Source organism: Gymnodraco acuticeps, unplaced genomic scaffold (genome assembly GCF_902827175.1).
Source record: "Gymnodraco acuticeps unplaced genomic scaffold, fGymAcu1.1, whole genome shotgun sequence".
Taxonomy (NCBI): domain Eukaryota; kingdom Metazoa; phylum Chordata; class Actinopteri; order Perciformes; family Bathydraconidae; genus Gymnodraco; species Gymnodraco acuticeps.
Window position 1 is genome coordinate 878,600 of NW_022990772.1, and position 144,179 is coordinate 1,022,778.

General features: G+C 40.9%; 1 protein-coding gene across 5 annotated transcripts; it reads left to right on the plus strand.

Moving 5' to 3' along the window:
* Positions 1-20,082: 20,082 nt before the first annotated feature.
* Positions 20,083-106,890, plus strand: gria3b (glutamate receptor, ionotropic, AMPA 3b). Of its 5 annotated transcripts, none has more exons than XR_004570638.1 (16): positions 20,083-20,357; positions 20,806-20,964; positions 45,459-45,698; positions 64,734-64,921; positions 79,342-79,395; positions 80,299-80,460; positions 81,131-81,298; positions 81,731-81,835; positions 83,922-84,023; positions 85,785-85,991; positions 88,334-88,707; positions 89,732-89,930; positions 97,679-97,926; positions 98,699-98,813; positions 101,627-103,422; positions 105,118-106,890. XR_004570638.1 is itself a non-coding variant. In XM_034232528.1 (16 exons), the coding sequence occupies exons 1-15, from the start codon at positions 20,279-20,281 to the stop codon at positions 103,418-103,420; spliced, it is 2,646 nt and encodes an 881-aa protein (XP_034088419.1). In that variant the 5' UTR covers positions 20,086-20,278; the 3' UTR covers positions 103,421-103,422; positions 105,118-106,890. The 5 variants fall into 5 exon arrangements, 2 of the variants coding, with proteins under 2 accessions (XP_034088419.1, XP_034088418.1); XR_004570639.1 differs by lacking the exon at positions 105,118-106,890 and having other exon boundaries at positions 101,627-101,741; positions 103,175-103,407; XM_034232528.1 differs by having other exon boundaries at positions 20,086-20,357; positions 103,175-103,422.
* The last annotated feature ends 37,289 nt before the right edge of the window (positions 106,891-144,179 follow it).

Sequence of the window (144,179 nt, forward strand, 5' to 3'; positions counted from 1 at the left end):
ACAGTTTGTTTTCATCTGATTTCAAATAAACAAAGTCTTGGTTTTTAGAATATTAAACTTGTTTTCGCCAAATTCAGATGATAAATACAACTTTTAAGCTTGTAAAGGCATAATTACAAGCGGTAACTTAACGTCACAGCAGGCATAACAACAGCCGGTGTTTATTGTGAGTATTTCCCCGGGAAACAAACACAATACACACAAACGCATCACAGATTATTTTGCGGTATTTGGCTGCCGAACGCAATCATATACGCAGATCGCGACGTAACTAGGAGTCTAGTGGACGGTATCAGTACTACAAATACAAATAAATAGAAATCTTTAATTAATTATGTTGTTTATAAATGTATCTGAGGGCCGAAAAGCATGTATTTTGCAGTGCACTGCAGTGATTGGTTTGTGTTGTGTAGAATAGCAATTGCAATTGGGGCTCATGTAGGAATAAATGATTGTATAGTACATTGGCACTTTTAATCTGCCTTCAGTGAAAGTCCCTTAGCCAATTAGTGCAGCTGCCTGACAAGTTACCACATGAGAGTAAAGCCTTCATTATAACACAGGTTCATTTTTTAAACACAATATTCTTCAGCAGGGCCAATTATTAACCAAATGATATTACTTATTACATTTGCAAAGCAACAACCTCATAAACCACAGCAACATTTCAACAGCAAATAGAATCATGTTTGAGATGCTGTGTTGGATGTGTTGGGTGTAGTAGAGCTGATGGAATCTGATTGTTTCAGCCTCTTAACTACTGACAGATCTGAAGTAGCTTTTTGTGTAAAGGGGCAAATCAAACAGAGTACAGTGCTCAAGTTCATGTTTGAGGTACTTTACTTGACTATTTCCATTATCTGCTACTTCATACTTCTACTTCAATACATTTGGTTGAAAAAATATATATACTTTCTACTCCACTGCATTTATAACTACATACGAAACATATGTCCGAAATAGGTGACGCATGAATACAAGTTAGACTACAACAAGGCTAGAATACATACATGTACTGTGTTAAATAGTTAAAATGACTCTTTTTAGACCCAAATCCATCCGCTACAACGTTAAAATGCTGCTTATATATTAATACATGATTGTATCTGTTTTATTGTGTTGCACTGTTGGAGGAGCCTCCAAGGTGGTGACCTAAGGTTTTCATTGACATATATACACTGTAACTTTGTACAAATGACAATAAAAGCCTTGAAATCTTGAAATGGTCAACATCAATTATTTTCATTGTCGATTAACCACGATAAATTATTTAGTAAAAAAAAACATAACAAACTGGTAAAGAATACCCATCTCAATATCTAGAGCACAAAATGACTTCATCAACTGTCTTTATGTTCCGACCAACAGTCCAACACTGAATAATGTCTTATTTAATACAGTTTCAGAGAGAATAAAGCAGAAAAAACCTGGAACTACCGCTTTTTTGTCTTCTGTCATAAAAATCCCTCTATCGGTTACAAAATTCTGCCTATAATAAAGATCTTTATGCCTTTCACACTTACCTTCTATCTTTAATTTCATACTTTTACTACAATATACATACTGGTCTATTACTGAAAAGAGAAGTCTTTGAAAGTCTGTGACTGAGAGGCAGTCACCAATATATTCAGCTCTACCTGTTTCAGATTTCATCTAGATAGACCGTTTGTTTTTGTAGCAGGCTGTATACTGTATTTATAGCAAAGGAGAAAACAAGCTTAGTCAGGACTCTAAAGCAGAAGCATAACCGAAAATACCCACACATATAAATGTCCCTGCCCACAGAGGAAGATCATAGACTTTATTCAAAGTGATCGGTCTAGGTTGGCCTCAGTGTTCCTGATTCAATTCTGCCCAGACAGGTAAGAACAGACAGTGATTCAGAGATCCCCATAGGACATCTGTACGTCTGTGAAATGAAAGGAAAAGGTTCACATAAGCAGGGGTGCACATAACTTTTTTGCCCTGGTTCTCGAAGGAGCACCTGGAGATGTTGCTTGGTGCTCATCCTTAAAATGAAATAAACCGTAACTTTTTAGGGGGTTTTGACTTTATTTGCCAGACACACGGCACTGAACATACAGAGGTGAACACAGAACACACATGCAGAGGTGAACACAAGACAACATTAGCACGACCAGTAATCCTACAAGCTGTCATCACTACCCTCCTGACGGTTCTCCTCACTGTCAGACATGGTAGCTGATGATGTAGGCCTACTACTTTCTCTCTGGTTGAGTCTGCGATTAGCTGCTTGCATCCACAAGTCAACAGCTGGTTTTGGGTCGAAAGTCTCTGTTGTCATCTTAGACAAGTGGATGTAATCAAATAAGTATGTGAACATAACCAATAACCTACCATAGCCAATAACAAATTAATGTAACTTATTTAATTGTTGTTGTTCATATCTTTCCAGTTTTAAAGGATATGTTTGGTTTACTGTCCTATAGTATACATTGGAATGATTTCAAACCTGTTTATCCCAATAATTATAAAGGAGTGCCTTGAAAATATGAAAAAATGTTTTTCCCTCCCAGAACTGCCAACTCCCCAGATCTGGCGCCCTAGGCGAACATCTATAACGCCAGTGCTACGGGCCGGCCCTGAGTTCATATGCAACTCGCAAATATCTTTCTCTCTCTCCTCTCTTCTCTCTCCTCTCTCCTCTCTTCTCTCTTCTCTCTTTTCTCTTCTCTCTTTTCTCTTCTCTCTTTTCTCTTCTCCCTTCTCTCTCTTCTCTCTCTCCCTCTCTCGGTACGCAAATGCGCCTTTTTTCAAATGACCCGGTGCTCTTTTTTTGGCGGAGGTGCGCATGCGCACCTGCGCACCAGTTATGTGCAGCCCTGCACATAAGACTTTAGTTTCTGGCTCTAGCTTTTATTTTCTGATACATTTATGAATGAAAGAGAGAAAATGTACAATCCAATTATTATCTTCATAACATGCACATTCAGGCGGTTACTTTGCTTTGGTGTTTCCTTTCCCAAAGTGGCATTTGTCTTATTTCATCTTCATTTAATTGATGCAGATTTGACCCTTTTAGTCTTTCAAGCAGAAATGTTAACTTGTCCTATCAGTGAAATCACATTGCAGTTCTCCATTCAAGTATCCCAGCAAGCCATGAGTGTCATAGTAAGACAGCATGCACAATACCAGGATCCTGAAACTGATGCACCCATTGGTAATTGTGGTATAAATACCTTATCTTGTCAATGTACAAATCTAATCACAGAGGGCCTGACCTGCATGGGCTCTGCATTCTGACTCAGTGGTGACACCTATTTGTATTTTAATGTTTTTAGTGGGCAAATTGAAAGATATGACCAAATAAAAATGTATTGGTAAAAATCTAGTGATCAATGGAGGTTTTCTTTGAAATATGCAATGTCATCACATTGCCTTTCCATATACAGTTAGTGTCTGAAAGGGACTTTTGGCAAGGGACGTGCTGTCATATCCCAGCAGTCTGCATTCTGTTACGGCAGCAGTGATCTGCTGCAGTGTGCACCGCAGAGTGGGAATACACAGAAAACCCATCCCCTGATGAAGTGGACTTCTCATTGTAAAAAGTAAGATAAATATTAAAAAGCTGAGAAGAAAAAGTACATACTTGGAGGAAATCCTCATTTATTCCTCCAGAAAAGTTACTAAAACGTAAAACATGAAGTTCTCTTTCTGTGCACAGCTTCCATTCCCTCAGCCTGCGGCCTTCAGTGTCTCTCGACAACATCAGAGCGCTAAGCTGAGCAGAGACCGGCTGCTTTCAGTTTCAGGACATTTTCTGCAGGCAGGTGCCCACTCTGAAGTTGCAACCGCAGCCTCGATGATGCTCAGGGCCACTGCATGGGCAGATTATATAATGTCTTAATACAGCGGAGCGAGGCAGATGAAGTGTCTCCCTGATGCTGTCTGTTTACCAGACGCAGATACAGCATAACTAATAAGAGCTCCACAAACAAAAACAGCTACCATTTCAAAAGAAGCATAATGCCTAGTAACATTATAGCAGTAACATTATTGTACACATGTAGGGGATTCTTATGATTCAGTGACTGAATTTATTGAATTGTAAAAGGACTGATCAAACTCACATTTACTATAGGTGGGTTCAGGTCAGGGCTATTGCTAAAAGCATCTGATTCTTTATATTCCAATCACATAGTGCTCCTGCAGAGTAGAGCTTTTGTTAGTAGCATCTCTGCCACCAGCACTTTTCTCTTGAAACACACACAAAACACACACAGACAACCACACATAACCTCTATTCCTGTGTTCCAAATAGTCAACCAGCAGCGGTCGGCAAGGTGACAAATGAGTACTGTCACTTGGCTAAACACCGACTTGCACTTTTATTACAGTTATGTACTGTTGTGCAGTCTTTTGTTTTGGTGTGGGGGTTTTCTGGCTCAAAATATCCCACTGAGATTTCTTATATACAAAACATAGAAAGATGAAATACAAAGTTCATGTAGAATGGGTTTATTTGAAAGGATAGTAGGATATCATTTCACTGGTATCTAAATGTGAACACTTCAATAATAGAATACATTTCCTAGAAAGAGAAGTGGTTGAATAAACCTGTAACCCTGTGTCCTTCACGCTGCACAGTTTTGAACGTCTATCTGAGGGCCATTAGATGAGTCGCTGAGAGAGCTAGTGTCACTCTGCATTAGTGTACCGCTCTCCTCCGTACAGCCCATCCTGTCTGATAGGATACAGTCTTATATCCTAACCCGCTGTGTCAAATCTGAAATCACAGAGGCTGCACCAAGCATTATCGGCCCTGCACTGATCCTAATCACGGTAATGCATTCTTTTATGCAAAGGCTAGGACATAATGTCTTGGTGAAAAAATCAAGATGATATTCGGTACATGACGATCCTGGTAAATCATTATATCATGCAGATGGACAGTTTTGCTCATGCCTAGCCAGCGACATGAGCCTGAGTTACATTGGTCAGTCGCTGCACTGAGGTCCGGCTCTCTTCCTGATTTGACCAAGGAGAAATTACATGAAAATAAACCAATTTGCCGTAATAATTCTATATGTGTGGAAGTTGGAGGGGAAGTAGCCCGGGGCTCAGAGGCTATGATTAGTGGGGGTTTGTTTGTGTCTGTGTAGAGGACACGAGTGCACAATGTTTCTTGTGATGAGATATTTTCATTTTGTCAAACACTAATGTCTGATATCTGAGTAATCTGCTGAACACACCTCTTGAACTTGTCACTTCACTGCATTGTGGGGGCGTTGTATCACTGATGTGATTATTATGTAAGATCTTACCGCTCCAATTAGTGCCTCTGGAGCAGTAGGAGTGATATGCAGTGTGTCGAAGCCAGGGACTCTGTGCTCCCGGTGTTTAAATGCTCTATATACAAAATTCAGAACATTAAGAAAGCAGCAAACAACTCTTTGGAATGTAAAGATATAGTGGATTAATGGAGTTCTTAGCAGAGAATAAAAGGCGCACTCCCTGTCCGTGTTTCATTTCCAGCATCTCTGTGCCCTCACATTGCGGTTAATGCTAACAACCCTCCTGCTACTGTGAGTTGTCACAGAGGCATAACGCCCACCCTCGTGTTCCCCCAAGTTTGACCCTGTAAGCTTTGTAAACACTGTGGTCCTTCCGGGTGTTGTTGGCACTGGGGTTTGCAATTGGTGCTTTCACAAAATGTCTGCACAATGACTATTTTTATAAATATTCTCCGTAATGTGGAGCTACAACAGTCTGGTAAACATCACTTTACCGTGATGCAGCCTCTAAACACCCCAAAAAGACAACACTTTCGAATTTAGTCTCATTTCGTCCTATTGATATGATATAGATATACATATATTGCCCTGGTAAAAACACACCCGAGTTAAAGGCCTCCTAATATGCTATTTTTAGGCATATATTATCGGTCTCAGATATATACAAATATCATCAGATCATGCATTTTAGACATCCCTCATATCCCTCTATTCCAGCCCTGTTAGAGAAACGCTGATTTTGGGTCCTTAGCTTGAAAAAACTAAAAAGAGGAGGGGGAACTAATGCCTGCTCAGAATTCTACCGGCAGATACAGTTAAATTCTAAACGTCATCATGTTCTAAACCACATCAAGGATTATTTCTGAAACAGTATGGAGCTCAAATGCTTTTTCTCTTGCGGGTTTACCACAAGGTGACTTCCTTTTTTTATTTCCTGCTGTTTTACACATACTCTCTCCAGTACAGGTTAGCTCTGAGTGTTAGCGATGCTTGCTAATGTAAACAAAGACCATATTACGTCCAAAAAACTTCAGGCATTGTTTCTCATAGCAATTTTCTGATAGTGCAGTGGGTCCAGATTTCCGATATTAAGTTATATCGGACACAAATCTGGATCAGCTCCATTGTACCCCCGTTTTTAGAGATTTGGGTACGGAGGAAAAGAGAGGGTTTTGGTTTCTGACACTTTGTGAGTTCCCTGACACACCGGGGACACATATTTATGTATAAAACATATTTTGCATGATAGGTCCCCTTTAAATCAAGGTCAAATTGTTTTTGCACACTATCTGACTTTTTGTGCTAAGCATAATGTACACACAATGACAACAGAGGCAGTTACCACTGACTTCTTGACACTTTTCAAGATAATAGGACCTTGATGTCAGACAAAGATGGACAAAAGCAAGTGACCATCCATTTTGTTGACTGAAATAACTTTTCCTGGTTTGTCCTCCTCTTGCCGGCCGATTAAACGCATGTTGTTCGGAGATGGTTGACGACCCTGTCTTCAGCTGACCTTTTAATGTTTCCACCTGAAAAGGTCAAGCTTTCATTTCAAGAATCATTGCTTAAAGAAAACACTTTGATGCACATGTTGGCTAGTTTTACTAACCTTAAAAAAAAAGCTTTTAGGATGAAGACTAACCGACGACGTGTTTGGTTATCTCCTATAATGACGTCTTGCTGGGGTTTTTGGAGTGTAAAATTCTCCAAATGTAACAGAGCAGGACAGAGCCGCTGACTTTAGACAACACTCTGATACAACAGCATCCACACTTTGGTGAATTACTACACAGAGTATGAAGGGAACAAGGCAAATGCTATTTGTTTTAAGATGTTTTTAATATGATGTGTCACCCGACGAAATAATTAAGTTTAAAGATCTCCTATCTTGCTATTTTTAGGCATATATTATGGGTCTCAGATATATATATAAAAACATGTCTATGATGTGTTATACTCAAAATACCAAACAGATCATGCATTTTAGACATCCCTCATATCCCTCTATTTCAGCCCTGTTAGAGAAGTGCTGATCCTCGGCCAGTAGCTGCTGGCCCGCCCTCTTTTGAGCACACAGGCACACTGTGAGTTCTGTGAATAAGAGGCTGTCTGCTCAGATTCAGCTTAATGCTGCCGTGATTAAACGCCATATCATGTGCCAAACCACTTCAAGGATTATTTCTGAAACAGTATGGAGCTTTTTTACACATACTCTCTCCAGTACAGTTTAGCACTGAGTGTTAGCAATGCTATAATGTAAACAAAGACCATATTAAGTCAAAACACGCTGCGCATTGTTTCTGATACAGCAACATTTCTGATAGGTCCGTGGGTGTAAAGACAGCCCACATTTCCGATATTGCGTCATATCGGATGCACATCTGGATCAGCTCCGTTGAGATGTGGGTACGGAGGAAAAGAGAGAGGGTTTTATTTTTCGGACACTTTGTGAGTTCCCTGACACACCGGGGATAAATATGTATGTATAAAATATATCAAAAAGTGAATTTTGCATGAAAAATAAATACAATGTACATAAGGAGTATCAGTGCCACTACCAATCCATACACACCACTTTAAGTTGGGTTGATCTTTAAATTGGAATTATGACAACTTTTGAGTCATATAAAAAATTGAATCATCATACTGAAATACAAACATTGATAAACTGTGGCTAATATTAAAGCCTGTCCTCTCTTCTACTCTATGTTTTACTCTGACATGCTGCCCTTGCTTCTTCACAAGTGCTTCTAAATGATGAACAAATATTTGTGAGACACGTCTCCACGGTAATTAGGTGATACGACTTCTCTTTGAGGAGAAATTATTTGATGAGCTTGACCTTTTCAGGGAGCTTTTAAAATGTCAGGTGAAAAGGTTTTTGAAAAAAGTGCCATATGCTCAGAAAAATACTGTTTTAGGGGGCTCGTGATGACCTATAGCAGTGTGGCAAAAAGAAGATCTGACAGTGATGAATATTACAGCTCAAAGCAATTTTTCAAAGTTCAGATTTGTTCTTGGAAACCCTTTATATAAAGCAGAAGTCCACTGAGCTGGACTGACCTGTCTGTAGGCTTGCTAAGCACGGATATGGCAAGACTTTTGAAGAACTTAGAACTTGTTTCCTATTCAGATCATGCTCCATAGGGTTTCATTTCCAGCATAATATTAAACAAAAATCTGGGTTTACTACATGTGCAATAAAGGATGAAGTAGAACTATTCCCCTCTTTGACAGGGCCATTTGTTTGCTCCAAGGCAGATCAATCCAACTCTATCTTCTCTGGATTTCCTCTGCCTTTGTTGTCACCACTCTAGCTGTCTTTAGCAATCATCAGCTTTTATGTCAAATAAATAAGCTGTTTTATTGCCAGTGTTGCCGCAGCTCCACCGCTGGTCAAGATAAATGGAAATGAATAAGGGTTATTTTTGCAAGGACCTGCGTACATGCAGAGGAAACGTGGCCGAGAAATAAAGGCTTCTGTCAGACTGAATTGGATCACACGGATGACACATCTGGTGCACTTTACCTCTAGAAGAAAAAGAAGAAAAATGTAAAACTTTAATGACCCTAAGAGGAATATGGTGTTCAGAAAGAGTGACGCGAGGATGTCATACAAAATGTCCCAGACACATGATGTTAAAAATACATTGTGGCAAAATATTTTATAAGTGTTTTATAAGGTCACGGTTGAGATTATGGTTATATTTTGTATTGAGTTGTTTTTAAATACAGTCAAATATTGCAAGTACATCATTTATTATAATACTAACACAGCTTATATTGTAGTCCATGACAGCTCTGTGGCTATCATTTTAACAGCAAGCAGTATCCTTAATATGTATCAACACTTGAAGTGCTTATAGAACAGCCCCCCATGCAGCTGTCAGGTGAATACAGTAATACAGTGGAGCATCTGGGTCTCTTCTGCTGGCACCAGTAAATAATGCACTCCTGTGCATCTGCTGCCCGACTTAATATATAATTCACACATCGTATGCAGTGAGGCAACCCTTATGCCATTCACACTACACCGCTTAAATCTGCGCCAATATGTTGCGACTGACTTTTATTTGCTCTGTAAAATGCTTTGTGGACAGTTTGTTTTGTGTTTTGTCAATAGGACCATTATCATCAGCTCTACCCCCCCACATACGCATTGGGTGATCTCTCCTTACATTAAATCTTAACACAAAGAATATGTGACTTGCAAAGTGTAACATTGTGGATGTTTTATGTCTATGTTTGGCTTATCACTGACTCTTTTCGTTTTCTTTCACACTATTATATCTCCTACAAGTCACTGCTGATGGGAATCTCTCTGAGATGAGGCTCCATCTTTGCTACGATATTTTACAGTCACACAAGCGTGCAGAGACTCGGTCAGACAGACGTCTGCAGGTGATGTTTATGGGCCGCTGCTGGCCTTGCAGATGTCCTCATATAATTATAGCAATAGTTGTCTGCCTGAACTGAACAAACACTGAAGCGTCTCCGCGCTCCACCGCCACCTGATGCTGCCACTGACAGCACGCTACATGAGGATATGCAAATATGCATCAAAATGGAGAAAATGTCCATTAAATCTCATATTCCAAGGTGATGTTTCCAGGGTGATTTCTATTTGAAAGAATGCCAATTCTCATTGGCGTGCAGACAAGCTGCCTGGTCTTGGCCTTGTCGCCCTCTCGTCGGTATCATACATGAGGAATGTTGCAGTTGCACTTGTTGGGTTCGGTTCAGTCGGGCAAAATAGAGAAAGTGGCTTCATTTCAACTTGCACTGCTAAACTATTCTGTTGAGAGCATTGCATTAGCTAGATTACAATTGTATCTGTCAAATGAATGCGCAGAAATAGCTGACATAACATTATGTTGCAAATCCAATTTAGTATTGATTGACAGTGCGAGATTCTCCGAGCCCATGCTATGGCTTCCTGCACTATTAGAGCGTATTGCGGTGTTATTTGCATCGGAAAGAGGAGGCATTTTCTGCCAGTAATTAGTTAAGCTCCTCTGACTTTGGAAATTTAATTGCAGGTACAGTAGAGCGGCTAACAATGGGATAACTGAAGCATTACAGTGTGTGAGGGACTAACAAATAGCAGGGGGCTGCTTCCCTTCCTAACAGACACACAAACTTGGACGCAGGGTAGTTCATATACTTTAAATAAAAAGGATACATCTCCTCCTGACCTTTTGATTCTTTGATCCATTAATAACATGCAATATTCATACTCCCAGCTACTGAATGTTTCATTAAAACTACAGAGATGTGGAGTGCATTATTAAGAAGTATGGCACAGACTATCTGCAGAGTGTTTATCATGTGCTGTTGGCTTAGCGTGTTGTCCCTATGAAATGCTTGACCTTGAAAGCTGCTTTCATGCATCTCTATACATTGGAAATCAAAGCATAGGGGACTACCATTAGTCTAATATCAAGCTCTAAATGTGCCTGAAACCTGTATTTCTGGTATATAAAGATAACTATTGTCTCGCTTTTTCTAATTTGCCTGGTGTTATCCTGATTTCCCACACGTTATGAACATGTACGTTTAGTCTTGCTCATCATGTGTGCTGCTCTGCCTACACAAAACCTTACGTAACAATGTTGTAAAATAACCTTAAACTGTAGTATGTTCTCACAGAGAATATTTATCATACAATAAACACATAAGATTGATTTGTCTTTACATTAGCAGCTTTATCTTAACACCCATAATAGCTGGAACATCGATCACAGGAACTGTGCTGTTAGCGTGACACAGTGGACACTGTTAATTATTTAAAAGGGTCACCGACTATTAATGGTTTTTTTGCCTCACCTTAACCATTATCTGTATCAACCAGTTTGTTTTCCTCTCAATTAGGCACGCAGGCAGTAAGCAACACCCATCTCCCATTACTGGGATATGCCAACAGAGGCCATGGGGGAAGGGAAAATAACAGGCTGCTGTTGTTGTTATCACTGCTGCGACGTCTGCTGCTGCCATTGAGGGATTGTTTTTTAGCATTTTCTTGGCTGCATTTCATGTCTTTATTCTCTCCACCATAACTCGCCTCTGCTATTAAACCTTTGTCCCTCCCTTTAGGAGGTCTAAAATGGATGGGTCACTGAAACCTAACCCGAGTCAGAGCCATGATGCGGTTGCTGTCTTTTCCTTAGACCCCTGTGCTGGGCGGACAACATTAAGCTATAAAAACAAGCCCAGGTTATGATGATTTAATATCAGTGAAATACAGCCATGAGTAGGCAAGTGGGATTTGACATGTTTCTTCAGCCATAGCTATTAAAGGTACCTCTGTTTATACTTTGTCTTTATTAACCCCATACAGGACCAGAGTCCTGGTTCAGTGACCACATTGGCTGCAAATAATCAGCTGTCTATTTTGTATTTATTGAAATAATCGGTTAATCTTTAAAATGTTATCGATGAATGTCAGAGATGCTCTCAGACACATTTTCAAAAACAAATGTATGCAACTAGGCTTGTAATTAAAACCCCAAGATATTAATGTATAATGACGATATGAAGAGAAACTCACTAAACCCTGAAATTCGTAAAGCCAAACCATTTTCAGAAGCTAACATTTGCGGTTTTATGAGCTCAAACTCTCATATCGAGAAACGAGCTTAAACAAAAAAAAAGTTATTTAAATAAGCGTTATTTTGCCATTGTGCTTATTAAATTACCTCAATGTCAAATACATTATCACATTAGTTTCTCTTTTTGTTTCTGTTGCCACTCTCATTGTGTAATCAACTTTAATCATTTAAGCAATAGAGCATGAATAAGCTCCTGACCGCCCTCCCAATATATCATGATTAACCAGAAATGCCCTGTTACCCACCTCTCGTGCACGTGTGCATGAACGATGTTGTGTAGTACATAAGTGTACAAACGTTAGTGTGAGGTACCCTTCTGCGTGCAGACGGCCTCTTCCATGTAGCTTAAAGCTCATGTGGTGAAGATGTCTTCCTGCCACGCTGCGCTGACTGCTGCGGTCGCATGCTTCTGACTGTGCAGAGCCAGAGGCAGCAGAGTGAAGTGTGTCAGCCTGTGCAGCTGATAACACCGCCGCTGTCACACTCAGGCCAAAGACTGTTTGCTGGGGAGCCAAAGCGCGGGATGGGTTTGTGGCGCAGCACGCACTGGCATTCAAATAGTAGAACTGGGGTAGCCACTTTTTCCATCATCCCTTGAACTATGTCACGTCATTTATCTTATGCCACATGATGCGTTTCCATTTTCCTCATGGCGAGCTCCCAGCGATTCCCCCCCCGGACGTCTTTTCCCATCAGAATGTTCCGCCTCTTGACATACGCTGCTTTATCCCACTGGACATGTTTCCTTTTTTACATTTTGTTAACCAAATGTGATTTCCACATGGAACAGTGTACGCACAGAATGTTTTATTCTCCTAGATGTCTTGTTTCTTTACATCTACGTGACACCCCACAATGGCAGGAGCCTCTCTATCTGCTTAGGTCACTGCCTTCTCGAAGTCTCTTTCATTGGAAGAGGCACTGACAGAATAAAGAAGAGCTCCTTGAGAGCGGAGTCTCTTATCAGTCTCCAACATCTGGCCAAGACTGATGGGCTCTCGGAATAGCTCTCCAAATATCATTGAGTTTGAGCTGCATAATGCTTGTTTAAATGCATATTTTCTACAATACTAATTCACCCCCTCTCATTATGTGCATCTCGCCAAAGGAACCCATTCCTATGATTGCTGAATTCAGTTTCCCAGCAGGGTAGGAGTGATGTGCCTGTGCACTGAGTTGTAGGAAAAAGAGTGACTTGAAAGTTGCGTCATATGTGAGCAAAGGAACCAACAATACGATGGGACCAGTCCTGCTCATACAGATACATATTACATTCACAGGCTGTTTTGTAAGGCTTTCACAAAAAAAACTAATTTCTCCTGATTGCACTCTTTTTGAAAATGATTCTTGCTAAATTAAAGTAATCAGTGTAGATTGGAAACGTAAAGCCTTGATGCACGGCAGCCCATTATATTAAAGCTCTGAGGTAATCTGCAGCTGATTTAAGAATGTATTCAAACACCTGGATCTGAATATGCAAGTCACTGGATGCCAAGCCTGTGATCTTACATAAAAAGGGTCTGAGATGAGAGGTATGTTCTTGTCTCACACCATTATGAGTGGTGGGATGAACCAATCAGTTTTTATAATGTTTCTCTTGATCACAATAAGTATTTTCTTATCTCTACACAACTGTCTTTGTCTTTCTTGTGATTATGGATGAATCATTACATAAACTAATATTATCTTAGATACAATAGTGAATTAGAATGTGGTTTTGTCTAAGCCTCTATGTCAGGGGCATCCACATTTTTTTCAGCGAGGGCCACATACAGAAAAATATACGAAGGGCTGGACCACTGACTAGAGGTTTATTACTTCATAAGTTCTGTTATTGGAAAAGTCAATCCAATGTAGGTAAATTATTCTAACTTGAAAATGCTTTAAGAAAAAAAACAGCTCACAGCTCTCCAGAGGGGTTCATTTATTGTGTTAGCAGCTCATTCCTTAAAACAGAAGCTTCAGATTGCTTATAATAAGGGGCAATATGAAGGGTGTATTTCAAGGTTGCTATGTAAATGTGTTATTGGGCTTTTTTCTTATCAATTTAGATTTGTGAGAACATGTTTTCAACTCGAATTGACTGAATGTCCTATTAACACATGAATACTGTGTAATATATTTGAACATAATATATTTAAGAAGTACAGAAGTGTATTATACTTAAGTCATCCGCGGGCCGCATTTGGCCCCTGGGCCGTAGTTTGAACACACCTGCTCTATGTTTATCTACGGTCGACTTATTATGATTGCGACATCAACTTTTGGCTCAGTTGCACCTGCAGTCCTATTCATCTGCTGATGTTTTTATTTTTATTTATAAGGCCGAATCCCCATGCGCTGCAGAACCTGCTGCGGTAATGCCGACTGCTCTCCTAGGGAGTATAGGAGGGAGGGTTTGGAAGACCATGTGCTTCCTCCGATACTCATGGAGTCACCAGCTGCTTCTTTCTCCTGACAGTGAGGAGCTCCACCAGGAGGGTGCAGCGCGTGCAGAGGTTCACAGAAAGGCCTGCAGATCGAGATGCAAATTCCACAAAGACGTCACCGCCGACCAGTAGGAGTCACCAGCGCGGCTACGAGGAACGCTGCCAGTTCGGTTTTATGGAGCTGGAAACACTGGAGCCACGGATTAGAACTGAATGCTGCAGTGGTGGGCGAGGGTTTTCACTCTGCAACACCCGGGTGCTAACCGATGTTACATCTTAGCAGTAATATGGCCTATTCCTTTAGATTCACAACACTGTAATGTTCAATTTCAATTGATGCCTCTGTACATAATGATGGTCCAATTCAGGCTTAAGATGTACTTTTATGACATTTTAAGGAAGTGAAGGACTTTTAACGATTCACTCTACAGTATTGTTAAACAAAAACATAATTGTATGGCTTTTGCATTTGTTATGCACAATGATTTCTTCAAGAACACAAGCTCCCAAGATAAATCTGAAGTCAAAATACATTTCAAGGAATGAGTAAAAAAGATAAAGCCTTTTTTTCTTGAATAATATTGAATACTTTCCCCTCGTTAAGCCGCTAAGGATAATTATTATTATTACCTCCGCCAAGAAGTTATGTTTCGCCTAGTTTGTCTTTGTGTTTGTCAGTCAGCAAGAATACAAAAAAAGACATCTGGCCCAATTTGAATGAAATTCTGGGGGAAACCATTTTAAAGTTGATCCAAATCACAGGCAGTTTTTTTTCATATGACCAAGACATCCTGTAACCATGAGCAGTCAAACCTAAAAATAGTAACACCCTGTAGCCAATAGACCCATAGAGACAGAGAATGTAATTTCTTTAAAATAAATGTTATACTTTCTAACCTGTTTGTTCATGTAACCTCAACGAGGCAAATGGGAAGGTTTTAACCTGTTGTGTTAGGAAGAGAAGGCAGGGAGCAAATTAATAATTCTTGCTGGTGACTCTTTCGGTGCTCAGAGCTATAGCCTGTGAATCATCATCATCATCATCATGAGATAAAAGGCAACATCTTTTCATCTATTTTTCAGTCCTTTTCGCTATGCCTGCTCGAGTGTGGCATGTTTTCTCCTGTGTGTGTTTTCAAAACCCTGGAAGGCATATCATATAATTATTTGTTTTCATATAGATCCTATCTGTGATTTTCTACACTGTGACACAATTGAATTCCTGCAACGGAAGAGCTTTGAGGATTACGCAGCATGGCCAAAATGTCCTAATTGCAAATAATGCAGCGCAATCATCACCATTTAATATCAATTATATCGAGGATTTATCTGAAACACTCTGGCTCCCCTTGCAGCGAATAATGTTTTTTTCTTTACCGGTTTTGTTTGAAATAAAGCATGATTAGCTCTATTCACACTGAGTAGCAGCATGCACTGTAAAGGACCAATTAAATAGCTCTTTTGGTATGCTGCCAGTTAATTGTCCTATACAATTTAGCAAAAACAATATCACAGGTGGCCTCTGATTATCCACTAAAACAACCATTGCTTGTATGTGATGCAGGTTTGATGTGATTATGAGTTTGTGGATATAGCAGTGCTTCACAGTTTAGCATGGGTCATTATGACTTCAGGCATTAAGGTCAGGCAACAAACGTCCTCCTACACTGACAGGAAGGCAGGGAGAGTAGAGAATCAATGTGATGTCATCCAAGATTCATCCCTAGAGAGCCAGGCAGCCGTGGGAACAGAGCTACATTTGACCCTGTCTGGAAAGGATGGCGGGGTCAAGCCATATCATTACTTGATTGGCATCAATTATTAACAGCACACTTTCACAGGTCCCACTTGTGTTATTGATGTAAATGTCAAAATTGATGCAACTCATCATCAGATCTGAAACATATTTTTGGTTCTCTTAAACATATCACACTTTTTCTTAGGACCAGGTTTCGCACCGTTTTGCTATACATACACAGTTTAAACAGGACACACAGAAGTCATGTGTTAAAGCGAACTAAGTGCGTGGCAGTATCAATCAACCCAGTCTCATGGCATTTCGTGTTCACCAACACGATTTTTAATCTATTGATTCGTGTTCACCAACACGATTTCCCCCTTTTTTTCGTGTTGCTCAGCACGATTTTAAAAGCAATGTATTTCTACTGGTAATGACGCTCATGGAAGCACGGCATTCGTTTGTGTCGGCTGCCCTTAAAGGCAATGTGAGCGTCCATTCTCATTGGATAACGGAGAATTGTACACCCGGAAGTAAGTATTCCCCTTACTGTCGATTGATTTTACAGTGATATCTGCACTACTCATCCACTAAAAAACACCAGATTATCCTTGTTAATTACACAACATTGATTGGTTTAAATTGTGTGCAATGCTTTTGTATTTTTCCCCTTCGATTCGGAGAAACAAATATTTTTTCGGAGTAAAGGATGGCAGAAGACACTCCACTACCCAGAATCCCCAGCTATCGTTTGGACTACACCATGTGCTCTGTTTGACAAACCCCGTTTTTTTTCACCATTCATTCCAATGGCTGGCGTCTATGTCACGTGATCTTCAAATTTCTCCCTGCAGAAAAAAAAATGGCCGAACTTCGTTTTATTCTCGGTGAAAAATGCCTATTTTAAAGTTAGTTTGGCCATTAAAATGCGTTTTGATGTAATTTGATGCGAGAAATATGAGTTGTTATTTCAGATTATGTGTGCAGTGGATGTATATGATCTTTAGTTTGCTAGTTATTACGAAGATTACTTCAGGAAATTGCGTCCATAGAACGTTTTCATTGTTACCAAGGTGGTTGCTAGGAACGCTGCTATCGGTATTATTTCTGTTATGTTGTGTAACTGTTTAATGGTGTTATCTTTATTGCTACCCCCTTCCCCGTCAATGTATAGTGTTGGTCCACAGCGCAAACATATTAGTTTAACAAAATCCGCATCTAAAGATAGCCTACGTTATTTTCCCCTGTGCAATTCCAGTCTCACATCTCACAGCACATCGTCATTAACAAATACCGGAAACAGACCAAAAACATTTAAAAAAAAAAAAATAATACTTTATTCCGAGTGTGCTTGCTTTTCTCTTTGAAAGTCATCACATACCGGCATTGCAATACACGGTTCGGCTGCATTAAATATTACATATCTGCCGTAGTTCTGTATTTATAGAGCCCTGATGAGAAGACTTCTAGACAAACATGAGGAACTGAAAACGTGACGTGGATCAGAAATATATCAGCCATTAAACAACATCTTACATTTCTTTTCACACAATACGTCTCCTTGCAGTATCAACACTAATTCGGCTGACTTTTATATTTGATCCAATTGGTAGATAGGCTGTATTTACACCATAAAGGTGCACAGCTGATATAAAGGGACACCTAGTGGTTAAAGCATGTTATTGAATTTCATTATTTTTATTATTAGATATTAATAGGATCCCTATAAAGTATATTCATTACTCGTTATTCTCTACTAATAGTTAATTAAAGACTGTATATAATGACTATTTTGCACATCCCTTTCAAGATTTCAAGATTTTCTAAGGTTTATTGACATATCATATAGGCCTACACAACTATGGTGTAGTTATGCATTGAATGAAAAACTTGGGTCGCAGGTTCCTCAATAGTGCATTACAAGACATCTATCAATATTTGTGCATACCTCCAGCAATGTTAACTATGTTGAAGCACTTATTTTAACTGATATTATACATAATGTATTATACTCTTATAAGATGTATATAGATATTTCATCTCCGGCCTTGTCAGGTATTGAACAATCAATAAATAAAGAACACAGAATTGTTAAATATAAAACACAGAATTTGTGTGATTATACTAAATGATTTACAAATAAACACCACTGCATATTTACAACCGTTACACATGCTGATGTAACGCAAATGTTCCAACTTGGGATCAATAAAGTATATCTTATCTTAAGCTGATCGATGGCTACTGCCATATTTGCAAAATTTGCCTCTGAACCTTGACAAGTGCATGTTTCAGGCTTATCAATTAATGTAATGTAATGTAATGTTATCAATTAACAACAGGGGTCACAAACATAAGACCAGCTGTTAAATAAAGCTCTTCTGACCTTAGCTGGCATGTGTGTATATATATTAATGCTGCCCATTATGGGCACAAGCAATTTTCACCCATTTATTAATTATATGTTTTACATTTGAGTGTTTCCTATCCCCTAAACCTCCAGGGATGTACACAGTTTAATACTGGCAACTTCTTATTATGGGAAATACGAAAACGTCTTTTAAAACTACAACTCCCAGTAGAGACGTGCCATAGATAGAGAACATGTTGCGAAACAGAATAGTGTAGTTCTGGGGACGGGGTGGACCCGTTCAAATCCAGTTTTGGACAGTCTGCCATGGTTCCATCCCATTTCAAGTGCTGTTCGAGGCTCGGCGTAACCCTCGGAGCACACTCTCCAATCACAGAGCTTGAGGACTATCACGGGGTTTGTCAAACAGAGCACATGGTGTAGTCCAAACGATAGCTGGGGATTCTGGGTAGTGTAGTGTCTTCTGCTATCCTTTACTCCGAAACAATATTTGTTTCTCCGAATCGAAGGGGAAAAATACAAAAACATTGCACACAATTTAAACCAATCAATGTTGTGTAATTAACAAGGATAATCTGGTGTTTTTTAGTCGATGAGTAGTGCAGATATCACTGTAAAATCAATCGACAGTAAGGGGAATACTTACTTCGGGGTGTACAATTCTCCGTTATCCAATGAGAATGGATGCTCACATTGCCTTTAAGGGCAGCCGACACAAACGAATGCCGTGCTTCCATGAGCGTCATTACCAGTATAAATACATTGCTTTTAAAATCGTGCTGTGCAACACGAAAAAAAGGGGGAAATCGTGTTGGTGAACACGAATCAATAGATTAAAAATCGTGTTGGTGAACACGAAATGCCATGAGACTGGGTTGTATCAATAGCTGAAGCCTAGCCATTTGCAGTGCAATTAAAAACTCAATTTTCAAAGCTCTTTGCTGAGGGTGATAAACGGGCCAGTAATCCTTTAATTGTTTTCTCTTTGGCAGAATCAGAGGAATGATAGATGTTTCATTAGAGACAGGGTGAAACTGAAGTAAATAAAATAAGACAGAGATATCAGTTGGTTAATGATGGTCAATCATTAGAAGGTTTAATGTATTTCCAATGAGGTATAATCGAAATAAGACAGCAGGTTTATTTTGTCTAGTCACTTTCAGCTTTTCATTATTATTTTCAGGACCACAGACATCTCTGTTGGCTATAGGCCTATGTCCCTTCCCCCTCTCACACGTGTGTTAGCAGGCATTGAGTTTATCTCTTAGAATCATTTATTGTTATACCTCTCTAACCTAAAACATGTAGATAAACACGGATAGGGTAAGTTTGCAAAATTAATTGAGAAGCCAGCACATAAACTTTCCCACTGTGGCAATAACCGCTGCTCTGCATACTCCTTCGCAAATCGTGGAGATATGCAGCATCTGGCAGTGGCCGGGCAGCTCAGAGTCATTGGCCACCTGAGATTGCAGTGTTTCTATTGATTCGGCCGAGAGAAGGCTAATATTGACAAGTGCAGCGTTTATTCCAAGCCGTCGTAATCTAGCGGGCTGAGGCTTTTTAATTTAACGTCAGATCAAGTTTGACCAACATTGGCCCGCCGCGAAGGGTCCAATCGGAGTTCAGATCAGCTCCTTCTCCCCCCACTAGCCCACCCCTCCTCTCTCTGTCTCCCTCTCGCTCTCTCTGCCTCTCTTAGTTGCAAAAAAATGCTCTGCAGCTGGGCTGCACCTCAATGAACCTAATTGGTGCACTGTGAGCGACCATCATCTATCCACTGGATTTCCATCGCGCCCGGCTTCCATCCAGAACATATGAATTTGCTCAGACAGACCCTTTTAAGGAGTTGAACAGATAGGTCGGAGAAAATGGCACAACGCGCGGTTTTGTTGCTACTGTGGCTCTTTGACAGATCATACGCAGGCTTTCCAAATCAGATTAGTATCGGTAAGTGTCTTTGCTTTGTTGAAAAAGCTGCAGTGTGCTTTGTCTTGATAAAGATTGCAATGTTACACCGGATAGATGTGCGCGGAGCTCTGAGCAATGTTATGAGAGACTAACTTGATTTTACGTATGCTGCGATGTTAGAGCGTCTGATTCTGTGAAGCTGTCGGTTAAATGTGTATCTTTTGTTGTCTGTGTCATTGTAATCGGTGTCTAAAATAAGTGTATATAAAGAGGAAGACGGGAGACAGTTGCCCCGCTCAATCTGAAGAGTTACAGACAGGCGCACTGGTAAAAAATGCGTGATAGTTATTCTTTCAAATATCCAAGCAGCCTGCTTTCTTTTACAGCGGGACGTATAGAGCTCGCTGAATAAAATGTGGTCCGACACTGACATTACACTGTAAAGACACAGGTCCGTTGTCTGATCTTGGTTTCCATCTCTTTAAAGGGGGACTGTTCATGCGTTCCACGGTGCAGGAGCACAGCGCGTTCAGGTTTGCTGCCCAACTCTACAACACCAACCAAAACACCACTGAAAAGCCTTTCCACCTCCTCTACAATGTAGACAACCTCGAGTCGTCCAACAGCTTTGCAGTCACCCATGCGTGTAAGTGTGCTTCTATTTCAGTCATGTCCAGATTCTTCCCCCACTTATGTCCACAGCAGAGCGTGCAGAATTATTTATGTCAAAGTCATACATGGACTTTATAGAGGCTACATCTCAATCCAGTCAAGTTCATCTCACTTCCCTCTGGGTGGTTACGCCTGACAGGAATGTACAAATAGCCTACAAATTTATATACAGCTGGTTCTTTTCTTATTAATCCAATATTATTTTCCTGGTTTTTACCTCAAACTGAATACATACTTTTTTTAAATATAAATGTACATTTGATTTGACAGAGAATGCAGCTTTGACTGAAAACACACATTAACTCCATTCGTGTCTGAGTTTTACAGAGGTGATGTAATACAAATCCATGATTTCCACACCGTAAAATAAGTTCCTTTGGCATCCTGCTGTACACATGCTGGCCTTGAGAATTCAGCCAATTAAACAATCCCTGTATCTCAGCACCAGAGGAGTTCATGAGTTATGGAGCAAAATTGGATGTGGATTGTATAACTGTGATTTATAAATATCTTTTTTTTCACCATAAACTTTGGACTATTCAAGAAGAGAGGATTTCCATTGGTGCAGTAGATATAATATATGACACGTTTCCCTCTTCATGTGTGCCATTATTTATATTCGATCCCATGGTGCAACTGCAGTGTCTGATCCAACAAACAACCCTTTTTGTTACGTCCCCCATTGGCTGCAGTTTCCTAAAATGGGCAAAAGGGGAAGAAATAGTCAGGCATTCCATTTTGTGATGTCATTTAAAAAGATGAGTTGGGCTGTGTTGAATGGCCGGCTTTAGAGACACACTGACTGGTGCGATTGAGTCTCTCTAACCCCTGTGAGGCACGGTCATAATGGCCCCTCTGACTCTCCATGTGCATGAGCATCCCCTGCCCGTCCTCTGACTCCCCCTGTGTTACAGAGCATCTCCCCAGCATTGCAGACTCAGCTCATTAGCACCCAGCCCTCATAGCATCTCACAGTGCTGTCATTGGGTGGAAGGGGGGAAAAATCCATAGCTCCCCAACCATCGGCAGCAAATGAGTTGCGCTCAGACCTGCAGAGGAGGTGGGTCTGCGCAGCGAGAGAGATAAAGCACAGCGTCATATCACAGGCAGCAGAGCTGCAAGTGCCCTAACGAAGGCATCCATAAGAAACAATAAGCAAATGAGAGTGAATAAATAATAGATAGTGCAGTGCAATTTCACGCATGTTGAAGAGGAAGGGAAGCATAGTACAAAAAGGCTTGATATCAGAATCTAATTAAATTCAGGGGCAGACAGAGCTTCAGTGTGAGGAAGTAGCTCCTGTGGGAGCCGTGGCCCCGTTTCTTTTTCTCACTGCCACGTCTTACCATCTCCATCAAGAGCACTGTCTCAGGCCTGCCTTGAACTTCTTATACTAGAACACTGTGAGCTGTGAATGATGCAGAGTAACCAATGCTCAAAATAAATGCATTGCTCAATGATGCAAAAATAGGAGAGCGATTGTCAAATGGTATTATAATGTTAGGATAGAGCCTCTCTCTTGCTTTGATGTGCATATTAATAATCTGCTCTGCGTGAAATTTCTCCTTAGTTCGGCATGTTAACCTTCTACATTATAAAGGAAGAAGTTCTATACTAAAAAAATCCAATTATTCATTGTGAAACAATCAACAAACTCTGAGAGAGACCGTTTCAAAACTGATTTTTGTAATGTATGATCTAAGACTTTTTTTTTAAAGTAGTGCCAGGAGACTCTCGTCATGCTGCGCTCCACACCACAGACAGCTCATGCTGCGCTCACAACAGTCCATAAGCACCTCAGATTGTCTCGACCAATGTAGCGAACAAAATAGAGATGACGCTTATTATATATCACTTATCTGCTGACTTCCAGGCCTTTGAGTCTTTGACTCTGGTGACTGAGGACCTCTTGTGTTCTAAAATGTTTGTTTGTCAGCGTTGTTGTTTGTTCTGCAAACTGTCACAATTATTTAGTGGACATTCAAATCTCCTCCGTCATCAATAGCCCCATGTGTGTGAGTCAGACCTTAGTCAGCAGTAGCGCACATCTATTTTATGACAGGGCGATCTGAACTTGTGTTTTTTTCAAGAGTGGCATTCATGCATGTTTGAGGAGTACATCTATTTTGAGGCAAGCTTCATAGTTCAAATTAAGATGAATTCTGGCTGCCTAAGGCCATGCATAGAAGTTGAAATGACGGCATTTGGTTATCTTCCTTAAGGGGATGTTCTGCTTTAGTGTGCACTCTCCCTTTACTCTGGGACGAACACTGCCAAAGTTCTGCTCTGACTCATCGTGTAGATCACTCCCCCTCAATTGCTTTACACCCTCTAAAAGTAATATAATAAGAGGCGGAGAAACAAGGGGATGTGCATACAGTAATTCTAATTAAACTCGCTGCCGTTTATTTCCTTTTTAGAAACAAAACATGGAAATCCTTATGTGTGATGAAGGGACAGTCCCGTGTGAGAAGAATTTCTTTCAAGTCAGCTTAAAAACCATATGCCATTAATTGAATTAGTGGCCGGCAGCAAAACAATGTGTGGCTTCAGTAATCCTTAAGGCTGGGCTTTGTACTGCAGAGGCATGGTGTGTGCTTTGGTGGCACGGCTGTTGTTGCTTTGAAGTGACATCAGAAATTGTGAAATGTGTAATTACCTATGCAGGGTCCATAATAGCTGTGGAAACTCGGAGTCAGGTGCACTCACAAAGAAGACAGGAGTTCAAAGAAAAGAGTTCCGGTTTGAAGAAAGCAAAGTAGACAGCATTAATGTTCCTGATGGTCACGGCTAGCCAACTTAATGACACTGCCATCTTTTCTCTTCTGTTTACCCTTCTTCTTCTTACTTTACCTGAGGCGAAGAAAACATCAAGCCCCCCCTCCGCCTTTCTTTGCCACGCTATGTATTAGATTACTCGCCGTGATTCCTGTTAAAGGCACATTTTGCAATGCTTGGCTTTTGAATCTCATCTCCCTATTCCTCATTGCTCATTCTGTCATTAGGCTAATGGTGTGTGTCCCCTCTGCCAGCCCTATTACATGTGCCTTCCCCTCCTTCATCGAATCCTTCAGGTCTTTAAACCCTGGCAGTAGCAGATGCTTTTTTTGGCCGCACATTTTAGCCACCGTCTCCCACCTTTTCTACAGTTGCAAGGTCCCCTCAAAAAGCATTTTAGTTTGGGGTATTCAAGGTCTAAACATATTTGCAATTGTTGGAAAGTAGGCGTTAAATATAATATGGTCCAGTATGAATGAACGCGTCTTCGATTTTTCACAGCAATTTACTATTTGTATGCACGTTAAATCGTTAACGTTCAATACGTATTGCTCCTTTTGTCTGTATGAACCACATTTAACTTAGAAAGAAGACGTTATAACTTGTTAATCTTTAAGCTTTAGAGACGCTTATACAGTAGATATTTTTTGTTACCTCTGGACAGAAAAAGGCTAGCTGTTTCTGCCCGTTTCAAGTCTTTATGCTAAGCTAAACTAACCTTTTGCTAGCTGAGGCTTCATATTTAAAGGTGGGGTAGGTAATTTTGGAGAAACCAGCTCGAGTGCGCTAGAATTAGAAAATACACAGCCGGAAGAAATCTGCTACTTCTTTACAGAGCCCCTCCTCCATCACACACGAACGCGCACATGACCAATGAGGGCACGAGATAAGTTTGTGCACAGATGGAAGGCTGACAGGCAGGTAGGCCATCCAGTTATTTTAGCCGGGCCGGCTCAAATGATTGGTCGTGCTTTTTACAGGGCTACGGCTTCCACAGATGACATTTTTGTATGGATTTGTTGTCAAAGCACTTAAGATATTCATTGCTATCGGGATGTTAAAAGCATTCCATGGAATATAACAAAAGGTGTATCTCGAGCTGGTTTCTCAAACTTACCTACCCCACCTTTAATGTACAGTTATAAGAATGGCATTAATCTTCCATTCTAACTTTTGTCAACAAAGGGGACCAGTATATTTTTAGAAAATTGCATATGTGTCCTTTAACAACTGATGATCTGATGCTAGACATTTCCGCTGCTGTTTTGTCAGTGTGAAGCATCGGCCTGAAAAAAAATCATTATCTCACATACTTTGTGTGCTTAAGAAAAAGTAAACCGTGATAATCTGTGAGCAATGTCAGGACAGAAAATGTTTGGAGTCCAGGGCGTTTCATTCAACAGTCAGGAAGAATACTCGCTTGTATGTAGACTTGGGAAATCAACTTAATTGACTGGCATTACCATAAGCCCTCAATATTATAGTGCACTCTTTTTTGTCTAGACACAAAACATTCTTGGAGACGTCTTGTTCGATGACCTTTACGCCCACCCTGAGAGTGCTAGCTTTGCACATGTTGCCCAGAAACACCAACAGTCTCTTTGCACCAGCGGCCCACGCTATGACTGGCAAATGGCATATGTTGTGAAGCACAGAGGAAAAGGGCCCTTACCAAATCTTCGGGTGTATTGTTGTGTATAGTTTTGGGGCTGTTGTTGGTGTGTTGGATGGTAAACAAAGCGACAGGCGGGAGGTTTTTTTTGCAGCGCATGGACCTGACAAATAAAGGCTATGGTCGAGAGAAGCTCCTCAGGTGATTGTACTAGTGCCACACTTCTTTCGTCCTTGCAGGCTGTAACTCAGCTTGAATGGTGTGACCGGGGTAACATGGGACAGAGCAGAGGAATTAAGTAGTCGGAGGATAGAGAGGAAGACTGCAGTAAGAGAAAGCAAGAGGTAAAATAATTGGACTAAAGGATGTTTGAGTTTATATATGGAGAGTGTGTGTGTGTACTTAAGTGTGCGAGTGAATGACAGAGAGCCACTTCTCCGGGCTATGAGGGTTGTGCTGGGACATGCCATCTCAGTCCAGCTGTGTTGTGAGACACAGATGGAGGTTTATTTATCGATGCATAGCCATGTGCATGCGTGTGTGTGCACAAGAGTCACACTCAAACACACTGTAGGCATATGCAGTCACACATGGTATATAGACAGATCCCATCTCCCTCCTTAAAAAATGTTCTGCTTTATATCTCAGTGTTTTTGTACCAAAGCTCCCATGATACACTTCATCGTTCATCCAAAGTAAAGGTCATGGTAAACAAATGTTGTTCGCTCACCCTGTGTCTTTGTGCAAACGTGATTTGCCATCTTTGAGGCTAGGATTTCTCTGGAATGCCATGAATAAATGAGCGTATTTTGATGAGCACCATGACTGTGCAAAAGCCTCTGAGAGAAACACGAGCTACTGTGGAGTAACGTAATGGTGTGAACTGGAGGCCAGGCGGTCTCAGAGGTCTGTCGAGGTGGGTGTGTGTGGGGCCTCAGATGAGCGCTACAGTAACGGCCCCTGATGAGGTTACATGCTCTGGGACCAGGAAACCCTCTGAGAGAAGCAGGACGTCAGCAGAAGCCAGTGATTGACAGCGTTGCTCAGATTAATAAAAAAAAACAGTACGAGGCAGAGAAAGTCACATGTTCAAATCTGACTCAGGCGGAAAACTGTCTGGCTGAGTTTATATCATGTTTTTTATAAACACTATTACTTGCTTTTACAAGTGCTAATTGCTACAACATAAGAGCAAAACAGTGCATGTCTTAAAATTAAGTACAGATGAATTCATTTTGTATAATTTTCTTGAAGTCTTGCTGGCATCCCTGCTAGGGCTTGAATTGTTTGTTGTGGTCACATAAGGCAAACACATAAAAGGCTGAAAATATTCCGAAAGCCAAACCTTAAAATGAAATATAATTTTGACATCATTTCCTGGCCCTGAGATGCCCTCTGCTGTGTTTTCATTTATTTATTTATTTATTTATTTATAAGTAGGCACACCACTGAAGCAGTAATGAGATTCAGACTAGGAAACATAGAACACTCGGAGGCAGATTCAACACAATGCATTTTTAATCGGAATATCAAAAGATCCTCTTAAACCTTACCTGAGGAGAAGTGTTGCTGTCGGGGTGTTATTTGTCTTGGAATCAATGACGCTGGCAGTCGTTATTTGATAAAACAACAGCTATCCTCCCGTGCTGCTGTGGTGGCTTCAAATCTCCATATATCTTTCACAAACACTGGGCATTTGGCCACTGCAGCAGCTCCAGAGTACCAAAAATGAAGCCAGCATAGGGACACATTTTTTTATTTAAAAGATAAGTAAATCACACATATAACCCTGTATTTTTAAAGATTTCCCCAGCCCTGATAGTTATCAATCGTTTGTGGTGTGTTCAGCCCTATTGTGGGGATGTTGGGGTCTTTGGATTTCCTATTGATTTCCTTTATCTATCTGCTCAATGTGTACAGGCAAGTGTGATGAATTGCATGTGAGAATAGGGATTAAGGTGAAATGATTTTGAATGGACTGCCATGGCACCCTGAAGATATCATCACCCGGCCTACAACATGCAGTTATTTCAAACAAACAGCCAACATACAATATTGAACAGAGTGTTGTCTTGGCATGATAACTAAGGCTTTCTATGTAATGCACAATTGTTCTGGTACTGCTGGAAATGCTTTACATGTATAAGGGACATCCATGATGGCTCTGAAACCTTCCACAATACAATTACCATATCTATAAAAAAAACAATTCACGCCATAGCTGAGCAATAAAACCCCTGATGTAACCATTAGGCAACCAACCAAGAATAGGTTGAAGAATAATTTGTGCACCACTGACCCATATGTGAGCTTTATGACAAACCCATGAATGCAAAGCGTAGATCAAGTCGTGTTTTTTGTGAGCAGACGTGATGCAACATGACAGCCCATCTATGCTGCGCACCACTGTTCAAATAATAGGGTGGGTTCTGGACTATAAGTCAACAATGACAGGCGAAGTCTGTGTTCCCTTATTGAAGATGATATCAGCGCTGCGTTGTGATGAACAAGAGTAGCTGGCTGGCCATATAAAAAGCAAACGATAAACACTACGAGGGACCGCACAGGAGGAGACACAAAATCTTGGTGGCGCATTAGACACATTTGCTGCCTCGCTCTGTGCGAGGAAAAACTGTTTATGATAAGAAAAAGCCTGCACATGGGGTGCATTTTAAGTAAAAGGAACAGGGGGCGGCAAACTGCCATTGTGATCTATTCATCTCAGGTGCATCAGGCCAGGTCTGCCAGCAGCTCGGCTCCATGTGATGGCTGCTTCCCATTTAGTTTTCTCAATGAACAAAACCTCTCAAGGAGAGTGCAATTTGTTTGTGACAGAGATTTCTTTTTATTTGAAAATGTCATTTACCCTCACGCACCGGTTGTGAATGGGCAGGGATGGAACAGGTATAGATGAAGAAAAGCTTTTTTATCTCATGCAGAGATCTCTCACATTGCAGTCAGCGTTTTTTTTTACTTTAACACCCCCTCTCTGTCCTTCTCATTTCTATATTTCTCCCTTTATATATATTTAATCTCTCCCTCAAAGCCCATTACAGCCATGTTCCCGCAGCCGCTGCAGTCACAGTCAGCCAGCCAGCTATTGGCCGTTCTCTAGACTCCCCTACAATACCCGTAATCACTTAATCAGTAATCCCCTACTTGAGCTGGAATAGCACATCCGCATCGTGCCTCATCGGAAGTTACGGCATTGGCCTGGCTTCACTGGGTGCAAAAGAAAAAGAGGGAATTCTAAGTCCTCCTCAAAAGGAGCTGCTGACTGCATTGTCCTATCCAAGGTCAAACGGCTTATGAAAGAAAACACTTTTGAGCCTTTTATCATTGCTGAAGAGCGCAGAGAAAAGCATTAATTGGCACCTATGCTGTCTAATCTTGTCGGTCCACTTGGACTGCGTTATCAGCTGTTTATTGTCTGGGTTCCCCTCTGTGTGTGTGTGGCGGAGAGTGATTTCTGCGCTAAAGACAGGCAAAAATGAAGAGGACATCAGGGCGGCGTTGTGATGAATACAAAACATCAACAGGGAGTGTCACGATGTATTCTCCCAACTAGTAAATATTGGATCACAGTGCGACGGGGCTTCCATCTTCGAGCTCTCCGTCTGCCGACTGAGCAGATTGATCCACACGTTTCTGGCCTGTTTTAAAAGAGGCGGTCGCTAGCAGAGCCCTGCCAAAGCTGCATGTCTGTGCAGAAACAAGGGCTCCATCATGACTGATTGCCTGTGACAGTTTACAGTCGCCGGGCCACTGGAGCATCATAACCTTGTGAAACTAGTGTACGGGCACTCTAGCATACAGGCTGAAGGAGAGAAGCAAGAGAGGAAGTTATTAGCATATTCCTTGGAGTGATAAATTGATGCAAATACGACATGAGGTGCAATGAATAGCCTCTGTGGTTCAAATGAAACACATCTTATGCAATGAGAGACATAATGCAGACCTACACATCTGGAAACTGGGGGGGTTATGGACAATTACGGCATCTGTGATTGCAGTTGCATATTGACGACCCACGCAATGCCAGAGCCCGATCTGTTGATGTGTCGGAACAAACTGCTCATGACAACGATGCAGAAATAACTTCTGGCAGGCCTGAGGAGCAAACCAAGGCCACTCGAATCACTTATATCTGGGTTGTCACCATAACAAGCGGCCAATATATTCCTTTGATTTACATTGAATGCACAAGATTAATGTAATCTGAATGAGTGTTGAAAAGGGCAGAATCAGAATCCCATGTGCGTGGGACTTTTCGGTTGTTGTCTACTTCCAACTTGTTTTTCTTATGTTGCTGTTTGGTCATAAATGAGGTGGTAGCCATTGCTGTCTGTCGGTTTTTCCAACTCGGATTAAGAAGATGTTTGAGTAGGTGTGAGCGAGGAAAATACTTAATTGTGACGCAGTGGTGATATCTTACTTGACTCGCGTCTCACTGCGGGTTCTCCTGTCTTTAGTGCTCACTATCCCCACGAGTGAGAATTAAGTGAACATGATGTGCTCGCTCATCCATGGCCCTCCTCTGTTTCTCCCTCCAATGGTTAATTCGGAGAGTGCTGTTGTGAGGCTCTTGCCATTTCACACATGGCTTCATAAAACCTGTGGGCGTTTGCTCCCAGGCCGATGTCCGTGTTTGTGTGTCCATGCATGACTGTGTGATGAAATATTGAAGTTCTCTATCATCGACCATTGGGTTGCCGCCGGCGCGATTTCTGTCCCTTCATTTCGTTTTTTCCTGCTTTCTTTATCTCGGTGCCGTGGTTTTATTTTCCCCGGCGTGGTGTGCAGATCAGGAAGGCAAACCTCATCTGGACCCATGACACAGCTAATCCATCGCAGCTGCAGAATGAAAAGGCCGTTTGGAGTGAATCCATTCCAAAGGCCTCAATGGAAAGCTTCTCTCAGATGCCGGTGCCCTTTGCAGCCCTGACAGTGCTAGAATATGATGAAAAAGGATTGCGGGAGTTCAGTGGCTTGGTTATGTTTATGAGAGGAGGGAATAGTGGCGGATAGAGGCACAGTGCTGGAGATCGGGAAATGACGTGACCTACCGCTGTGTTTGTGTATGCCTGTGTGTGATGTGCACTGGATTGTAAGTACATACCACCGCAGAAAACCCTTTATATTTTCTTCTAAGGAGGATTGTTAAGAATATGCTAGTCAAGGGTTTGTGAGTTTCTATGTATACTCCTATGTCGATGAGCTGTATTGAAAAGAAGACCAGCAATGGACAGTGGCCAGAAGTAGCATGATTTCCAGTTCCAAATTAACCGACCATAAAGGAACAGACAATCGGTGTGAATGGTTGAAGCCACATAGCACCCTGCTCTGTCTACTGTTAATGGACTCTTTGAATGACTAGCATACCTTTCCTAAACCAAGGGCACAGAGGCGTCAGTTCTCTTGCTTTCTTCTTCTTTTTTTCTTCTTTGTCCCATGTGTTTTCCTCTTGCCCATTATATTGCAGCTGCTGCTGTACCAAGTGCTATCCCTGAGCTGTAAGGGGATAGACTTTGGGTCTTTTATGCACAAAGAAGCTTAAGTTTGGAAATTGCTCTCAAGTGGCCGAAGTTTTTGAAAAATCTGTGAACATTTCACTCCCAATATCAGGGGTTTGACTCAGAGTTAAGCGTTGTAGCCCTAGGATGCCCTGTAACTGAATATCATATTTAGGGACAATGAAACGTTTCTTAATGCAGAAGATTTTTTTAGCACAAAATGAATACGAAATAAATGACAGGCTAGTCAGATTTATTTGAAAGAAAGAATGAGGTTCCATCACAGCTCACAGCCCAACTTCCTGCTTGAAGTTTGTCCTAGTGTTCTTGCCATATATGAACTCATAGCTTAACTGTGTGATAGAAGATTATCATCCCCATTACGCTCACTTTTGGTTTTACCTCCAAATAAATGTGTTGGTTGTGCTTTAAAGTAGATTCTTGTAATAAACCTCCTTTTCCTCTGGCTGAAATTAATTTAAATGAAATCTGTTTAAAGTGAGTTTTGAGGCTATATATATATATATATATATATATATATATATATTGTTTTTTGGTTACCATTTAATTAAAACAAAATAATATTTGTTTGTGTTGATCTCTTAGAAATTAAATGACTTTGCAGTACGTATGCTTTTCATCAGTAAGCCATTGTGATCCACTTTATGAGTTTTTCTTTTTATCTCATGATACTGTTAAACCTCGAACTTGGTCTGACTGCATTGCAGCACAGTGAACACAGCAGACAAGATATCAGACAGGCCCCAAATTAAACCTAATTTCTTCTTATTGTCGTAAGTGCCCAGCACTTATCCAGACAATGGAAGGTCCACAGAGAATCCATCGTTTCATCAAATGCGAGAGAACTTTTGCTCTTCTCTTCAAGAAACTCTATAAAATGTCTGAATGAATGAAGCCCCTTGCTGAGAATCGTGATTGAGGGGAAATGTACTTTATCAAAGCAAGGTGAGTAAGGGCATATTCAAGGGTTCATATGCCAAGGCCCTGGCGTATATACGATGACAGCTCAGTCACTGTCAGAGCTCTCTGTTTTCCATCTCTGTCCCTCTCTACTACCTCCAACATTATCATTCAGGGACGGAGCGCCATCTCAGCAAGGGCACTAATAAGATGAAAAGTGGCACTGGACTATACATACTTAACCGTGAATCAGTCTGAGAAGGAGAGGGAATTATTTAAGTGATGTCTTCAAAGTTAACCAACTGGTTCCGTCTCCCTTCCTCTTTGACGTATTCTTTTATTCTTCTGGCAAAGAGCTGGGAGAGTCTTGTCCTACCTAGAGAGGCGCTGTTTTAAAATGCAGCTCTATAATCAAGCTATACAATGCAAATCCCTCGGCTAGATTTGTTTCATCGGTATACTGTAGGATATGAAATGTGACTTGCAATTTGATTAGTGACACCGGGGGCAGAGGCTTAGTTTACACGCGCAGTAAGTGGACCATCGTGAGAGTGGCAGATTGTCATCCCCTCTCGGTGGCCCTGTGCGGCACACTCTTGGCTTTGCATGTAAACATACACAAGACATGCAGATCAGAGGTCTCCCCAAAGGACAGAAACAACCAGTCAGGAAGAATTAAACTCAGATGGTTGGCACTCTAACTAGAAAAAATGTTTTCAAGACTCCTCGCTGCTCTGTCTTGCAGATTAGTAAAAGAGAAAACAGAAACTAGTAAGACTGAAGTAGGGCAGGAAAAACAATCCAGTGTTTTGACGGTGATGGAGGAATAAATGTACCCACCAGACATCCAAAACGGTTGCTTGTTTTTTTCTCAATCATCCGAATAAGAACAGCAACCACCTAGGTTCTCAATGCCAGGTATTTACCCTGCTGCGTACAATTGGAAACAAAACAAGCCAGTTTGGAGCGGCAGTCTCTATCTGAAATATCACCAAAAATCTCTACCCAAGGGGAATTATTTATATGCATCTTCTGAAAGTATTTCTCTGTGAGATTGCTGACATTTCCTTCTCATGTCGCCTTTCTTTAACGGCATCCCTTCATTGAGTCCTAAAGTGAACTGTTTCCTGTGATCCAGCAGAGCTAATCGTCCTTGTTTGTTGTGAAGGCAGACCCTGACTGCTTCTGACAGCAACAGTTTGAATGTTTGTTCTGGTGGTCCGACATGTTAAACTCTCTCCTTCCCTGGTGTTTCAACTCTCACTTCCAAGGCTGATTAAACCTTAAAGGGGACCTATCAGGGGAATGAGAGGTTGGGCCACGTCCGGCCATTGCTGCTCAAAAGCGCTGGAGACGCTGTAGTACATATGCCAGGCCTGTAAGTGGCACTGTAGTCTGCCACAAAAGCAGCAAAGAAGACTTCCCTTGCATGGTTGCCATGGTTGCCCTTCTGTTTATTCTCCGCTGTGGCTCTTTTTCTCCCTCCCCGAGGCAAGCTTTTGCGCCTCCTGGTTTAAAACAAATGAATAATGACTCTATATAATCATATGTAAGGGATAATGTGCAGCGACGCGGTCATTATGGGGAAAAGAACACCGACAGGCCGATCAGGAAGCGGAGGGATCTAGATCGGCATGAAGGCACATTATGCAATGTGCAATGTGCACATTATCCCGCTTATTACATGGCCACATTCTCGACAAAGTAACGACATGACTCCCAATATTCATTTAAAGGCTTTTATGGATTTAGAAAATTATTTTATTGATTTAAAAAATAGTTGTATTTATTTAAATTGACATGCATCCGTTGTTACTGTTTGAACTAACGTAGCAACGGCAGGAACTGCTTCGATAGTGTTTTTGAGGAGCTTTTTGATTACATATTTGAAAACATCGTTGCTTGCTTTAAAAGTAGCACAATTCATTATGTCAAACCTTGGAAAGTATCTACACTCTAAAAACGAATTCAGGCGACCTTTCACCTCCACTTAATTAAATGCATGGTTGCAAGATAAAAATGTGAGTTAATTGATTTAGATAAACATTTGAAGTTGCAAACATTAATTTATAAGTTGTGTTGACGTAATAATGTTGGTAATTACATCAACTTAATATTGTGTGTCATTTGAACTCTGATTTCTGCGTTAATTGACTTCAAACTAAATTCAAGTTGTAGTAAGTAATGCAATTGGCTTGATAACTTAATTGTTCTACACCTTGAGTTAAGGATTTAAGTCCACTCCCACTTAAGATGCCTGGACAAGTTCCGACAGTTAAGACAAATAGAAATATACAAAGGACATTTTAAGGTGAGTGTCATCTTTTGTCATTCAAATACAGTAGATAGCCTTGCACTGTATAGGTAAATTGCTGTGTCCCCATTTCCCATGGTAATATGGCTAATGTGTTTATTTATTATTTGTGGGGCAATTTAAATTTGTGTTATTTATCTTTTTTCTCAAGATTTAAATTATTTACAGCGCAAGTTCTTTCAGGAAGACTGGGTGTATATACATTCACTCCGCAGCTGCATATAATCAGCTCATCACAGGCGTTCTCTTTAACCTATTACATTTCACCTCATTCTCCAGCAGCCAATCAACGTGCCGCAGCCAAACTATAAAATGGTTCTCCTCTCTCCTGCAGTCAGCTGTGATTTCAGGTGTTCATGCACCTTATCATATGGCATGTGTCAATAAATGTTCAAACTAAATGAATTCTCTCCTGATTGAAACATCATGTGTTGAAATAAACAACTGCAGTTCAAAAATAAAAAGTGAATTGCCTAATATTTTTGTTGTGGAATCAATTAATTTCTTTCTTTAAAGGCAAAAACATGAAAAAGCTAAGAAAAAAAACTATTGAATACAATATATTTGGAGCAACTTAATTTATAAATGGTTGTCAACTTAAAAACGTGTGTTCACAATGATGGTAATTAAGTACATACAACCTAAAATTCCTTTTAAATCATGTGGTAAAACAAGTCGGAACAACTTAATCTTTTGAGTAATCAACTTCAAAACGTGTGTTTATGCTACCAATTATTAAGTAAGTGGTAATTAAAAACACCTCTGATTGTAGAGGAAAAGCCTTCTCCCCTAACTCAAATAACTTTGTTGCTTTAAGACAATTTCATTAGAAGTTGTCTTAACTCAATAAACATTGATGCAAACTGTTGCCTTGATTTTCTTTGTTGAGCCAAGGCATTTGTTTTTAGAGTGTAGATATCCCTGCCCTAATGCCAAAGTAACTGAATATGTTTCGCCGTTTGATGTCTATGTCTGGACCGCTGTGTAAACAGGAGGGTTTCTGCCCGTTACTTATCTTCTTACTTCTATAAGAATAAAACACGGAGGACGGAGATCTCTTTTTGTCCCCCTCTTCTCTCCGCTGCAGCCTAGCAGCTGATCTCAGAGCACGCTCCCCTCTCCTGCAGGGGGGCGTGGTCAGCTGCAGCTCACAGAATCAGCCCCCTGCAAAAACAGCACTGGAAAGAGCAAATAGAGCGAAATGAGGCATGGCTAAAATGCAGGATCTTTTTGGTATTTTGAAAAAAAAACTATATTTATATACTTTGTATAGGTATGGCCCTACAATATATTGTTCACATATAGCATGATAGGTGTCCTTTAAGTTAGAGCGCATCGGCCTTCATTGGCTGTCCGTCCTCATGCAGTCGTGGCGCAATCCCCACCCCTCTCCATCCACGACCCCCACTTTCCTCCTTGCTTCATGCTCTTTCTCTCTTCCCTTCCTTCATATTCATCTGCGAAAAAGGGTACGCTTTAGGCCCACAGTGCTGATTGGGAGGATTAGTGGTGTGTGAGGTTTTGTCACCAGCTTTCTTGGAAATCCAATTACGGAATATCATAAGCCTTACATGTTTCATACTCCGCTGAATCCTTCTTAAAATGCGCACAGACACACTCGAAGGGTCAGTAACTGTCCTCGCTGTGTACTATGGTGACATCTTCTCGAAAGTGAGAGGAGTGATCATCTTTGAAAGGATAAGACAAGTCCTGTAGCACTCCTCCAGCCTCTGCATTGCAGCAAATGGTGGACTGCAAGAGCCTGTCGAAGAAGGGATTGTTATTTGTTCAGCGTGATGGGCTGGGGGATCTCTGAGCGCAGCTCTCGAGGTGTAGCGAGGGCCAATGGTTTGGGTCTGTTATCTGCTCGCATAGATAGTCCTTAATTACATGTGTCAAGGAAATGACATGCGGATGAGGGGGAAGGGAGATTTCTGCATGTATCCGTTGAGTCCTATCGAACAGAGATATTAAGTAAACCCTGCAAGATATCGTTATCTGAACTTTTAAAATGGCCAACGTATTGGACAGACCTACACAGTGAGTGTCATGTTTGACCCACAGAATGCTTTCAGCCATGAGTGCTGCCCTGTGTTCAAACAAAAAGAATGATGGTCAGACCTTGAAGGTGAAAATATCTGTCAGAAGGAGCTGGAGTCGAGAGTCATTGACTCCCTGGGGGATTACTCACCAGCCACTCTCACACAAGTACAGGACTATATCATCAAGAATGCAGGTGGAGAGGAGAAGGAGCTGCGGGTTGAAGGGCTGCAGAGAAAAACAAGAGAGCAAAGAGAATATTTTATCACCTGCAGTGAAGGGGAAGGACGTGCTGGTGGACCACATCTGACCTCAGTGACTCTGGTCTGAGGATCAGTTTCTAATCTTCAGTGCACAAAATGCATAGTCATTTGCAGAAGTCAAAGCTTATCCTTATTATGTGCATTATTAGTATTTGGTAAAACGTCATTGCTTTCCTGGGTGACAAACGTCTAAATATGCTTAAAGAAAATATCCCAAATGCCCGAAAAAAGAAAGTAAGTAAATAAATAATATAAGTAATAATACAAAATAAATGAAAATACAGCCAGCAAGGACAAAATGCAGCAAACTCAAATTTATATTGCACGTTTACATACCAAGTTTGGTTATACTGGTGACATTTTGCGTATGATAAATACCGCTGGTATGGCATTTGGGTTGTATTTAAAATGGAGACGATACGATAAGATAAGAGATTACATTCAATGTTAGTCAAGCTTTATTAATGCACAAGGTTTTAGAATGCAGAACAGTTGTAATACTGTGAAGATTTAACTGTGTATATAGAAGGAAGAACAATTCAATCAGAAAGATTAGTAACATCACGTAAAACTGTTTTGGGACATGGAGACATCATTCAAACATGATAAGTATAATGACAAAACACAGTTTTGTTTAACATTACCATTAAATACTCTTCAATAACAGTGTTGAAATCAGATAATATATACCAGTAGATCAGAGATATTTCTGTTATGTTCTTGAGCCATTTTTCTACAGTCTTTTTTTATTTTAATCATCCTATTAAATCTTATCTCAACATTGTTCAAACTATTCTGTTGAATTGTAATACTTTTATGGAAAAAGCTGCAAATTCTAGTTTGAATAAGTTATCCTTGTTTTACTTTGGCAAAGATATGACAGCTCACATAATAATGATTGTATTTCTCTGTCATCCTGCTCACAGACCTGAAGTCCACTCGTCTCATTGACTGCGGTTGTAGGTTATATATGAAACCTTCAGGCACAGCAAGCTATGGGATTAGGTTTTTTCTCCTATGGATGCCTTTTAGGCCCAATTCACGAGGCTTCAAAGAGAATGTAAATCATGCTAACCAGAGTCTGAATGTTATGCCTTCACACAGATTTCCATAATGTCCTTCTCAATTGGATATACCACTCTACATTATGCTCGGAGAGAAAAAAAAACCCAAATGCCTAATGGGTATTTTGTAATGTTATACTTTCGCAAAAATGTCCATGTATTCCTTCTCACAATATTCAAATATTTACCTGCTAGCTATACGACTCTACAATATATATCAATAGAAATCATGTTCGCAATCAGTTGAACACTAAATAATATTCTAACTTGGCCTAATTTAAACTTGCACCATGCTAATACATGATTAAAACCATGCAGTTATTTTAAACTGGATGACATGTCCATTTGCTTGTTCTCAGAAGTGACGGCTGTCATATTTTGCTGTCAAGTTCTATGTTCTGCAGTGGGCTTCATGTGTTAGACAAAAAAAAAATCAGCAGCAGGTGTCAAAAAACAGCTCACACTTACGTTGATGATAAAACATGTCTATATATATTTAGAAAAATATGCTTGTTTTTTTCTCACGTTACATTTGGATCCAAATTGTTGCAAGGATCTTGACAGAAATCTCCTCCAAGCGTTTGATCAGATTTCTTCTTATAGTTGACCTGTCCTCCATGTATCCGGGCAGGCAGCATTTATATGCTTCTCCTTTGTGCAGAGCCAGCGTTAAAGGAAGCCCTTCAGTCCCCTCTTTGATAGAGACACATTAATTTGAGCCATTAAAGTTACTGGCCAGTAACCCTTTTTTGTGACTTTCACTAATGTACCTAGCAGAGAGGGAAATGTCAAACCCCAGTTCTTTATAGATACAATAAAACGTACACATCTATTTTCTGTTATTAAACCTAATTCAGTTAACCGAAAACAAATCAAAGTTTAAATAATAGAAACAAAACACGATGGGAGGAAAATTGACCCCAGGAGCAGAGGGATTTAGAAACCTGTCCTCAGTGTGTGGAGATGCTTATCTCTGGGTGGGTAAGCTCCAGGCTCAACAGTGACAAGTGACAGAGCATCCCCAGGCCAGGCTCTTTACCCCCTATCATCCATCATACACTCAGGCAAACATACAAGTACATGCATCAAGTGACACACTCGTCTGAACCCACCGGTGGATTGCCTGTACTTTTTTCACCCTAACAGCAGATGAGGTTGTGAGCACAGGGGACTGTGGAGAGAGATGGTCAGAGGTCTCTAAAACAGAGCAGACATTTTGATATTTTATGGCCTGTAAAACAGATTCAGACCAACTGTAAAAAGGGGAAATTGTTTGGTCCTTTGCTCCAGACACGAGGACACCAAACATTTTAAATTGAAAACAAATAACTAATTGGGTGAATCCTTGAGGTGTCCCAAACTTTCCTGCTCAAAGTAGAATTTTTCAACATGTTCCTCTCATCTTGTTTACTTACTAGCAGTCTTCTTCTTCCCTGCATTGTGCCCGAGCTTTGCTGTGCTTCTCGGCCCACCTCTGCCACCAGCAATCAGTGTGGAAACAGTGACAGGACTGAGTACGAATGTGCACATGTGCGTGCAAGTGCTATGGTGCAAACTGCTCCATAGCGTACTAAAGCTTAACAGTCCACAGAGCCTCTTTAAATCTGCATTTAGTACATTTTCATTTTGTGAAAGTGTGATGTCAACATCGAAAATATGTTGTGTCTATGACAGTTAGGGCTGTTGCAATAGGAGGAAAGGTGGTTTACTACCATTTACAGTTATGGTGGCTGCTTCTATGGCTTAAGGTTAAGAGGATGATCATGAAACCATACCGGTTCGATTCCTTCAGCAGTCTAATAAAAATGGAATGCCCAGCAAAGGAATTACAGTAACACCGCAATATTAATGTATTAAAGACAATATTTTAACAATATGGAGATAATGTATGACATATGTAGGCAAAATCACATAGAAAAATATAAAATTGGTATATTGCAATGTTCCATTGTTATGCATTACATCTTAAATAAACATTATATACAGTTTTTTGTCAGTTTTCCAGAATGAAAAAATTATTATAAATCGATTTTGTTGCACATCGTTAAAGAATAATGTTCAAATATACAGAAGCACTGCTCTAATGTCAAAACACTGAATACATTTACTGTATGTAGTAAATGTGTGTTTTCATTTCACCACAGTGTGTGTACAGTGTTACCCGGCAGGTCATTCAAAGTGTAAACAGACGCTGGATGTTGATGGAGCACGACCACTAACAGCTTCCTTTTAACGTTTCACGGCACCATTGCAGTTGAGTCGTTCTTGAATCTAGGTCTGCCATTTGAGTTAACAGTTTGAAGCACTTCACATCTCTATATGACAAGAGCTGATGCAATCCTCCCGGGCACTTACGAGCTATCTCCCAGTGACAGCATCCCTCCTTCAGAGCAGGACGGGCTGGTCCTGATGTAGGCTGCTGAACACTGGGTAGGGGGAGGGAGCGAGGCAGCAAGTGAGGGGGAGACCAGCAAGAGGATCTCCGGGTACCAGGGGGAGAGCCGGAGCGAGACACAGGCAGGAAATGGAGGGCAAGTGACTGAGAGGAGAAACAACAGAGCCAAGAAGAGAAAGAATGTTGGTTTTGTGAAAGGGACGGGAAAAACGGCTAAAGAGATACAATCATGGTTGACATTTACTGTTCCCAGCCGCCTTCCCAAGGCAGTGCAAAGCTCTGGCTCATGGGCCACAGAAGAGCATGTCAGTGCAAATACTTTGAGTGCATGAAAAGGTTTTCTCTTATGTATTAGCTCGGCACGCCTGCAGGATACCACGCATCCCTCTGAACTAGCATTCCAGGCCAGCCATCCCAGTGATGCGTCAGAAATGTAACATCCCCGTAGCACTGCAGAGTGTCCTGATTATAGAAGGGAACGAGGGCGGCACACTGTGTGTGTTTGACCAGTGAACTGGAGATGGGATGCATGGTTCCCTGCAGCAGGAGGGGGGAGGAGGAGGAGGAGGAGGAGGAGGAGGAGGAGGAGGAGGAGGAGGAGGAGGAGGAGGAGGAGGAGGGTTAGCTGCAGAGGAAGACAAAAAAAAAGGGAAAATTAGAATGGAGAAGAGAAGGAGCAGATAAGAGAGAATTATCTTTGTGTTGTTTACCACTCAGCCCTCATGCAAGTCTCTTTTAATGACTTCAAATGCACATGGTTTTCTGAGGACTCATGAGCATTAATTAAATTTGAGATTACACTCGCAGAATCATTGAATTAAATTAACTCATTTGTTTTTTCATCAGTTGTAGAAAGTTCGGCCATCTTATGTCCACCTACAGCACTGTGATTATTTCATTCTTATTTAATCGCCAAGAGTTATGAGGCCAGGGCATTTCTCCACAGCAGCTGTCTCTCGTGACTGTACTGTACCTTGCACTTCATTTTTTTCGTAACCAAAGTCCAACCCGAATCTCTGCACTGCTGATGGAGCGAGGCGATATTACGGGGGAAACAATGTGAGAGGGGAAGGAGGGAGGCACTCAGGTGGAGAGAGATACCGCCACGCTTGAGGAGGGTGTATGCTTTGGGGGATGAGCAGATGGCTGAGGCAAAAGACAGGATACAAAAAGAGAGGTCAAATCGAGTGGTGAGGTTAGAGGAGAGGAGAGTGGACAGAGACAGTGAGGCATTTAAAGAAGGGGAGGGGGGTAATGCATGAAGAGACCTCTCTGGGAGCGTGAGTGAGGTAGAGGAATATATATATACAGAGTATGGCTCTTTCAGGCTGCAAGAGGTTAATCCAGAACTTTTTATACAGCCTGAGGTAACTTTCAGAAACGGTTTGAGTTCTGAGTTCTTCAGAATAAAAACAAATAGGAAACCCAGTATGTAAAGGTACAGGGATGAAGGTATGAGTCCTTTGTGTCTAAACTTTAAGCTTTTTTTTTTTTTTTTTTTTAAACTATTGAGCTGAAATCTCAATGCAATTGACGTTCCTTTCCACCGCAAATAAACGTTGAATTCCTTAGTTCGACTTGGTCAATATGTTTCTACTGATTGCTTTTTTTGTTTGCTATTTCATGTTTATAAATGTTTATTTATGTGGTCTGCTCATTTGTTCTGCGGTCTTGTTATTCGCCCTTCACAAAGAAAAATAATTAGAGTTTAAAATATAAAAGGGTGAGAAATGTACATGCAGGACACATTAGCGAGGTAGCAAATTGGTGCAGCTTGAAACTAAAATATAGATTAATTAGAAAGTTACAGTACAATGTGAATGATACAACAAAAATGTGTTTCTCTCCTCACAGGTGATCCAGGCTGTTGTTGATAAGAGCCAACACTTATTTTGTTTTTCTCCCCCAGCACTCGGTGAAACAGCAAATTGTTTTCCTATTTATTTTCTCAGAGCAGTTTGTGAAAAAGATGGTTGCAGGCTACCAAGGGAAGGGTCATTTTTACTTGACACATTTGCGTGATCAATCATGATCAACAGCGCCGCTAGCTCCACATGAAGGTTCCTGGAGATCAGATTTACTATCCCCTACATGCTACAGTATTTAAACCTTATGAACCCAAGAAACCTCAACATGTGGCGCGGCCTCTGACCGCTGAAACGTGCCAGAAGTGATTAAGTGTGAGAAAACAAGAGGTTCCTACACAGTGCAGCTCATGGCTCTCCATTGGAAATAAATGACGCTGCTTCCATTGATTGGAGGTTGGCTCTATTTATGGCAATGCATGCATGTGGCTGGGAATACCAAGCCTGTTGTAGAGCCACACATGTGAGGGAAGACTCTGAAGAGGGATTTATTGTGGAAGAAAGGAACGTGCATTTATTGTGACAGGATGCCTCATGTCTTAGGGGCAGAGCTGCATGATGCTGGCAGATCTGGTGCAGTGAGACTGGATTCTTTGCCCCAGAAACAGAAGAGGTCATTCTCTGTCTAGAACATCCTTGTAAGCCTTTCACCAAGGGGGGGAACATACCTGGAGCTCAGCTCACTATAGATGGCATGGCTCATGGGATCACTGCAACACAACCTTTCCACTTCAATAAGGTGGCAACCCTGGCTAAGGTTGCATCACAAAGACAATGTATGTCTAACGGGAGCAGGAGTGGGGTTACAGGGAGGGTGTGGACATATCTGTTGTTGAAGCTTGGGTTTGCTCAAAGCTCAACCTAATAAGCAGAGGACAGCTGAGCAGAAAGAAAGAGGCCGCCCGATCTGGTCCCCTAGGATAGGTTCTGTGTCAGGAGTCAGGACTGGCCCAAATTAAGAGCGAGTGCAGAGAAAACTGGGCCTCGACGAAGGCTGCAGCTCCGACTGGCTCCCATTCAGTCCGGGAGATTGCAGCACTCACCCTGCAGCACTTACCCACAATACTGCTGTCCATCTGTTGATTCACTTATCTAGAGGCAGTGTGTGTGTGTGTGTGTGCATGTTTGTATGTCTGCATCAGTGCATGTGTGTGAGCCTGCCTGTGTGTGTGCATTGAGAATGGATGCTTATACCTTGGGAGAGGTGTCTGTACCAGGACAGATAGGGAGGGAATAGAATTAAAAAGGATGAGGCAAATCCCACCAGCGACTAGATCTCTCATTCACACAGCAATTGTGCTTAGGAGCTGAATACATGAGCACTGTCATGTTGTCCTCTTTAGTATGTGTAATGGGTTTGCACATACTCAAACATGGTTCCTCACAAAGATGGACAGATTTGCTCGGACAGGGGGGGGGGGAAATGGATTATAACCCCCTCCAAGGAGGTAATGTTTATGCTTCTCTTGGTTTATCTGTTTGTCAGAAGGATTATGGAAAAAATACTGCCTCAATTTTTATAAATCTTGGTGAAGGTAGGGCCAACAAAGAACTACATACATTTGTCAGTGCATCTGAATCATTGAGCAGATATTAATTGACTTTTTCGCATTTTATATGTAAATATATATATTTTTATACTTTAGTAATACTGTAAAATATGTGGATTTAGCGTAATTGGAGGTCATGGCTCTCGTTCTTGCGATTTCCTCTTTGGTTTCTAAGGTAAAACACACAAAATACAACATTTAATGTAGGTCAGTTTACCATCAATGACCCTAAGAAAGCCAAAACAGCTTATTTATTGCATTATTCAAACAAGATCATAGTTCTAAGCTTTGTCTGATGTCTCCAATCATACCTTTTGAATGAATGCCCGTCAGCTATTGGTAAGCAAATATTTAACACAGACATTACATAAGTTTGAATAGTGCCCTCCCTCCCGTCACCCAACCATTGTAGTGGAATATTGAGAGTGTTTACGGATGTTAAGAATGCTTGATTACACAGTGGGAGCACTTGAGAGTCAATCAGAATAAGTGAGCAGCCATTCATGATAGGGTGGGGAAGCAAAACACCTGTAGCTCTGAATGTTAGTTTACACATTAATGGCTTCTGACTGAATGGAAGTCGTTCTTGCCTGACTTACGGGGTCCCACTAGAGCGCATGATGAATACACAAACAAATGGAAATGTTTTTTCGCCTTTCAAGAAATGTCATCAGATGCACGCTCTGATAGGAGAAATAAAATGCTTGTATTATTAGGAAGTACATTCCCCGAAGTGGTTGTCATAGATTTGTTGAAGTGAAAAGCATTCAAATGATGGGGTAACTGTTTATATTCTTTTACCTTTTGCTTGCGTCAGATTGTTATTTTACTAACCACAGTCTGGTTTTTGTGCAGCATGTAAATAGGGTTGTTTTTTCCTCAAAGAAGGGGTCAATCCAGTCGTAAAAATGTGATATTTATAGGTAGGTTTATCTCCTATATTTGCACAGACACCAAGTATGTATCTGTTCCTGACATCTTGGCACCAGCAAACACAAATGTCCCAGGCCATTGAATGGAAAACTGAATTCACTTTTCACTAGAGTCAGAAAGAGTTGTGTTTTTCAACTCTTTTCGTAGGAGGCACCAGAAGCGGTGACAGGCTGCGGTGGCGCTCACATCTGCTATGAATGCTTCAGTGAGTCGTTCACGGTGGGTGAAGGAACAGAGATAACTGATGGGAGCCCCTGGTGGGAGCTGGAGACCCTCAGTTAATGGCGTGACGTTTCAATACATTGGCTGCCACTTTCCAACTTAAACAGAAACACATTCTACCAATTTACAGCCGCAGGATGATTGCTGACCTCCTGTCGCAATGCTGTCACTGACACCAGATCTGTTCACCTTCTGAGTGTGTTTATTGTGTATTAACATGCATTTCTTTATTCAAATTGTTGGTACCAGATGAAAATGGGATTATATGTTGTGATCACTATGATCAATAATCGTATAGAAGTGTAACAACATTTTTTTCACAAGCATCTTGGATTATTTGAATGAACTGGCCAATGATAGTATTGCACTTCCACGGAGTAATGTGACTCAAAATATACCGATGACTTGGATCCAACTCTAAATACAGTGGATTTCACATCTCTAATAATGCAACTCAATTGGGTCTTTCATTTGATTTTTCTTGCCTCCACATCTTTTTAACTTCATCCCCCTTCTTGGTGTCACAGGACTTCTGTTATCATTTATTGTAAAACCGAGATATCATCATTAGGGTTATTTTTTCAGACACGCCAAGGAATTTCCCAATCATCCCAGTTTTAAAATGAAATAAGGAACCATCTGTTTAAGAATAACAAAGAGCAATGATATTGATGACATAGTCAGACGGTTGTTAGAAATCTGGTTAATTTCCCCCTTTCAACAAAAAAGAATGACGTAATATGGACTTGATTGTCAAATAAAACAAACAATTTGAATATATCACCCCTTTAGTAATTATTATACTCATATTATACAATTTTTTTGCATTTAACAAACAGAATAATGAATGTTCTGACCAAGGAAATCATTCCAAGATTACCCTACCTCACTGAATCACTGAGAGAAGTGCTGAGGTGAGTCAGTCTTTTGAGCAAACTCACATGTTGCTGAGTAATGTCTTAACCACCCTGTCCTCTTGTCCTCTGCTGTCCCTGCAGTTTGCTCCCAGTTCTCCCGCGGAGTGTACGCCATCTTCGGATTCTACGACAAGAAGTCCATGAACACCCTGACCTCCTTCTGCGGCGCCCTGCACACCTCCTTCGTCACACCCAGTTACCCCACCGATAATGAGGTGCAGTTTGTCATCCAGATGCGCCCTCCCCTCCGCGGCGCCGTCCTCAGCCTGCTCTCTCACTACAAGTGGCAGAAGTTCGTCTACCTCTACGACACCGACCGAGGTAGGTGACAGCACGCGCCTGGAGTCAGGCCTTGAAGCTTGAATTACAGTGTGGAACCACAGGAAGTGTTACAGCGGCTCAGAATAGCAGAGGGGTTAGCAGAGGATAGATTTACCATGTAATACTTTATGAAAGCCCTGTAAATACTTGAACTGTTAACACTGCACTTACTGTTTTATATAATAGTTTGGTGTTATGTAAATGTGAAATATATTCACCAGCAGCTCGTAACACTTGTAATAACACTCTAAGAAACGCCGTATTTTATGAGCTATAGCCTTTGGATTGGGCTTTTTTTTAAGAAGTTGTCTGGTTGGCGTCAGTTAATCTTCTGTGTAATCATGTTGTTGATATTGGCTCGTCTTTCATCTGAAATGAGGTATGTCACAGCTGCAACTAAAATGTTTCCTGCAGGATTCAGAGTCTCTGTCTGCCTGTGGGGGCTGCTTATTGTGTTCCGTCAATGAGGGGTTTTGTGTAGTCCCCAGATTGCATTGCCTTGTTGATAATAGACGTTGGTTTTATGCACCAGCGTGCCGCGCTCGTGATGATGACCTGTCTACATGTCCAAGTGTTCATTTCTAGGTGTTCTAATGTCAAACGAGAAAATAAGCTCATTATGTCTCAATAGAGGAAGGCTCCCCTCCTCCTCCGGTAACTTCAATTCTGTTCACAGCAACTGGGCAGGGGGGGTGGATGTGTTCAGGATATGACAGACAAAGACACAATATGTCCGCCTTTTTGTGGGGGTGCAAAAAAAAAAAAGGCTGTCTGCATATTTCTTTATTCCTTTATTCCTTCATAGCAGTAGAGCTGCAGACACAATCGATTAGTGGATCGACAATTATTTTGATAATCCACCATTTTTTTTAAAGCAGAAATTTCCTCAAATTTGGTTTTATATCATATTAAGCCGAATATATCTGGGATTTGGGTTGACAAAATGAGAAATGTAAAGACTTTTTCTTGGAATGGATGGAAGTTTTTTATTATTATCCATCATTTTATAGACTAAACGATGAACTGATTGATTTAGAAACTAATAAGCAGATTAATCAATATAGCGAAAATAATAGTTACTTGCAGCCCTGCTTAACTGTTTGGGATTGCTATGTTTATCTGCTCATTAAAGAAAGATTCTGATCTGCTTCAAGCAAGCGGTCTTCTGCATTATGTTATCTTCTCTGAGTGGTTATTTTTTCCTAGCCCAGCCTCACGCCCCCACCTCTCCCTGTCTTGCTCCGAGGCAGAATATGAAGTGTGCTTTAGCGCAGAGTCCTCTGTCTCTGGGTCTCCAGGCCTGTAGGGTCCACAGCTGAGGGCCTTAATCTTCCACACTGCCTGCAGATAATATGTGGTTAATTAGGGTCACTCTGACTAGAACACTCATTGGATCTTCCCTGCGGATGCTAGCAACCCACACGTCCTTCAGCGCTACCCATACTGCCCAGATATCCGTCCCCGTCCCTCTGCTGCTCCTCTTCTGTCTGGCAGACTGTCTGGGGCAAAGTTGGATACATAGTGGAGGTGGGGAAAGGAGTAATACAAAAAGCTGTAGAGGATGACACATAGAAGTACACTTTAAAGAGAATACAAAGGGCAACAGAGAAAGTTTCTAAAGGAGGAGAAAACAAAACACCTATCCAATGCAGCAATTAAGCCAACAGGAGGCGCGTGTGATTTACAGGCTGTTACCTGTGTACCGTCAATTCCCTGCGTACTGTGTATCCCCGTGCTGAAGCCCATGCCAAACCACTTTTACCTCTCTTCACTGCCAGTGGTGTAAGGCGATCCCTTATTAGCTGGAGGACATTGGCCCCAGGAGGGGATTAAAGTCGTTTATTGATGCACTCCATCCAGCACTTTGGGGGGCTTTGACACTTGGCTCATCAAGCAGACAGATGTGTCAGAGAGCCTCTACCTCCGCTTATCAGGTAGTGCAGCTACCCAGGCAATATAGACACTGACTGCTGGCTAAACCTGGAGGAGTGACAAGGGAAAATAGCCTTCAAGGGTGTTTGTTTTTCACACTCTGGCTCTAAGGAAAACAGAAACATTTTTGAGACAACTTCTATAGTCTGTATTAGTTTATGTTTTTCATTTGTTTTGGAGGTTCCCAACATTCTTTTATGACTTACCCCCAAAGTCAGAAGAGGCCAAGTACCACTCCACTGACCCAGGATGCAGTGTTGGGTGGAACGCGTTACAAAAGTAACGGAGTTACAGTAATGTATTACTTTTTGCTGTAACGAAGTAATGTAACGCATTACTAATGAAATGTGGGTAATATACTACCCGTTACAATTCTCAGTAACGCAATTACAACACATTTTAACCCGAAATGAAATGGTGTTTTGTTTTTTAAGAATTCACTAACATCTCGAGACATTCCGACACCAGAGAAAAATTGTGCGGGTATATTAGTAAGCCTGGTGTTTACCCTTCGGGCTCATCAAGATCCCCCCGCTTTGCGTCGGGTTCCCTGATCAGCAGGCACGTGCACACATACATTACATGTCAATTGTTAGTCGCTTTTATCCAAAGCGACTTACATACTCAACACTATGGGCAATCCCCACAGGAGCAATTTGGGGTGAAGTGTCTTGCCCAGGGACACAACGACATGCTGACTGCAGTGGGGTTTGAACCTGTAACCCCCTGATCCGAACACCAACGCTCAACCCACTGCACCACATAGACATCAAAGTGGGCTTGAGCCCCTGCCCCCAGAGAAAGTGCCCTTTTTTGTTTTAAATAAAAAATCAGGTAGATAACAATGTGAAGTTCCGATGCGCGCTCTCTCTCTCTATCTATCTCTCTCTCTCTCTCTCTCTCTCTCTCTCTCTCTCTCTCTCTCTCTCTCTCTCTCTCTCTCTGCGCTCTCTCTCTACCCTCCCTCCACGTCTCGCGCACAGCGGTGCAGACATCGGCAGTCACTTCAGACAGACAGGTGGCAGCACCTCCCACTTTACTGTCCCATGTTATGCCGGCTTTTCTTGGCTTGTTTGAAAGTGAGTGGTGATGAACAAATGACTAAACTGCCAGTGCCTTGAGTTTACAGCTAATTATCTAAAAGACAAAAAAAAATATAGGCATTGCAGGTGAAAAGGATAAAACAAAAAAACAAAACAAAAAACATATCACCTCACAACTTCCCCAGATAGTTACTTACGTCAAGTCAGTATTTTCCCCTGAAATGTTATGTTTAAATGCAGATTAGCTTTAAATCTATAGATTAATTCAGACATGGTAGTAAGACGAACACCATTTATATGTGTTTCTTGGAAGTTTTCTTTCCATTAGAGTGAAAGAAAACATGGAAGTGAAATAGTCCAAAAGAACAAAATGCACAAATACTTGAAACAACGATCTTTTAGCCTGTAATGTCCTTAAACAGTAACTTCATCATTTTGCTTGTTGGCTGCTCATTTAATAACTATGAATTTGACTAGTTTGTTGTCTGCTCTTGTGCGTAGTGAATACTAAAGAAGACCATTGTCTCTGTGTTAGCTGATTATTTTGTAGAATTCTGTTGAGAATTAAACAATTGCTTGAGTGTGAGGGTATTAAAATAAATTGGTCAGTAAGTCAGAGATGTGCAACTATATGTAACTTTTTGTTTTAACATTTTTGATTATGGGAAGTGCCCTTTTTCTCACTTGAGCGGGTGGTGGGCGTTAGTTTTAAAGACCTCTCCATAGAGCTCAGTTTATAACTCTAACCCTGACCAAGCCGTGTAATAAAAGTTGTTAGTAGCCTTAATGGCCTACACAGTTGTTATGCTATACCACATCGCCCTTCACTGGATGTATAATGAACTGCACTAAACTACATTTTAGCATCTAAAATACCTAGCCATTCTTTTGCAGTTATTTTGGTAAAGTAACTCGAAAGTAATATACAAGTAGTAGACCCGGTGCTAGAACAAATCTAAAGGGAGGGCATATGATTTTCATGGGAGGGCACACAAAACCGTCACGTGCTGCGGGCCTGCAGCACAATATCAGACAGCAAGGCCAACAGCATTGCGCAAAGACGCACACTTATCGCAAATACATACACAAATAAAGGGCAACATAGAAACCACTTTTGAAACATTGTGTGCGTGGCAGCACAAACACTGGTAAATCACGAGCAAGGCACACTGGTTAAGGATGGCAGCTTCCTCATCGTTGCACTCGGAGAGAAATAGTAGAGACGGAGACGATGAACTGCTGTTAGCTCTATTATGGCATTGTGCATGTCGTGAGAGGTGTGTGTTGCTGTGTGGGGAATGCTGTCCATTATTTTGGCCAACTCTGCATCTTTGTGCAGCGTATACTCAAACAGCGATAGAAAGAGCTCACTGCCTGACTCGGACATGCTGTGGAGTGAATCGTGGTCACCTCTGAGAGGGAGTTGGTTGACAGCTAAAAAAGCTAGAATATCAACGACAGCTGACGCGTAATAACGGTTCCGTGCCAGCTGATCTGCACCAAAGTACTAATTTCCTTATGTGTTTCCTCGCGTATCTCTCTCTCTCTCTCTCTCCACAAACTCTCACATGAAATGTGTTCTTTTGATGCGGCATGCCTTAGCAGTCCTTTATCAGTCTGTAATGCGTGTTTCCAGTCGCAAAAACCTTTGACAGTAATAGCCGCATCAGATGAAGACGTATTTACTTTAAACTGTCTACAGGGGAAACAACAGGCTGCGTATGCTTTTAACGAATATTCAAGCCATGGTCTGTTGTGTACCATGCAGCGGCAAAAGTGCGCTTCTTTCCTGAAAACAATCTCCCTGGATAACGATCCAGTTTCACCTGTTGGGTTTATTAACCCCAAGATCATCTGGGGCTGTTGGTCTTTGAGCGGTTGCTGGCCCAATATTACCCGTTGATGTGCTGCAAGTTAGCGTCTGTAGTGGAGGCACCGGCACGGAGGAGGAGGAGGAGGATGCTGGCGGGTGTGGTACAGGGTGTGGCAACGCATGTGGTGATGGTAGGGGCACAAGGAGCTGTGCCTCGGAGGACAGCGTTGGTGGCGGCCGCCTTGATGAGTCAAGGCTTGGGCTCACTAACTCAGCCCCAGGGTTTGCCGAGGTCAAGCTTGTGACATTAAGGCGTGCTGCTGCAACGGCAGGTGCAGGGTCGCCAGCAGCACCATCGGCTGCAGTTCTTTCATCGCTATTTCGTTTTAATAAATCCTTTTAAGCCAATTTCTGATGTCCATTTTGTAATTCAAACAGAAATGGGAGTCTACCGAATGCACAATAAACAATAAACAAATCCAGAATAGGCGGCAGAGTGTGACGCTGTGATTGGTCTAAATGTGGACGAATCACAAATCACAACAGACACATGAATTTATTTGACGTAGCCTGCGATTTTTTTTTAGTTACTATCTGACATCACATACATCGTAGCATAAAAGTTCACCGTTTATTTATAATTAAAAATATATATAGGCCTATATATTTTTTTAAAAAAAAAGTTTTAAATAATAAAAAACGTGTTTATTGGGGGAGGGCAGGAATATCAAATGGGAGGGCCCTCCCTGGCCCTCCCACGGCGCCGGGCATTACATTTCAGAGACAGTAATATTGTAATGTAACTTATTACTTAAAAAAGACAGTAATATGTACTATATTACATTTTGGAAGTAACTTGCCAGGATGTCATGTGCCAAATATGTCTGTTAAAGTGTTAAAATTAACAGGTCTTGAAAATAATGATAATACAAAATATTAATGTTGCAATATTAAAAAGTAATTGTTTGTGTTAACATAGGTTTCAAGAGTTTATCCATTACTTTCAGCTAGTTTATCAATGTGTCCATTACTTTGTACCTTCAACCTTTTTAGCTAATCATTTCAAGTGTTTCTAAGTTCTGCTAAGCTATTGATAACACAAAAACATAACTCTTTGGGGATGCTTTATATTAACCTCCTTAACACAAATACATTGATATATCTTTATTTTTATTTGAGGTAATCTACTATCTTTCCAGGAGTAAATACCCTGGGGTATAAGTACCTGGTTGGGTGTCTCTGAGTCAATAAAAGACCATTGTCTTGCAGTCCTTTGTGGTATTGCTCTGCGGTGATTTTATTTTTTATTTTGTTAGCATTGTATAAAAAAGAGGCCTGGTGTGTTAAAGAAGCCACTAATCTGTAGAGTTAAAGGTTAATCATATTTTCAAAGCAAAGAACAAAAGCATGTCACAATACAATATGCTTGTTCCTACATACTTCTATTTTTACTGTAAAAGCAGTGAATAAACAGATGTATCCACATGAAAAATGACCCTCTGCTCATGATACGAACACCAAGCACCTTTTGCGATATGTTATATTTGTTGTATCATTTGTGTTTGATAAAAGCTAAAACTGGAATCGCAATTATTAACAAAACTCTGCTTTTCGGGAGAGAAATAAAGCGTATTCTTGAGCTGAGGTCTGCCAAGAGGTTTCATTTAGTCAATAGAAAAAATAATTACAGCCCCACTATTCATTTGGCTCCTATATTGGGCTGGCTAAAAAGGCTTTTAGACCGTAATGTAGTGCTTTCAGTCAGAGAGTGATGGGCCATATGCCTCAGGCTCAGATGTATTGGAGGGAAATTAAGGTAAATGTGCCGATATGAGACATCCGCATGAAAGCAGACGTCATAATAAAGGAAGTGCAGTGGAAGTGAATGTAGCTTCCGTAGGCAGTGTCATACCAGCTTAATGATTGGCTACTCTTCCTTTATCTGGTGTAATATATTGAGAGGTTACCTTGAGCGTATGTGTTAATAGTGTGGGTAGAGAGACACAAATGGTCTAAACAGATATCATCACTAGTTATTTTGAAAAAGCTCCTAAACATCACATATGGAAGGAAAAGCTGACTATCCCACGGCACTCCTTTAACCAAATCCTCTGTTTTCCCCAATTCACTCTCCATGAGGGAATATTGCATTCTCCGTCCTTTCAGTTTGCATCAGCAGACACAATTCCCCTTAAAAACCTGGAGCTGTATAGGGTAAGGGTAGATGGACCTTGGCCTTTCTGTTGTGGCGGTCAGCTATGGGCAGATAATTGCCAGGTCTGTGCGGCAGAGACAGATGATTACAGGCTTTATTGTCTCTCCCAGGCACAATCAACCCTGATTCAGCAATCTCACCTCTACTTGATGTATGAGTCACTCTCTCTCTGCTTCTCACAACCTTCTATATGCCGTGTCCTCATATACTTTTAGCTTTCTCTCATGACCCTTCTTCCTGAGTGTCATATACCTTTAACGCTGTAAAGGGGTCAATAAAAGGTGGATTATGAAACAAACTGTAAGTGTGCACTATGTCTTTTTCAATGACAGTTACCTCTTACAATTCGAACGATGTTTTCAAACAAGTCGGACAAAGGCAAGGCAAGTTTATTTATATAGCACCTCTCAACACAAGGCAATTCAAAGCACTTTACAACATTGAAAGAGATGAATAAAATGGCATCATTAAAAAGCAAAGATAATAAAATAAACATTACAAATAAATTCATGAATACAAGTTAGTGCAGTGTAAGCTTTAGCTAAAGAAACAGCATATTCAGTTGCTACATATAGGAAAAACATTCCATTTTTTAAACATAGCTCAGGTTGGCTTCATACGTTGCATTGCTTCCTGTTTGCAAACACTATATATTCACTTTTTAATTTACAAAAGAAAAGCCTAGGAGGAAGACTAAAATGCTGCAAATATAAAGCCAATAAAGAGTAGCATATACATACACATCTTATAGTACTCTGATAGCAATCCAGGACCAGCTTCCACTTGGGGGGTAAACACAACATAAGTAATGGAAATGCTAAGCGGGGGGGGGGGGGGGGGGGGGGGGGGGGGGGTGGGGGATTGTACCCGGGAAAATAAAATTGGCCCTAAAACCGATAATCCATTACTTACAATATTCCTCTTGTGTTTTGTTTCTTAGATGCTAATAAATGATGTCATCAGAGACTCTAAAATATATCTAAATCTAAGCTTGAGAAGCTTGCTGTGCCTAGTCTCATTTTCTAAGCTGTGATTGGACAAGTGATGTATGGGGGAGGGGTTTAGCAAAGGGTCAATTGTGTTCCTGTCCTTTTTTTCATGGCTGTTGTTTTATTTTTCTCCATCAGTGTCTACATGGCTCCTCTACCTCTTTGCATACTTTTTATTTGTGTCTGTCTTGAGAGAATCAGGTTCACCTTGAACTGAGCAGCAAGACAAAAAAAAAACCCCGATGTGAATGAAGATGAAAATATGACTGATGGAGTCCTCTGACTGTGAGAAAGCACGTAGATTTTCCATTGACATTTAGCGAATAGCAATCTGAAGAGCAGTGCCAGTGATATTCTGTGGTAAGCCCTGGAGCTGCCGTCGCTTTGTATCCATGATGGTGTTCTGACACACAGGATTTAACCCGTCTCACAATACCCATCGCCACATCAAGGTGTTGATGACATATGAATAACAATGTCAGGTCTCATGTCGTAGCTTTCCATCATTTTCTCTACCAATCAATATTCTGAATGTGATATAGTTGGGGGGGGGAAGCAATTCAACACGTAGCTGCTGCAGTTTAAGCACAGAGCTATTTACTTTTATCATTTAACTGCTGACAGTTGAAATAGTGTTCAATGTCATAGCCTCATTATAGCTACAGGAAGTCAAATATTCTTTGAACAAAACCTGCCAAGTGGAAGCATTCAGTCCAAACATATCTCCAGGGAACTTCTTTCATTGTCTCTTACAATAGTAAATTCACCAAACGTATCTGTGACATTAAGATGCCTGTAGAGTATTGATCATTAGATTTTGCTGCATTATTTCTAACCACAAATGGAACAGCTTATTGTAAAACATGTAAATATGTGCTAATTCTGACCGACTGCATGACCAATATCCAACGTGTATGCAGGCATTTATAAAGAATTTACTGCCACTCACTTGTCAGATGCATTTATTGTTAAATGTCTTAAAAATGTCAAATATTGAATTTAAATGTTACTTTTTTTACCAGAACACAGGTCAGTCCGTACGATGCAAAAATAAATGAAGTACAACCAATCTGTCCTTGAGAGAAATATAATAACTTTCTAAAGAAAAGTTTCTGGCTCCTTCATTATCACTCGGCTGTCTCTCAGACGACAGTCGGAACCTTAACCCTTAATCAAACAAGCTCACTTAGGTTTCTCAGAGTGGAAGTCATATTATGCTTCTGTGGGTTTTAAACCAAAGTAAATTGATTAAAACAAATAAAATGATGCAAAGTAGGATGTGTTTTTTTTTTCAAATATATTATTGTGGTAGGTTTTCAGTTCTTTTCAGTAGGTGTGCTGCAAAGCTACTCAATTAAAGCAGTGGCAGACAGGATTCCCAAGACACTGCAAGCTTTTACACTGAAACATGAGTGTTTTCTTTTAAATTATCCATACATGTATTTAAAAAACAGAGAGCATGTTACACATTCTAACCATTTACAATGTGGTGGGAATTAGTTTTGGCTGCCTTAATGTGCTGTTGGAGTAATTGGAAAAACAATGTTCTGATTAGGAAAATACCATACCAATGTGTATGCAATAAAATCAAACACATTTTTTATAGTTTCTATTTTGTGTCCAAATGATGACTTCAAGCTCATAAAAACACCAAAGAATGACTTCCCAACTCAGGAATGGGACCATCCAAGGAACACGTTATTGCACTACTGGCATTGGTGACGACTGGGCTCTCTACTGTATGTCTACATCAGTCATTATTTTGAAGCATGCTAAAAGTAAAAGAAAAAGGATTATCAGATTGACAACATTCTGGTTCAGCAAATCAAAACCACTTGGCTTTGTAATGAACCCTCATAACTCTCCACTGCCCTGTTGATCAGCTGTCTAACAGCAAGACAAGAGAACTCCGGCCTGACACAATTGGCAGAGCGATGCGCAAAGAGGGCCAAGAGGCTTGTGCATGGGAGAATTGGATGACCGCACATTGTTAGCCTCGATTTTTCGAGCTCCTGCCAAGCTACTGTAGATAGGAAGATAGAAGGACAGATATGAGGGAGGGAGCAATCAGGCAGTGTCAGATACACCGTAACTAAAGCGAACATTGCTCCCTATTCTTCAGCAATCCCTCTAATTGGCCATCCAGAGACAGTTGCCTTTGTTCCTTTTTAAAAGAGTCAAATCATTATTGCCTCCCGCTGCTCTCCTGGATGCCTTTGATGGCAAACCAAATCAAGTCTGTCCTTTTAATTTGATTGTACTCATTTGGCATAGCTCTTACCGTTGTAAACAACATAATAAATCAAGCTATGTGATACACTATCAAAAGCATAGTCCAAACTCAATATGATTAAACACATGCAGACAAGCTGACATGGCTATTCCCATTTCTTCTACATAATCAGTTCAGAAGGGGTGGTGACATGTTTTCATGTGCAGTGCCATTAGTGTGCAGATGTCTAACAAGCCAGAGCAATATTCTTCTGAGACAAAAAACCATCAGCTGCTTTTTTTCCCTTTCCATTTTTTATACAAGTCATTTTGATGCCACTCTGACGCATTTCACACAAATAATGTCTAGTCAAGTGCAATATTGTCACCCACAATTGTTGATTTATACTCTCTGCTCACAATGTGAGATAATAAGTGTGAATGCCATCTCCGACTGCGTCCATGTCTATATCATAGACTGCCGTTTGTTTCCTTGGCTTTGTGGTTTCATCACAGCCACTATAATGGCACATCAGCCGCACACAGCTGAGACTTCACACACACACACGCACACACACACACACACGCACACGCACACAGACACACACACGCACGCACGCCTCTTGTGCTTTAGTGGCCCTCTCCTTCACGCCGGCTTCATAACAACTAAATTATGCATGCGTCAGGAGAATAAATCAGCTTGGACACGCTGACAAGAAAGGGCACAACAGAGAAGCCATAAAATGCACAAGAAAAATAATATTAAAGAAATATGGATGAAGCTATGCATCAGTGGGATTTTCTATCCCTTTTTATTTTGCACACATAAACTGGTATCACAGCCAAAGTGACATCCCAATATAGATAGCTCCACCTGCCGTAGCAACCTCTGTAATTCAGTAACCCTTTGAGACACTACAAGTCAAGCACCTGTGCTTAAAAAAGACGTGATACGAGAGCCATCGTCGGCACATAATAAACCTCTATGCTCTCTCAGTGTCCTCTTTTAAATGAACCTGGAATAAAGCCACTTTACTACCTACCCACTGCTAGCTTCAGCAGCCATGAAATTACTGCTTTGAGGGTCTTTCATTATAACAAAATGTCCCGGCCTTCGCTTCCTGCAGCCGAGGTTGATTGCTTTGATGTTACACTATGTCACGGGGCCAATTTGTTTGTATAAACCACACATAAAAAAACATATGCCATTCTCAAGCTACACGAGGAAAATAATATTCTTTAATTAAAGGTAAGTCCATCTTCTGTAATATGTTCCCCACTTTCAGCTGATCAGCTAAAGCTGCCCAGAGAGATGTATGCAGGAATTGATCAATCCCTTCTAACACACACAGACACTCACACACACAACTGCCCTTTGGTGTATGTGTGCTGATACGTCACAGTGTGCCGTGTGAGTGAGATTGAGGGAGACCAGGGAACAAAGACTGACAGGGAGAGATGGAGAAGCTCTGAAAAGTGTGTGGGTGGATTTCTCCTCCCTCCTGCATGTATGCTCTTCTAAAGATACAGACAGCATGCTGCTTCTGTTTGATTTGACATGCGCTGTCATTTTGATTAGGACAGCAGTTGGCAGTGAAACTGTTTTTGGTTATAGGCCTACTGTAAACACCACATCAAAGTCTTGGCTACACACTTCCTTCTCCCGTGGGCAGTGGCGAAGAAGCGTATACTGTAGCTCCGGCTATAACATTTCTCTTCTAAATCACATAAGTAGAATGGACCTGTGTTCGAGTCCATATTTTCTTCCTTCTTTAATTGCCACTAGTTAAACACTTTCCTTAAAGGCACCACTATTACCATGTCTCTACAGATGCTAAGAGATCTTAATCTTCATCACCCACCAGCCACTGATTGCCTGTTTGCCTCTGTATATACTTTGCCGGAGAAGTCAAGAATACGGGTCATATAATTCCAGCAAACACAGCCTTTTTCTGGTATAAATTGCGGGCCTGTGCCAGATGACTAATGAGAGGAAATATGAAGCTGTCTCCCTATCCCAGCCCAAGATGTTGATCTCCACAGTACAAACACTGGGGGGATCCTCAGAGAGCCCTGTGAGCATAGTAAGCCCAGAGGCAAACACACACCAAGCCCTAAACACTGTTACTATTTATTGTGGCTTCCTCAAAAGACAATGGGGAGAAATTAGCTCTGGGAATATTTCAAAAGTAGAACACACATAGAGATGTAGCTAATGAAGAGTGAGAGTTTGACAGCTGGAGGACTTTTAAATTGACATTTCAAGTGTGCTTACGGCACAGGGGGTTAAAGGAAACATTGATTAAATGAGCACCCTTCTTGTAATATTCAAAGTTTGAAGGCTATGCTCAAATGTTCACGTTCCGTCCAGAAGATTCCAGAAGTAACATCTCAGGGTCTAATCTCCTAATCCATGTTATGCAATATTGCTATGACAGCTTTGTTTCTATCTTGCAACTAGTATCTATTTTCTGTCAAGCACACCATTAAGGATTCATATACAGTATAAACATGTTTTTCTGGACACAAGTTATTAGTATATGCGCATATAAACGTAACTTAATCTTGATAAAGAATGTGCAAAAACAGTATATCATTATTTTTTTGTACTTTGGAGAACAGACCCTTTTAAAACAGATTATAGCCATTATCTTTGTGGTTTGAATTCAGTTGTTCCTGATGCCATGTGAGACCCTGGACGGTGCTCAGCAGGGCGTTTGAGACTCTCATATACCAGAGGCCTGGCCAGTTAGAGGAGAGAGCGGACACATGTACTGTTGGCTCAACGGCCCTCGCCTCTTTTTCATGCGTGTGCTTTAGATCTTGATCCTTCTGAAATGAGTTCAGACCAGCCCCTCATTTATTACTTTTGGCTGCTAGAGTCAGCTGCTTTTGGTTCCTATTTTTATTGTGTAATATAGTGTAGTTGATGCTGACTTATTTACTTACATTTCATTATTTGATTAGATCAGGAGATTAGATTTGGGATTGATGTGGATTAGTGTAATACCAGCGATGATGCAGTGTAGCTCCAGCGAGCGGTATAGTCGTGGCTCTGAAGCTGAGAGTCGACTGTGGCTAATGCCGAGCTGGATGCTTAGAGAAATGTGCAATATGGTTTCTCTGATTTGCCTAGTTAGCCCGGATCAGCTGCGAGATATGAGAGGTTGTTGTGAGAGAGTGAGAGAGAGACGGAGGCCTGTGACACTCTGCACCGTACCCTAATGAGAGGCATGGAACCAAAGGAGCTGGGCAATGAGATTAGATGCAACTCAATTCAATTACCGCTGAGCCGCCACGGGTGACGCTTCAAAACTCATCCTGTTACGATCCGGTTCACAGACGAAGAAGAGGACCGCAGCTTTCACTCAGCCGCTGTATGCTACACTGCCACAACATCTTATTCGCAACAGCTCTGATTTATAAGCACACAGGGCGTCATTAGGCTCCGTCGGGATTTGGTAGCAGACTCTGCAAACGTTCCGATATAGATTCAAAGGAAAACGCAGAAATAATTGAGTTTTCACCCATCGCAGCCATTTATACACTGCTCCACCAACGGCAGAGTTATTTCAAGTGTGTGTGTTTGAGATTAAAGGGACATTTAATGCCCTGTTTTGACTTGGAACACTATATATTAAAAAAGGAAAATCACTCAGAACCGGACATTCATCCCTATGGTCCTGCTCTGCTGTTAACCCACAATCACGGACACTCCCACTCTCTACTCTTCCTCCCTGCGAATACTAACTCTGCCTGCTATTCAATTCAGTGAGTCTTGAATGCATTAGGGAAGATACACTTTGACATCTCTTCGCACAGAAGCAGTAAAAGGCTGCAAAGCAAACAAAAAAAGTGCAAAACAAAGATCTCCAAATGTACACGTTTGCCTACATGCAGCCAAAACTTCACTCAGCTCAGGCAGACTTACACGTCAGAGATTACCTCTGTTCAACTTTGACCTGCATCTGACATATCAGCCAATAAAAACACTGATTGATTTTGTCTGTATTTTTTTATTTCGTGTGCAATATAACACCACCAGACTATAAACTGCAGCATTGCTCTCATGCATCAAATAAAGTCTGTTGGTGGAGATGTGGCCTTGCACTGCAGGAGTATGCAATACAACTCAACGCTATTCATTCCTTACAGAACAGTTTTTGGTCTACAGACAATTGCTTCTTTTTACTCTGGAAAATGCTAATAATTTTACATTGCATATAATAGACTGGGATAAAGGTCAATTACATTAATATATATATATAATAAAATACATTTATGCTGGCGTCTTAATCACTCAAAAACGTATTCAGTGTTAAGTTACTTTATAAATATTATCCAACCCAATGCGGACCCCCTTTTTATTTTTCTATGAATTTGCTTCTCAATTTATCAATTAATTGTTTGGTCCTTAAAATGTCAGAAAACACTGAAAAATGTCCATTCAAATTTCTCAAACTTGCCCCAAATAATACTTAAGTCAGTAACTATATGACATTAATTATTTATTTAACTTTTGGTTGACTAATCGATTAACAGTTTTCACACAATGATCTGTTTTATCCATGTACTGTGCTATATAGCATATCTTATATACGAAGGGGAAGTGTAGTAAATTGCAAGGCATACTCTTAAAGCAGCTATAAAATAATAATTCCATTTTTGTTTAGTATATACATTTAAAAATATGTCACACAGTAGTTACTCAATAACCGTCAGATACTGTGACAAAAGCGAGGTGTAAGAATGTATACAAACACATAAAGCATGCAAATCAGGAACTGAATCATGCGCACCAAATGTGAACAAATATCAGTTTACACATTTTACTAGACTACAAATGTGAGAATGTTTTTACATAATGCGTTTGACGACAGCTATTATTCAAGCATGTTAAAACTCTTACGGCATGATTGGCTCTGAGGAGCATGATCAGCCGAATCGGCTGCATGCTGCTGCAGCATCTGCACAGCGGGGATTTATAGCTGGTGATAAGGAAATCTTGTTGTTGTCTTCCATAATTTATGTAGTTGACTGTATTACATTTTTAGATGCAACACAACTGTAGAGCTCATGAAGACGACTATGTGAAAGGGATTTATAGCTTTCCTCCATGTTGGAAATAAATATCAAGCATTTATGAGGAGTATGCAGTGCTGGAGCTGCTTCCATTGATTGGCTGGAGCTGAAATGGACTCTGATCCAAGAAGGTTGACTGGCAGTAGTAAATGTATGCAGACAAGCGTGGACTAACACAATTATTTCCTATTTTCTACTTGCTGGGGGAGTTGAAAAACGAGCTGTCAGTCTCGTTGCTGCTGTCAGATTAAGTTGCGCTCAAAGGATTTTGTTCCCTTTTCGATTTTGTTCCCTTTTCGATTTTGAAGTCTAAATCACAATAAACATAAACTTTTCTGCTGACAGTGGAAAGAAACTGCAGAAAAAGTAATCCATTTCTGGACAGACTATTTACCACCAGAAGATTCCATCTCTTAATTTCCATACAAATGTAAAACTAGGCAGGCATGGAATCTCCTGTGAATCTTAAATGAATCCAATTGTTCCAACACACTTCAGGGTTTGCTGGAGGCGCACAAGTCAGCAATTTCAAAATAAAAGCCCTCTGTGATTCTAATCTGATTGACAGAACATTGTTTCCTTCAGTCACATATAGAGTTAGCATAATGCATGTTCTTTTTGCACCTCAGATCTTGGAAAAGAAAATTGGAAAATGCACAGATTTTATAAAGACAGAATACTACAGATACATATATGAAGCTCGAATCCCAGGAGTGTTTAAAATCTTCTGAGACACTTTATTGCGTCTTTCAATCAGCATAGGAGCAACCAATTACACTGATACTTGAAGCCCTTAAACAAATACTCATCCTATCATTTGAACCTATATGCATGGCATGTGATTACTGTTTGTTAAATCGTTCATTGGCATTTTTACCTTTACCATCTGCATTCTGTGCAGTTTCCAACCCAACAGAGACCATTTTGACCCAGTTAATCTGCATGACATCTCTTAATGTGAGAAGCTTTTATTGCTGGGAAGACTGCCATGCTATCCAGCTGGCTTGTGGTTTGTGAGGTTCTGAGCATTTGCCTGAGGAAAATGAATAATGCATCCATGTTATTCAAACCTTCGTTCTGTAACTTTTGCTTTAGGTAGGGGCGATGTGAGGAGGTATGCTACATGAGCGACTGCCGCTGCTGAGCTCATGTAAAAATGATGATACTTCAGAAAAGCTTCAGATGTTTTTCTATTCCCTCCAAGACTTCTTTCATTTTTCTGAGGGAATTGTGTCCAGGTAAAATAAGAAAAAAGTACATTTGAGGCCTTCACAGCACACTAGCTTCATATTCTTATAGTGCCCGGGTGTTTCATATTCCATGTTCAAGTGTTGCAACTTTAAAGGGGACCTCTCATGCAAAATGCACTTTGTGATGTCTTTTATACATAAATATGTGTCCCCGGGTGCGTCGGGGAACTCACGCAGCGTCAGAAAATAAAACCCTCTCTCTTTTCCTCCGTACCCAAATCTTTTAAAAACGGGGCTACAACGAGCGGATACAGATTCCATCCGAGCTGACGTCAGCCCGGAATAGTGGGCGGGGACGCTCCGCCTACATGGGCAACGCAATCGTTATCAAAAAAGTCTTCCGTCCACACGCAACAGGCACCAGAAACGTGTCCGTTCACACGAGACCGCTCAAAAGCGCTGGAGACGCTGTAGTACATATGCCAGGCCTGTAAGTGGCGCTGTAGTCTGCCACAAAAGCAGCGAAGAAGACTTCCCGTGCATGGTTGCCATGGTTGCCCTTCTGTTTATTCTCCGCTGTTGACGCTCTGGCTCTTTTTCTCCCTCCCCGAGGCAAGCGTTTGCTCCTGCTGTAAATCTCTCCGGTAGTCCACCAGCAGATGACAAACACCCACCTCTCTGCCTCTTCCAAGGGACGAGGGGACCGTGCGGCAGAGTTTCAGTTCGATTTTTTTCCGCCGGTCAACATGTCCGTTAAAGTTAAAATCTTCCGGACAAAATTAGAAAAGTGCCTGACAAAGGTCTTCTTTGTTATTTATTGAGCTTTAAAACAAATGAATAATGACTCTATATAATCATATAAGAATAAAACACGGAGGACGGAGCCTCTCTTTTCCTCCCCCTCTTCTGAGAGCCCAGCAGCTGATCTCCCTCTCCTGCAGGGGGGCGTGGTCAGCTGCAGCTCATTTGCATTAAAGCTACGTCACAGAATCAGCCCTTGCAAAAACAGGGCTGGAATAGAGCAAATAAGCGAAATGAGGCATGGCTAAAATGCATGATCTGTTTGGTATTTTGAAAAATAGGTCCACTTTAAGTCCACTTTAAACCACCTCCACGACCCAGAAACCTCAAAGGGACTATATTTGTTGTGCTGCAATTTACATTCATGAACTATAGGCGGAACTCCACGGAGATGTGACCTGATAACTGCGGATAGGGATGATAACCTTGAGGTCTGGCAGGCTGATGTCTCCAGGCAGCGTGCCCCTGCTCCTTTGGACAGATGACACACTGTGCGTCGGTGTCCGCTGCTCGCTGTGCTGCTGGCCTAAAGATCATCTGCTGGAGATGTGGCCTCACGACAGGAGCGAGGCGCACACAGCGCAGCGGTCTCAGTGTATTTACGAGTCAAGAACAAAAGGCTGCTTGACCTTTCAGACGGAATGGAAAGGAAAGGGAATTGCTAAAGCAGAGAAATTAAGAGAGTCATAAAGTGCTTTTCTAGCTGTTGTCGTGTCTTTGGTCTCTATGCCGGCTTTGTTGGCAGACTGCAGCCGGTTCATAGAGATAAGGTTGTGCGAGAAATGGCTAGAAATATATGACTGAACAAAGCTGTAAGGACTGTTTTTTTTGTTGAGAATTTGCATAATACCCAATCACGTAATATTAATCGTTATATAGGATCTGTATATGTCTGAATGTGTGACAGAATCTGCTGTTGCTGCAAGTTTTATGTCCTTTTACTCTATCTGTTAACCACACAACGGACAATGAAGAAAGAGAGATTGAAAAGAAGCTTATTTGCAACTGCATTGTCCGTGGCTAAATGAAATGCCAGCAGTGTGCTTTATTTTCATTAATAACCTTCATGTTCATTCTCGCCAGTTGAACATTGGTGAAGAGTTAAGCCATTCTTATTTCAGCCTGCGCTACGTGCAATCTATCCCACCAGAAATAGGGCTGCATAATTCATTTTGTGCTATGTGATTTGACCATGGTGTTTCTGAGCGTCCTGTTAAATGAAAATATTTCACGTGTAAATGAATCATTAGCAGGGCTTATTCTCCATTCTCCTGCTACAATAATGATCTCTTTCTAGCGCTGGCCTGGATGAATCTTTCATTGTTTTTATCTTTAGATGAGTTGGCACAGACGTTCAAGGAGACACGGGCCGCGGTGTGTTTCACAACACTGTCAAAGTTAACATGTGGCTGAGCTAAGTGCCATAATTTAATTGATGCCAAGTGCAATAACATCACCCGCTGATCTTTTAATAATATGGAGATTCGTGTCCTTTCACTTCATTATTATATTGCCTTCTCAACATGCAAATGTAAATGTACAACTGCTTCCACATTTGCACACAGAGTCTAGACTCTAGACAATATTTCAGGGCTCTTGCAGACTTTGGAATGCTATTTTAGATTGTAATGAGATGGCCTTTAACCTTTGGATTCAAGCTAAAACCTCTCTTGAATAAATTAGCGGCCTCTCAGTTATTGCATAACATGGTTACTGTGTGCAGGTCTAATCCTCTGGGTCTCTCCTTCTCTCTCTCCAGGTTTCTCTATTCTGCAGGCCATCATGGAGGCAGCAGTAGCTAACAACTGGCAGGTGACCGCTCGCTCCGTTAGCGGCACAACCGACGCATCAGAGTTCAAGCGCATCATTGAGGAGATGGACAGGAGGCAGGAGAAGCGCTTTGTGATTGACTGCGAGGTGGACAGGATCAACACCATACTGGAACAGGTGAGCCTCGCAGTCACCGTGGGAACGCCTGAACATGATATAACCAAACGCCTACGCTGTCCATCGATTCTAGCTCTCTTGTTTATTCCTGCTTTAGTCACATACTCACTAAGCATATTTAATGTACACACTGACAAATATCAAATCCACACTCCACTATTGAACAGTTCTGGTGTTCTTGATTTATGTATAACAAAAACTGGGTGAGTGGAGTATGAAGACAAGGGCGCTAACGATGCAACGAGGATCTAGGAAAAGATGCTACTGAGTTGCATTGTGGGACATTTTATCCATTATTCTTTTAAACTGTTCTAATAATTTTCCCCATAAACAATGGATACATTGTGTTACTTTCAAAGGTGTAGAATAGATCATAGTGAAAAAACCCACAAAGAATTAGCACCTTGTGGTTTTAGGGCCAGCAGCTTCATTATTTTGATTCACTTTCACCGCCCTTATTAGCGTTGCTTTTGTCCGTCGAGGCAGCTGTTTTCAGAATCTATAAAACCCTGGTTTACACTACCTGCCCAGCTCAAATTGGCACACTGTCAAAGTTGGTGACTATAGCTGGTGAACATAGTGGAGCGTTTAGCAACTTGAGAGCCACATAATTGCCTCAGGATTTCGTGGTATCAAAAGGATTAACAAAGGGTGTATATATTAGTGTATTTGAATGAATAGTGACTCCAAATAAATGATAATGTTACACCTCAGCTACACTATGCCATGTTTGCTTTTAAGCTGATAAATGGCAAAAATACAGTCCATACATGTTTTTTACATGTGAGTCCCCTTACTGGAAATGTCTCTTTGATTTAAGAAAACCATTCATCATTTAATAGGTATTTTCACAGCAGACATTTTGACTTAGAAGGACTAGAAACACGTGTGATGGCTCCGTTCTTTTCAAGTGTCTCAGTGAGTGACAGTTAATCAAAGCAGCTAAATGGATGTCAGCCACCATTCATTTGATTATTTAAACCTAATCAGTGGTGTAGTGGGGATTTTTTTACTGGGGAATACCGAAATGATTCGGTACGGGCCCTTCGGTTCGGTTTGTTCACATTGTGTTCAACGCGTCATAGAGCGAGCAAGTCATTTCATTGGACGAGAGGCATACTATGAGAGCTGGTCAGAGGGATGCGTTCAGATGTAGTCAGTCATTTGAGGAACTGTCGAAATTGTGAACGCAAATAAAGTTGAGCTCGAAAATCCTCCAGCATCATTGAAGTCTCCGGTTTGGGAACATTTTGGTTTCGCAGTTACGTACAAGGATGACGAACAAAGACAGGTGGACCGAACCAAAGCTGTGGGCATTGTTCAACTAACATTGGTTACGCGGCTGGCAATACATCAAACTTGCACACTCATTTGAAAAGGCATCACCCGAACGTGAATATCACCGGTACCAAAAGAAAAAAGACTGAAGTGCAAACCCAACTCCCGCTAGCATGTTAGCCTCCACCACTCGCAAAAAGTTCAGACCGAGCCAAAGCTATTACAAACGCCAAATATCCTTATGTTGCCATGTTAGCAAAGCGCTACCTGGCTGTATCTGCTACCTCTGTCCCTAGCGAGAGGGTGTTCTCCACAGCAGGAGACATTGTTAGTGCCAGCAGATCTGCCCTTTCGGCAAGCAATGTGGACAAGTTCATCTTTCTTTAAACAACATGAAAATACAATGACAAGCAAGTCCTAATGTCAAACTGGCTGCTTAGCTACTAGTACAGTACAGTTCAAATACAGATTATTTCAGTTCATCGAAAAGCTGCACCTTAATGTTTATTTTATTATATTTTGTATTTATTTGAGTGAATATTCAGTTTAATAATAATTAAAAACCCAAAACTAATAGTTTATGTTTTGTGAGTACTAGTACAGTAAAGTTCAAATACAGATTATTTCAGTTCATCGAAATTCTGCACCTTAATGTTCATTTGATTATATTTTGTATTTATTTGAGTGAATACATTATTCACAGTTTAATAATAATAAAAAAATAAAAGTTATGTTTTGTGATAATTTTTTCTGCTGTACCGAAAACGTACCGAACCGTGACCTAAATACGGAGGTACGTACCGAACCGAAATGTTTGTGAACCGTTACACCCCTACAAAACGGGCAGACAGGTCCACAGAAACTACCGGTATGCTTAGTCCTACTTTAGTTACTGTACTGCAAAAAGCAGACGGCGCTGCGTTCAACACACACACAGACTCAAAACCATGGACACACTGGCACATAAGTTACATAAACAATGTATAGGCCTAAATCGCATAAGCTACAGTATTGCAACTAAGCAGACAGCGCTGCTTCTCTCTCTCTATCTCCACTTTCAAAATCTATTTAAAACTCATAACAAACAAACAAAATTCACAAATTGTCCTGAAATTAACTTATTAAATAAGCAAAACGAAAAATATAGCCTACTTATGCAAACAACATTGAATATGGACTTGAAATTATTCTGATTAGGCCTAGCCTACATTGCAAATAAGCAGACAGCGCTGCTTTTCACACACACACACACACACACACACACACACACACACACACACACACACACACACACGTTTAGTTTCCCACACTGTAAAATGTTTGGCTGTAAAATTACAGTAAATTACTGGCTACTAGTTGCATGGATTTCACAGTAATTTACTATAAATATTTCACAGTAATTTACTGTAGATATTTTACAGTAGATTTGAATAAAAGTACGACTAAATACTGTGACTTTACAGTTGCCAAGCCCATGGAATTACTGTGATATAGCAGTACAGAGCTGTGGTATTATGGTACATTGATGTACATAAATTACAGTAATTACCTGTATTTTTACACTTTTACTGTAGAAGTAATGCAACACATTAGCCAGTAATTTACTGTAAATATAAAAATGTAAATAATACGATATTATATTGTACATCTGACTAGTTAACTGGGATTTTACCATAACTACACAATTCAATCAGCTCAATCAACAAAGAAAAACAAAGAAAATGCCCATTTTAACTTTGTATTACTCCATTGAAGTGCAAAGTGCATTTCACAGTGTCTTAGACATGTTACGGCCCCAACCTCTACTCCGCGGTAGTGGCTCGTGCTGAGACCCGCAACATGAAAGACTATACGCAATAACCGGTACTTGGTAACGAGCATTTATTGATAATCAGCCGTTTGCTCACACAAGCAAAACGGGAAACAAAAAGAGTTCTGGAGGAGTGGCCAAAAGGAACAAACAGAAGGAGAGAACCCGAGCCAGCTACACCACGGACCGTAGGACCCAGAGCTCCCCCCCCCTACCAGAAATCAATTATAAACCCTATGGTAAACAAAATAAAGCCGCGAAAACTGGACTACCAGTTCCTCGCTAAACATAAACACATCTACAAAAATGGCAAAGAGGTATTCTAAAGAGAGTGTCTCCCGGCGTTAGGATAGGCGAGACATCCTTCTCCTCCAGCTTCTCTTTATATATACACGGCTGAGTGGAATTTGGAACACCTGGGCAGAGGCGGAGCCAGGGGCAGACCAGGTGCACCTGTGCAGCAGGGAGACAGAAAAGAAAACAAGGAGGGGAGTACATGTCTACACAGACATCCACTCAAAGTCAACATTTTTCTGAAGAATGTGCTGACATGGGGGTTTAAATTGCCATGCCTCTTTATGGCTTTCGAGCATCCTGCTGCTCAGGATTAATGCCCATTTAAAAAAAAAGATCATGCTCCAAATAAGTGGTCCAACGCCCACTACACCACTGAACCTAATGCTGTAACTTGTCCGTGTTTTTTCTGTAAAAGAGGCCTATGGTATATCTCCTATGGCGTTTTTAATGTCTAGCTTATATTGAATTTTGTTATTTTTGTAGCACATTAAGGCTAAACTGTGTTGAGTTGAATATGACGCACAGCGGTAATCCTATAGCTGTTGGAGAGGCTATGTTAGGTGTTGTGTGTTTGCTAAGGTTGAAGCCGGCTTCTTTAAAAATCAGTGCATGTTGAAGCTTCCCGAGAGCCTGAGGCTGAGAGGTCCGAATGTGAGCAGCCATTTGGAAAGACCACTGGATGATGCATTCTTTGTAATCCTCTTCTAACAGCCCCAAACCCCTCCTTTCCTCCATTACGTCCATTGCCTGAGGAGGAAATGAAAGGTCCACCAGCCCTTGTAGTAGGGGAAAACACAATTACCATGAATAGATGAGTGGCTATTATGCCAGGCATCTCCTCTGTTGGGCTGCCCCGCTCCACCCTGCGCCGCTGTGCTTTCTGCTCATAAGCAATCAGTTCCTGTTTGGATTCTGCTCTTTAACAATCATTTAGATATTTGCTTATTTGTGCCTCGCAATATCCCCTCAATAAGTGTTGGATTTCACTTATCTATCTTGTATGAAGCTAATTTGATCCCAGAGTGGTAGTTTAAAGCAGAATAGCTTTTAGTATTAATTTGCTGTGTCTAATTTAATTGTTGTGCTGCAAATGTCCTACCAGTTACTATTGAGGGACTACAGTATACTGAAATATATTTGCTTTTTGTGTGAAGATGATGCATCGGCTTTTAAGAAAAGCTTTGAATATGAATTACAAATCACATGTGAGGCATATTAATGGGTACGTCTTTAATTGCATTTCCCCTCGTCTTGCAAACAAAATAAGGATGCACTGCAATAATCCGTTTGATGTTCTTCTGTCTTTTTTCCCATTCATTATTTGTTCTTTTTTTCTTCTAGAGGGAGCTCTTTCCCTTCCTTTACCTCAAATCATCACCATCATACTTTCTTTTCATGCCTTCACTTTTTTTTAGCAGGGTTTTTTCCAGCAGTTAACCTTCAAAGCAGCAGTGTGCACAATTTGGCCTCTTGTTTCAGCGACAACCTCAGCGTGGGATTTGTGTTGTTGTTGGAGCTAATTGAAATAATCTGGCTAGCTCTGGCAATATGGATGAGTCACATGCATTCATGTGAGCTGCTGGACTCTACTCTGCAGCCGCCCCCCTATTGGGCCGTACCGTTATACATTGAAGCAGGGATTGACTGTCTCCTATGAGGGCAATCACACCAAAAATTTCTCCCACTGTCAGCTATGTGGAGACCCGCTGCTTCTGCCTGCTGCTGGGCTTCTATTAACCAATGATTGATGGATGGAGTTTCATATATGGGCAGAAGTGAGGGTTTGAACAGAACCCGTGTGCAGAGGCCAGTGTCTGTGTGTCGCAATGTCGATGTGTCACTTCAATCTGTCAAGGTCACTGCTGTTGAGAGAGGATCATGAGGCAGGACAGATCCAGCCAGATGATTGCTGGGGGAAATGGGGAATCAGCTCAGTGGCTTAGTTTTATGATTTCAGTCGGAGTAATCCAAATACCGAATGAATGTCTTTATACCAGGCAATGAAGTTCATGGAGTGTAGAGCTATCTTGAATGGGCGAGTGTCGAGGCTCCACAATTTGGTTCAATTGTTGCACACAAAGCAAACCTTGATCCAGCGGCTGCTAATGCTTTAGTCCTGCTGGGCCTTTGATGCTCTACTACAGTTGTTAACCACACCGTTAGTGTTTCAACATTTCTACGATATACATATTCAAATGGTTGTTTTCATTGTCGTCAAGTCTATCGCTTATTTTGGTTGTTTGGTTTGTAAAATGTCAGAAATTAGTGACAAATGTTGATCCGAGTTTCCTAAAGCCCTTCCTAAAGTGTTGTTTTGTCTTCAACTCAAAGATATTTGGATTACTGTAAAATATACAAATTGAGAAGCTGGAAACAATTTTAATTTTTTTAACCTTAAAAATGTACTCAAACTGATTTCCTATATATATATTTATTATTAAACAACAACAACAAAAAATACAGATATTTATAACATATTTAAAGCAGTTCAATATCACTCCACTGCAACCTGGTAAATCATTCAAAGCAGATTATATTTTGATACTTGTATACGTATTAATTGACTTTGTCTCACTAGTATAGTATTAGTATATACATTTAGTAATTTTACACTGTAATACTTTGATGTAAGAAATCATCTGAGTTCTTCTGTAGAGTTTTATCATGGGGGACTAATAATATAAGGAGATTTACGTCTAAACCAGGGGTGTCAAACTCAAGGCCCGGGGGCCAAATCCGGCCCGCGACTTCATTTTATGTGGCCCGCAAGAGCTTGCAAAGAATATAATACGTTTATTATACGGTTACATGCTACTTTACAGTATATCTATATATGTTCATTTTAATTAATTTCTTATTTTATAGTTATTTATCTTTTTTTTTTTTATCTTTGATTTATCCTTAATTTTATTAATCTGTGTGAATCTGTGCTCTCCTGTTTTTCAATCTTACCCTGTTGCTGTTAAACCACTGAATTTCCCCACGGGGATTAATAAAATTCCATTTTATCTTATCTTATTTTACAGAAGCATGTTGCCCTTAAACTATATGTCCCACAATGCATCTCATTTTGTGACATGCGCACTGAAGAGACTTGCAATTATTTGCCCTAGACTTCTGCTTTCGACGTAGTTAATTATGAAGTTATTACCCTATGCAATAATAATCCAATGCAGAGGCAATACTATAATATAATACATTATTTCATGCATATTATGTATTTATATATATGTATATTTATATAGTTACAACCGGCCCTTTGAGTGCAACTATAATGCTAATGTGGCCCACGATGAAATTGAGTTTGACACCCCTGGTCTAAGCCATCCCCAAGTGGCCGTTTGAGGAACTGCAGTTTTTGGCACCTCTTCATTTTTCAGCCTCAGTGGTTGCTGCTTTATTAACACACAGAATCACTGGATGCACCTCCTCTACAATCCCAGGCACACTCAGCTGAATGTCACTTTTATTAGCTTCATTTATCACCTGACATGATGTAGAAACATGGTCAGGAATGTATTTGCATACTGCTGCATCAGGTGCAGTGTTGTTTGCTCGTATAAGAGCAGAGTGTGTCTCCCTACACATTTGTTTTGGGGTGCTGAGGAGAATGCTACACCCGCGCTATTATCATTTCATGCTGTAACAACCACTCAGGATTTATCACCCATAGGACTTTTCCATCAATATACTGCACTGCAGATAAATTAACCCAATAGCAATCCTTCCCTTACGACAAAAACGGGAGAGCCTCTGCCAGCTCTTGTCACTGAATCATATCCAATGCATGTGTTTCATTCGAACAAGCTAGGTTTATGATATTAAATGCTGAGAAAACTAAAACTACAGTATGACAAATAAGATAATGATCTTAGTATTACTTCCACTTGTTGTAATGACAATTTTCCAGGGTGAGTGTATGTCGATTTGTTGAGTGCCTGCATGTGTGTTTAACAGTACATATGCTCATGACTAATCTGATCCATCTATGAGATTTCACATATAGCATGATATCTGCCTTTACGCACCATCCTGGCTCTCTTCCCTTTGGGAATTTCTTTGCTGGAGTCTGCTCCGAGGCAACAACCTGCTCATCACTAGTGTAAAGAGAGGCAGGCGAAGGGAAAAAAGGATGGCGTCTGGGACAGGCCCAGGGCATGCAAGCTGTTCAAAGACAGTCAGGCAGTGAGCGCTCTGCCAGACGAGGAGCTACATTTTCATGGAGGAAAAAGAAAAACAACTGAGAATGATTCAGAGAGAATACATCTGGGGATTTGTTAGGACAACATTCTGCCGCCTGCAGAGGCATGAAGGGTGGCCATATTGCCTCCCCATGGAGAATTGGAGATTCTCCATATTCCTGTTTCTCTTGAATGGAAAAATGGGAGAAAACCCACCCTTATATGTATTTTATAATGTAAAGTCTTTATGTTTTATTAACTTGGAATAAGAAGGAAATCTGACCACTGTAGAAGTCATGGGAGAGTATAGGACACCAGCAGCAGATTATAATGACAGCAATATGTCGGATGATGCTTAATCATTGACATGATACAGAAAAAAGGGCGAAATAACACTTGGTTAAGTCAAGGGAAAAGTTGTATACTCATGTAACATATTGGCAAACGAGTAAAGAAAGATATAAATACAAAATGTGCCACATAAAAACCCTCACAGGAATTCAAACCTCCTTCAGACATTGACTCTGCTCTCTCGTAACACTTACTGGCATGTGTCACGATTTGACACAGAGAGATTTGCCAGTAGAGAGGCAAGAAAGTGAGATTTACGTCTTATATGTCCCACGTATATGAAAGGTGCTCCTGATTTCAACATCCTCTTATTTTCGGTGGGCTACTGAGTCAAGTGGCTCACAGATAAATATCCAAAACCCTTCTGCTTTACGCAAAGCTGCAGAATCGCAGTGCTTTTAGTCCTTGGTACCGACCGTGGCTGTTGAGGGCCATTTACTAACTGCGAGTATCGAATTAAATGGGATTAAAGTGTTATCATTAAACACAAAGTGACCTTCTGACTCCACAACTGAATGAGATGCTAAGACCGATGTGCTGTGGCTCTGACATTTTGCACCTATATTTATAACTGTATCACTAACACAGTCTTATAAAAATACTCTCCGGAAACGTTTATCTATCTTGCAAAATGAGCCAGATCATTTTCAGTGAAAAGGGAGTAGGACATGTTGCTGTTTCAGGGCCAATTTTTGACTCACAGGTATGATGGCCTCCCAGCTGCAGTATCAGGGATTCCCAAGGTATCAAGTCTCACATAGTTCCTGTATCTAGACGTTATCATTTGAATATGAGTAAGATGTTTCGGAAATCTACAGCGGATGTGGGAAAGCGAACCCTGCATCTTCCCCTCCTATCTTTAGGCATACAGTATCGTGACTGCCAAGAAAAGCATCTTAGCCTCAGTCACTACTGGCTGTTAATTAGAAAGCGCTCCAGCGGGAGCCCTTCTACCAAAAGCCTTGAAGCAGAACTGGAGAAAGGAAGGTCTTTACTGTATGTGTCAAAGTATATGGTTCACTTTAAATAGCCCCATCCTGTGTGAAGTGGAACCCTTTGGTATCACCGTTCATGCTAATATGATTATTAATGTTCTGTACGTTTTGAGCCATAATCATAAAATGTGCCGTCACTTAAGCTTTGATCAGGGCTTGTAGTAGGCTTAGGTATAGCAAACTTGACTAATAGTGTTCATGGTGATGGAGAAACAGCTAGCTTGCATTACCTGTCACATATGTTACTGTAGTCAACGACGGCGGCCGATTTAGAGCTAACACTAGCTAAATAATAAATAGCTTATGGAATTCCTCAGTTATACTGATGTATATTATCATCAAGTTATTTCCTAATTAGATTGTCCAGACTGAGAAGCAGCTTTTCCTGTCAGTCTTTGAAAGTGCTACGTTACCTTATATAATGTTCGCTTAGATATCTAATATCTATGACTGATTGTCAGAAGTGACTTACTGTAGCAGCAGTTTTTATTGTTACCATTGTCATAAGTAATTCCAAATGAAAGTTGTCTGTCTAATATAATGTCTATAATCAATTATTTGTAGCACTTGTGTACCATTTTCAGTGTATTGTTCATCACCTCCCAATGGATGTAGCACTGATCCCCCTAAAACTTGTTGGCCAATGATTAACTCCTGGTCAATAAGGCCTTTAATGCTGATTATCTTCACAGTCATCGAAGTACACGATTAATGGTATACTCAATCTTAATTAAATAAATGATTCATTTTAGTCAAAGGAAAAATTAGAACATATAAAAAAAGAACCAAAGAAAAGTGCTTTGGTCAGCTATTCCAATGTGATGGATTTCTTTATTTTATATTATTGAAGATTTGTATGTTTGAGTCATGGAGCATTGGTGGGACAGAACAATCTTTATAACCCATCTCCTCCGGCTTTACAATTGTGAAGGTTGTTGATTTCGTGGTCTGTTTATTTCTTTTAGGTAGAATCTAAAAGCAATTGCATGATTATTTGCTTATTTGCTTATAAGCCTCAGTGAATGGTATGATATTTCAAAACTCTGGGGAACCAATAATTTTCAGTCCGCTCTTCCTGTATCTCGGCAAACTCCACAGTGGAAAGGTCGAACTGTCTGGCGTTTATTGGAAATGTGTAGTTGTAGTTTTATGTTTAGGTCTCTGTCTGGCGGGGAGCGAGTCACAGCGACTCTGTATGAGGGTGAAATCAAGGTCACACTAGTTGTCTGTCCCCATCAGGCTTTAAAGAAAACTCTAGTCTAAGAAATACTGTCTTTCCTTTAGCAGAAGTACAAAAGGTGGTGTAGCCAGTTGGTGGATCGATGTGTAAGAGGCTACACTGTTTGAAATAGGAGAGGGGAATGGCATTATTGAAGGGATAGGAAAGTAAACACATTTCTTCTCGTCAGTGTCACTGGGAAACAGAATAATTGGTTAGTGGCCTTGTGTTTGTATGTATGTATGGGCTCTAAAGGCAATAAACAGCAACAGAAATCAATTCAAATCAAATGGCTGGCAAAAAATAGAGGGTGATGAAAGCAGTTTTTTAAAGATAGTGCCAAATACCCCGGTATGTGTTTATGCCAATGTCAATTCTAAACTGAAGATGATCAGCAAAACCATAAAAGCATTGTTAATGAGAAATTTAATGTTTTTAAACATGTTGATGATTAGCCTAGCTTAACATAAATACAGAAGGCAAGGGGGGAAACCACTAACTCATCTACCATTACCTCTAAAGCGCATTCATTTACCAATTTCAACTCCTTTTTTTAATCCATCTACAAACACTGTTCCTTTGTGGATTATTTTATATTTTCTTTAAGCTGTTCCCCCTGTCTTTATGCTTAATTTAGCTAATCAGGTTGTGACTCCAGCTACAGATTGGCATCATTGCTCCTTTTTAACAATCACAATCTGGCAGTCTGACTTCTTTGAACATTTAAATGATGTAATTTAAATAGAAATCAATATTGTGAGTCCTAAAATCTGGAAATAACAAGTCAGTTGTTTAACGTGTGTGTTGTTAGAGGCCTGAAATAGTTGTAAAAGAAGCCTAAGAGAATTTCACGTTTTGATCTCCAACATAAAATATGTCAGTAAATGTCCGAAGCTTCTTTGTGTCATTAAAATGGCGGTTGTTGACAAGTGACTAAAGGAGACTACAAAACGTCATCACAGCAAAACGAGCCCGCCTTTAGCTTAGCGGTGGTGATGTGCGGCCATGCAGCCATGTTGTGGTTTGTTTGAAGGTGACATGTCATGCTTTTCCGGTTATTACCCGTCCCCTTGTGTGTTATGAAGGTTTTTATGCATGTAAATGGTGTGCAGAGTCAAAACCCTCAAAGTACACCATGTAGCGAGTAAAACTCTAAAACAGAAAATACCTCCCCAAAACGCCTCGTTGGAGATACGTCACTGTCCATTTGATTCTTCCGGGTACATCATGATGTCATGTCGTCCCCGGAACGAAATGGACCAATCCGTGGAGCCGTTAAGTTACGTCCAGTGCAGGCAGCTCTGCTGATTTCTCCTCCCTGGCTGCAGGCTGATAACAGACAGTTGGGATCGCGGCGAAATTCTCCCTGCAGACCCATTCTCTCTGCAGACCCATTCTCACAGCGTTTATCAACCTTTTTCTTACTCAATATCAAGCCACACTTATTGTTTTTACTTCGGCTGTGACTTTGTGTGTGCTCAGGGTGAGTTTGGCTGTGTTTCGCTGTGTATCGCTAAACAAGGAAATCACACCTCCACGGAGCTCAGCGCGATTCACAACGTCCCGACTGGTCCCGACCAATCGGAGCACACTCGGCTCACAGGGAGGGGGGGGCAAGAGCTGCAACGAGCCGTTTAGTGGAGAGAGTGAATACTGCTGAATACACATAGCCTACTTTACAGAGATGCTGTATGCGAAACCAATGTGAGTTTGGAAAATTGCACAGTATAAATCTATTCTAGTAGACCTCAACAATGGAATTATGATCAGTGGAAATGGCCATGACATGGGACCTTTAAAGCCTGGTGTTAGCTTTTGACTTCTGGCGATTTAATTAATGCTTCAAAATTCACAAAGTGGTGTTAATATGTGGAGATTATCCTACTTAAGAAACGTGTTCAGTATCATGAATGTTTGTTTTCCACAGAGTTTATTTTCTGCAATTTACCGAAATCCAATGGTAAAATGCAATTTCTTTATGTCGAGGGACCCTTTTGTAAAGCTAACTTCCGGGCGGCCTAAATAAATGAGTCATCACTGCAACACTCTAAAACCAGCTTTGAAGAGCAGCCGTATTTTTCCTTTTTCATCCCCTTAAGCCATAATACTACCTTTTTTTCTGTTTGTATGCAGAATAAACAATATCCAGACTAGACACAATATCTTACTAAGTGATGTTTAGTTGTTGGTCATTGTATTTTTAAACTATAAACAGAACCACATGAAGCTCTTCCCCTGTGTTTATAGTCTTTATGCATGATATACATCCGATTAGCCTACTCTGAGAAAATGTGTTTCCCAAAACCATGCCTTCTTAGGTCTGTAACGTAACAGTATTTTGCACTGCCGCTCAATTGTATACACCACTGAGCTAATAAAATATCTACTTCTGTCTTATCTGAGCAAATATTGTTTTCCATAATGGTGTGTTATTGCTCAAATAGTTTTGGATTAACATGGAAATACAAGAGAATCTTTTCTTATCAACATCATTAAAAGGCAGTTATCACCATCTGCAGTACCGGAGAGATTTGGGGCAATCAGCGGAGTACACAACAAGTTACAATGAGATCTCTCCGTCTCAACTGGAGTCGGGTCTTGCGGTCTGCCTAATTAAAGGGCTGAGGGGAGAGGTTGGCGGAGGTTGTGTGTGATCAGTGTCTCGCTGTGCTCCATTCCAAGGTCGCTGCTTGTAGCCATTGCCAGGCTGACTGTGAGCTGCAGGCGGGAGGTGAGGCCTTTCTCTGCCCAGCTCCAACGCAGGTGTGAGGAGACTTACCTCCAGGGTCAAGGTTAGCACCGGGTGAAGCAGTGTGAAGCTTTGGGGTTTGTTCAAGAAAATGCAGCAGAGCTAAAAGTCTTGAAAGCTCGACTTTGGGATAGTTACATCCATCTAGCTGCGCTATCAGAGGCGTTCTGCAGAGATGTCTTTTTATGGAGCTGTCTGTCATTTTCTCATTAGACTCAGATTGATGGATTCTAAACGCCAACACCTGCTCTTTCTGCATTATAAGCAGCTCATTTCCTCTCTGTTTCTATTTCTCTTTCTTGGTTTGTTCCTCTCTGTCTGACACCCCACAGCGTTGGAGGTTTAAAACCATAATAATGGGGAAGCTGTCATAGAAAGCTGACCCACTCAAGCAGCTTTATCGCGTGGCGAAAGGCTTTGTGTGTTTATACTCCCTTGTGCGCTGAAAACTACACATTTCCCTTTTTCAAGAACAACCTTCAGATTTCCGAGAAAGAGGTGCTCAATCACAGCGAGGATTATTGTTTGGCGCTACTGTATACTAGCGCACCCAGTTCAGTTCAAGTTCACAATGGATCAATTAAAAGCTGTAATTCTAACGGGTGAAACTGGAAACGTCCTTTAAAGATCTGTGTTTTGCCTCGGAACTAAAGACACACGTTTGCTTTTCATCACTCTCCCCTACTCAGCGGGAAAGTCGTAAATGATCCAGGGTAACAAATATCCAACATTCCCAGCCTAACACGCACACACACACAAACAGATGATAAACTGACAGTTTGTTTTTGTGACAGAGCCAGAACATGTGCAAACATGCTGATTTTGCTGTAAACTTGTGTCGCTGTGTTTGTAGAACGCAGATGAAAACCGAGACATGGTTGACAGGTTTCTGCATGGCAGCCACTCAGAAGTCAATCCACAGCAGACGGCAAACTCATAAATAACAGACCTCCCAGTCAAAAACCTTGTCCAGCATGTAATGAGAAAAAAAGCCAAGACAATTTAGGGACTCACTATTTGATTTATCAGTAGGCCGAGAACAAAAGGAAGAAGAAAATCTGGAATAAAAAGCAGCATATGGTCTAAAGTGATGGAATGGCTTAGAACACCACTTACTATTTTCAGTCTGGCTGCGTGGGTTGAAACATGCTGTTATGCTCCGAAGGTGTGATGTTTTCAAAGCAGAGCGAGATCTACATCTCACTGTCTCCCCGCAAATTCCTTTGATATGTTTTTTGTTCCCTATTTCTACCTTCTGTCCAACATTTGCTGGGGACTCATGTCTCTGCACCCTGAATCACATCAAAGTGAGCAGAATATTGAAGGGTTTTCCACGTTGTTCCTGTTTCTCTCTCATTATCATCTCCTCCTTACGAACATTTCTTGTTATAATGCAGATGCCGGCTTTTCTTTGTTTTACCTACAGTTGGCATCCTGCATGCTCAAAGGCATTTACAGAGATTGTTGTAGCCACTTATACAAGTCGTGGCTCTTAGCTCTCTTCTCATGGGTACTGTATCGATGTTTTTCTCCCCCATAGGTTGTGACCCTGGGGAAGAACAGCCGTGGTTACCACTACATTCTGGCCAATCTTGTGAGTAATAACCGAGCCGCTCCCCTGGGAGGAAGTGGAACCTGCTTTTGCTGCGTGTGATGCGACTAAGTCTCAGCCATGAGCACTAATGTGCCTGCACAATAAGTGGATTATAGGCTTTTGTATGAAATCAGGAAAAAACAGGCGTGTATATATTGTGCTTCTTTCTTTCTACTGTATATATTTGTCTTATTATATTTATTACTCATGTTTAATCAATCACAATCTAGCATCAGACTCCATATTTACCATAACTGAATATGCCCATATTTTGTTATAGTTTAATGTCTACAAATAAACAGCATTTAACCTTTTTTGCCATTCTTGGAGGGCAGCCATCTTTTGCTCCCACTAAATGTTAATTTAGCCTTGACATTAGCATGAGAGGTTTTTTTTTTTTTAGAGGGGGCCGGCCCCGTTTCTCATTGGCTGATCCCCTGCTGCTTTTTCACCGACTTTAGAAGTTGTGATTATGCAGGCAAATGCATGTCTCCATGACCCAATGCCACTCTTGAAGACGACTATTTGACCATAAAAATAAGTAGCTCCATGTTATAGCTCTGGGTTAAAGTAGGACATTTATAGTCAGCTGGAGCAGTAGAGGATTTAGAAAATGCTTCAGAAAATATTATTTTGTTGGTTTCCTTAAATAAAACTAGGCCAGGTTTAGTCCAATGTTACTGTTTTGTCTTTCATGAACAGACACAAACAGAATGTCTAACGGCAGGTTGTTTTTCAGCACATGAACTCAGGTTGCAGCAGAAAAACATTTGCCTCGGTGTAATGGTAAACACATGTCACTCTTTTATAGCTGCTAACATGTTGTGGTGCTTTCCCCCAGCTTTTATTATATAAAAAAAACATGTGACATGAATCCCCTCCTCTCCTTTTGTCTCAACTCAGGGATTTACTAATGTGAGCTTGGACAAAGTCTTCGCTGGTGGAGCCAACATTTCTGGGTTTCAGATCGTCAACCCTGAGAACCCGATAGTGCAGCAGTTTATGCAGCGCTGGGAGCGGCTAGATGAAAGAGAATTCCCAGAAGCCCGAAACACTCCTCTGAAGGTACTTTGCTTGCAAGGCCTTTCAATTTTGCATGCAGAATACACCAATCAGCCCTTCTGAAGTGCTCTCCATCGGTTCCTCTCATCCTCAGTTTGCCTTTGTCATTCTGCCTTTCCTCCCACCCCTTGCTTCCTCCTCTTTGCTTCCCTTCAAGCAATCAATATATCGATAGGCGGTGCGAGGCAAGGTTATACTGCAGTTTCAATTTACATCTAATTAAACAATGATCAAGGAAGAAATGGATTTTGAATGGCATTTAATTAGATTTGGTCATGGTGCTGTGGTCAACAAGCAAGTGGCTCAACCCTCAGTGGGGAAAAGGTCAGGCGAAGTTTGAGGGGAAGTGCGTGGGAGACAAAATCACACACAAGTGCTCTGTTCACTTCTCAACTCTCCACTAAAGTTTTGAAAGAGGTGCTGACCGTCAGACGAGTCTTGGCTTTTCTAATGAAATCTGTCTAATGAAGCTATTTTTGTCATAAGCAAGGCGTCAGAGCTTGACCTGACCTGGGGGAACTGAAATCAACACATGGACTGCACCAACTTCCACTGGGTCTCAATTGACTTATAATCCAGACCTTGAAGGTTATATAAAAACTACAAAAACGGTAATCTTATCTCATCTTCTGCCTCTCACCATGTGCACTGCTTTCTTTTTTACTTTGTTCAGTACACTTCAGCTCTGACCCATGATGCAATCCTGGTGATAGCAGAGGCCTTCAGGTACCTGCGGCGCCAACGTGTGGATGTGTCTCGCCGGGGCAGCGCTGGAGACTGCCTAGCCAATCCTGCCGTACCTTGGAGCCAAGGCATCGACATCGAGAGAGCTCTCAAAACGGTAGGGTGTGGCGGGAGAAGAAAAACAGAGAGGAAAGAGAGGAAGAGTGGCATGCTGATAACTAAAGAAGAGGCTCGAAGAAGTGAAGCAGAGATAGGGAGCGAGAGTGTGATACAGATGGAAAGTGACAGAGAGAAGGGAAGAGCGCTGAGCTGTTCTCCTCCCTCCGCCTGCAGATATCTCTGCACAGAGCTCACTCAAATCCAGGCACTCATTACCATAAAACTACATTTTTTATTAAAGCGTATCCAGTTCATCATTTGATTAACAGACTGCGCACACTCTAGTAGCTCCATGGACACAGGCATCTTAATACCAGCTATATATGCAAAGTGATGGCTATTACACATTCCCCTGTGAATGTCTGTGTGTCTGTCTGTGTGTGTGTCTTTCTGTGTGTCTTTCTGTGTGTGTGTCTGTCCCTCGTGGTAGGTTCAAGTGAATGGTATGACTGGGAAGATCCAGTTTGACAACTACGGCCGCAGGACCAACTTCACCATAGACGTTTATGAGATGAAAACAGGTGGGCCGAGGAAGGTAAGTTGAAACAGAGACCTCTATCAACTCCATTCCATCCACTGTCCTTTTAGCATACACAGTGGACAGCTTGCTCACGTCAAGGTTTATCATCCCCGGGCGCCGTACATAATGGCAGCCCACTGCTCCTAACACTAGGATGGGTCAAATGCAGAGAAACCGTTTCGTTACATAGTACCTGTACTACGTAATGACAATAAGTTGAATCTTCTTCTTCTTCTTCTTCATCATCATTACTTCGACATTTTTGGGATTTGGCCATCATGTAATTTGAAATGTTCCGGTAGATAACAATAACTAAGCTCAATGAATGTTGGACAGGGATGCTAAAACGTTGCCCTAAACTATTCTGAGGGAACTGATTGTGTGAAACTAGAAAAATTGAAACGCGCCAATACCTCAGTTTATTATACTGAGGGCTCTTGCAGTCATGTGGGAGCAGCAGGGCTTACAGGACAGTGCAGAGTAACGCTAATTGCCTTTCTCTACCTCTGTAAGGTGGCAGCACTGATGAGGCAGCGCAAGACACACAAATCACACACAGCCTGCGATCGCATGGCTCAAACTGCCCTATCAAAGGAGTGATTTAAGACTATTTCCCTGCCATGTGATAGCGTAGATATGATTTTTGGTCCTCTCCTGACAGTAATTACCATTCAGATAACCAATTACTTTAAAGGGGATCCAAGAATCCCTTCTGGCTCCTCTTCAAAATGGTAATTCCCAGCAGTACGTTCACATTATAACCGGAACCATATGATGACCCCTGGTTTTATTTCCAAACCTAGAGTTCCAAGCGACATCTGGGAATTTCTCGTTAGCTGGATAAGTGTTGGCTCAGTCTGATATGACGTGTGATTACGCTGCCTGCCTCCTAGGCCTCTTAAGCCCACACTTCAGTTAGCATCGCATAGCCAAACATGGAGGAAGAAGAGAGAGAGAGGGTGGGAGATAAGAGGTCAGGGGGAGAGAGTGAGGGAAGATGAGACAAGTGGGGCAGCAGTTTGTCAGGACCTCGAGCCCTAGTCACCCCTTTGACAGTTTAAGGATGAAGGTTCTTAGCTGTGGCTGTCAGCAGTGATGTATGGCCTGATATCTGTCCCAGCTGCTCAGACTGAGATCAGGACTTAGCCTCCGGAGCAGAACTCCGTGACACGGCTTCACAACAGCCTCGTCCCCCGAGCATAACTTCTCAAATATCGCTGTCGGACAAGAGTGGCGGAATAAACATTTAAAAGCTTTCTCTGCTCTGGCAAGTGCACTAACTATAGCCATAGTTGTAACCACCATTTGTAAAGCTGAAGTGTTAGCGCCTCCACTTGGTGTTTAAAAACTCTGCACTGTTGTACACCTGTCTGGCCCAAACATTTAAAAGATCTGAGGAAAAAAAAAAGTGGACCAGATGTGACAGGGGAGAACTTTGCCAGCAACAGTTAGACTATTGGCAGCAACATATGCAACACGTTTCATCGTGAGCCAGAGCAGCCATTATTTCAGATGGGCAAACAAACACTTGACATTGGTTTGACTTAAGCATCTGTACATACAGAGAAACTACAGAGGCAGGACTGTGCAAAAGAAACTGTGCAGCCACTGGAATATTGTGCTTAATTATTAAACGTGTATGCAGTTCACAGGCCTTAATATCAATTATTTACCATAAAACCTGCGAAACTGAAGGTGGGGGGGCTTGGAGCTGTCTGCCGTATGCTCATGCAGATAATTTCATGCACATTGAGCTGTTTGAACTGATGTAGATCGTAAAAACCAATAGTAGATTCTCATAATATCTTTGATCATGACACCAACTGCATGTTGAATATAGAAATATCAATTGCTTTTCCCATGCTTACATTCCTTGGCCATTTATGCCGTTTAAACATTCTGCTCATTTGTTGCTATTTTGGTCGTACTATGGGCAGAGGGAGCAGGCCTCTGGGAAATGACATGTTTTTTTTTTTTTTAATGAGCCCTGCCTCATAGCAGTTCCCTGTAAAATTTCGAGATGTTGTTTGTCGAGATGTTCATTTACATACCAACGTGCGTGTGTTGGAATGCTTCACTTACCGCTGTTTTCTCTTCGCAGATTGGGTACTGGAACGAGTACGCACGATTTGTAAATATTATGGACGCGCAGGTCACCAACGACTCAGTGGAAAACCGAACGATTGTGGTCACTACTATTATGGTACACTTTCCACGCAGTTTTAAATGTTTCACGTATTCTGCCACTCAAGGTCATGGTGTTGATTCCAATGAGTGATACATTCTGTCCTGGGCGGGTAGAACCACATCTTTTTTGTGTTGCTTTCCATCCACTCACTACATGTTGAAACAGTCGGTCCGTAACGGGGGAGTGTTTCAACTGTATCCGTGTGGGTGTCAAAGCATTTTGATTTTCCATACTTCAGTGGCCTGTCGTAGCAGTGACATCACAATAATGGTATAAATGATTATGGTTGACTCCATCAATTACAAAAAGCATACAAACGCATACGTAAGTAAACCTGTCTGTCCTCATCAAGTAAATGTTCAATGACACCTGGGATAGACTGGCCGAAGAATGACTAGAGGATGAAACTGCAATGGTTTCTCAAGCCGGGCAAAGCAAAAATAAACAGTATTGGAGGAGGGATACGCAGGTTTGGTATTTCTCCTTGTTATCGCCTCTCCAATCTATTTTGTATTGCTCCTACACATGTTCTGTGTTGAAGTATAACTTCCTGTCAGTGATTTAGAAGGGGATATTCCCAGATCAAAGCAAGATAAACAAGCAAAATATCTTAGATGTATTTACATCAAACTGTATTTACTCAACTAAATGTTCCAGGTTTATTGGATAGCTTTGTCTGCAAATGCATTTAGTGACTATAATGGCAACATAATCACCTGAAGCAGTACCTCAATTACTGCAGACAAACACTTTAAGAGGATTAAGAAAGGATGTTCAGAAAGCGATAATTATCTGTGGTATTTATGCAAAGTTAGGTCATCTGTATTCCAAGGTGTTACTCTGTAGCGAGAGGAAACATTTAACAACTGTTGGTGAAAAATACAGTCAGGAGGTAAACATGTGTTAACTCGAGGGGGAACACTCAATGGATTCAAGGTGAGGGGATACGTTCAGCACAGAACAAACAAACCATTGCTCTCCTACTTGCACTCTAATTGTTTGTGGCTGTAATGACAATGCCTGCTCTCCTGAGTGGTCCTTTTGTTTGATAATGACCATGTGCTCAGTAAGAGAAAAGACGATCTGCACCAGCGTTTGGAAAAGGAGAGGGAAACTAGCACGCTCCTGCTCTCCTGATGTAATTATTTTTTTGATGGGGTATTTTTTTTGCATTTCTTTAGAACAGCTCTTTTTTTCTTTTCTTTCCTTTCTTTTGGGAATGATCAGCATTTAACTGCGCATTGGTGCTTGAATATGTTGAGATACTATGGGCACTCTGATCCCTCTCCTGTCACTGGCATTTACTTATGAAACCCATCCCCATTCCCATCCCCACCCACCTCTGAGCTGACCCACACCTTGCCTACCAATGACTCCCAGCCCTATACAAACTCATTTTGGCCTTCTGTATTCTCCTACGCTAAATAAATAAACTCCCCTCCGTTAACCCTCCTTTATTATGCCATTTATGCCACCCTTGGGGCGCAAAAATAGGCTGGGTGCATTGGGCTTGGTGTCTGCTGGCTGCCACGGCTTGATGAAAGCAGTGTGACCACAACATCACACTGCGGTTATCACAGTATAGTTGTGCATTTGCGGGGCATCATCTATATATGCATGACTGCATGGATGTGGTCATAGCAGCTTATTATATATTCAATCTGTGTGTGTGAGGGTGTGAGTGCACGTATGAGGGCATGTATGCATATTTCTGTATAACTGACGTGTGAGCCAGGGCATGGGAGTGAATAAACCAGCGTGTGTTTGAATCAACAGGAAGCTCCTTATGTGATGTACAAGAAAAATTATATGCATCTGGATGGGAATGACAGATATGAAGGCTACTGCGTCGATTTAGCATCAGAGATTGCCAAACATGTTGGAATTAAGTACAAACTGTCTATAGTAATGGATGGGAAGTATGGAGCCCGAGACCCCGAGACCAAGACGTGGAACGGGATGGTTGGCGAACTGGTCTATGGGGTGAGTACTGGGAGCCTCGGTTTTCGCTGATTACATGACAGTTTGCAAGGAACTTCAACATGAGAGGAGATCTCATTTTTCTGTCTCAAGGTCATCACCAACTCGTTGTGAACTCGTCAGCTCTTGCCCAGTTCAAAAGTCTAATGCTGTCTCAGGAAGCTAAGCTGTGAGTGAATTTGTCAAATGCAGCCTCTAGCATTGGGGAGTTGGTGATAATCTTGAGACGGAGAAAATGAAATCATTTCTCAGTGCTGTTCATTGCTATTAATCCCTCTTGCTTAGCATAGAAAGTACACTCTCACAGTCACATACAGAGGTAGGTACATGAACACAGAGAGTCCATATGGCAAACACACTGTAATCACTTTGATGAATGAAAGAGTGTATGCCTTTGAAGTGATTGTGTAATTACGTTCAATGTTTGATGTGTATGATGAATATGCCACATTGTAAATTCACAGCTGAGAAAATCTGCTGCAGAATCAACATCTAAATGGTGGTTTGCGGTTTGAAACAACAAGATCCATATGTGTGGTGCTCCATTAAGGTCGACCCTCTCACATTAGGGAAGGGTCACGCCGTGTTTTACATCTGACAGAGGAGCGCTCGGGCTCACGCAACACCTCAGGCATTCCAAAATTACCCCTGAACCCCCAGCACCCCCCCCCCCCCCCAACCGCCCGCCCACTCCGTTTTCTCGCTTTTCTCTGAGGCCACAGTAGTTGAACAGGGGCCAGATACAAAATGCATGAGGGTTAGGCTTCCTCATCTGTTCAATTTCCCAACTATCAGCCCGAGAGATTGCTTGGTTTGATGTGCTTTCGCCACCAAATTATCTTTCAAATGGGAAAAGTCCACTCCCTGCAGATGGAGAGTGAAAAAAATATCCCACTTACGTCACTGTCAAGTTTTTCCACGCCTGTGATTTTTAAGCAGGTGGGCCGCGACTAATAGTTTTGTTCATTTTGACCTTTTGACCAGTAAATTAATTTGATTTTAGTTGTCTTTTAAAGGTTAGGCCCGAGGCTACTCTTTATTGCTTTGCTTCCCTCAACATTGATTGAGTGTTGCTTACGCCTGCTCGAGATTAAACGGTTATAGCGCCTTCACAATGCTGTGTTGACAGGGTAAAGAAAACAGCCGTGTTTATTAGCCCTATTTGTGTTGCTCCTAGTTTGACCTTGTAAAAGACTTGTGCTGCTTCAATCCAATGTTTTCTCAGTTTCTACATAAAAAGACAATACGGCACAATACAAATAATTATCCTCCTTTGAAGAGTTATTTAATTAATCACACACGCACTGGCTGCAGTAACACTGTCTAATGTGATTACTTATTTTCTTCTTCTTTTACAAAGAAACCCATTGTGATTTTCTAAAAAGGCAGCACCACCTCCCTGGATGTGTTTTGATAACATAGTGTGATTGAAGCTGCAGAGCAAAGGAGGAAGATAAACAGCTTGGATACAAAATAAAGCCAGAATTAGCCATGTTTGGGAAACCCAGCCTGCTGAATGGCATTTGATGAAGAGTACACAGCCTGGGCTTGCAGGTTTTTGTTGTATGCAGAAACCCTTTTTACCTAATACTCCTCTGTTTAAATTAAAGGTTATTCCACTTGCTCTTAAGACATCAGATAGCTCACTACTTATTAAATATTCCATTTTAATTTAGATCATTCAATTATTGAAACAGCGAGTCTCGTACTGTAGCAGGAAATGGTTTGTTTTATAGCACAATTGAAAGTTTCCCTCCTTCAGTATGTCCTTGGGTCCTGATTAAGGAAGCGTTCGGTCAAACATGACTCAAACTCCCCTCTGCCTCGGTGGATTTTGTCCAAGCTGTCTCTCTGAAAATCTTGTAGGGCCTTGGTGAGCTTTTTCTACTAATGTGGCAAAATGTCGGTAAAGAACCAGATTAAATGTAAACATTTGAATCTCAGATGTATTAGCTAATACCCCAGGTTGGAACATTGTGCAAATACCACTTTGTTTTCTTGTGTGTGTGTGTGTGTGTGTGTGTGTGTGTGTGTGTGTGTGTGTGTGTGTGTGTGTGTGTGTGTGTGTGTGTGTGTGTGTGTGTGTGTGTGTGTGTGTGTGTGTGTGTGTGTGTGTGTGTGTGTGTGTGTGTGTGTGTGTGTGTGTGTGTGTGTGTGTGTGTTTTCTTCCAGACTCGCTTGAAGCGTCACAGCTAGTGGCTTATTTTTTGTAAAATATGATAACAATATTGTTTTGTTTTCTTTCTCCAGCTCCAGTCATTCACACAGCATACAGTTAATTTAAATTGATCAGTTTCTTTATGCAGGCCTTGACTAATGCTTACTGTGCATGTCCCTGTTTCCAGAGAGCAGATATAGCTGTTGCACCTCTCACCATTACTCTGGTTCGAGAGGAGGTGATAGACTTTTCCAAGCCCTTTATGAGCTTGGGGATCTCCATTATGATAAAGAAGCCCCAAAAGTCCAAGCCTGGCGTGTTCTCCTTCCTGGACCCGCTGGCCTATGAGATCTGGATGTGTATAGTGTTTGCCTATATTGGGGTGAGCGTGGTCCTGTTCCTGGTCAGTCGGTTCAGTCCTTATGAGTGGAACCTCGATGAACAGGACGAGACCAAAGACCCCCAGACGCCCCCAGATCCGCCAAATGACTTTGGTATCTTCAACTCCCTCTGGTTCTCTCTGGGCGCCTTCATGCAGCAGGGCTGTGACATCTCCCCCAGGTGGGTACGCTTTGATAGACACAAGGGCAGCAGAGAACTTTAGAGCACAGTACTCAGTGGTGGGCGGGAACAAAGGATATTTATCTCAAAACTGCACTTTTGAGTTTCTGTGCTTTACTTCAGTTTTTTTTTTTTTGTTAAAATGATTACAATACAATTGATTCCACTTCCATATTTCCATTAAGGTTCCCACTACTCGTTATTTTGAAGCATAGATTTGAAGTTGGCATATGACTATTTTTATTTTCTTGAATATAATTGGCTGTTCACGGTTTATGACGACAACTTGGAACCAGCAGTTCATATCCTGTCGATGTTTGACATTTTTAAATCAAGAAAGATTGAAAAAATGCGTATAGAATTGTGTTTCTTTCTAAAGGCTTTGTTTCTACACATTCTACAATTCAGTAGGTTGAATGAGATTCATTCGTTTTTGCAACTGCACTGAGGCAAAATTCAACAATACGTTAACATTAAAAAGGAAATGTGCCTTGAATTCTCAAGTATTTTTTAAAAGAAAGTACTCCAGTTCTTAAACTAAAGTAAACATGTAACTGATCAACTTTCATTTGAAACAGAGTAATATTTAACCACGAGTATCTAAACTCAAGCATCTTCATTTCCTGTCCTTTATTTTAGGCGTCCATTATTTGAAGGTAAACTGATTTCACATTTATTGCAGCTAATATATGTCTACCTGAATGTGTCAGTTTGTAAGCTGAATTTCTCATTATCAAAATGGTTTTATCAATACTGTCTTAAGGGTATGAAGCTGAACTTTGACCCTGTTTTATTTTTCACAGCCAATTCAATCCTTTTGTTATTTTAGCCAGTGTGCTACTTTTCCTGAAAATGTGCTGTTTTTAGAGTGCTGACGCAGGTTTATTTTTCAAGTAAATTCTGATTACCGGTGCAATTAGGTACATTAAACACAAACTGTTAGCATCTTAGCAGGTGGATGGGCGCCACATGTCACCGTGTAATTACATTCTGTCTTTCCCTGCCATCAACCTCCCTCTCGCAGATCTCTGTCAGGCCGCATCGTCGGTGGTGTGTGGTGGTTCTTCACCCTCATCATCATCTCCTCCTACACAGCCAACCTGGCTGCCTTCTTGACAGTGGAGAGGATGGTCTCTCCTATAGAAAGTGCCGAAGATTTAGCTAAGCAGACAGAGATAGCGTATGGCACTCTGGACTCAGGCTCCACAAAAGAGTTTTTTAGGGTGAGTAGAAGCAGAAAAGTGCACACACACACACACACACACACACACACACACACACACACACACACACACACACATACACACACACACACACACACACACACACACACACACACACTCACACACACACACCCACACACACAGCAACTTACTAAACAGACAGTGCTTTTCGAAGTCTTCCTATTTGCACTCAGGCCTGTTGCATCGTGAGGACCATTTTGTGTAATGTCCCTAATAAACTCATCCTTGCAGCTTTTCCATTTTGTACCTCTAGTACAGCACTTTTGACCCGCACAAGATTGCCCCAAATGAGGCATGTTGACAGAGAGTCAGTTCTTGAACTCTTATGACATCAACGTTACATTTATTCGGCACAACTGCAGTGTGCAACCTTGAGGCACTGGGGCTGTCAGCAGAAAGTGTGATAACAACGTGGAAGACTCTGAGGTGATAAAAACAGGAGGCTAATCAAAGCACCCACATCAGGCTCAAACTCAGAAGGGTCAGCTCATGAAATATAATTAGCTTGCTAGCCATGGCTGGCAAATTGGACCTGATGAAGAAGAGCCCTGTAGGTCAAACCGAGCCGTCTGAAAGACGGTTCAGATGGAATAAGCAATATGTCCGTCGGCATGAGGGACTGGCCGAGCAATTAAGTCATAAATTAAGTAAAATCTGAAGCGAAGGTATATAAGACTCTGAAAGCCAACCACATGCTCCCTATGCAGGAGTTAAGGTACGCATCTCGAAGGCGATCAACCTTCCGCTGTGAAATCCATAGATGTTTCATCCTGTGGCGTGGCTGCGTCGGCAGTCCAATCCTTTGCATTTGCAGAACAATCAGTTAAAAATAATTAATGAAACAGCACTCTGCCTGTGATGACAAAAGGCAACATGACAGTCTTTTATCCTGTACTCCCTCATTACTCATCAGCAGGAGATAGAACAAATCATATGTTTCACAGCTGCAGCTGTTGGCAGAAAGAGCCATTTCTTTGTATTACCCCTGGGTTGAATTGCCCGGAACAAGGAAATGCAAAATCAAATCCATGTTGTTTTTTCTGACAAAAAAGGACATGATAATGTCAACAGAGTTTGATATTTAAAGGGGTTGTGTCTGAGGAGCTGGCTGTAAAACGATGCGAAGGTAATATATCTTGGGAAACATGGCACATGACACGCGTGACAACAGCACTCTATTCTCCATACAGCACTTTACAAAGGCTGTCATAACTCTTCCCTTCATCCGACATGCGCAGGTGTATATGAGGGATATGTCTTTGCACCACAGACAGATAGATGCCAATTACAGATTAGGTTTCAGGCTTGACAATGAATCCACCACGGGTCTGATGGTAGAAAAATCTGAGTGGTGGTCGGAGAGTCGCAGTTTCCCTGTGTTCTGTATAACGAGTGTCCTAGTTACATCCCCATGTCTTCAAATAGCAAATGACATGTGTGGACTGATACTCCAAGGGACTTTTAATTAAAGCTGTAGAAGGCTGACACGCAAAAAGAAACCCCACACTAATTAATAAGAGTTAAAGTTCTATTTCAGATCTGTTTTTCAGGGAAATACATTCAGGCTTAATTAGACCCATACGGCATCAGCCAGCTGGAAGTTTTAAGTCAAGTCCAATGTTTCAAACAAGACATATGTCATCATCTCTGAACCCCCCCTCCGGGCATTAATGTTTGATGATTTCATCTGGTTTAGTTCCCAAACACTGCTTGACAAGTAGCACACAAACACAGGAATGTAGGAAAGAAGGAAATAAAGAAAAAATCAGCTCCCTTTTTAAGCAGAACAAATATGCAGTCACTTGAAAATGGCTTGCAATAATGAGCAATAATGAGCAATAAAACTCTTGTTTTGATTATTCATGTTTTTCAAATCAGGTAATTTATCTCTTTTGGTCTTCTGTGGTAATTCCTCCAAGACTGTAGCCCCTGATAAATTGACAGTTTGGACGTAGGGCTCGTTGCCTATTTGGTGGAGAAGAAGCGGAGGAGTTTTCAAAGGAAGAGATATTCGAGTAGAGCCCCTAGAAAGCCCCTAATTCTGCCGATCACAACCAAGTAGGACAGCTGGCCTGGGAGCCGGTTGACGACGTGCCCAGTGGAAGCCTGAAGTGCTCTAGGCGCCTGGCAGGGCGGCTCTACTTTCTTGGCTCCTCTTCCCCAGACTGCCCTCCATGTTTGGGCACCAGCTTCTCCTCTGTCTCCAGCTTTTACCTTGAAACAATGTGGGATAGCTCCAAGCTTTGCGGTGTTCTTCCTCAAAGTAGCAGCTGTCATGCGCCGCCGCACCACTGTGTTTTGTTTCATCATTATAATTCTTATCAAGGATCTCTTCATTCAGTCAGTCGGATATTTGTGTTTTGGTGGGTAATTAGAAAATGATGAGTTGTACCAGCGAGGCCATGTGTATCCTCTTGATGAGGTTTTCTGCCATCAAAAGGCTTACATTCTGAATTGTATGTTGAAGGAGAAGCTGGGTTGTAATAATGGCTGCGATGATAAAAATGGGCTGATGTGGCTGTTTAATTACGTGTAAAGACCGGGGTGAGAGCATCAAAGACAACCACACTGCTGTCCCATCATGCACCTCATTTAACAGCGTAACAATGAAAGAATGATAATTGCGCAGAGAAATGGGACCGCAGCATTGTTTTCTGCTCCCCCTCAAAAGACTATACATCACCCAAAGCCTCAACAGCAAACATCATGCATCTTACTGATCTGCAGGTGTGGGGGGGAGGGGAAACAACAGCTTGAGTGCAGTCACCAATGCATTTTACTAAGCATGAAAATCAATTTCACGTCTCAGCTATCGTGGCACAGACACTAAAGCTTCTGCATGGCTCAACACAGTGTTTAATAAGTTGCTTTTTTATGCACAGCAGACCTGCATGAAGAGTCACTGGCAGGGAGATTTGTACAAGAAAGCCGAAGGTTGCCCTGCAATCATATGCAGTCTATTGTAGCATAATTCCCCAAGCTCTTGTCACACTGTGTTTCAATGCAGTGCTGAGTGAAGGGGAGGCTCCTGTAAAGATTAGAGCCTGTTTGCATAAAAGGAAAAGCTGACACAAGTGATGATAGAGTAGTGCGAGTTAGGCATAACCTCAGAGGGAATGTACCACCCTCAGAGGGCCTTCTCCAACTTTAGATGAGAAGCAAACAGCAGGCGCTAGAGGAGCTATTGGAGTCCAGCAACAAGCATCAAAGACGACCAATTGGTATTCAGAGCGTAGCGTTTGGCACTTCAATGACAAAGTACACCACCAGAGACTCAACTTTCATTGCTGCATGCTTGAGATACAGGTAGTCCTGGGCATACAGGATATTGGGGGGGAAGTGGTAATGTCCACAAACAAAATGGAAGTGAAGTAGAAGGAAATGTAGTGGTGGGTGTTCGGAGATGGAATTCAGATACATGAGCAGTGGAGCGTTTGTCGGAGCAAGCATTATGAAAGCAGCCTGCGACGCCAAAGGGAGAATAAAAAGCACTTCGAAGGGTAGTGGACTGAGGTCTGGAGACGCCGCATAACTGAGAATCAATACAGATTAACAGCTCATTTAGAATGGAGAGGGCAATTGCTTTGACTTTGGTTTTTAATCACTTGTTCCTTTTCGGACATATAATGACATTTTTGGGGGGGATTTCAATCTCATCTGTAGATTTACTAATGATCTGTCAAAAAGCACTTTGATGCAAATCTCTCTGTCTTTATTCCTGTCAGTTCTGTCTTTCGGTGTATCACAGAAAACTTTACAGACTAACATATTTCTGTCCAGTAAGCTTTTTATCTCTAGACTGCGAAGAGATAACCACAGGGTAGTCTGTTGCATCATCTAAGGCAGTGGAAGGCCTATAGTGACATGTAGGCAAAAGTGTTTGGGGTGAAAATCAAATCATTTAACCGTACTGTAAATAACAATTTCAAAACAGAGGTCACCAATCTCTGTAAACCTTACCTAAAAAGAATCCACTTATTTTCATTCAGGGCCCTTTGGATTACTGCACTGTTTTAATTCCATGGGTTTAGCAGATTTGCATCTTACAATAACAGCTTCTGTTTATTGCATGCGGGAAAACTACCAAGTAGAACTCACAGACCGTTAGCATATGAGTCATGCATTATTTAAGTCCTTCAATTCTGATGGGGAAATATAAATCTCCCCTGAATACCTAATCCTAAAACTGTTCTTTTTAATTGTTTCTCATATTGTCATTTTCAACTTCTCCGGACAGCATACAGTCAAATGAGCTGCTGGATGATCATAATAGGGGAGCATTTGCAATAACAAAAAGGGAAAAGTGTGTAGAAATGTTACTCCTGTTGCCGGAGCTTATATCTGCAGAACCCTCAACGCTAGGTATGTAAACAGTTGCTATAAAAGTACGCAATATAACATTTAAAGCCTGTTCTGCTGCCCCTTAGTGGCCCAAAAATATCTTGGTTTAAAAAAAGAGATATAAGGAAAAATATCAATGGCCTGCCCCTCCAACACTTAACTGAATATTAAACTAAAGTGACATCCTTGTAAAAAGAAAAAAGCAAGAAATAACTTTCCGATGCTTTTATGTAATTCCCGACAACTGCTCTAAGTAAACCTTCATTTGTATGTGCATGCATTAGTCAGCATGAGTGCCTGAGCCTTCATATCGGCAGGGGATTTGGACATGGTGATTCAAAAGACTTCTGCCCAGAAGAATAATAAGCACCCACCAGTTTCCCTCCGGCTTCCCTCTAACCTTGTCTCGCTGACGGCAAGTCATGCTCTCCCTGCTGCTTGTCTTAGGACACCAGGCTGGAATAACAGACATAAGTTTGTCTTTATGACTATTGCAAGACGGAAGGAGGCTCAGCTTCAGACAGATTTGCAGGAGTAACGCCTACACAGATGATGTAAGTGTGTCTCCTAGGTAGGAGGGTTGGCTGAGATCCACTATTAAGGTACTTCATTATAGGCAGATCAACATAACGATTGCTTCAGTATCATTAAAGACATTTACAGGAGGAAGATAGGGCTGTTTGCAAGTTACGCAACATACATTTGTGTTTCTTTTCACGTTATACCTGTCAATGTGACCACTCCCCATTAATTGCCTGAAAGCACATTTAGAATACAGCAATTTGTTCTAACAGGGCCATTATATGGTGTGAAGGAGAGCCACATGTGCAAAGCTGTATTTATGGCAGTCTATAATTGCTTAACAAATGGTCTGTTCATTGATGATGGACTTTTGCACTCATTATTCCCTAATTACATTTTAAATTACCGCCGTGGGAATGATTGCATTCAAAAGACAATGGGATTAGACTTCCTATGCATTGTGTTTATGTTTGTATGTGTGTGATTATTCATGTTTGTGTGCTAGCAGTCAATAATCAAATATCTCTCTTTTTTCTGCTTGGGTATCTCACTGTATATTTGTTTGTCTTTTTCTCTCTATATTAGAATCTGTGTTAAACTTCTCGCTGGTGGTGACTTTAGTTGGAGACGAATCTGCCTATTTCGGTTGTAGTCGCACTTGGTCCCCGCTCTGATATTGATGAATTGACTTCATAAAGCACTGAGGCAGCACACTCTGTCGTCAGTAATCAATGCCCAGATCCATTCTTTTCTCTTCATTCGAGGAGGCGTCAGGGAGCTTTCCCACTGCCGAGCAGATGAGCCCGGGGTCTTTGGGGAAATTCTCCTCTAAACCAGTGTCCTTTCCATGATGTCTCACACATGCAAATTGCATACATTTAACAAGATTGTCAACAAAAACATCACATCCAACTGTGACTGCCCCACCTATTCGTTGCATTAAAGTAGAACGGCAATCACCCCAACTTGAAGGCTCTTTCATCCGAGCAGAGGACATTCATCATGTAGACTTTTTAATTTGTGTTATGTTGCTGTCTCATCTCATCCTCACCCTTGGCCTGATGCTCTGTGACAGATGCCTGCAAACAAATCATATATGATTACATAAAGCCAGTAAAGCACTTTAGTTAGGTCAAGGTTAATGCTTTTGTTTATTAATAGAAATCCATTAGAGATGGATATGCTCTTGTTAAGGGGGCTTTTACCAATTGAGGACAGTGAAGGGTCTGTGTACTGATCAGTGTGTTTGGACAGTATCCAGTTATGTAGCTGCACTTATCTTCAACTTTCAGTAATACATTTCCACTACACATCATCTTTACTGTTATTTTAGCATTCCTAATTTACTGAATAACATTATATGTGTTATGACTAACCATTGCTGACATAATTGATGAACCTGTGGATATATTTTCAATCAAGCACATCTCTGTGTCAAGTGTCATACACAGTTAGAAATGACCATTACAATCTTGACATTTCCGAGCTGAGTATTTCGTAAAAGAAACAGTCCAATTTTGTAACAGAAACATTTGAGAAAGGGCATCACCCACATGTTCCCTATTTAGCTACACTAGCTTAAAATGCCAGTGACTTTAATAAAAAGCTCCATTATCATATAGTACTTTAACAGTGCTAATGTCATTCTTAGATGAGGAACATTATACAAAATGACTGCTTGAAAAACATCAGCATGTAAACATTGTTCTTTTGAGCATATTAGCATGCTAATGTAAGCATTAAGCTCCATCATCGCTGTGCCCCACAGTCAATCAACTAATGAATTCATTGACCTATCATTTAACATGTTTACAAAATGGGGGACTTGTGGCCTTGTCAGGTTTAGCATACTGGAGGGGAGTATCTCTGGTATATCCACAGCTTGTCCATAGTACATACACAAAGACAGTAGATCTTTTGATTCAGCCATTCCTTAAAAACCATCCAACCCTTCGTCTTTCTCTAGCCTTAATAAAAGGAAGCACATTTGAAATGGGGGATCCAGACTGAGGAACACACTGTGCCACTCGGGAACTGGCTCATCTCTGCTTGGACCAGGATCTGTTCAAAGTGTGAAATGCCTATGCCAAAATAAATCCAGCGGCATTGAATAATTTAATTGATTCTTATTATAGATAGCGCTCAACTCCCACAGATTTTACAGGCTCGCTAAGCTGACCCCAGGCGCTGGGGAAAGGCTCATCTGTGTCACTTTGATGGGTTGCCTTGTGCCTGTGTAATGCTTTCTTGTTCACTTCTCTTACTTCTTATTGGTTGCCTCTGAGTCACAGCTGAAATGTTACATTAAGGACGCTGTTTTTAAAATAAATGACTTTAATAAGTTCTACAAGTTACATTAAGGCTATAAACCGAGGCTCAAATTCACCAAGAGACCTTTGCTAGTTTCCATATAAATCATCATTATCCACACTTCACTGACATAAAAGCTTAATTATTGAAGATATTGTTGCATAGCCAAGTGCAAATATCCCAGTATTTCGACTAAAACCCAATTTGCATGACATTATGTACAGTACAGGTGACGTGTGGTCCTCATTCACTCGGTGAATGTGAGCCTCAAGCTGCAGCATAATATTTGAAGAGCACGTTTATGCTGATGAAGATAAATGGATTTTGAACATTTTTGTACTTCATGATCTCGTACAAGTCCATGAGCTGTATTTTTTATAGAAGTATTTAAAGATATCACACTGTCTTTTTTACAAGATGTCTATAAATACTTCAAAATGCCAGTTTAAAGAAAGAGATCATTAAGCACAACAATCCTAAGAAGTCCATTACATGTATATTCATTTTTGGGATGTTTCTAAATGACTTTTCTCTTTTTTTTTCTCCCTGCACAGCGATCCAAAATAGCAGTGTATGAGAAGATGTGGTCATACATGAAATCCGCTGAACCCTCAGTGTTTGTTAAGACCACACCCGATGGCGTAGCCCGGGTACGAAAGTCAAAAGGCAAGTTCGCCTTCCTCCTCGAGTCCACCATGAATGAGTACATTGAGCAGCGGAAGCCCTGTGACACCATGAAAGTGGGTGGCAACCTCGACTCGAAAGGATACGGTGTGGCGACGCCCAAAGGCTCAGCATTAGGGTGGGTGGAATAATATAACAATATCCTCCCTGTTATAGTATTCCACCTACCCTGATGTCCCCTTGTTTTCATTCTCTTGTTGTTTTTTCATGGACACAGAGGTAACGGTAGTATGCTTTTTAATGCACTTGGATACTAAGGTTTAATGATAAGAAATGTATTTTCTATATATTTTATAGATGTGATAAGAGTTGCTAATTTATAGTCAAGTAATTCAATCCAGGTGATAAGGTAAAGCTAAGAATCATTTCACATGTATGTCTCTCTTACTGTTGCTTTCTCTCTCCTTCGATCTCTCCTTCTGTCCTGTGCTGTCCTACCTGACTGTTGTGTTGTCACTTTTAATTTAACAGTTCAATGGTTTTTCAATTTAGCCTTTTAAAAGCTGCGCTGTCACTTGTGACGAATGTTAATTGCATGATGTTTGTTGTTGTTACTTTTTCTTCTCAATGACAAGTGTCCCCATCCTGCACACTTCAGTTCTAAACTACGTAACCCTTCATGCCACCTTTTCCAAGATTTAACACTGTCTTTACCTTTTATAATGAGCCTTTCTTATCTCTCCATATTCCTTAAATTCTTAAACAATTTGTCCTTTCCTAGACCATTCTGATTTACAGATTCTGTGCATAAGCCCCTGCTTTCATATTGGTAGTATCACTACCATTTCTTATAATTATTATTATCATGATGCTTAGTACAATTATTACTTTGCATTAGATTTCTCACGGACCTGTGCATTTTCTTACAAGTTATGTTTTATCGTTTCAAGAAATGCTGTTAACCTGGCAGTTTTAAAACTGAATGAGCAAGGCCTCTTGGACAAATTGAAAAACAAATGGTGGTACGACAAGGGAGAGTGCGGCAGCGGGGGAGGTGACTCCAAGGTCAGCCTCGATGTCACCACAATCGGGTACTATAGTGCAGAGTAATCGGCAAGGCTTTTACGACAACCCAACCATTACCATAGCAAACGTTCCCCCCAGCCAACCTACTGCTGCCCCGCGGCACATCACCAAATGTACTCATCCTCTGACCGGCACTTTAACATCTCAGATCAAACTGAGGAGCATTTGTTTAGCAGACAGAAAAAAATCACATGTGTTGTTATCGGACAGTTATGTTTCTAGAATAAAAATTATGGAGTTTGCTTTGAAGCTAGTGGAATTTCTAAAAAAGGGAGACTATCCGGTGAATGTGGTTGCCCTACAATTGTGAAAGGTGGGCTTTTTCAACCTTCCACATGTGCAGGGCAGATCGCTTAGTGGCAGATTGAACCACTTGTCTAGGTAGGTTTGACAGTTAGAGTAGGACCAGTTGAAGTCACACGCGAGAAGAGGCCTCTTAGTTAGCTTGTGACAGAATATTTGACATTGAAAAAGGCAGAACCGTCCAGTCTTCACTCCTGAAGGTGAAGTTGGCTAATCCTCCAAAATACATAGCTTCGCAGTACTCCAACCGCACAGCTGCTTCGCACCCATGACACTGGCCCAGGACCCTTGAGCTTTAAAGCCATCGAGATAAATTCTCCTTAAAACCTCAAAATGGCTGCTCAGCTGAGGCCGACAGGGAAGCAAGGGGAACAGCGGCGTCTTGAGGGGAATAAGCATTACAGGCAAACGTGAGAATTCTAATTAAACAAAAAGACCTATGGTTCCTTTTTAATGAGTCATGTCATGAACCGCCTTTGGTTTGCTTCCTCTGAATGCAGCTCCTACCCCACTCAGTAATAACCCAGCTGTGACCCTTTTGACCACCAGATCCCTCCCTTTTTCTTCTGTGGTTAAATGATGAATTATGTTCTCCTTTGTGGTAGCTAATGGAGCCAATTGTGAAACCCCACTCCACCATGACAACTTAATATAATGTTGCTTAAATGATGTGCCATGAAGAATTGTGATATTTTCACAAAATTACATATATAGCAGTAGCATTATATACAATACAATCCAGGTGCATTTAGTGACAAATGATGCTGTCAGCACAAATGTGATGATATAGATCAGGTAATTGGTTAGATTACAGACAAGCCGCAAAGTCCTGTGGACTGCAGATTGTGTCATTACACTCTTAATATCATTTGTCATGGATTGGCCGAGAGCACAATGAACAGTTAAGCTGCAGCCGGTCAACTCTGAAAGAGCATCACCACAGGCATGGATCAAATAATGTCTTGCTAAATGCCCGTGGTTTATTTCTGAAAAGGAATTTGTATGTCACCTTTTTCAATGTTTGCATTGCTAACATTGCTATGTTCTGTAGTCACTGAGCCGAGGAGGCCTCCCTGTGCTACTGATGCTCAGGAGCCATTTGAAAGCATCTGTCTCTTGCGCCGTCATCAGTGATTTATCATGCACAGGTATGTACAGTCTGTTTCCTGGCTTATTTTGGCTCCCCAGGACTCAGCGGAAAGGCCTGATTGGGTGGAATAAAGCGGCCCGGAGCGCTCTGCTCCAAACGGGGTATCGCTTCACCCCGTCCCGCTCACAGCTCGGTGTTCCTACAAACATCCGGAGATGCACATAATCATGCACACAGCTGCAAGCGCACACAGTAACCACTGCTCTCTCCTGCCCTCAGGCCCAGCACAGTGCAGCCTAGATTGAGTTTCAGACACAGAGCGTGTTACGGGGTAATTGCATTGTTAATCAATGTCTCTCCGAGGCAAGACAATGGTCTGGTCCTCACAGTCCGTTCCTCCTGATCGGCTATTAGGGATATACAGTGGTGTTATGTTCTCCCAGTGCATTATGCATTGCATGTGTCCCCTTCAGGGACATTGTTCCAAGGGACAACAGGTCACTCCTTTATCGATGCACTGTTTTTCTTTGCTTCTTTTTCCCACTTTTACACAGAGGGATTGACCTAAACCACAAATGATCCACTGTTATATTACCACTACAAAGTCTTTATCCAGCTCTTTCCCCCTAGAGTAATCCAGCGCAATAGAACATTATGATAATTTATGATTACACCGAGTAGTTTGACGTCCTATAAATATCAAACGGCACAAAACAGCTGTGTCAGACATCAGATTATGCAGCTACAGGCAAATATGAGAGGAATTATTCCACTGATACTTCTGAGCTTAGTCCTGCAGCTCAGTGCGGTTTGGTTGGGACACACTCATCTGACACTAATCTGGAGTAATTGGGAGATACATTTTTCTTAGCGATGTGATGGGATAGAACACGTAAGAATTAATTAAGCTTTTTACTTTTGGGCATAGCTGCTTGAATGAGAAATTGGTCGTGATACCTGCAGAAGTTATTGTTGTCATGCCGGCGACAGTAGGATTTAGCTGATATTGTGGAAGTAGAAAAGTAGATCTGTCATTTCTCTGTTTGTTAAACCAAGCTCCTGTTTGACTGATCTTGTAAAAGCTGTTCAGAAAGCCCCTGTGATCCGTTACCCGCCCCCAACAATGTACCCTGATATTGGTATTCATAGACCTGCAGATTGTACTTGCGGTACCTGCTCGTCGCCCTGGTAACAGCGTCTGCCGATTACTCAAAGCGATATGGGTAGGTCCTGGCTTTAGCATAGGGGTTATAAAGGTAATAGTTAGAATGCCTGCTCTCTGTGATGTTGAACAGCCAGGTGTCCTGCCTTATCGCTTTGTAAAGTATGTAGTAGTTTAAAAGTTGAATAACATAAAATAACATAATATAATGTTATTTATGTTATTTCCCACGTGAAGAACTCCTGTAAACCTTGCAGTATTGAAACTCAGTGAACAAGGCATCTTAGACAAGCTGAAAAACAAATGGTGGTACGATAAGGGTGAATGTGGAACCAAGGACTCTGGAAGTAAGGTCAGTCGCTGCAGGTCTTTTGTACTGATTCCAAATTGCATTTTGACGTACTGTTCATATGCAAGACAAGACTTCTCTGACATCTATAGTGTACATTTTGTTTATTTGCTACACATACTTTTTTCTTTTTTTATATAGCTCAGTTTTTCTGCCACAAACTGTAACACAGTTCACATGTGGCTTTAACACAAGGCACTGTTTTCCCAAATCCATATTTTCTCTTGTTTTGCCATAGAAATGAGACATTCTTTGATGCAATATAAAACATAGAAACTCTTTTTAGTGGAAACTGTAATGATAATAATGTGGGGAAAGTGCCTTTCAGAAACACTATTTAAATTGAATCACAGCAGTTAATCGTTGTTGATAAATGCTATTTTTGCTCATTTTCACTCTTAACATTCATGATATTTGACCATTATGCTGCTGTTCCTATTTACCAAACTGTTAATGAAAATTTGATTTATTTGTGTTGTTACTAGTTTGCATCGAGATGTGTCTATTAGATTCTTTGGCCTCCTGTGGTGTGATGAACAAGCAAAGCCTCTTATTGTGATGACTTACTGAAATTCAACTTCTCTCAGCGGCGAGAGCGCCGTAGGGTGTCCTCTAATTCTTGTGGCTGCCTGGAGTTGAAGTTAGAGGCTGTTTGCACATTATAAGAGGTTTCGGGAATGTAATAAACCCACTATTTAACCCTCTGAGATACAGTCAAAGCCTCAGATTACAGGTCAGGGATTCCAGTAGCTTTACGATACCTTCACACTCATAGGGTTAAACTGCAAATAGTAAAACTCTGATGATCAAATTTTTAATGAATATGTTTGGTAGGTAAGCAGCAGCAAAATGGTTTGATCTTTAGTGTTTTTAAAACTTTAATTGAGCTATCATTCATCTATTATGAATTTGACTGTACTGTATGACAATGTTGCCATGAGAGTTATACGTACATGTCGCCAAGAGAATTTAAAAAAAAGATAGGGATTTTCAGAGCCGTCGACCTATGCGATACTGACCAGCTTCCTTACATGGTCAAGAGCAGAAGCCACTTTACTTTCATGCAGTGTAGGGAAGGCAAAGCTCTACATTCACCAGCAGTTGGCTTCTTTCTCCTCAGTGGAGAATGGTTTGACTATGGCAGTCGGAAGTTTCTCTGCAACTTTGTGACAGTCATAGGAGAATCAGTTCAGTCAAAGATTCTAGCCTTAGCACCTCATTACATCTTCAATTTTTTGGTTGCTTGTAGCTGTTAGTGTCCATAATCTGCCATACTATATATATGTAGCCCCAGTAAGATAGAGTATGATGATGTTGTACCAGAGCAGTTTAAGCCAAGGCTATGTGAGGATAAGTTTGAAAGATATAGGCTGTATTTTTTCTGCTGCCCATGCTCCACTGCAAAACTCTTAACTGTGTTATTCACTTTCCTCCAGGACAAGACAAGTGCTCTCAGCCTAAGCAATGTGGCTGGTGTCTTCTATATTCTGGTTGGAGGGCTGGGGCTGGCCATGATGGTGGCTCTGATAGAGTTCTGTTATAAATCACGGCAAGAAACCAAACGGCTGAAATTGGCCAAGAATGCCCAGAATTTTAAGCCGGCTCCCCCGACCAACACCCAGAACTTTGCCACATACAGAGAAGGCTACAACGTATACGGAACCGAGAGCGTTAAGATCTAGAGGTACGTCTGCTCACTGTCCCCGAGCGTTGTGGGAGATGAATCATTTAGCTTCCTGTCATATCAGTGAGAGTGAATAATAAATGTGTTTGTGTTGTTTCTGCTTGTGAAATTGTTTATGGTTGTCATGTTTGGTTCAACAAAACACACATGCCCACTTAAATACAAAACTCGGAGATATTGCTTATGCTTTGTAGCGTATAGCGGCATGAGTAGTGCCTAGGTACACAACCTCGTGTATCATGCAGGGAACTGCTGTAGAGCGATCATACAATCGAGATGGTCTTTTATTCTGTGTTTATAATCAGATGCTTAAGTGTCAGTTTAATCCCAAATTACATTAAAAAAACAAATGTTCTCACTTACTTTATCAGTGGTGTTCACAGCTTTAAAAAAAAACAAAAAACTTTTTAGGTGGTATTGATTGATATATTTCCAATGTTTGCTCTACAACAAGCTGTTTATGACTTTATAAAGTTTAAAAGGCAACATAATATGGACTATAACTCAAATATTCAGTCTGTTTTGGTGTCCATCACTTTCTGAGGGAAATATCTGTCTTTTTATCTGCTACGTACTTATATATTGTTACCAGCTGGTCACTGACTGTATCTGTCATTCAGTGCTGGGCAGGCAGCGTGAAGTGATTTGTTAGAGCTTAAAATCAAAAAGCTGGAAGTTAAATCTAAACATTTTTGAGTGCGGTAAAAGTGAATCAAAACAGAAAAGCTGTGAGTCAGAAAACCAAAACAATGTGTGGTGCTTAGTGGATCTGAAGAGTTAAAATAGTCATTTAGTTATATATTTGTGTATAGTTACCCATTGTTAATTTAAGTAATTAAAACACTATTAGTCCAGACATACCCTGTTTCTCTTACTGCAATAAACTACAGAGCACTGTGAAAAGCTAAGTGTGACTATTTCTTCAGTAAAAATGTAAGAGGCAATAAAAGCTCACTTGCACTTTAATACCACTAGGAGTAAGTTGGAATTTAATAACAACATTTTTATACAGCAGTTCTACAGCACTTAACTTAAAAAAGGGCCCTGTTGAGTTTCACTGTTAAATAAATTGTTAGTTTTGCATTTGATTCGACTGATGGCATGTGTGTGTTCTGTTGCTTCTGATGTACACCAAGTGCTAAATCTGTGTTTACAGAAGTACAGCTGTACACCAGAGCAACGAAATGTGAAGCGCCTGATAACAGATTTTAGATTGTTTACATGAGAGACTTCTGCATTTGTGATTTTTGTCTGCGTTTAGCTGGATTGTTGTTTTATGTTGCCGTGCTGTCAATCAAATATGATCAAACCCCATATACAAGCTTCTAATATACTGAGTTGTTCAGGGTTAAACTTTTGTAATGAGTCCAACGTATATATGAATTTGATTTAATATTTAATTGTTGCTTATTTAGTCGCATATATTTGCTGTTATTGGGATAAACGAAACATTTCAAACCTAGTTTCAATGGGCTTTAAAGAATAAAAAAAGTACCTTGTTTCATTTGCATGAGAAGTCTTTCAACTTAGATCAAAGCAGATAACATTTGTATTCTTTAATGGATTAAGCTGAAATATTGAATACTCATACGCTACTTTTCAGCCAACATTAGTCACAAACAAAAGTATTTTCCTGCCAATAATGATACACTTCAACTTTTCCCGTGTTTGTTTCTGCCCTTTGTGTCGACACAGGTTTAGGAAACATTTCCATTGTCCCTTACAACTGTGACTGAACATCTAAGAAAGGACAGGAACACGGGGATTGAGCTCCAAGCCAAATCCTCGGGGCGTACACGGCACGATAATCTGCAATGACGACACGACTGGACTGGTCACGGGAAGAGCCGAAACGGTTCCCTCCTCTCAGTGCCTTATGGAACTCTGAGTCCAATCAATGCAACTCATTCGCAATGATATTGCTTTTTGCTTGAAACTCATACAAAACAGAAGAATGGTGCAGTGATCGAAATATATAGATAGATATATATATATAATACATTTGACATGTTACAATGAATGAGAGAACTAAAGCCATCCTTTGCAACCCTAAGCACACTTTGAAGTGCCAGAAAGACGACTAATCTTATATGACAAGTGTCTAATTGGTTTCTTGTAATCAATATGATCAGATTACTCTTCATCCTTCTGCTGCCAGATTTTCACTGGTTATATGTGTTAAAATATTTAATTTTATTAGATCTATTCAGTGCACTGTACGACACTGGTTATAAGACAATAGCTTTTATACTGCTGTAAGTCACTGATCGTGACCTTGTACTTATTTTAAAAGACAGATTGATCTGCTGGAGCGAAATGCCATTCAGCGCAAAACAATTCCTGAGTGTGTTGTTTGTACTCTCAACTCTGGTGCTGCTGCCACTGTCTTCTGAACGTTTCATGGGACTCATGAAGAAGAGACAATGATCTGGTTTGGCTTTTACGCACTACAGAACCAGGTCATAATTCGCACTTCCAATACTGCCAAGAGTGTGTTTTGTATGACAGAGTGTGTAAAGCAAAGGAAAAAATAAATAAAATCTGATCTACAGTTTGTAAAGTATCAAAGTAGCGCTGACTCACTAATGTTCGCAGCTCCACACAGTCTTTCCCTGAAGTCTAGAATCCTTCAAGTCTCTTGTACATGAAAGTAAAACCAAACAGAAAGGGTAATTCAATTGTAGATTAACTGCAATCCAATTAAAGGATAACAGTAATGGCTTTTAAACTGTAGTGTGTTTGGATTACCTGACCATTTTCTTTAACAATTGCACATTTTACAACAAGCTGTGGTTTGCTTTTAATTTGATTTCCTTTAATGAACATTACAGTGTTTGGTGATTTCACTTAATAAATGAAAAATATATGAATACAATGGAAAATAGATTTGTACAAGGTTAAACCAGGGAGAGCCCTGAAGCTTAGCACATTTCCATATTGCTGTGATCATTTCCCTTCTTTCAAAAAGACTGTGATTCCATAGGATTTAGGAAGATAGCTATCTAATCAACTATTGGCAGATCATTTTATATTTCAAGAAAAAAGTGAAGAAACCGATAATGTGAATAAAAAAATAAGGAACGATTTGAGAAAGATGTGTACATTTAGATAAATGAGAACTATTTATACAACACGATTGAAGATTGGATTCACTGTTTTTCTTTTTTTTTCTACGAAATTGCATGTGTGAATTCAGTGATGCTTGACGAGCTCTGCTACTCACAACCCGACCTTAGGTTAACGTTAGATATCCAGCCCTGGTTATTCTTTTGCAAATCAGTTAAATCCTTTATTTTTATTTCATTCACGCCTCACCTTCTGCAACGAAAAAAGAAAAAAAACTCAAATCACCAGGCATAGTAGTGGGTACAAAAGAGCAAGCGATGCATGCATAATTTGCTGAACCTCATTAGTGAGGCGCTGTACAGAGAATTTTAATACATTTTGTAAATAAAATGTACAGAAGTGCTCCTGTGTCTGGGTCAATGTCATTTCACAACACTATTTGAACCTGGATATGTCTGTGGCCTGCAGGTCTTGGCTAACTCTGCATACTTACAATTAAACAAAGAAATGAGTTTTTTCTGTAATAGGTCCAATATTGAGCCGTTAGTCAGGGGAAGTGTGTGTGCATGTTTTGGATCAATAGCTAGCACCATCTGCTTCAATCTCGCTCCCCTGCCTCGCATCCCCTGATTGAGGGCTCCATTGACAGCTTCATCTGGCATGTGATCTTTCTCTCTTCCTCTCTATAAGATGTGACACAATCAATAATGTAATATTATAACCGCCAACTGCTTACAAAACATACTGCACATGGATGTGACACGTATCTTTTGATTCCAACACAAGTATTGAGAATTTAAAAATACATTTAAGGGAGGACGCTTTCATTAGGATTTACTGATAGTAAATACAGCAGAGGGGACGGTTAATCATTTAAACCCTGCTTATTCCCACAGAGTAAATTCCCACAGTTAATAAGCACATTGCTAAATACATTGTCCAGACAGTCGGTGTCATTTTACTGGTCTCTGGGTCTGTATTGTGTGGCAAAATGAATTCCAGAGATCCAGCCTGCCACAGCTCAAATAACAAATCCAACAAACATGGCAACAGACCAGTGTTTTTCCTTTTTTTCATTCTGGTATTCGGGATGTGTTTGCTGCACCAGTGTGGAACAGACTGGCTGTATGAAATGCTACTGTACGATCCAAACAACCCATTCCTGACAATGCATGAAAGGATATTGCTTTTTTGTTCTTCCTTTGCTCCACTGCCTCTCCTTTTGTTTTGTTTTGTCTTTGTTATGCCTGGTCTGCTTTCAAACAGGAACAAGAACACATGGGGGAGTGGTACGTGAGGATGGCACTGCACTGCAGTCCGTGATGCTCATGAGACTATTCTCTGGAATTAGTTTGCTCACCTATCAAACAGTGGCAGCATTTGTCCTGCAAGAATAGGAGCAAAACAAGAGGCAATTAGGATGAGGCCTTCCAGTCAGTAAGTGAGACAAAGAAAGGAAGTGATAATCTTATCCCAGGAGCAGGTGAGCACACTTCCTCCCACCAGAGGTCTAATCATCGGCTGTGTGGCCGCACTCTTCTTCCTCCACGTGTCAAACTATTGGCTGGCTTCTGGAGCTCGATGCCTCTGCAGGCCTGTGGCTGTGAAAGCTAATCTGATCCAACATGGGCTCTGTCACGGAGGGGAGGGTGGCTGTATGAGAGGGACATAAAGAATGAATGTGAGAGAGAGAAAGAGTACACTCAAAAGCCTGATAGAGGACATGGGGAGGATACTTTGATTACCGCCACACTAAAAAAAAAAGACAAGGCTTTCTGGTTCACTAGCCCCCTCACTTAGTTCACTTTGCAACACACTGCAGTCACTCCCTCTTTTTTTCTTCCCAAGGACGCAATGAATAAATCAGATTCCAACCCAGTCGTTCCATTCCTCTCTTGTATCCACTTTAGCTCTCCAGCTATCTTCAAGTGCACCTGAAGAGACCTGCGCTTGACATTCACTTTCGGTCGGCATTGATCAGCTTGGTCTCTGCACCCTGTTTCGTCAAATGATAGTTTGAAGGCATTATCAGACTTTTCTTTTTAATCGAGTTTTGACATGAGCAGTTTATCACATTTATAGCTTTTTAATCTGTTGATGACTTCCCACGTTGGCTTATTTTCTTTCAATGTTCTTTTGCTCTTTGAAGCTCGTTTTAATGACTGCAATGATAACAATGTAAAGAGATGACACATGGAGTTCATGTGTGAAGCCTTTAGGGCATGACTGAAACAATAAGATATGAAAAGGAAAACAAATATTAGCGCAAAACCCTCATTAGAATTCTGCTCTGAATAAAATATATAACACTACACGAACTGGTTCATTCTTAAACATCACAACTGTTACATCAAATATGTACATTTGGCGTGTTTTGTCTCCCTTTCAGGCCTAACCCGTGCACGTCTCCACACGGTGACTAATGCAGGTGTGACTCAGAGAGCGTGCAGATAGCAAGATGAGATCCTGTTACCGTTTGACTAAACCCAAATAGGCAGGACTCATGATTCCACTTTGAAGAGGCTGTGCCAAATCCAGCATCTGCAGAGACAGCTGTCCTCGTGGGAGTTTGGTGCACCAGAGATTCGCGGTCTCCACTTAATAGAGAATGAATGCTGCAGTGCAAGAAACACACACGTGAACGCAGTCCTGACACCAAAAAACGAGCAAGGTCAGATGAGAGTGGGATCGCTGGGGATTGATAGGCAGACCACATGTAGCTGAAGGCACCAAGGAATCCTGTTTATGTTGCTACTGTACATGCCCACACAACACAAACTGTGCATCATTGTTGTGCAGTTGGACTCTTTCAGTGCAGTATTTGTCAGACAAAGATGTAAACACAGTATTCAGATATTTTATTTAAGTGAAAGTGTGATTAAAATAAAAGTATGTTTATTGAGAGATCCTGAGAAAAGTAGACTCAATGCAGGAAAAATCCGCCTGTGACTATTTTACCATAAAGTTATGATTTATATTTTTTCATTAGGTTATATTATATAATTGGCATGGCTTCTTGTAAAAGCAGCTGATAACTGCTATAGTTGGTTAAGGTGGTTTACCTCAACAAAGTATTATTATCCAACACACTCTCACTCCATAATCGTCCAGGAGCGACGTTTGGTCAGTGTCCGTGGCGTCCAGTTGTGACGCTCCTAGGCTCCTTCAGCTTCATAAAGGGACGCAAATAGCTTTCAACTGATTGCAATGTATTCCCATCTGCGGCGGGATTTGACGCTCATGGAAGCACGGCATTCGTTTGTGTCGGCAGGGTTTAAAGGCAATGTGAGCGTCCATTCCCATTGGATAACGGAGAATTGTACACCCGGAAGTAAGTATTCCCCTTACTGTCGATTGATTTTACAGTGATATCTGCACTACTCATCGACTAAAAAACACCAGATGGTGTTAATTACTAAAGCACCCAGATATTGTTCTAAACTGTATTAAAGTAAACAGGTATTATCTTGAACTGTATTGAAGTGAACATGTATTATTTGGGACTGTTTAAAGTAATCCTATATATATAAACCTTCTTACTTACACTCCATGACCCAGAGACCCTGACACACACACATACACCTCCTGTCTCCATGCAGCACACACACATAAACTCCTTAACCCAGATATCAGCAACACACACACATACGCCTCTGCTTATCAGCATGCACACACACACACATACACTTTCCCTCACTAACACACACACATGACATGTTCTTTTTTCAAGGTTCTTTCTGGGGAGAATAATCCCAAGCACCAATATATCTGTGTACAATGTTTGATTGTTTTAAAAGAATAGTTTGTGTGAAACCTTCCCTGGGAAATTAAAGGAGTTGGGTGGAAGATAAGAAGTGACTGTCCGCCCCAAATATGTCCATATATACTGTTGTTTCTTCATGCAAAATGCCCCCTGTTTCTGACTGGCTGGTCCCGATACCTGTATCGCACAGCAGTAGAACTGGGAGTCCGGAGTACTCTGTAAACTTGTATTGGTGTTTTTTACTGTATTAAAATCAGATTATTGTTATAACTTTTATGCCGGTGTTTTGAACTCCTTTTATCAATCTGACCAGGCTCATCTAAAGGACGGCGCGGAGCAGAGGTGGGCTTTAAGCCACCACTATTGTGTTTGCTCCTACATTACACAACATTGATTGGTTTAAATTGTGTGCAATGCTTTTGTATTTTCCCCCTTCGATTCGGAGAAACAAATATTTTTTTCGGAGTAAAGGATGGCAGAAGACATTACACTACCTAGAATCCCCAGCTATCGTTTAGGACTACACCATGTGCTCTGTTTGACAAACCCCGTTTTTTTTCACCATTAATTCCAATGACTGGCGTCTATGTCACGTGATCTTCAAATTTCTCCCTGCAGAAAAAAAAATATATGGCCAAACTTCGTTTTATTCTCGGTGGAAAATGCCTATTTTAAAGTTAGTTTGGCCATTAAAATGCGTTTTGATGTCATTTGATGCGAGACATATGAGTTGTTATTTCAGATTATGTGTGCAGTGGATGTACATGATCTTTAGTTTGTTAGTTATTACGAAGATTACTTCAGGAAATTACGTCCATAGAACGTTTTCATTGTTAGTGATTGCTAGGGACGCTGCTATCGATATTATTTCTGTTATGTTGTGTAACTGTTTAATGGTGTTATCTTTATTGCTACCCCCTTCCCCGTCAATGTATAGTGTTGGTCCACAGCGCAAACATATTAGTTTAACAAAATCCGCATCTAAAGATACGTTATTTTCCCCTGTGCAATTCCAGTCTCACATCTCACAGCACATCGTCATTAACAAATACCGGAAACAGACCGAAAACATTTAAAAAAAATAAAATAATACTTTATTCCGAGTGTGCTTGCTTTTCTCTTTGAAAGTCATCACATAACGGCATTGTAATACACGGTTCGGCTGCATTAAATATTACATATCTGCCGTAGTTCTCTATTTATAGAGCCCTGATGAGAAGACTTCTAGACAAACATGAGGAACTGCCGCCAACACTGAATACGTGACGTGGATCATAAATATATCAGTAGTTAAACAACATCTTACATTTCTTTTTACACAATACGTCTCCTTGCAGTATCAACACTAATTCGGCTGACTTTTATATTTAATCCAATTGGTAGATAGGCTGTATTTTACGGTGGCCCTGAAGTGCAAGACACTAAAGCATTTCAGAAAACACCACAGCATTTCACAAAACGCCACAGCATTTCACAAAACGCCACAGCATTTCACAAAACACAACAGCGTTTCAGAAAACACCACAGCATTTCACATTGGACGGAAAGGGTATTCCTTTAGGGAGAACACTTCTTGTTTGTGATTGGACAGAGCCAGCCAGAGAAGCACTGCTGTGATTGGTTGTTTTTGCTGCCAGTCAAGAAATGACGCTTCGTGATTGGTCAACACCCGACAGCGAGTCAGTGTTGCCAACTTGGCGATTTTCTCGTTAAATTTGGCGGATTTCCAAACCCTCCGGCGACTTATTTGTGTCAAAAGCGACTAACGACTAATCTAGCGATTTATAATGGTGTTATTAGCGACTTTTCTGGTGTTTGGAGACTCACATTGTTCTGCAGTTAACGAGCCGCGGGTGCTGCCGTGAGCCCCGCCTCCCTCCCATAGTACTCACAGGCGCTCAGACTGACAGTTGCCTGGCCGCAGCAGAGCTGCTGCTGCAGTCAGAGCAGAGAGGAGACAACCACACTCCCCCGCGTCGAGACTGCAAATGAATTGCGCATGCGCCAACTGCCAAGCCGTCCTGGTTTTGAGCGGGATTTAAATGTAAATGTTTCTTCACTCACTTTCACACTATAATAAAGTTATGTTCTGCTTAAGACGGGGAAGCAACAAAGTAATTTTACCTTGCAGAATAGAGACATTTCTGATCTACTGTCGTCTGGATTTAACTCCGGTGGTTTCAAGTTTTGATCCTTAACATGTTTTTTTCTGCTGTAAAGTTGGGCATTTTAACATGGGGGTCTATGGAAATTGCTCCTTTCTGCAGCCATCGCCTATCGGCCAATATATGAACTGCAGTGTGTGGCACTTCCGTATTGGCTTCCCGGCTCTACCCCACAGTTTGCCGCTTGGTTGGGACATATTTCGCTCAGTGTTGCCAACTCCATAGTAAGGAAAGTAGCTATTGGCTGTCCGAAAAGTCGCCAGAAGTCGCTAAATGACGTCATCGCCTAATTTGTATAATTTGTATATATAAATGGACGTAGGGTCTGTGACGTCACCCATAGGATTCTGCAGAGTTGCCGTGAAGCCCTTAGTAGGCGGAGTCGGCCACTAACGGCTCGACAGTGACGCCAGAGTTCAACTCCCGCCTTCTCCAGCCGGGCAAAGAGGCGGAGCCGAGGCGGGACCTGCTGCCACCGAGCTGGAAGTTCCAGAGCTAGCTGAAGCTACCAAGCTAAGCTAACATGCTCCCCATCTGCACGCTGCCGTCGCATTTTACGTTTCTAAGGTAAGCGGACATGAAACTATTCAGCAAAACTATAAATAATAATCTAAGTTATTGAGCTTTTAGCATAATACTTCAGAATCTTAAAACCCCTTAACGTTTGTATGCAATTGTGCTAAATTCAACACTGGAATCAAGCAAATATTAATATGTTTGCATGACATTAGTTATTTATATTTTGATATCACTTAACTATACATTTAATACATTTAAGTCAAGCTAAGGTACATGTGATGGTAGCTAGTTAGCGCTCTTACCTGTGAGGCCTCCTCCAAACAGCATAATAACCAGACTATCATTAAAACTAAGTACTAGTTATAGATCCTTGACTTTAGACAAACAATTCAAAAGACAAAATGTATTTAAAGACCAATCTTTATTTGAATGTGCCTCTTAACCTGAGATATTAGTTATACAGTAATAGTATTGACAATCTAACAAAACTGAGCAACTCAACAGTCAACTTTATGTTTCTTATTGTCTAAAGCATTTATTATTTTCATTTTCCCAATCTCATATTCAGTGTGGACGGATTGAGACAGTCTGGTGTCCAGAGAGCTGCAGAGACTTCAGGGAGAAACCTCCGTGTGATGGACGTCCTGTCTGTTGGTTTGGAGAGGACTGAGGGTCTTTCCTCTGCGAGGAGGACCAGGGCTGATGAAGGAGCCCATGCTGGGCAAAGCTGATACCAACCGCACAGGCCTAGTCGGTCACTTTATTTGACTAAATGTGTTTAATACATTTAATAGGTTCTGTCCATATGTGCTTTTTATCTAAAACATTTGATTAACTTTTGGTTCACATTTCAATAAATTGTATTTGTATTTGCACTCCTTTTGTCCATTATTCTTACTGAAAATGTTAGATTACACATTCACATCTGACTGAAGATTAGCCCCATTTATTTGTGACGTTGCAAAACAAGGTACATGTTGTGAAGCTCATAAAGTGAGGCAAATAGAAATAATCAGCTGATGGAGTGTAGATGTGGAAATAGCTGCATTCGATCAGCTGACTGTTTTTACAATAAAAGTAGTTTCTTAGTGAATGTCCTGTACTGGTCTTAAAATCTCATAACATCAGCTTTTAATGTTCCTCTTGGATGTTCTTCTTGACCCTCAGAGAAGGAGAACATGTCGTGTCTTTCAGGCATGTCCTTTCCTAACAAAAATGACAGGAAACATAAAACATATTATTGCAGAACAAGTGTGTTATTTATGAAAGCGGTGTGTTTGTGTGTTTAGGGGCTGTAGATATAATTATTTTGTAATTGTAATGTTTTTTTTTTATTTCAACAATGAGCTACAAAGACAATCAGATTATGAATGAACAGTATGAAGTTCATCAACATTGAAATATATGTTATTATCAAAATAATATTGAACTGTTATCAAAACGTAGTGCAACTGTAGAAGCTTGCTCTGTTGTCTCACTGAAAGAATAACTTTTACCACGTTTTTTACAGACAATATTGAGAGATAAATAGTAGCAGTTCTCACTATGTGTTAAATATATTTGCCTTCAATACATTAAATTAGAAAGCTGACAAAGTCATATTGGTTGTTAACAATAACATCTAAATGTAACTTTTTGCATGGATAAAACCCTCAACTTAACTGATGTGTAGGTGATCTAGTATTTAGTATTGTTTAATGGAATGTATATCAGTGTATTCAAGTCAATACTTCATTCATTTAAACCAATATCTTTCTTGATTCTTTGTACAGTATGAAAAAAGAGTCTTTGTACCTGTGCTGAAGTTCACTGCTGTGAGGAGTCCAGTTATGTCTCTCACTCTCTGGTCCAGCCTGTCTGCATCACCTGGATACCTTAAACAAACAGATATATATATATATGTAAAGTACCATGTGTACAAACAATATAACTGATTCTCTTCTGTTGAACATGTTGGATTGTGTATTGTCCGAGTCAGGGTCCTTTTTATTTTACTGTAACTTTGGAAGTTGTGTTACCAATGCTTACTGTTTATTTGATACCCATTTGGTAATGAAATTAATAAAAACAACAAGGTTTGGGTTCGTTCTTCAGATGACTGTGACGTTAACGTGTAAGCTCAATAATGAACTCCAGCTCAACCAACCATATTGTAATATCTAACTAATCATCTTGAAATATGACATTAATTGTAATATACACACATCTTATTGTGAGGTTGATTTCACATACACTACTTCGACGTTAGCTTGTCTACATACTTGAGCATAGCCAATTTAAATTAACCTTAGCGATGCATACAGTTCTACCTACATAATAAAATATCTCTCTAAGTTACAAGGATGACCATATTTTATCAACCTCAAGCAGAAGCCGTTTGTTCTACAGTATTATCCCACTTAACGCTTAACACTTGTCTATTTCGTTCTAACCTTTATATACAGTCTATGATTTTAACTTGTCGGCTACGATTAGCATCGTTAGCACCGATGTAGCTACCACTCGCTTACAACTAAACCAAGCCTTAACATTCATTACGTAGCCGATTAAAATCATTAACACATAAATAAGTACTCGAATTTCACTTACCGCAAAACCGCATTCATGCACCGTCTGTTTTAACCGCAGAGCGAGTCACAATAGTCCGATATATAAGCATGAAGAACAAACAACCACGGCAGGCTTCAAGTTGTGTTCCCTGGATGAACTGAGCAGGCAGAGTCCCTGTAGCTTCACGGAGCAGCTAGCAGAGAGACAGAGTTGAGGTCGTTACTAAAAAAAAGTAATATATTACATATTACATATTACTTTTTAAAAAAGTAATATATTACACTACTTCGTTACTCTCTAGATAAAGTAACTCGTTACTTTACTCGTTACTTTACTCGCAGGGCCGGCCCGCCCCTATAGGCAGATCACGCAGACTGCGGCGCACCTACAGTGTAAGCGCGCCACAGTTTTGCCTCTGCGAGACTCCACTTGCACCCCCAATTACTATTGCATTAACGAAGACATAACACAAGTCTTTCTTTTTATATGCTCTAAAATAGGCTACCAGCCTACCACAACAAGCTAACAGTCTGTGAAACGTAAATACACTAATTAATTAAACCAGTTCAAGACGCATTATTCTTATCATTCTTTATGAGCGCATAACGGTAAGGTATCTAATTACTTATTTATTTAGTATTCCATAACTTAGTAACAGAGATGGTCAAACTAAAGTGGTAGAGACATGGCAGAATTCCTACAATGAAGCGGGGCATTGAACTGTTCACCCGTGAGAGGGCGATCAACAAAAGAGAGCGAGCGGCGCGTTGAGGGAGTTTACAGATGAAAAGACTCAGCCATGTTTATGCAGCACTGCTGCACGTGGAGATGTGGTCTCGCAAATCGCGCAGATTACATAGGCCTACATGTATATAAACCGATATAAACCTGCGGCGGAAACCCCTCTTGTCTGTCAGTGAGTGTGATTATTTTATAAAAGTAACGAAGTAACGCGTGTCGGGGCAATGTTAGTAACTGTAGTGTGATTACTGAATTATAAAAGTAACGCGTTACACTACTCCGTTACCGACATAAGTAATATTATTACTCTGCAGAGAGACAAGAAGCTAGCAGCAGCAGTCACTTGACAGAGCCGTCACTCAATGTGACCACGCCCTAATTTATGCAAAAACGTTAAGACCTAATATAAATAAAAGGGTCGTGTTAGAAAACAATTCACTCACAGATCCATAATCATGAAGGTTGAACCTAACTATATTCATAATAATATTTATTGCATCCATGGGTATAAACATGTTTTTTTCTGCTGTAAAGTTGGGCATTTTAACATGGGGTCTATGGAAATTGCTCCTTTCTGCAGTCAGTCCCTATCGGCCAATATATTAACTGCAGTGTGTGGCACTTCCGTATTGGCGTCCCGGCTCTTCCCCAGAGTTTGCTGCTTGGAGCAAACACAGCTGACAGCCGCGGTGAAACTCGAGTGATTAGAGCGATGCGAATATTGGGTGGTCTACCATAGTATTTACATGGAGATAAGCCCCTTAAAAACCATGAATTAATGAAGCATTAATTCTGTGTTTACTCCTGTCATTCAAACAAGACGCTGGAGAGGGGGCGGGCCGTATCTCCATGTAAATCCTATCGGAATCGGATCGATCAGGCTAAACTAACCTGTAGCTGCTCCGTCCACACTCACAACAACGTCATACAGACATAAATAAAGCAGCGACTGTATTCACCATGACATAGACAGTCTGTGTTTTGTATATGTTGAACTTTTGTCCAGTTTCTGAACAGATATGAGGAGCTGTGAGCTCTGAGTGTGTGCTAACAGCTAACGGCTGATGTGTTGGGCCAATCACGAAGCGTCATTTCTTGACTGGCAGCAAAAACAACCAATCACAGCAGTGGCTATGGCTGGCTCTGTTCAATCACAAAAAAGAAGTGTTCTCCCTAAGGAATACCCTTTCCGTCCAATGTGAAATGCTGTGGTGTTTTCTGAAATGCTGTTGTGTTTTGTGAAATACTGCGGCGTTTTGTGAAATGCTGTGGCGTTTTGTGAAATGCTGTTGTGTTTTGTGAAATGCTGTGATGTTTTCTGAAATGCTGTGGTGTTTTGTGAAATGCTGCGGCGTTTTGTGAAATGCTGTTGTGTTTTGTGAAATGCTGTGGTGTCTTGCACTTCAGGGCCACCTTAGTATTTACACCATAAAGGTGCACAGCTGATATAAAGGGACACCTAGTGGTTAAAGCATGTTATTGAATTTCATTATTTGTATTATTAGATATTAATAGGATCCCTATAAAGTATATTCATTACTCGTTATTCTCTACTAATAGATAATTAAAGACTGTATATAATGACTATTTTGCACATCCCTTTCAAGATTTTCTAAGGTTTATTGACATATCATATTCACAAACGGTGTAGTTATGCATTGAATGAAAAACTTGGATCGCAGGTTCCTCAATTACAAGACATCTATCAATATTTGTGCATACCTCCAGCAATGTTAACTATGTTGAAGCACTTATTTTAACTGATATTATACATACAGTATGTGACCCGCTCTATCGAAATCAGTCGGAAGTCGCAACGGCTCATTTCAATATAAACGTGGATTTACGTAAAAAACTATTTTTTCGGGGTTCGGGTGTTTTGTTTGATTTTAAACAAACAAAGTCTTGGCTTTCAGAATATGAAACTTTTATTTCCAAAATCACACGATAAATACATTCTTTAAGCTTGTAAAGGGAAGATGACAGGCAATCTGCTCTTCCGCAGCGCCACCCCCCCTCCCTCCGGCTGACATTATGAATGTAAGCGTTTAGTAATCATAGACAGTGCTGGAATTGGGCCGGTACTCGACGGTAAGCAGTACCGGCACTTCTGGTTCTGACCCATGGAGTACCGGCACTTCTTGCTCAGTACCGGCATGCTGGCGGTACTCCGGTACTCATGCACCGTGCCAGTATTCAACACTCTCCCGCCGTTCTTATTAAACATCCATATATATATATACAGCCGCCCGGTACTCAGTAGATGCGTCATGAGGTGCCGAACGGACATTCTCATCGCTCTAACCGCTGGAGTTTCACAGCGGCTGTCAGCTGTTTACTCCTGTCATTCAAACAGAACGTGCTGGAGAGGGGGCGGGGCTTATCTTCTCCATGTAAATACTGTGGTGGAAACGACTATGTCAAAATTAACCTATTTGACCGTGATTTAATAGTAATACACGTTTCAAAATAATAATAATAATAATAATAATAATGCCGAAGTAACAACATACTGAAAACTGTTAGTAAAACCATGTTTTAATGCTTTACAATTTACATACCTAGATGCACGTGTGTTGTGTTTATGCAGTGCAACTCCCACCCAGTGGGTGGCTATGTAGAGTGATAGAACAGAGCAGGCACGCCCCCGAGAGAAGGAAAGCAAGTCACGTCACAAATTAGCATTTCTAAAATGTTAGTGTGGATTAATAAAAGTGCAAAAAGACAGCGGTTGTCGCCGGAAGAAACTTCAAATACAGAGAATGCTGTGCCTGTGTTGGAAATTGTGTCTGATGGGGAGCTTTCTTTGGTTGATCCTCCTGCTCCAAGTTCTAGTGCATTAGCATTAGCACTAGCTCCGCCGCCTCCTCCAGAGCCTCTAACGTTAGCTGCTGCTGGCGCAACTGCCACCACCAACACCGGGCAAAGCGATGCACCTGACTGCTGGACAACGGACCAGGTGCAATATTTTTGCAAGACCAATGCATGGCTCCTTCTTAAAGATAAGAAGCTAGGATATCGGATATGCAGAGATGTCAAATCTTTGGGAATACACACTGGACAAGGACTGAAACTGTCAACTGAATGGGGTGAGTGTGCAGTGTCTCATTTCGGTGTTGACAAGGGCAAACAACAAGCTAGCCTGAGAAAAAAAATCAAAGAACATAAAGAATCACAAGCCCATGTAAAAGCTGCTGACATCCTTACATCTGCTTCACGTGAAACTATTCAACATCAAGTGCAGTCTATGCATAAATCTGAATTAGACACCACTATCAGAGTTTTTCGAACGGCATATAAAATTGGCAAACATAGCCGGCCATTCACAGACATGCCAATTGATTTGAATGTACAGAAACTGAATGGGCTGAACGTGGGCAGGGTTTTGCACTCCAATAAAACCTGTGGCGAAATCATCGACCACATAGCTCATGAGCTGAAGAAAAAAATGGCAAAAGACATTACAGAAAACCAAAGAAAACTCTGTGTTTTGGTCGATGAATCTACCACTATTAGTGGTAAAACGGTGCTTTTTGTGTGTCTACGCTCAGCATTAGCTGATGCTGAGCCCGAAACGTTTTTTTGGGAGCTGATCGAGTTGGATGGAACAACGGCTGATGACATCACAAAGGCGTTAATGAAGTGTCTTGGAAGAGATTTTAACGAGGACTTTTTAGGTCAGTGTTTCGTTTCTTTTGCATGTGATGGGGCTTCAGTCATGCTAGGGAAGAGAACAGGCGTTGCTACCCAGTTGTGTAGTAAATTCCCAAGCCTGTTTGTGTGGCACTGCTCCAATCATCGTCTAGAGCTGGCAGTTGGGGATGTGGTCAAGGAGGTCTCAGGGCTCAATCATTTCCAGATCTTTTTTGACAAACTCTATTCCTTGTTCCATGCCTCCCCCAAAATCAGAGGCAGTTAGCGCAGTGTGCGCAAGCAGTCGGACAGCGTCTCCTGGTGATAGGGCGTGTTTTGTCCATCCGCTGGGTGGCTTCAAGTGAAAGGAGCGTCAGAGCAGTCTGGGAAAACTACCGAGTGCTTCATGATCACTTCACAAATGCTGCAAACGACACGAGCAGGGATTCCAGAGACAGAGCAAAGTACAAGGGCCTGGATGATGTGCTCACATCTGCAACGTTTGTCAGCAATCTGGGACTGATGTACGATGCGCTCACAGAGCTCAGCGACCTCTCTCGGCAACTCCAAAAAAGAGAGATGACACTGCCTACAGCAGATAGGCTCTTAACTCGAGAAATACGAGTTTTTGAATCCATGGTCACCATGCCTGGCCCACACATGACTACAGTTCATACAGCTCTAGCTGAGAAGTCCTTCAAGGGTGTTGCCCTGCGTGAGAATGGCAGGCTTGTACAGATTCATGCAGGTCAGTTTTTCCGCAGTATGGTAGAGAATCTGAGACACAGAATGACTTCCACAACCTCCTCTCATGTCAGCACAAGAGAAATCCCATTACATGGCCGGGAGGCCAGGGACAATCAGCTAATCCAGGACATGAAAGTTATCCATCCTGGAAGTTGGCCTGAAGAGGAGTTAGACGTACAGTATGGGGACGTAGAGGTGCTACGTTTGTGCGAAGTGCTGAAAGTGGACAGAAGAGAGACTGTTCAGGGCTTTCGCGAATACAAGGAAACCAGGGCATCCCGTACACCTGCTGCCATGGAGCCTCTACTGAAAGCAGTCCGAACCATCGCTGTCTCCACTAGTGAGTGTGAGCGGGCATTCAGCTGCATGAACGATATCCTTACTGCAAAAAGGAATGCTCTCTCTGTCAGCCGACTGTCCAGCCTGGTTTTCATTAAATGTAATGGACCATCACTAGGACAGTTCAATCCGGAACAGTATGTGAGGTCCTGGCTGGCAAAGGGAAGGAGAAGTGCTGATGAAAGAGCCTGTCCAGCTCCAGCCCCTGATACTGATGTCCCCAAGGCCTTCTGGAGCCTTTTCTAACAATGTGAAGTATATTGCAAAGCAGCTCACCCAGTGAGAAGACTTTTGGCATAATGTGCCGATTTGTACAGATCCTGGAGATAGAAGGACTTCAGACCAACCAGGGAGTTATCTGATCAGCTTGGTGTTCAATGTAACTCTTTACCATGGCTCAGACTTTGTTACTTGCAGTTACAGTTTCTCATTTTAGATTGTGCAAATTTTGCATTTGTTTTTACATGTTCTTTGTTCATGCTCTTTATCATTTTTCTGAGTTGGAAAGTTAGATTGCATCATAGTTTACTTTATACATATTTGTATTCTTCAGTGGTGAAGTATATTGCAAAGCAGCTCAGCCATGTGAGAAGACTTTTGGCACTTTTTCGTTTTCTGAGTTGGAAAGTTAGATTGCATTCAAAATGTACAGAAATACTTAATTTTGTTAAAGCTTTTTATAAAAAATGCTTCTGACCAGAGCTTTGTTTCCTTGTCATTAATGTTGAACACCACCAGAGGGGCTCTCACCTGAAAGGTCTCTGCTTCATGTGTCTTCAGCAGAAGATCTAGACTTTGATTGCTATATTTTCAGTTAATATTGACCTTACTGAGCTTTAGCCATATCCGCTGCCTATCATAAAAAATGTTAAGTACAGTGAACCTTTCTAAAATATACAGTAGTAAAGAGACAAACCAACCAGCATTATAGTAGCCAAATTCTTGTTTGTGGGCTGTATATATAAAATTGACTTGAAAAAGTTGCTGATTTTAGAGTACTGGCACCTTTTTCATTCCAATTCAAGCACTGATCATAGATAACACGGCAGGGTCCGTTACAGTTTGTTTTCATCTGGTTTCAATTAAACAAAGTCTTGGCTTTCAGAATATTAAACTTGTTTCGGCAAATTCAGATGATAAATACAACTTTGAAGCTTGTAACGGCATAACTACAAGCGGAGAACGGAGTAATTTAACGTCACAGCAGGCATAACAACAGCCGGTGTTTCTCGTGAGGGTTTCCCCCGGGAAACAAACGCAATACACACAAACGCAAAATTACACAAACACACACACGTATACACACACACACACTCGCGAGCTTCCCTCAGACCAGTAATCCAAACGAAAATATCTTCCCTCCGTAGTATTTTGATCATTTGCTCCGCTAATAATCAATCAGATCGATGGATTCCAGAGAAGAGGACACTTTGAAGGCCTTTTTCTCAAAATGATGACTCGGTGACAGGCATTATATAATGTGACATATTTCGCTTAATATTTGGAGTACAAAAACAATCCTGATATCATTAGAAAGCTAGGAATCTCCTCTTTCCAGTAGTGTATACAACTCAAAATGTGTCTTCGGGTCAATGCGACTGATTTCGATAGAGCAGGTCACATATGTATTATACTCTTATAAGATGTATGTAGATATTTAATCTCCGACCTTGTCAGGTATTGAACAATCAATAAATAAAGAACACAGAATTGTTAAATATAAAACACAGAATTTGTGTGATTATACTAAATGATGTAAATAAACACCACTGCATATTTAACTGTAACACATGCTGATGTAACGCAAATGTTTCCAACTTGGGATCAATAAAGTATATCTTATCTTAAGCTGATCGATGGCTACTGCCACATTTGCAAAATTTGCCTCTGAACCTTGGTGCATGTTTCAGGCTTATCAATGTACAACAGGAGGGGTCACAGACATAAGACCAGCTGTTAAATAAAGCTCTTCTGACCTTAGCTGTCATGTGGGTATATTAATGCTGCCCATTATGGACACAAGCAATTTTCACCCATGTATTAATTACATGTTTTAAATGTGATAACACCAATGTGTTTCGTATCCCCTAAACCTCCAGGGATGTATACAGTTTAATACTGGCAACTTCTAATTGTGGGAAATACGAAAACGTCTTTTAAAACTAAATTTCCCAGTAGAGACGTGCCATAGAACATGTTGTGAAAACACACAGTAGCCAGCATGTGTAATTCTGGGGGGGAGGGCTGGGCTGGACCCGTCCAAGTCCAGTTTTGGATAGTCTGGCGTGGTTCCATTCTATTTCAAAGAGCTGTTTGACACTCGGCGTAACCTTGTCGCACTTCCACTCCAACATCCAATCACAGAGCTTGAGGGCTAATCACAGGGTTTGTAAAGCAAGGCGGATGTTGTAGACCCAAATGATAGCTGGGGATTCTGGGTAGTGTAGTGTCTTCGGAAACTCTGTCGTGTCTAAACTCCGAAAAAACAATTTGTTTCTCCGAATCGAAGGTTAAAAACACAAAAGCATTGTACACAATTTAAACCAATCAATATTGTGTAATTAACAAGGATAAACTGATGTTTTTTAGTGGATGAGTAATGGAGATATCACTATGTAATCATTTGACAGTGTGGGGAATACTTCCGGTTTTATTATGAAAACTTCGAGACCGGAAATACTGTTTTCACCCACGCTAACTTTACATGGAAGCTGTCCCATATACACGTTCTCCTGGCGAGACCTCAAATCATCTTCGTATATCTATCAAACTGTAGATCCTACACATCCACTGTACGTAGATTATAAAAGTACAATATACACTTCTCGCTAGAAATCTAATAAAAAAGCATTGTAATGGCCAAACTATTCCACAATTTAGGATTTTCCAGAGAGGGTTATTTGTGAATAAACGATCCTCCGGAGCGTTTGCAATCGACAGGAGCATGTTGTTTCTTACACGACCACTAGAGGTGCTACACTTTAAAACGTGACTGGGTCGTATTTAGCTGCTGAACAATCGACCTATATGGTAGGGGTGGGCGATACCACAAAATCTGGATTCGATCCGATACCAAGTATTTCAGGGCCAGTATCGCCGATACCGATATCGATACCGATACTTTTTTTAATGAAAAGCGTCTTATGTACTTTCATATAGGGGAGAGCTGCATGACATGATTTTTGAGCTGAAATCATCATAAATAGACTAAATCTGAATTCATTTTCATGAATAAAGACAGGACAGTTTTTATAGACAAATACACGTTTTACTTTTGCAAATTTAAAGTGCAAACATGAAAAATAACAATACAAAGTGGCCAAAGTAGCGAACTGTCTTCTTGCACACATCACAGTTCGCTAAGTTTTAATGGCCAGTTGTGAAATTGCTCCACACAACGCTGCTCTTTCTCTCAGCCATCATGCGCGTGTGTGTGTTGCACTCGCGAGTCGCTGGCTGCTGCTGTCCTGCCCTGCTGGCTGCTGTCAGTCAGCTTGATAATCGGCGTTCAGGCAGGGAGCCTCGAGGAGAAGAGGACAGCAGTGGAGAGAGAAGAAAAGAGCATATACTTGTGTTCGTCTGCACATAGTTTTTTGAAGAAATTGACGAGAAAAAAAGTATAACAGTATCGATCCTATTGGCTCTAGTATCGATATTTTGAAACGTAACGTAATATCGAAAGTATCGATATTTTGGGATCGATCCGCCCACCCCTACTATATGGTCGTTTTTTGTAAGAGGACAGGCTCCCCCCCCCCAAAAAAGAAAGAAAGTGAAAGTAGTGTTCAGGGAGCTTTAGAGAAGATGTTAAACCTCTTGCTCAAAACCCAAAATATCTTGCGGCTGCATTACATTATTGATTGTTTGTGCTCTGGGGAGGAATCGGTATGTCTTCCTCTGCAGCGATGATTTCTCTCAGCATTCGCACTGCTGCAAAAAGCTGTAATGTCGGAAGCCTTTGCTCTTTCATTCTGAGGCACAGTGAAACCTGATGGTTAAACTATGCTGCCACTGCAGGCCATAGTGGCTGTGCTGTGAGGTCATTTACGTCGTATACAAGCAGTTTTAATAGAAAACACACTATAATGCGGTCCTTATTAGGAAGAAGGGCATTTTGAAATGTTTAGTGTTTTGTCAAGTAATATAAAACATCTGTAATGTTTTGTACAGTAAAAGTGTATAAATGTGTATCCTATAGCTTGTCCACTTACTAGACTTCTTTCCCGTCTTCAGGTTTTGCACATATTGTATTAAAAATCAAAGAAACAGCTTCTTAAGTAGGGAGCATTAGCTATTGGGCTACCTATCCCCCCCTGGTTCCAGTCTTTGTGCTAAGCTAAGCTGATCATCTACTGCTACTATAGCTACATATTTAATTTTTCGATTTGAATATCAAACTTGTCATCAAACTATCTGCTGGGAAATACACAAGTATATTTCCCAAATGCTTAACTAGTACTTTCAATTAAGACGGATACAAAATACTAAGAGTGGAATTCTTGAATCGACTCCAATGGTTCTGAGACCTCAAAGCGGACATATGAAAACGTCAGCTCAGACGGAGAATGATACAGGTTTTCACACTATGATTAAAAGGTGTTATTTGAGCATTAAAGGTAATGTTCTAGTAGGAACCCAAAATACATGTATAAACCTAGAAATGAGCATATTGAGCACCCTTTGGGATGAGAGGGAAAAGAGATGTTCATAACATGGAGGATAATATCTGTAGGTAATTCAGCACAGACTTTGTTCCAGCTGCTCTGGAATAACACAAGTCTAAGTCCCAGGTATTCTCAGGTATTAAACTGATTAATGTATTTCGTTTTGCACTTTTACTAAGCATGTGGAGGACAAGGGACGCCACTGAAGGGAATTACTGAGTTGGATCTAAAAGAAATGAATAAAAAGTAGCAGGGGTTGGTGTCCCGCTGAGCTTCATTAATACGCCCCATTAGAAGTGAAAAGCAGCTCAGTGTGACTTCACATCTGGACATTGCACTTCTCCATTATAGCTCAGGGCAGCAGGCTTTTATACAGCTGACTGATTTAAAAACAAATGTGTGTTGACCCAAATATAATGCACAGTTCAGTCTACATTTATGAAATGAAGTGATCATCAGTCATCAGCTGCCACTCTGCTGCGAATGGTTTTATGTTTCACAAAAGGGAAATTGCTTTGGTAACTGTGTGTGTGTGTGTTGTGCTGGTCACTGGTCTTTAGCTTTTGCTTTCACAGTCCAATGTGTAATCCAGACAACATAACAGATGTTCTATGTTGTTATAATTGCTCTTCATGATAACAAAAGGGGAAATGAGTCAGCTGTGTTCCATCCCTCCAGAAACCACTGATTGGCTTTTGATGAAAATTCAGTTCTATGTTATTACACAACTGTGGCATTTTCAAAATCTTACCGTTTGTCCTAGTGAGGGGGAAATTACGAAATTATTTTTTACACATCTATTGATGATGTGTTATCACATTCTCAATAAACAAACTATCCCATAAAAAGGTTGCTGCAGAATTTGTTGACTCATCCGTGAATCATTGATAACTATGTCTGAGAACGATCCGGGCCATGTTGTCCAAAAGCATCGCAAAGCTAAGACGATTGCACACATGACTTACATTTAAAGATGATATGAGCCTTGAAGGAATAGTTTGACATTTTGGAAGATTCACTTATTCTTTTTACTGCCGCTAGTAAAACGCCCTTTAAAAAGCAACCTGGTTTTTGCCTGTTTTTGCCTTCAGCCAATTGACTGGACAATTAATGTTGATTTAAGCATTGTAATGTGATCTTCTTGCTGTCTGGTTGATACATCTTGTTGAAATAACAGGCAGGCATTGCTGTTACAGTTTTGATCTCAAACCAAGCACAAATTATTTTTGATGAAGTTTGTATTTGAAGACCTTAAGCAGAGGTGGAAAGTAACTGAGTACATTTACTCAAGTACTTAATTGTGTAGAGACTTTGCTTGAGTATTTTAATTGTTCTGCTACTTTGTACTTTTACTTAACTACATTTATTTTGTACCTTTAGTGACTTAATATAATTAACACTTAAATAAGACTTTAGTCACACCTGGAGTAAATTCACAAACTAAACAACAGAATACAAAGTAATTAAAACTAGCTGCAGCTTTACCAGTACTTTTCCTTTTGGTACTTTAACTATTTTGTAATGCTAATACTTTTTGTACTTTTACTTGAGTAACATTTTGAATGCAGGACTTTACTTGAAACACAGTGTTCCTACTCTCTGGTACTTCTACTTTTACTTTAGTACAAGATCTGAGTACTTCTCCCACCTCCTGGTTTATGGATATTGGGGAGGAAGTTGGTGATCAGGCAGGTTGGCATGATGACATAGGAGACAAACAGATATCAAACCAAGGGTTAAACACAATAAACGTACAGAATAACTAAGAGTTTAGTTAGCCAGGGATCACTATCACGATGGCAGCAACAAACCATCTGGATGCGGCAAGAGCTGCGTTCAAACACTGGAGAGCGATGAGCTGATTGATTGCAGGAGTGTGGCTGGCAGCAGGTGGATCCACTTTGCAATCAGAGAGCCAGGAGGGAGAAGCCCCACCCACAACACAGACACAAACAAACCTGGAAGCACAGAAGACACAAGGGAAAGGAAAAACTGGTTCACATGGAAAGTGGCTGTGAGAACTGCAGTAAATGTGAGTACTTTTAACATTGAATTAGTGTGGTATACTTACTTTGTAGCACGCTCAATTAAAAAAGGCTTTATAAGAGGAGATTGATAGTCAGAGGTGAGTAAAAGTAGATGTACCAGAGTGTAGGAATACTCTGTTACAAGTAAAAGTCCTGCATTCAAAATGTTACTCAAATAAAAGTACAAAAGTATTAGCATCAAAATATACTTAAATAACAAAAGTAAAAGTATTAACGATGCAGATTGGTCCATTTCAGAATCATATACAGTATGTTATATCCTCCTGGGACCCAGCCCATTGAAAATGACATGTTGTTAACATGCATCTCCTTTTACTCTTTTGAGCTACTCTATCAATCCCTGATGTGCTGTACAGAGGACATCCTGGTCTTTCCAGTGATATGTCATTGGTTAAAATTGCATGCTGGGAAGTTCCTCTTTCTTTTCATCCAAAATGGCTGGCATACGAAAAACTAAATTGTATAGAAGCAGGAGGAGAAGTCAAATATTGTTGAATAATTGTCATTTTTACAATGAAAATCATATATGTTCTTGTTTATTAACATGTGAGGATCTATATAATTAGTTCTGAAAGCAATTAAATAATTCAAGTTTTCAAATAACAGCCCTTTTATAAATGTCCATTCTAGAGGACGTCAGGACTATCTTCATGGACTTTATGACTCAATATTGTTGCAGGAGACGGAACTGAAGCAGACATTTTCTGTACCAGAAAGTTCAGGGAGATTAAGATTTTGAGCTCTCAGATGATGAGAGAGATGAGGCTTTCACACCTGGGATAGAAGAGGGTCAAGAAGAAGGGGGGGAAAAGATGCAGGATGCTCCATGAGCGCACAGACACAGACATAGAGACAGATAGGGACGAGCTGGAAAGTCATGGCCCCCTGTGGGCCAAGAGTAGCACGTATGTCTTATTGTTGTTTTTATTTTAAGTGGAGCCATGAAAAATGAGAATTGCCTCTGGAATGCAAGCTTTGTTTCTATGAGCAGGTCAAATGGAGACCACATCCATAAAACTAGTCAAGATGACCCTACAGCCCGTGCTGACTGGAGTCAATGATGTACTTTCCCACTACATTGACTACAAAGTCTTTGAAGATCTGGAAAGATTCACCAAAAAACAAGCTAGTTTTGTATTGACCAAATAAACAGCAATGTTCAGATCAATTACTTATTCATGTTTTAAATAAAGGTGAATGTATTATTGTATTAATATCACTCTATAACCATAATACGTTACATAGTCCATCTGTTAATTTTGGCTGTCTTTTCAAACTAATATGGTCCAGACGACCTCTACAGTGGACATACTGTAACATTTTAAAATAAAATAAAAAAAGACTAAATTGCAAGATGTTTTTTTTTAACCCTAAATAGGTAGGAAATCACAAAAAAAAAGGAAATTGGAAGACGCTTTTTTTCCTCGGGTCCCAGGAGGGTATGTTTTGATTATTACATTGTTATCAAAGCTGGTAAAGGTGCAGCTATTCTAATTACTTTGTATACTGCAGGCCAGGGTAGCTTGTGAATGTTACTCCAGGTGTAACTAAAGTCTTATTTTTAAGGGTTGATTATATTTCACATCACTAATCCAAATCAAAGGTACGAAACAAATGCAGTGGAGTAGAAGTACAAAGTAGCATAAAATGGAAATACTCAAGTAAAGTACAAGTATCTCAAAATTGTTCTTAAGTAAAGTACTTGAGTGAATGTACTTAGTTACTTCCCACCTCTGTTGATAGTACTCTCGTGGCTGTGGGCTTAATATGGAGGTGGAGCCAAGAGGGAGTTAGCCTAGCCTAGCATACAGAATGAAACAAAGCTGAAGAAATAAAAATCTCTAAAAACACCTCTAATGCTCACAATTGAGCATCGGTTAGGCTTGTTAGGGGTGCTAATAACTGAACTTTGACAGGACAGGTCAGCTTGTAGTCCGAGTGGCTTAACTAAACTATGCTAGCTTCAGATTTAGCAGACTTGTGAGTGGTTTCTCTTCTTAGCTATGTCTTGGCTATAAAGGAAAAAAGTGTATCTACAAAAATATCTAACTTTTCCTTTTATAATTTACCAAATCAATGTGTAGAAAAGGCTGCATACTAACATTTAACCTTCCCCAACCTTTCACCTAAAATCAAGATAGGAACACCATCTTATTGTTGTTTTGCTTTTATTTAAATGAGATTACATTAAATGTCATTGTTTACAGTGTACTCCTGAGACATTGTGATCATTAGAGCTATTTTTTAAATCTTGCAATATGGTTTCTGCATGAAAAAGTACTTATACAGAATTATGTTAGTAAGACCTCACGTTTTTGCAAACTTTGACTTGATCTCCTCTGATCGAGTTGTGCCAGTCCATTGGAAGCTTAGTTTATCAAAAGCAAAATGTTCTGACAGTACATGAAGTCCCATCATTGCTTTATAATACTAGGCTTCGTACAACTCGAGCAACACAGTTGAATAAGGTGCAGGCCGAGACATTGCTTTAAGAACAAGGAAGAGAGTCTGAGAGTTAATTGAATTCCAAAACTGAAGCATCAGAAGACTTGTGTGTATGAGTGTGAGCCGAAGAGGAAAGGATGCAGTACTGTTATATTTATAATTGAAAGCAGTAACAAGAAAACGGCAGTGCTTCTTACGTTTCACAAGCCTTTGAGCAAATAAATAAGTTGTAGCATCTGAAGGTGAGCGTGTAAAAAAACAACTAGCATGAGACAGAAAGCTCATTACTACACAAGAGGGAAATACTGTAGATGTGCACAGTAGAAGAGTGACACAGTCCACGTCTTTGAACAGGAAGTGAAGTCCCTGCCACAGCCGACTTTCTTGAACCTAATTACTACAATAAAGGAAGAGCGGCTTTTTCTTGTGGTACAGGTGTGGATGCGCACCAAGCTTCAATTAAAATAGCTATTCTACTCTTCTTTTTAATGACATAGACTACGTTAACATAGATGAGATGCAAACGCCATGTGTTTAGCATACAAAACAGTCTCTAATTGCAAGCACACGCATGAAAAAGGCTCTTTTACAAAGATTGTTAACAAAGTCTGGTTTGCCTCTATTACACAAATGACCTTGCAAGATACCAGCAGTCTTTTAATGAGACATTTTAGCCTCTACTACAGCAATGTTGCATAATGCTAAAATGCTTTTTTGATTTTGCACAGGAAATTAATTGTTCTGTTTTTTATTTTTTAGCAATTGAGAGGTGTTAAGCGGCTTTTAACCCTTAATAGAGGTTTATAATCTTGGCCTTAAGATCAGGGTTTGCCGGAAAATGTGCATGAATGACTTTCACGCAGCCTCAGAATGAGTTCAGTTTGTACATTTCATGTTTCTGAAACAAGAACATTATGTTGTACTATAGAATGTTTACATCCAGACCTTTGTGTATGTTGTGCCAAGGACAGGCAGAAAACAAAATGAAATCCAGCATTGCGGTAGTGTGGTACCCATATTGTACCCATTGACCTGGACAATATGATCTCACATGCATTTCCAATGTGAAAGCCCTGCCCACAACATGGGAAACCCTGTGATGGAGCCCGGGTGAATCTGATGTGTGTGGCGGTTTGTGATGGAAACACTACCTCGTCTAAATTCAGAGGAATTGCTGTTTCAAGTGGAGTCATCAGCATATTTTCAAATTCACTGTCATTTCCTTCATTGACTGTAACAGCAAAAACACTTAATCGGCTCTGCAGGGGCTATTCAACAAGGACATGCTGAATAGAAGCGCCGAGCCTGCAAGAAGGCCCCGTCCAATCACAGGGCGCGGACAGGCATACCAGGATGAGAAAGAGACAGCCATAGCAGCGGGAGAGATACTGTTGTTCAGAAATTGCATTACAGGAATATGTGAAATAGGAATAATGTCTGGCCAATGTGTTCTCTCCAAATGTCAAAGTGGCATTCTTGGTTAACTCGTGCAAAGCCCAGAGTTTTTAAAGAAGGATTCAGCTGGTACACAAGTTGAAAAGAGAACGACCACCACTGCTTACCCTTACGGTGGAGAGAGAGTTGCAATCTTTTTCCCCAACACAAAACATTTTCTGCACTCCGAAGGTAATGAAGTAGAGGGGGAAAAAAACTTCAAAGAAGGATAATTTTAACAATTTTATGGGGTTTTTCAATTGTTTGCACATAACACCCATGTCCTGTGTTGGAGGCTATATTTGAGCCGTCTCCCACAGCAATAGCTCAATTTAATAGAACAGTAACGCGATACTAGCCTAGAACACTGTTCAATTTGATTATGCAGTTCATGGGGACCGCAGACTTTGATAAAGGATTGATTTATTTTGCAGTGAGCTTGAAATAATAATCCTCTGCTAAACCTTCATGGCCTCCAGGCTCAAACTTTTAATAACGTTATGAGAGAGATGAGAATAGTGCATCACTCTGGGCCTGCTGCAGCTCTGCTCAGCCGTCCTGTACAATATGCTCTTCCTGTAGCTGTGGGTGCCTCTATATGATGGGTTGTTTGTTTTTGTTTGTTGGTAGACTTCTAAGCTATCCAGGAATGTGCCCTTGGGTTTATCTTAAAAGTCGTACGTGCACTTAAATAACCTGCACCATGAATCATAGTGGTGAGTGTTTACAAAGACTGTAAAGGCTACACAATCCCTGTAATAGTTGTGGAGCTTGTTATTAAAAACAAGAAGAGAACATGGAGGTTATAGGCTTTACAGCTTGCAACCAAATGCAAAATTAAGAAAGGCTGGGTTAGGGGCACTAATGGTGTATGCTGAAACTGCCACTGGGGTCTCATAAACACTGAATGGATACTGCGCTTTGTGTGAATTATTCAAATCTGTGGAGCAAAGACAGATGCTGCATTCTCAATGAGCATGTGCGAACCTCAAAACTACCAAAAGGACCAGTTGAATCCTAAGGTGGTATAAAGATTCAAATATGTTTAGATATTTATTAGTTCAAACTTACTATAACTTGTTTTCTAGTAATACTAACACATTTACTATATCTTAAAAGACAAACCCACTCGTATCATTATGTTCCGTTGGAACACGATTCACACCAACATGTCCTTTTTCAAAATGTTTGGTAATAGCTATTTTGCTAACTGATAAGCAGATTGATACTACATCATGTCTGTATGGTAAATGCAATGCTTATCTTAGCTTGGCATTCAAAACTGAATATATGATTTATTTTAATGGTCATTATGTTTTTAATATAATTAGCTTAGAGATGCTAATGCGGAGTTGGGCAATCATTTTCTGTGTGTTCACCATAACGAGTAATCCCTTTCTCCTTACACGGTTATTTTATCCACTGTTTATATTAAACTATTGATAAGGGCCACTTTAAGAAAATGTGCTCCTACAATGAGAGGGCCTGTTAAATGAAAGAATCGCTGTCTCCATACAAAAGGCATTAGTGTACTAAACTATGAGATACTGTATGCCCACACATCATATCATTAGGTTGGGATGAGATGGGTGTCTGGCCTTATATTCGCTATTGTCAGAATAAGATGTTATTATTTTACCAGCCGGCGCCCGTCTCCCACGACCACAAAAGCTCATTATGATTGATAACTGATAGCATCGCTTAATCATGACTGGACAAAGGCCACGGCCATCCAAACAAGTCCCTCGATTGAATTAATGATATTCATTAGGCCCCAATGAGAGCCTTTACAGATGCCGCGACCTTATCCTACCACTTAATCTTCTTCGAGATTGACTGAGGTAAAATACAAGATCAGGGAGGGAAAGGAGGTGGGAGAAAGGGAGGGAGAGAGATTGAGATTAGGAGCAGATGAGAGAATGAGCCCCCAGAGAAGGGAGAAAGGGAGGGGTGTAAAGTACGAGAGGTGTTCATTTCAGTGCTGGTAGATTGACACGTTCCCACTGGGGGAACGGTTCCAGCACAGATTGTCCCAGAGCAGATTACCATCAGCTATGCAGTGACTTGAGCATAGCAGGACTAATGGCCCTCCAATGCCACATTTCATCAAAACTCTCCTGAAACACATGTGAACAACATTACAGAGAGGGAGGGGGAATCCCCTCCTCCTCATTAATAGGGCTAACCTGAGGCGTAATATCCACTCAGGGACCCCAGACCTTGAGTTAGAGGACATCATTCAGCAGCTGCTTTAAAATCAGCACTATCTTGAACGTGCCTGCCTGTACTATATGAATCATTTACAGCCGTGCTTGCTAACATGCTGCTGTGCTCTCAGAGTCCCCCAAGCAACATCGAACCAGCGGCTCAGGAATACACAACGATTCTGACCCCAGAGGTCCATACAGAGAGGCGGTGTGGTGTAGTTAAGGCAGCATCGCACTCTGTTCGCCGCATTGGGAGGGCTTGGTGCCGGCTGACTGCACTGTTCTCCTACTGATGGCGATTTAGACCAGGTTTAGGATCATCTGGGTAGCACAGACTAACAGCAAAGCCTGCTTGCCACACGTACTGTTATCACAGGAAACTGATCATTTGGGAGGACATGTAGCACTTTAACAATATGCTCCCAGAAATGTCACATCCTAATACTCTGCTTATTACTTCCGAAATAGGTGACATTTATTAAAATGCAAGAGCAGCATTGGATTAAAGATACATTTGAGAAACCGGCTCGAGATACACTTTTTGTTATATTCCATGGAATGCTCTTAACATCCCGATAGCAATGAATATATTAAGTACTTTGACAAAAAAAAGTATCATCATCATAGTAAATCATTTTAGCCGGCCCGGCTACAGTAACTGGATGGCCTAGTACCTGCCTGTCAGCCTTCCATCTGTGCACAATCTCGTGCCCTCATTGGTCATGTTCGTGTGTGTTGGAGGAGGGGCTCTGTAAGGAAGTGGCAGATTTTTTCCGGCTGTGTATTTTCAAATACTAGCGATCTCCAGCTGGTTTCTCCAAAATGACCTACCCCACTTCAAATAATCTAATAAATACAATATATATTAACTAGCGGTATCACAGTGTTGTAACTACTGTAATTTGTAAAAATCTAATTGCATGTCTTTGACAGGCTATTAAATACAGTTACTGAATCAACCTTAATGTACAGCCCCTTGTTTTCTCCATTATTTAAATGTGTGGCATCCTCCAAAAATATGACCCTACTCCACAAAACAATGAAATGATTTAATTTGAGAGCGACGTTTATGGGGCTTGTTAACAAAGGGAGTGTCTGACAGGATGAAGAGGATTGCATTTAAAACATTGATGGCTCTCTGTAATGTATAGCAGTAAAACACGAGGAAGCAGCTTTTTGATGATGGATGTTATCAGCCTGATTATTATTCCTGTGTCCCTACATTTGGAGATATGGGCTTTCTTAAATAAGTGCAGTACATCACAGCTCTGCTAAAACAACAAAGAACAATCTACCAACACCCACACAAACTTGCTCACATCACCAGCCACTGCAGAGATTCTCATGTCTCTCAAAAGCTAAGTTAAATTGAAGACATCTGTACTTGCATTGTTGTATATTACGCCCATGCTGTGCCTGTACACTGCGTAAACTGGGTTGATCAAATGAGTGTGAAGCACTTTGCGCTGCACATTGGAGGATCTCTCACTGCTGTTTAGCGCCCTCTGTTAAAACGGTATCAACCCTCTGCTGGCTTTGTTTAAACAGTCATTTTTTGAAGTGAATACATTCCTTTTTTTTACTATGCATATGATGTACAGAGCTTCAAACTTGAGGACAGACAGGCAGCACGTGTGTGAGAGAGTCTATTGCAAAGAGTGTGTGTGTGTACGTATGTATACATATAATTTAGGCTGAGACTTAAGTTCCAGATTTAGGGGTTTGGGGACAAATTGCCCAACTGCTGTATATAATAGTCATTCATCATTGTCAGCAGTCAAGTCTGTTCACAAACCCCCCCCCCCACCCCCCTTGTGAAGCATATTGTTGACTAATGCATTTGTGGTAAACACACCACTTCTTTAATTTAGTCACAGCTCAGCCTGTAATTACACAGAGGGATAGCTATCAGAGTCGTTCATTGTATGAAGCTTTAGTGGGTCATCTGCACTGAGACAGAAAGCGAGAGCGAGGGAGGGACAGAGTCCTGTGCAAAGCTTTCAGGGTGTCAGATGTGCAAGCCGCAGCGGGGAGTACACAGGGGCAATGCAAACGGATGTGAGCCCTGTGGAAGAGCTGCTGAATGTGTTTGTAATTATCCACTGATTGGTGAGAAACACTCATTAATGAACAAGCATGCCTGGAAAAACTGCAGTCATCTGTCGGTGGCATTTTATAGCTTAATCTCTTTTTTGTGCACATCAAAGTTAATGAGAACCTATCGTTTCTTAAGAGGCTCTGAAGTTCACGGGTCAAGCCGCTTTCTTTTTTGCCCTTTCTTTTTCCCCCCTCTCTTTCTCTACATTTCGCTCTCCTCCACAGTGACTGGGTAAGACAGCCGCGAATCATCTGTGAGCCTATTAATTAGTCCAATCACTGGCAAACAGGCCTGCGTTATCACTGCAGCACGACAGTCTTTCAGAGCTGAAATGAATCCGTGCACACTACTGTTTCCAAGGGGAGTAGAGATTTAGCTCCACTGGCACCGTGCATGGATACATCACCACCACTAAGCAGCCTTTAGCACTGCCATGAGCACTGCCATGAGCACTGCCATGGCCAAAAAAGAGAGCGGGCAAATCAAATGTGCCACTGGTTATGACAAAAAGACTATCATATGATGACACACTGGTGATGAGCACTTTGGTTCAGAGAAAGGCGCTCCTCAGCTTCAAAAGGAGAAAATGTCTTGGAGAGACAAATGAAAAAAAGAACAAGTATCTCAGAAGAAGATGCCAAAGATGATCTTCAGCAAGCCAAGGTCTCCTTTTATTGAAGGAGAAAGATGAATAGCAAAGTATGTCAGAATTAAGTGACAGAGAATGAAGGATGGGGAACAAAGAAAAAAGGCAATGATTGGAATAGTGCACACTTCTGGCCCAGACTTTGGGTTTGTGGGAGTATCAAGAAACTGTGTTCCCAGCTAAGACCCTGTTTACTCCCCTTAAAATGCAGATGTTGGTAATAAATCCTGCGTTTGCTCATTTATTTGGGGGGGGACTGCATCTTGCTTTATTAAACCCATCTATCACTCAGGGCTCCTGAATCAATGAGATGCAGAGGAAAGCAGTGTCAGCACAGAGGCACGCTGCGAGAATACCAGCAGCCTGTACGAGTCAGAGGAGAGAGGAGCAGGAAAGGATCAAAGCATCTGTCCCACATTGTGAATACGTGATGACAGAGGTCAGGTTCTCTTGGGCAAAACTAGAAAGAAAAAAAACATGCCATCCACTTGATGACAAATGTACTTTAAATACTGCAAACTCAGTTAAAAAAAAGAGTGTGAGGTGCAGTATGTAAATAAAGACCTCAATGCAGCCAGGTAATTAATTTCAGTCAATCTGCATTTAGTATTCAGATATGCAGTGTTATCCCGTATGGAGCTCATCTAAGGGAACCAGGGGTGAGCAGCTTCAAACCGAGCCCATCTGGAGCCTCCCTCCCTGGGATTCACTCTCCTGTGGTAGAGTGGGCCACATCAACCTCTTTTCCACAGCTGCCACATCCACCGCCCAGCCTGCCAGGCACTTGTTAAATAAGTCTGCCTCAGCCTGCGGACCTGGGCAAAAGGAATATGGAAGAGATCTGGCTCAGCGGAGGGAGATGAGAGAGTGGGGGGGAAAGAAAGTTGGAGAGCAAAGTGAGAGTGGGAGGGGAGAAATGTGCAGGAGGGTAAAATATGGTTGCAGTCTGCGGTGAGAGGCGAGAGAAAGACTTTCTATGCAAAGGGACATCAAAGGCTCAAGAGTGTTTAAGTACTTTTTAGTGTGGCTGCTAATCGGCTAACGCAGGGACATGGCCTCCTCTTCGATGGGAGGATACATACCTGAGAGGCCGGGTTTTAACAAAGATGTTTGAAAAGCCTCCCTCCATCATTCATCCTGAGCTGCAAGAGAGCTGTCAATCTCTATAGTAAACACTCAGAAATCTGCTGCTGATTTATGAGTCTGTCCACCTGAGTCTGCTTGTTTCTAAATCCACAAAGTATGGACAGGAATAAGAGGTGCACACTTTCAACAGAGGTGGTAATTGGAGCTTAGCCATATAAGGTATTTGATTCTTGGCCACTTCAGGGCAGTAAGACAAAATGTATGTTTACAGTTTACAACGTGTGTCTGGCTAACTGAAGAATTAATATTCCAGTTTTGTTATCATAGTTGTGTTCTCTACAAAGGCTCTTATAGTTAAAAAAACAAAAACATGGGGCTATGGGGAACTTAACAATTAGCTGATGATTCTCATGATAACAGGCTTCGGTTTCACAAACATATGAATCTTGATTTAAATTAAATGATTTATAAATGTAGCAAGTTAAAAACATACTCCTTGACTGAGGCTAAATTGAAACTTTCCTCCCTAGGATATAGACATGACATTCGCCAACTTTATCATAAACCAGAATAAACACTTTGAAAAACAGGATGTGCATAAACGCATAACTTGCTTGTTAAATCATTAGGCCCATTGCTTTGGAATGACGTGGTTTCAGTTATGGTAATACACTACTTTGAAATGAAAATGTTGAAATGCCATTTCAATGCTCAGCATTCAGTCCTGAAAGACTTGCATCATGACATGCAATTTTGCCTACGAGATTTTCTTCAAAGATGAGAAGAAAAGCTCCCTCCATCATTCATGCTGAGCTGGCAGTGAGCTGTCAATCAGCGATCTGTTGGTGACGTATGAGTCACCCACTGGTTTAAAGTAACAGAGTGCAAACACTGCAGTAGCGTGCTTAACTACAATATTGTACTTGTTGGCCACTTCATTTTATTCTACTTCTACTCAACAGCATTTCAGGGATTCATCTTTTTCTCCACCACATCTGTCTGACACCAATGTGACCATGTACTTATATTCAAAGGAACGTTTTAAACAAAAAAAATACCTCCTATCAGCTTTTTAAATATGCTGCATTGTCATAGAAAATATAAATAGTAAAATAATTTCTCCACTAGGTTCCTATGGTCTAGCAGTGTAAAAATATTGGTTAACGTTTCCGCTAAAACTCAAATTGATGTTCTCATCAAGAACACTATCTAGTTCTGATAGCTAGTTAATGAGTTGGAAACTATTTTATAGAAGACAGTGTATATGGCTACATTTTGTTTCAGAAAGGAGACATCTACTATAGCTCATCAAAAAGAAAACGAGCATTTTGTGGGTTGACAAAATTAGACAACGTTTTTGTGTCAATGGAGAAGCTCCAGACTTTAAATTACGGTTCGAGACTTTTCTGGTTTGTGGCTTTTAGAGAAAGGAACTGCTATTTATTTAAGAAATGATCGAACATTCCTAAGCCAAGAAACATAACATATAGCAATACTTAGCTTAAGTGGTCTTCCCCTTAAAGTTCCTTTCCTGAAAACACATACGCTTAAAATGAAATTAAGGTATTTTATTTATTTATAGACTAAAAGCTACTCTAAATGACCTTGAAGGCCGCTGTGTCTGTAAATGCTTTGGCTAACTGTTGTATGACTGTGTTGTGATTGTGTATTTTAAAATGTTCTGTAGCTGTGCTGTTACCATTCTTGGTCCAGGACTCTCTTGAAAAATAGATTTTTTTTAATCTCAATGAGACCTATCCTGGTTAAATAAAGGTAGAATACATTTTGTAATTCAACATGTTGAAAATGAGGTAAAAAACGTTTTATTATTTAAAAGCTCTGAATGCTTCATCTACCACTGCACACACAGGTTGTTGTTTCTACAAGTCAGCCACTGTGAAGAAAACTTGCATCATGATCTATCAGCGCTAACAGTAAAACTCACACACACACTGGGAGGCCTTGTCTGTGTTTTTCCAGGGGTCAACACCCTCATGAGATGAGCTCACTGGAAAGTCAGTGCACACATCCCTCCTGCGACTCTCAAATAGCCATCAATCACCGCCCTAACTCAAGTCTCTTGCAGACAAGTCAGGCAATTACGACAGCCTAATTGCAGGTAATGTCAGTGAAGACCAAAGTAAAACGGAGACATGCAAAAGTGAATACTGAAGGTGGTCTGAAAGTAATATGACAACATGTTTCCTAATCGCTTTGTAAAAGCATTTGGTAAATATTCAAACAAACAAGCCACTGTTATCTTCCAAGTTAAACACTCATTCATTCGCATTCCGACACATTGAAGAGCGGCCCAGTGAGCGATGCATTCGAGTGCCTTAAACAAACATTTTGTGACAAAAGCTCTAATTTCAGGATTTCAAGGACTTCTATTGGGCGGGATGTTCTTAAGGTGCCATGACGCTCATGCATAAATCATGCAATCATCATCAATGCATATTCAGAGAGGCAGTACCGCTCTTCGTCTCTATGGGAGATTAGAGGGAGCCCGGACTAGGACAAAACCCAGCTGATTGTAATGAGCATTTTTGTGGCTTCCTGCGCTGACAGCACAAGCCTAAATTAATCATGATACCGCCCTCCTACTGCGGCAAGGAAGCCTTAAGTTTCCATCGTCACTACTTGTTGTAAATTGTCCCTGAGACAGGATTTTTCTATTATGCGAATGAAGTAAATTAGGCGCCAAACTGCTTTAATTTAAGTCATTCATATAAAATGTGTGAAAAAATATATTTTCAATAATTTGTGTGTGTGTGTGTGTGTGTGGTGTGTGTGTGTGTGTGTGTGTGTGTGGTGTGTGTGTGTGTGTGTGTGTGTGTGTGTGTGTGTGTGTGTGTGTGTGTGGGTGTGTGTGTGTGTGTGTGTGTGTGTGTGTGTGTGTGTGTGTGTGTGTGTGTGTGTGTGTGTGTGTGTGTGTGTGTGTGTGTGTTGTGTGTGTGTGTGTGTGTGTGTGTGTGTGTGTGTGTGTGTGTGTGTGTGTGTGTGTGTGTGTGTGTGTGTGTGTGTGTGTGTGTGAACTCAAAACTCCACCAAAGTCCCAGGTGACAACTCGTCTGTCACTTTGATAACTTATAGGCACGTAATGCTTTCTGTATGGAATTGATTAGCTCCGTCCCCTTATTTAGCATACCGTGTTACACTTGTAAAGCTTTCAGTTGTCACACAGATTTCAGACAAGTCCCAAAAGAAAGTTGGCGCTCTTATTTCTAACTGTCAACTATCGATTTTAGCAGCTGATGTAACTGCTGCTCGCAGTTTTATTAGATACCCGATGGGTATCCAGTGTTTTTCTGATGAGTTTCCCTCAGTACTTTAGATGCCGATTATCCCTCTTACTACAATACAATGCACACTACTTCAACATGTGAAGAACTCAGTCGTTAACCAGCGGATACTCTTTAGTTTGAGGTAACGAAGTTAGAGTACTTAATATAAATCATCAGGTCCCAAAAGTTGTAAATATTTTTTTTCAGATATTTTGTTCTTCCTCTGTTCATGTGAATGAGCCTTGGCTGAGCGCTTGCTCTATGGGCCTTATGGTTTCGTGTGGTTAAACTTTTTTGGCTTCATGCGTCCCAGAGCAACTTCAAATGAACGTTGTATCTAGGTCTCTTTATACCTTCCTAGGAGAAATTCAAAGACTTGCAGACCTGCCATGCCCAGATACATGGTTTCTTCGCTAAGAGGGGACAATCACTGGTCGGGGAGGTCTGTAATGAATGGTCAGTTTGCCAACATTTAGATTTGACGCCAGTTTTGCGCAGCTGGGTGACAGCGGAATCTCATCCAAGATAAGCACTGACTGGCTTTTAGGCTGCCAATAATAGCATTCAAATGCAAACACAACTGAAAACCCCTGACAGTATTTTAATTGCACTATTAAATCACTTCCTAATTGTTCTGCGACCAGTACAGAACTGATAGTCCAAAATTAAAGAGCCAGCAGCTGCTTCAAATTTGTAAAATGTGTTATTTCTGTTGGAACATTGTCAGATAGGTAATGACATTACCTTATCAGCTTATGCACCAGCTGAAGGCGGCCTCCTGGTCAGGGATGATGACACTGTGGGGGTTAAGATTTGACAGGATATAGGAGGACAAGACTCATCAGACTCTTTAGTCACACTGAGAAGAGACGCTCACATCCTCTCAGTCTAACTGATACTTGCCTCTTGAGTGCCAGAGGGCCCGTGGGACAGGAGCCACCGACACAGGAACCCAAGAAGCAAGTAAAGGCAGGACGAGATGAAGGCAGGTGCTCAGTGGACGAGTGGAACATGAATATTTCAAAAGGGCTCGGATGTCTCCTTCCCTGGCAAACAGATTGCCTGGGTTGGGTTGATTACATTCCAGCCATACCCCCCGGGGTTATACTGGGTCTTGTCATTTTGAGGCTCATCTTCCCATTTTTCCACGTTCAACATTCTACGGTAATAGAGAAACTGGGTCAAACTAGCACTCTGAAATTCCAGTCACATCATTTAAATGGAAGGAGAACTTTTGAGCATTTGCATTGTACTGTGGGCTGATGGAAAGAAGAGAGCAAGTTTTAATTCAGCGAGTGACCGCTGTTTTCCAGTGGGATATGGAAGGAGTTAGTGTTTGACCACTTACACAACTGTGGTATGGGAAATAGAATTACATCTGTCCCAAGACCCATTGCTTCGAGGTTTGTTATCTTATCCAAATCTCACATGTGCAAAAAACATATGGAAACGGCAGCAGTACAAGGTGTAATCATCTTGCTTACTGCAGTAAATACTCCCAGGGATTTTTCTAGAAAATATAGTATGAGGGCTACGGCGCTAAAAGACTTGCGAGAACAAGCAAAGCTGTCTATGCTGTCTGACGGTCTATTTGACACAAATTTCATATTTTTTGTAATTATTTCTGCCATCCTTTTTATGTTACAGGGAAAATCAGCATTTTGGTATGAGGGCATTTTGGTATACCCAGTTTAGACAAAACCCTGACTCCCATCTCAGCATAGTTACATTTACATTTAAAGGCACTGAACTTTAGACTCTACAGGCTATAGAGACTTTGTCAAACAACTTGGTAACCATGTTTATCAATGCAGATTCTAAGTTTTAAGAAGGCTTAAACAAAGATTTCTCAGGCAGGGGGAGCGAGTGTGGGGAAAACCGATTGTAAGAAAAGGGACTGGGTTGGGAATGAAAGAGTAGAGGGGAGGGGGTAGAGGGACACTGTGAAAACATGAGCCATGTTAACCCAGTGAAGACTAAAGGCAGCTGGGACGGCTTCCAGACACCTGGAGCTGTTATCAGGTTGCCGTGACTCTGGCTTTCAGAGGGTTCTGAATGGGAAGCCGAAGCTCAGCACTAGGTTATTTTCCTCTGATGACGGTGGCGTTTTAAAGCAGGTCAAGCTGACGGGGCAGCAGCCGGGACCCATGCACCCCGCCCTGCTCTGACAGGAGGGGACAGACTGGACTCTCTAACCCAGGGGTGTCAAACTCAATTTCATCGTGGGCCACATCAGCATTATGGTTGCACTCAAAGGGCCGGTTGTAACTATATAAATATACATATATAAATACATAATATATATGAAATAATGTATTATATTATATTATTGCCTCTGCATTGGATTATTATCAGATAGGGTCATAACTTCATAATTAACTACGTCTAGGGCAAATAACTGCAAGTCTCTTCAGTGCGCACACGGCACAAAATGAGATGCATTGTGGGACATGTAGTTTATGGGCAACATGCTTCTGTAAAATAAGATAAGATGGACCTTTATTAATCCCCGTGGGGAAATTCAGTAGTTTAACAGCAACAGATTCACACAGATTAATAACATTTAAGGATAAATCAAAGATAAAAAAAAGATAAATGACTATAAAATAAGAAATTAATTAAAATGAACATATATATAGATATACTGTAAAGCATGTAATCGTATAATAAGCGTATTATATTCTTTGCAAGCTCTTGCGGGCCACATAAAATGAAATTGCGGGCCGGATTTGGCCCCCGGGCCTTTAGTTTGACACCCCTGGTCTAACCGCTTGCGCAGCTCTACATTACACATGCCAGGAAACAGAACAGTGTGTTCCAGCCAGTCATACGCAAACATGCGCATCATGTATAAACTGTACGGAGATGTAAACACCTACAGTAAATTGCTGTACAAACAAACATAGCCATTCTTTCCCATGACTTTTTGGCGTGTAAACAATCATTCTGGTTGCAATAAATAAAAACCAATCAAAACAGTTGATATGGCAACATAAAGTCATAGCGTCGAATGAAAACAGCTTTTTCAAACACAGGCAAGTAAGAGACAAAATTATAGTCATTTTGCATGGGAGTTGTGAAAAAAGTATTTATATCTTTGAGTAAAGTAAGGAGTCATTAACACAATAAAAAAATACTCAGTTTGAGCTATTTACATTTAAGTACAATTTAAAATTAAAGGTTAATTGGGTGATATTGCAGAAGTTTTTGTGAGAACATTAAAATAAAGCAGCAAGTCTTACATTAAATATTGTTTTTTTTTGTTAAACTAGCCAACATGTTTTATTGTCTGGTCTCATCTGCAAATGTGCGTCATATTTAA

What these genes read in the sequence shown, in the direction of transcription:
- gria3b (XM_034232528.1), top strand. Translation starts at nt 20,279, where the DNA reads ATGGCACAACGCGCGGTTTTGTTGCTACTGTGGCTCTTTGACAGATCA. An exon ending in CCACAAAAGAGTTTTTTAGG is followed by an intron (nt 89,931 to 97,678) that starts GTGAGTAGAAGC and finishes CTCCCTGCACAG; the next exon opens with CGATCCAAAATAGCAGTGTA. An exon ending in GCGGGGGAGGTGACTCCAAG is followed by an intron (nt 98,814 to 103,174) that starts GTCAGCCTCGAT and finishes ACTTTCCTCCAG; the next exon opens with GACAAGACAAGTGCTCTCAG.